Raw genomic sequence first — 144,179 nt, forward strand, 5'->3', positions numbered from 1 at the left:
AAACACAACTAACCTTTTCCTGATGATTTTTTATTAATGTGAATTAATAATCAAAGTACAGGCTTAATAAATTCAGTGTTGAAAATAGCTTTTGAGGTGCGAGGGGATTTTTGCTCCTGCACAGTACTCCCCTGGACAGCTGGTTTCTCTGCCTTTCTTGGTTCTTTCTTCTTCCTTGACAGTTGGCTGTCATTTCTCTCTACCTGTCACCTGAGTCCTCATTAGAAATCTGTCATCCAATCAGAACAAAGCAAATCAAAACCAGATCAAGTTGGTACACATGGTAAATCCATGTTCCAGCAGAGGCCTGCAAGTCTGCCTCCAACTTCTGGGAACCTTGTTAAAAATGCTTTTTTCTGGCCCCATCTCAACTCCTAATAAGCATCTCTGGACCCTGCAAGTACTTAAGGTAGTTATTATTATGAATGTTGACATTTGAGAATTCCTGACTTACAGATTCTCCTATGAAAAAATATCCATGAACTCAAGGCCATATAAAGCCCACAGGATGTCTCTGTGCCCTTGAGCCACTTGCCTGTGGGGTCGCACAGCAGTTAGCACTGATGGACTGGTTCCCGTACCATGGCAGGTGTTAAAAGTTCTGAATATCACACGGGCTTAGTGACTTCTAGTTTTTGAACTTGGATCCCTTAGGTGGGTGGAGGGTTGGATGAGGAGATACTTACTTCCTGGACCTGACTTTAGGTAAGCCGAGATATCCGATGAGTAGACCCTGGGTAATTAATGTCTACCTGGTCTATGATCTGGGGAGAAATAGGCTAATAATTACTCATGTCTTCCAAATATGAGACTGTTTGCATAGACTGACTGGTATTTACAGAAAAAATAAAATAATGCTGACCACCTGAGATAAGCTGGCCACACCCACTTCTTATGACTTCATCCATCTTGGACTGAATATTTAATAGTTTATATATTTTGCCCAACTGAAATTTCAATATATTTATTACACCTGTTAATTATTATTTTTATCAAACTGATTGCTCATACTCATGTTTTATAGATTCATTAAAAAGTTCTAAAACTATACATATACTGTTTCTTCCCTTTAAGAAAAGAACTGAAGATTTTTTATGTTGCATTTTAAGTAAACAAGCCTCTAAATGTCTTTGAAATCACAGTGAACTAAACAGCATGCACTAAAAGGATAATAGAACATGAGTACCTTACTTAGAGGTATATTACCACCTGTCAAAGCCTCAAACAACAACAGCAACAAAAACCCACTCCAGAATGAAAATACTGGTATATTTATATAATGCAAAGAGAAATACAGATATAAACCCTCAAAACGGAAGATACATTGATAAAAATGTAGCATTGTAAGCGAAAAAATATTATACAGTACTTGCAGAATTTAGTCTTTCAATTTAAGGTTACAATGTGCCTAACAAATAAATAGTATTTAAAATTATAGTTCTCATTATTAATTTAAAATAACCATCAGGAGAACAGCACAGCTTAACCTAGCAAACATTTTAAGGAAATGCTTTGTCTCACAGAAGTAGAGTATCATTATAGTCCATCCATTTATACCATGAACAAAAGAAGAACAATTTTCAAAGCGGAAATCAGTTTCATAAGACAGAATAAAACTGGGCTCCTCAAAGCAAAAACTGTTTCCATAAAGTTTTTTAATTTTTATTGGCCAAAAATACCTGAACAGTTTTGATGTAGTACTCTGCTTGTCTCAGAAAGCCCTCCCAATCCATCAACCACAATCAGTACATACAAAAACATGCAATACTGTATTTTCTCCACACCATTACTAACCAAAACACTTTTTACTCTTTTGAAAGGTACAGTTTTACAGAAATGTTTCCACTCGAGATTGGTATAATACAGAGAGCAGTTTGTCGCTGACGGGCATTTCCTAGTGTATAAAGCAAGGTAGGAAACAAATCTTACTTGTGTTGTTACCTATTAAAAATGACTTCCTTGCTACTCTCTCCCATCTCTGCTCTTTAAATTCACTATCAATACTTAACAAAGTTCTCAACGCCTTCCAAGAACCAGAGCAGTCCAGCTGACCCCAGGCCGGCAATTCAGAGGGAACTCGAGACAACTTTCCCTCTGTCTCCTGCTTCCAACAGAAGACCCTCAAGAAATCGAACTGGTGAAGCCCCTCTGGGTTCCTCTACTTCACTGCAAAATGTAATACCACTTGAGGTTGTCAAAAATAGCTTCTGTAGAAAACTGGCCATGGTCTTTAGGAAAGGTTGCATGAAGAAAATTAGCCTTTATTAAAAAAAAAAAAAAAGAGAGAGTAACACATGGAATAAAAGACATCAGTACAGGTACAAAGACTCCAGGACCTACATCCATGTCAGGATGAAAATATATTTAGAAGGACAATCGCAGGAGCTGGGGTGGGGCTGGGACTTTGAAACCCTACCCCTGAACAATTGGAGTCTGTACAATCCAAGTGATGATGCACTTCGAGAGTCGTTTTGAAGGCAGCATAGAAAATTAAAAAGGGGGCCGAAGGGCAGAAGAGACGTCGCCATCCAAGCCAAAGAGAGAGGCCGGGCTGGGGTGCAGGTGGCGGGAGGGCCACTTATAAACCGATGCCTTTCAAGTCGCAGGGGAGGGTGGCCTGGGTGGCCTGCGGGCTCTGGCAGCAGGGGAACTGGGCGCGGAAGCAGTCCCTGAGCTCCCTGTTGAAGAGGAAGCACACGACGGGGTTGATGCCGGCCTGCGCGAAGGTCAGCCACACGGAGGCCGTCAGGTAGGCCTGGGGGACGGCGCCGGGCCGCACCAGGACCCGCAGGTAGCTGGCCACGACGTAGGGCCCCCAGAGCAGCAGGAAGAGCAGCGTGACGGCGTAGAACATCTTGCACAGCCTCTTCTCCGTCTTGAACTCCTCGAGCACGAGGAGGCGGCGCGCGCCACGACCCGGCCCGGCCGGCCGGATGCCCACGAGGGCCGGCGGCGTGGGCCCGCGGCCGAAGCCGGCCGTCCAGTTGGCGGCCGCCTGGCCGGTGGCGCCGGGGCCGTGGAAGGTCCAGTCGTGGCTGACGGCGGGCACGAGGCGCGCGGGCCGCATCTTGCGGCGGTCGTGGATGAAGAAGAGCAGGCGGAGGTAGACGAGGTGCGTGGCGCCCACCACCACGGCCAGCAGCAGCAGGAAGCCCAGCGCGCCCGGGGCGCCGTCGGGCCGCTGCTCCAGGGCGCACGGCGCGTCCTCGTCGTCGCCGCCGCCGCCGCCGTCCAGCACGGGCGGGAAGGCCGCGGCCAGCGCCAGCGCCCAGGCGGCGCACACCAGCATGGCGGCGCACGGCCAGCCGGCCAGGCGTTCGGCGTAGAAGCGGTGGTGCGCGATGGCCAGGTAGCGGGTGACGCCCACGCCGAGCAGCAGGAAGGCGGCGTGGAAGCAGAAGAGCGCGGCCAGGAAGGCGAGCAGCTTGCAGCCCAGCGCGCCCGGCGGCGCCCCCGCGGCGGCCGCGGCCCGCCGCGCCGCCAGCATGACGGCCGGGAGGCAGGCGAGCGCGCGCAGCCCGTCGGCCAGGCACAGGTCGAGCAGCAGGTAGTACGGGGCGCGGTGCAGGCTGCGCTCCCGAACGATGAGCAGCGCGAACAGCACGTTACCCGCCAGGCTCACGCACAGCAGCAGGCTGAGCGTGGCCAGCTTGAGGCCCAGGGCGGCCGCCTCCCCGCCGCCGCCGCCGCCGCCGCCGCCGCCGCTGCCCGGTTCGCTTGCGTTCGCCATCGCGGCCTCCCCGGGCCGGGCGCCGCGCTCCGCTCCGGGGCCGCCCCCGGCCTCTCCGCTCTGCAGGCCTGCCTGCCGACCGGGGCTCGGCCACCTGCGAGGGTCCCCGGCGAGCTCCCGGGCCGGCGGGGCTCAGCCCCCGCCCGGCTGACCCCTCCTCGGCTCCCCGAGCTGCCGCCGCGCCGCCGCCATCTCAGGAATGGTGCGCGCAGGAGGCGACGGCCACTCCCTGCGCCTCGGGCGCCGCGGGCTTCACTGCGGACCGGGCCGCGCCGCCGCCCGCAGCCCCCTGCATCCTTCTCCTCCTCCTCCTCTTCCTCCGCTGCCGCCGCCGCCGCCGCGCCTCTGGGCTCTGCGCCCCGCCGCCGCCGCCGCCGCTGCCGCTGCCGCCGCCGCCGCGGAGCCCCCTCCCCTCCGCCGGAGCGCGCCGCGTGGCCGCCGCCGCCGCCAGCCCCGCCGAGGCATCCTGCGCCGCCCGGGCCGGGCTGGGCTGGGGGCGCCGCCGCCGCAGCTGCGGGGCCGGGAGGCGGCCGGGAGGGAGGCAGGGCCCAGGACGCGAGGTGGCGACAGGTCGCGTTTGGCCCCAGGTAATGGGGTCCGGCGGCGGCGCCCGGCGCCCGCCCTGGGGTCACGGTGGCCGTGCGCGGGGTGGTGGGGGGAGCTTGCCTGAGATGCTAAGGTCGGGAGGCTTCGTGGATTGGGGCGGGGGCGGTGGACAGGAGGATCTGGGATGAACTCTCTACCCGCAAGCTACTGGTGATTAATAGTCACCACCATCATCATCACCGCAGCACTGTAACCTCTAGTATTCAGGTCAGCACTGGTGTGGGTGCCCGTGTTCTGGGGAGCTTAACCAGCATTAGCTCCCTCCGTGTTCACAGTAACGACAAAGTTGGTTCTATTCTTAAACCCACTTTCTATCTGAGGAAGCAGGGGCTTGGAGGTCAAGGGAGTTGAAAGCTGGTAAGTGGTAGAGCTGAGATTCAGATTTTACTCAACCTGATGTCCAGGGCTGGACTGAGCGACTCTGAAGGCTACCCTGCTCTCTGTCTCATTCATGGTCCCAGTGAAGACTTCTGCTAGAGATAAGAAATTCAGCATTTTCCCTTAAGTGATTTGGAAGGTTAATCTCACGCCGCCTTCCTCCCAGGATATGAGTTTTCTGGGTTAGCCTGAAAGGCAGCCTGTTCCTGTCCTCAGCTGCACCAGATTCACTCCCATCCTTGTAGAGGCTCTTCCCTCTGCCTGGGCCAGCCCCTCAACAGGTTCCCCAACCTCTGGGCCATTCTTCTGTCCAGGCTAGCTTACCCTGTACCACTGCCCATTCATTTCCTTCTTAGTACTTAATATTTGTCATTAATGTTTCACCTAATTCCTAAGCTTCCAGAAGACAAGGGACTGTGTCTGATTTTTTTGTAACTCAGTATCCCCAATGCCTGGGATGGAGGAGCCAGAATTAAGACATAGGTTCTTTCTTAGGTATACTCATGGGCTTTTTGTTTGTTTGTTTTGTTTTGTTTTGTTTTTTGCTTTTATGCGGAATATGATTTATTGGCATGGCTGGCACCTTGGCATTTCCAGGATGATACAAGATCAAAGAAAGCCTTGTCAGGCTAAAGAGTCTAAACTTGAGTCTGTAGGCAGTCAGGAACCCTTGGAGGTTTTTGAGGAAAGCGGCATGATAAGAAAACTACCGATGTGCACCAGGAGGATGATTTTGGCAGTCGTTTTTAGGAAGAATGACTGAGCAGAGTCAGTAGGTCTAGTCCAGATCCTTAGACTTCAGTGAGCACAGAAATCACCGGGGATACTGTGTGATTCAGGAGGTCTGGATGGGGCGAAGATGCTGCCTTTCTGATAATTTCCTAGGCAACACTAATGCTTCTGATCTACAGACCACACTTGGAATAGCAAGCACCTTGAGGGCCTTTGACCTTTTGTAAAAATCTAAGTGATGGCCAATGAGGGCATGACTTAGGGTCCCTATGTGCCCAGGGGCACGTGGCTGACCAGGCAGGTCTACAAATATTTGATTTGTTTATAGACAATAGAAGTAGATTTTTATGGTATTTTGGCTAGGAATTGCATTTTGATAATAGTAGCTAAAAAATGTACAGGAGTTAATTTTCCTTATGAAACAAGAAGTGTGGAGGTCAGTGGCTGCTGCTGACATTGAATTACTGGCTGAAGGACTAAGCCTCTGAAAACCTTTTAACCCTTTCCTCGTGATCAATAGGCTGTTGACACCCCAGCCATTCCCTCAGCATTCCGGGCAGAAGGATGCAAAAGCAAAGAAGACCAAATGTGTTCCTTTCGTCTAAGTGGGCCCCCTCTGAAGAGTTTTCTAGAAGGCTTATATGATGACAAGCAAGTCAGTGGTTATCACTATCAGCATAGGATACTGCGGAATGATCTTGTTCTTTAATTTTTTGAGCCAGACACATAGCCGCAGAGAATGAGATCCAGCCTTGACGTGGACCTTTGCACTCGGGCTGCATCTGCCCAGAGGAAGGGATGCCTTCTTTTAACGCACACAAAGTCACCAACTCCGGTTCCTTTATGACAGTGTTAAGGGCAGCCTGTGTTTACTGAACACATGCTGTGTGCTATGCAGTATGCTGAATATTTGATGTGTGTTATCTCGTATAGTTATGATAAGGGCCATTTGTGGTAGATACTACTATGGTTACCGTATTGTAGATGAGACGGAGTGGGTAAATAGCTTGTTCAGGCTTTCACCAAAAGTAAGAGTAAGACCTGGGATTGGAAGAGAGAATGTTTGACACTAGAGCCCATGCTCATAACCACCATATGTACTGCCCCTTTATCATAATGGCAGAGAAAGTTATTAACTTGCTAAAAACAAGCAACCTACTGATACTCATGTGCAGGTGTGCGTGCTTGCTTAGTCGCTTTAGTATTGTCTGACTGTTTGCAACTCTATGGACTTTAGCCCGCTAGGCTCTTCTGTTCATGGAATTCTCCAGGCAAGAATACTGGAGTGGGGTGCCATTTCCTTCTCCAGGGGATCTTCCCAACCCAGGGTTCAAACCTGGGTCCCCTGCATTGCAGGCAGATGCTTTACTGCTGAGCGACCAGGGAAGCCCAGTGTTCATAGACACAGAACTAAAGCCCCTTCAAAGAGGGGAGAGATTTCAAAACCATCTAATACAGCATTTGGATTGTGTAAACTCATACATGACTTAGTGGGCAGTACAATCCAGGTATTCTTGCTCCTCAGTTAGTACCCTTCCCACTTCGATGAAATCTTCACATGCAATGAGCACATGACATTTCACTAAACCTCTTGGAATCGCAAATGTTCCCATTTATAAAAACAGAAATTGGACCAAATGATTTCTGAGGGTCCTCACCTATGAGGTGTAATGTGTATATGAGAAAATGAAAATCAAGTGTTTGTATAATCCTGAGTGCTGAGAGATTTGTTCTTCAGAAATGGACCCGAAAGAAAAGACATTAGATCCCTATAATTTAGATTTCTCTGGTGTTTCATACTTCTCTCTGTGACTTAATGTACTTCTCTTTGGGATTTGGTTTAGTCATCTACCCAGCTTCAAATAGCAGAAGCAGCAGTAGAAAATATAAAAATCGTGACTCTCAAAGCATTTATATGCCTGCTTTTTTCATTGTCACCATTTGTTCGGGAGATTAATACTTAAGGAAGAACTATTAACATTTTATTGCTGGAATCAACTACTTTCCTTTTATTGTTTCTAGGAACAAGAATTTAAAATAGTTTCTCAGGTACCAAGTTGAATTGAATGCCAGCATCTCAAAGCATAGTAGCTATGTGGGATTTTTCACTATAAGAAAAATTTTGCTTATAACATTCTTTTTCCTTTGTCCATACATGGAAAAGTTGAGATTTCCACCCCAAATTAGCTCTGTTACTTCTTTGCTGCACAGGTAGATGTTGTGTGTGGTGATGGAAATCTGCTGTTTGGAAAACTGGTTGACAGGCCTTGACAGATTCAGTCAAGGGCACAGTTCCCATAATCATGGGAGACTGTTTGGCTGACATCTCCTGTCCAGCCTCAGGCTTCTGGCTTCTAGTCATCTGACGGGCGCACTGAACATCAAGTTAGAGAAGGTTGGTTTGACTTAATTGCATCCCAACTCTTAGAAAACATGAACCGAAGTCTGTGCCCAATTGGTATTGAGTTATCAGAGGATAGCCATCAGTTTGGGCTCTTCACGGGAGTCAGTTCTGACTTCAAGACTGAAAACGAACTTGGAGTTAAGTATACCTTAGTTCATATCCAAATCCCACTGATTAGTAGCATGTATCCTTAGGGGCTTCCCTGGTGGCTTAGATGGTAAAGAATCTGCCTGCAGTGGCCTCTGTGGTCGTTCAGTGGTAAAGAATCCACTTGCCATGCAGGAGATGCAGGTTCTTTCCCTGGGTTGGAAAGATCCCCTGGAGGAGGAAATGGCAATCCATTCCGGTATTCTCACCTGGGAAACCCCATGGACAGAGGAGCTTGGTGGGCTCCATGGGGTCACAAAAGAGCTGGACACAACTTACAGACTAAACAACAACAACGTCCTTAGCCAAGTCCATTACCTCCTTTGAACCTCAAAGGCCTTTTTAAGGGACGATTCCATTACATTCAATCCATTTACCAAAAGAGTGTAACATGAGGTGTTCACCCAGGGTGGTGTGTAATAAGTGGTAAATACATTTTTTGCTCGTGTGTGCATGTGTACTCTGTCATATCTGACTCTCTGCAACCCGATGGACTGTAGCCCGCCAGGCTCCTCTGTCCATGGAATGTTCCAGGCAAGAATACTGGAGTGGGTTGCCATTTCCTCCTCTAGAGGATATTCCCGACTAGGATAGAACCCATGTCTCCTATGTCTCCTGAAGGAGCAGGTGAATTCTTTACCACTGCATCACCTGGGAGACCTTATTTACTCTTAATGCCTTGGCTAACCATGGCTTGACTGACATTTCTATTCTCCACCTCAACCTAGCTTAGGAGGGTGCTGTATATATATCTTGATATTTGGGTGGCAGGTGTGAATGTCAGTCCATAAAATCAAGGGTGCCAGAAATGCATCTGCTTCATAGAAACTTAATTTTTGACTGAGTTACCATTTTGCCTTGATGGTGAAGGAAAAGAATGGAACCTTGCTGCTTCTGGGGTTTCATCAAGGACCTATACTTCCTCAGGATGTGCTGTAATTCCAGGCTGGCACCCAGATTGCCCAGCACACAGTCATTCAGAGTAGTGTGTGGATATGTGTGGGAAGAAAGTGATGTTTCATCACTTTGTTTCTGTCCGTATAAGCCATTTTGGTTTGGTGGCTCTTAACTGCCTCATGTCAGGTTTGGGGTATGAGAATCTGGAGTAGTATTGTGTTAGTTGCCTCTCAGCACTGCATGTGGGAAACCTCATACAAATGTGCCCTCTGCCAGTGCCTCCCTTCTGCCTTCATCTCTGGGGTCTGCCTGTCTACTCCAGCCCTGGAGAGTACTGTTCCTTCTTGTTTTTCTGGGCAGTATCATTGATCGGTTCTCCTGGGAATTGGTGGCCCCAGAATTTAGGTGTTTGGGAAAGCAAAAGTCAGGAAATTGCCTTCTGTAAACCTCTCCTTGGCAGGGAAGCCCTGGATCCCGGTATGTGCTTCAGTGAGAGGAAGGATAGGAAAAAAGAGAGGAAGAAAAATTATCAGATCATCTCTCAAAATACTGTCCTTGCCTGCATATGTTTGCTAAATGAATGACTGAAGATGTCATTTATGTGTATATGCATGGCATATTGTCACACTTCTAATAAGCAAAATATATTTTAATGAAAGCTCTTTTGACATTTTTTGTCACATGCAAAGAATGATGTTAGACCCTTGTGTGTGTGTGTGTGTGTGTGTGTGTGTGTGTGTTAGTTGCTCAGTCATGTCCAACTCTTTGTGACCCCTTGAACTTGTAGCCCGCCAGGCCCCTCTGTCCATGAAATTCTCCAGGCAAGTATACTGGAGTGGGTTGCCGTCCCCTTCTCCAGGAGATCTTCCCCACCCAGGGATAGAACCCTGGGTTCCTGCATTGTGGGTGGATTCTTTACTGTCTGAGCCATCGGGAAGCCCTCAGATAAGGTTGGACCCTTACCTCTCACTGTATACAAAAGTTAACTCAAAACGAACCATAGACATAAATGTAAGAGCTATAAAACTTAGAAGAAAACCTAAGAGTAAATTTTCACAACTTTAGGTAATAGGATAAGCAAAAAGAAAGAATAGATAATCTGGATTTTGTTACATTTTGAAAGTTTGTATTTCAAATGACTCCTTCAAGGAAGTGAAAAGACAGAATGGGGGAAGATATTGTCAAGTTATATGTCTGATAAGGGAATTGTATCTAGAATATGTAAAGAATGCCCATAAATCAATGATAAAAAGCCAAACAGTTCAGTTTAAAATTGGGCAGAGGATTTGAATAGGCAGTTCTTTAAAAAGACATGCAAATGACCAATAAATACATGGAAAGGTGCTTACCGTCTTTAATCATTAGAAAAATGCTAATCAGAACCATAGTAAAATACCATTTCACACCTAATGGCTGTTATCAAAAAGACAGGGAATAACAAGTGTTGATGATGATGTGGAGAAATTGGAACCCTCATGCAGTACTGGTGCAGAAATATAAAATGATGCAGCTGTTTTGGAAAATAGTTTGGACGTTTCTCATAAGTTAAACATAGAGTTACATATGACCGAGTAATTCCACTCCTGGGTATATACCCAAGAGAAATAGCAATGTGTCTGCTGAAAAATTGTACACAGATGTTTATAGCAGCATTTTTCATGCTAGCCAAGGTGGGGAAGCAATCCAGTTGTCCGTCAGTGAATGGACGGATAACAAAAGGTGAATTCTCCATATATTGGAGTGTTCGTCACTCTAAAAAAGGCATCAAGTACTGACATATACTGCAACATGAATGAACCTTGAAATCATTAGGCTAAGTGGAAGAAGTCACACACAAAAGATCACATATTGTACAATTCCACTTACATAAAGTGACCAGAGTAGGCAAATCTACGGAGACAGAAAGCAGATCTGTAGTTGTCATGGACTTGAGGTAGAGGCCTTTCAAGAGTAACTGCTAATGAGTATTGGAGCATTTGTTTTGGGGGTGATGAAATTGTTCTAAACTTAGGTAGTAGTGATGTTTGTATAACTGAATATCCTAAGAAAATACATAAATCTGAAAAACATTTCATATTAAAGTCAGGTCACTTTCGTATCCTTGTTAAAAGGGTGCCGCAGGTCTGGACTTGCATTCTAAGTGAATGCAAGGCTTTATGGTATGAATTCTTGGGCCCTTTCCTGGGTTTGGCCTCAGAAATCAGAGTGTCTCGCCATGTGGTTATGTGTACAAGGGTTGTGTCTTTGGCTTGCTTCAGTGTTACACATTTTGCTGCTGAAATGAGAAGAGGGATTAAGAAATTCTTATTTAGTCAGTAGCTTTACGGTGTCGTATCTCCCCATTGGGAAAGCTGCTGTTGTCTTTTAGATTCAGTAGTGCGCCAAAGTGAAAGTGAAAGTCGCTCAGTCATGTCTGACTGTTTGCGACCCCATGAACTGTACTGTCCATGGATTTCTGCTGGCCAGAATACTGGAGTGGGTAGAGGCATTTTGCATATACTGTCCCATTTACTTCTATAAAACTCTGTACCCCCATTTTACAGATGAGGAACCTTGAGTCTGATGTTAATTAGCGAAGTTAATTATATAGTCTGTAGTGGTAAAGTATGGTTAAAATCGGATCTATCTGACCTGAATTGTTAGTAAGGGCTTCCCTGGTGGCTCAGAGGTTAAAGTGTCTGCCTCCAATGCAGGAGACCCGGGTTCGATCCCTGGGTCAGGAAGATCCCCTGGAGAAGGAAATGGCAACCCACTCCAGTATTCTTGCCTGGAGAATCCCATGGACGGAGGAGCCTGGTAGGCTACAATCCACGGGGTCACAAAGAGTCGGACACGACTGAGCGACTTCACTTCACTTCACCCATACAGAGCTGCATTGACTAATGTATGAGGGAAAAACCTATCAATACCTTGTAAATAAATACTAAACTGGAGGTTGTATTATTTGGTACAGAATTGAGAAACCATTCTGCTATGAATTTGAACAAACTCTGGGAGACAGTGAAGGACAGGGAAGCCTGGCATGCTGCTGTCCGTGGGGCCTCAAAGAGTCAGACACGACTGAGCCACTGAACACCACCATATGCTATAGGCGATATTTTAATTGCTTGAAAATGAAAGAAGCAAAAATCTATATTTGTCACCACTTAAAATTTCATTTTTGATATTCCTTTAATATCAGAAAATTTTTTTCAAGGAGTTACAATCATGGCTCCAAGTGAGAGAAAAGCTTATTTATGTGGCTCTTCTCTTATCCATTATTTAATAGCCACTTCAACTCCCTCTAGTGGTTAAATCGTGTTGTGATCCTAAAGTTTGCTTTTCAGAAGGTGGACTGCATCATCAGGACAAAGATGATAGAATCAAACCCATTCCTTAAATGTCCTCTTCCTGTGTATGGACTCATGAATAGTACATATCAGAGCTACTACTTCTACAATCCTCTCCCCCCTCATTTACTCAAAAATCAAATTATTGTTGTTCAGTAGCTAAGTCATGTCCCAATTCTTTGTGACCCCATGGACTGCAGCATGTCAGGCTTCCCTTTCCTTCACCATTTCCTGGAGTTTGCTCAAACTCATGTCCATTGAATCGGTGATGCCATCCAACCATCTCATTCTCTGTTGCCTTTTTCTCCTGCTCTCAATTTTTCCTAGCATCAGGGTCTTTTTCAATGAGGCAGCTCTTCCATCAGGTGGTCAAAGAATTGGAGTTTCAGCTTCAGCATCAGTCCTTCCAGTGAATATTCAGGATTGACTGATTTGATCTTGCAGTCCAAGGGACTCTCAAGAGTCCTCTTCTCAAGCACTGGAGATCAAAGGCATCAATTCTTTCGGTGCTCAGCCTTTTTTATGGTCCAGCTCTCACATCTGTACATGACTACTGGAAAAACTGTAGCTTTGACTATACAGACCTTTGTCGGCAAAGTGGTGTCTCTGCCTTTTAATATGCTGTCTAGGTTTTTCATAGCTTTTCTTCCAAAGAGCAAATGTCTTTTTAAATTTCATGGCTGCACTCACCATCTGCAGTGATTTTAGAGCCCAAAATCTGCCAGTTTCCATTGTTTCCCCATCTATTTGCCATGAAGTGATGGGACTGGATACCATAATCTTAGTTTTTTGAATGTTGTGTTTTAAGCCAGCTTTTTCAATCTCCTCTTTCATGTTCATCAAGAGGCTCTTTAGTTCCTCTTCTGCCATTAGGATGGTGTCATCTGCATATCTGAGGTTGTTGATATTTCTTTCAGCAATCTTGGTTCCATCTTGTGAATCATCCACCCTGGCATTTCACATGGTGTACTCTGCATATAAGTTAAATAAGCAGAGTGACAATATACAGCCTTGACATACTCCTTTCCCAATTTGGAACAGTCTGTTGTTCCATGTCCAGTTCTAAGTGTTGTTCTTGACCTGCATGCAGATTTCTAAGGAGGCAGGTAAAGTGATCTGGTATTCCCATCTCTTTAAGAATTTTCCAGTTTGTTGTGATCCACACAGTCAGAGACTTTAGCATAGTCAGTGAAGCAGAAGTAGGTGTTTTTCTGGAATTCCCTTGCTTTCTCTGTGATCCATCGGATGTTGGCAATTTGATCGCTGGTTCATCTGCCCTTTCTAAACCCAGCTTGTACATCTGAAAGTTCTTGATTCATGTACTGTTGAAGTCTAGCTTGAAGGATTTTGAGCGTTACCTTGCTAGCATGGGAAATGAGTGCAATTGTATGGTAGTTTGAACATTCTTTGGCATTGCCCTTCTTTGGGATTATCTTCCCTGGTGGCTCAGATGGTAAAGAATCTGCCTGCCATGCAGGAGACCTGCATTCAGTCCCTGGATCTGGAAGATCCCCTAGAGCAGGAAATGGCAGCCCACTCCAGTATTCTTGCCTGGAGAATTCCATGTACGGGCTACAGTTCATGGGGTCACAGAGAGTCAGACACGACGGAGCGACTGACAGTTTCTTTGGAATTGGAATGAAAACTGATAGTGTATTCATTATTGTTATTTTTATTTTAGATAATTATAGAGACTATAATTTTTAAGGTATAGATTTTTGGAGTACATTCTTATAAAATTCTCTAAGCAGTGGGACAGAAGCCCATAAAACACACCTTTAGGGATGTACCTACTCTTTCTTGATTTTCTACTTTACTAGTTGTCAATAACTTTCTTATAATGAAAAATGAAAGTTTAACTCACCCTCTCTACATGTATACATTTACACATGTATAAATTCTTCCTCCCCCAGCCCCAAGCTTTGCACTGTGTTTTGATCTGGATGAAGTATAGAATCTTTTACTAGCCAGAATTATTACCATTGTTAAGGAGAATATCTACCAAAATAAAAGGTGGGCTTACCTTAGAGACAAGGCAGTCAGATTTTGATGGTGAAACAAGCCACATAAAAAGTATACTTTGGCACATTTCTCCTTAGACTTCGATATGATATTAAGAAGATCTGATTTCAGTGTCACAGACATTGTGATTTAACAGCTACATTTCTGACCCCCTTGCCTCCACCTTTCTGCCACTCTCCCAACAGGCATAGAACTCTAATGAATACAAGTGAGTCAGAGTCAGCTTGGCATCAGTGAGGTGTGGAGTTGTTCCCACCCCATGTAGTGTATTTCACAGCTGAATCATACATCGGTAACTACATTATGTTAATTGTACAACTTTTTTTTTCCCCCTTAGAGCTAACGATTGTAGTTTTTTTTCCCCCTTAAAGTAATATGTGCATGGACCCATTTGACCTCAAACTTTTTGACAGAACCATCCAGTTTCATTCACTACAGCCAAACCCATCCAGGTGGCTGTGATTTTGTCTCTGGAGACATTCTCTTCGATCTGATCTGAGCAGCTGTGGCCCTGGCATTTCCTTAGAGCATCATGTTTGTCTCCTCCCTACCTTCCTGCCTTCCCTACTTACCTATGTCAGAGCACCTGTTACCCACAGCCCAGATCTTTTTCTTGTTCTCTCTTTCTTTTTTCATTTCTTTTTAAGTGATTTATATATCTCAGTAAGATTTTACCTATCTGAAAATGCAATTCTTTAACCTTCATACTTGATTGCTAATTTGGCTGGCAATAGAATCCTCTTCAGTTGAAAATAATGACTCATGATGTTGAGCATCTTCTCATCATTTTGAATTATTTTATGAGTTTGATTTTGATGTCATGTCTGAGAAATCCTTGCCTAAACCATAATCACAAGTATTTTCTTCTGTTTTAAAGTTTTATGTTTAGTTTTATGTTTCATATTAAGCTAATTCTTAGAAATGGTATGAGGTATAGGAATTATTGATTGAAGTTCTTTTTGTGTGTGTATGTGTATGTGTGATAGCCAATTGTTCCATTACTCTCTGTTGAAAACCTACTATTATTCACTCAATTGCCTTTGCATTTTTGTCAAAAATCAATTGTTCATGTATATATGTGTGTATGTCTCTTTCTAATCTTGCTGTTCTGTTCAGTTTATCTATACCTATCTTGATACCGGTACCTCATTGTATTGATTATTGTAGCTTTTTAATAAACTTTTAAAGTCAGGGAGTGTTTCTCCAAATTTGTTCTTCTTTTTCAGAATGTTTTGGCTGTTCTCAGTCATTAGCATGTATATGTAGGTTTTAGAATCAGTTTGTCAAATTTTATAAAAAAGGCTGCAGTTGAGATTGTGTAGAGGTCAATTTGGGGAGAATTAAAATCTTAACAATATACCATCTTTTTGACATACATGATCAAGGTATGTTTACCCGTTTATTTAGGTCTTAAGTTTTTTTCAGCAGTCTTCTGTTGTTATCAGCGTACAGTTCTTGTACATGTTCATCAGATTTATCCATAAGTATTTTATATTTTTGATACTATTATGAATAGCATTTTAAAAAGCTTCCATTTCTCATTGTTAAGTCCTAGTATGTAAATATATCATTGATATTTGTGTTGATCTTGTATCCTGAAAATTTGCTAAGCTCACTTATTAATTCTAGCAGCTTTCTAGGGTAAATTCCATCAGGTTTTTCATGTAGGTGATTGTGTTATCTGTGAATAAGGACAGTTTTACTTTTTACAATAAGTCCAGTCTAGACTCTTCTTATTTTTCTTACCTTATTGTACTGGGTAGAATCTCAGTACAATGTTAAAAGAGAAATGATAGGAATAGACCTCATTAGTCTCTTCTTTTATATTAAAGAAAAAGCTTCGTGTTTTTTTACTGTTAACTGTGATATTAATAACCTGTAGGTTTTTGTAGATTCCTCTAAATGAGGAAGTTCCCTTCTGTTCTTACTTCACTGAGAAGTTTAGAAAAAATCAGGAATGAATGTTGGATTAGCAAAATGCTTTTCTGCATCTATTGAGATGGCTTACTATTTTAATTTATTAAATGATGAATTAAATTAATTGACTTGCAAATGTTAAGCCAACCTACATTCCTGAAAGAAATACTAGTTGGTCATCATGTGTTATCCTTATAGTCTACTTACTAAAATTTTGTTTGAAATTTATATATCAATATTCACGATGGTTATCAATCTCTAGTCTTCTTCTAGTACCAGTTGTGTCTTGTTTTTTGCTTCAGAGTGAGGCTGGCCTAATAGAACAAATTGGAAAGTATTCTCTCCTTTTCAAGTATTTTGTGTAGTTTGTGTAGAAAAGGAATTTGTGTGGTTGGTATTGTTTTTTCCTTAAATGTTTGGTAGAATTCACCAGCAAAACCATTTGATCCTTGAATTTTCTTTGTGGAAAGGTATTTAACCACATATTCCATTTCTTTTACAGATATATGGCTTTTTAGGTTATTATCTGTTTCTTGATTAAGCTTTGGTAGTTTGTGCCTTTCAAGGAATTTTTCCATCTCATAAATGTTATTAACTCATTTTCAGAGAGTGATAAATCAGTCCTTTGCTTTCTTTAGAAATCCATTGCTGTCTATAGAGTCTCTCTTGATATTGTCTATCTCATTTCTGATTTTGATAACTTGTTTCTTCTCAGTTTTTTCCTGAATAGTCTGGCTACAGGTTAAGAAGTATATTTTTGTTTCATTAATTTTTTCTGTAGTTTTTCTGTTTTCTACTTCATTGGTTTTTGCTCTGATCTTTATTATTTCCTTTCTTTTACTTAATTTGAGTCCAATTTTCTCTCCCCAGTTTCTTAAAATGAAGCTGAATTCACTGATTTGAGACCACTACTCAAGCATCCTTATTATAAAATTCCCCCAGTACTACTTCAGCAACCTCCCACAAATTTGATGTGTGTGTTTTCATGTTTATTCACTTCAAAATACTTTCTAACTTCCCTTTTGATTGCTCTTTTGAAGCATGGTTTATATAGAAGTGTGTTATTTATCTTATATGTTTATTTGGAGATTCCCAGGTATGTTACTGTTATTAATTTTTAATGCAATTCCATTGTATCAGTGAACATACTCATATGACTTGAGTTCTATTAAATTTATTGCAAATTGTTTTATGACCCAGAATGTGGTCTGTCTTGCTTAAATGCTCCATGTGTGCTTGAAAATAATGTGTATTATGTGGTTGTTAAATAGAATGTTCTATAAATGTCAATCAGGTCAAGTCAGTCGATAATGTTGTTGAAATATTTTATGCTCTTACTGATTTTCTGTCTGCTTGTTCTATCAATTATTGAGAGCGAGGTGTTGAAATCTCAGACTATAATTATGGGTTTGTATATTTCTTTTTGCACGTCTAACAGTTTTCTTCAGGTATCGTGGAGTTCTGTTATTATCAGGAGCAACATGTTTAGAATTACTGTGTCCTCTTGATGAAGTAACTCCTTTATATTATTATTTGACCTTTGTCATCCCTTGTAATACTCTGCTTTGAAATTTAGTGTGGTAATGATATAGCCACTACAGTTTTCTTTTCGTTAGAAGTAGTACAACATATCTTTTATCTACTGTTATTTTTTAACTTTAAAAATGATTTTTTGATAGGATATGCTCATAAAATCAAGCTAAGGAGCAATGTAGTGTCTAATTTTGCTTACAGTTTACACCTGGAATTTCAAGGTTTCTGCTTGTGCGTGTATTTGCCTATGTACAGAGGTGTGTGGTTTTGAATGAATTCTTAAAATTGTTTTGTTCTCTTAACAGATTTTTTAGATATTCCTGGTTTGTAGGAGATGTTCAGTAAATATTTGTTAAACTGAAAGATTTTGTGTATTACCTGCAGAGAGAAAAATAGAGTTTCCATCCTTTTACTTTTAACCTGCTTCTGTCTCTATATTTAAAGCACATTTCTTTTTAGCTGCATTTTTGTTGGGTCTTTTTTTTTCCCCCAATCTGACAGCCCCTAATTTCAATGAGGGTATTTATACTGTCCACATTTAATGTGACTATTAATTATAAGATTTAAGTCTATCATCTTGCTATTTGTTTTGTTTTTTACTTGTCCTACCTGCTCTTTTTTCTCCGTTCCCTATCTTTATGCTTATTTTGGATTAATTGAATGTTCCTTATGATTTCCTATCTCTTTGGTTACATTATTTGCTATAAATTTTTGCTTTATTTCAGTGGTTTATTTAAGGGGTGGGGGGGTGTGTGTGCAAATGCGCACTCAGGTGCATCCAACTCTTTGCAACCCCATGGACTGTAGCCCGGCAGACTCCTCTGTCCATGAGGTTTCCCAGGCAAGAATACTGGGGTGGGTTGCCATTTCCTCCTCCATGGGATCTTCCCCACCCAGGGATCGAACCCGCGTCTCCTGCGTCTCCTGCATTGGCAGTAGGATTCTTTGTCACTAGTGCCACTTGGGAAGCCCCTCTGAGGTATATAGCAAGCGTAATCTCTAATTTACAAGTGATGTTATGCCTCTCCATATACAGTATAAAAATTTGAAGTGGTATGCCTTCATTTCTTTCCCTCTATTGTGCTATTCTTGTCACATTTTTATTTTATTTATGTTATTAATCCCACGCTACATTGTTTTTATTTAAACATGTCATTTAAATATAATATAATATAATCATATATTTATTCATGTGATTGCCATTTCTTCTCTTCACCCCTTTCTGTATATCTAAATTTCCTTCTGATATAATTTTCCTTCTTCTTGAAGGACTTCATGTGACATTTCTTGTAGCATGAGTCTGATGGAGATGAATACTTTCAGCTTTTTCATGTGGAAAGTATCTCTTTCTCCTATTTTTTACTTTTATTAATTTTATTTTTTTTTCTATTTTCAATTTTATTGATTTCTGCTTTTATCTTCTCTTGTTCCACTTTTTATTGCTTTGGGTACTTTGCTCTTTCTAGTTTATTAATGTCGAAGTTTATATTATTTATTTGAGATCTTTCTCCTTTTCTAATGTAAGCATTTAGTACTGTAAATTTCCTTCTCAGCAGTGCATTACCTGCATCTGATATATTTTAATGTGTTTTTTGTTTTCATTCAGTTTTATGTATATTTAAATTTTTCTTTGAGACCCCTCTTCAGTTCAGTTCAGTTCAGTCGCTCAGTTGTGTCCTGTTTGTTGCGACCCCATGGACTGCAGCATGCCAGGCTTCCCTGTCCATCACCAACACCCGGAATTTACTCAAACTCATGTCCATTGAGTTGGTGATGCCATCCAATCATCTCATCCTCTGTCATCCCCTTCTCCTCCCACCTTCAATCTTTCCCAACATCAGGGTCTTTTCAGATGAGTCAGTTCTTCACATCTCGTGGCCAAAGTACTGGAGTTTCAGCTTCAGCATCAGTCCTTCCAATGACTATTCAGGACTGATTTCCTTTAGGATGGACTGGTTGGATCTCCTTGCAGTCCAAGGGACTCTCGAGAGTCTTCTCCAACACCACAGTTCAAAAGCATCAATTCTTTGGTGCTCAGCTTTCTTTAAAGTCTAACTCTCACATCCGTACATGACTACTGGAAAAACCATACCTTTGACTAAAAACCATTTGTCGGCAAAGTAATGTCTCTTCTTTTTAATATGCTGTCTAGGTTGGTCATAACTGTTCTTCCAAGCAGCAAGCGTCTTTTAATTTCATGGCTGCAGTCATCAGCAGTCACCATCTGCAGTGATTTTGGAGCCCAAAAAAATGAAGTTTGCCACTGTTTCCATTGTTTCCCCATCTATTTGCCAGGAACTGATGGAACCAGATGCCATGATCTTAATTTTCTGACTGTTAAGTTTTAAGCCAACTTTTTCACTTTCTTCTTTCACTTTCATCAAGAGCCTCTTTAATTCTTTTTTGCTTTCTGCCATAAATGTGGTGTCATCTGCATATCTGAGGTTATTGATATTTCCCCCGGCAATTTTCATTTCAGCTTGTGCTTCATCCAGTTCAGCATTTCTCATGATGTACTCTGCATATAAGTTAAATAAGCAGGGTGACAATATACAGCCTTGACATACTCCTTTTCCTATTTGGAACCACTCTGTTGTTCCATGTCCAGTTCTAACTGTTGCTTCTTGACCTGCATATAGATTTCTCAGGAGGCAAGTCAGGTGGTCTGGTATTCCCATCTCTTTAAGAATTTTCCACAGTTTGTTGTGATTCACATAGTCAAAGGCTTTTGCATAGTCAAGGAAGGAGAACTAGATGTTTTTCTGGAATTCTCTCAGTTTTTTGACCCAGAGATGTTGGAAATTTGATCTGTGGTTCCTCTGCCTTTTCTAAATCCAGCTTCAACCTCTGGAAATTCACAGTTCATGTACTATTGAAGCCTGGCTTGGAGAATTTTGAGCATTACTTTGCTAGCATGTGAGATGAGTGCATTGTGCAGTAGTTTGAGCATTCTTTGGCATAGCCTTTCTTTGGGACTGGAATGAAAACTGACCTTTTCCAGTCGTGTGGCCACTGCTGAATTTTCCAAATTTGCTGGCATATGGAGTGCAGCACTTTCACAGCATCATCTTTTAGGATTTGAAATAGCTCAACTGGAATTCCATCATCTCTACTAGCTTTGTTCGTAGTGATGCTTCCTAAGGCCCACTTGACTTCACATTCCAGGATGTCTGGCTCTCGGTGAGTGAGCACACCATTGTGATTATCTGGATTGTGAAGATCTTTTTTGTATAGTTCTTCTGTGTATTCTTGCCACCTCTTCTTAATATCTTCTACTTCTTTTCGATCCATATCATTTCTGTCCTTTATTGAGCCCATCTTTGCATGAAATGTTCCCTTGGTATCTCTAATTTTCTTGAAGATATCTCTAGTCTTTCCCATTCTGTTGTTTTCCTCTATTTCTTTGCATTGATCACTGAGGAAGGCTTTCTTGTCTCTCCTTGCTATTCTTTGGAACTCTGCATTCACATGGGTATAGCTTTCCTTTCCACCTTTGCTTTTTGCTTCTCTTCTTTTCACAGCTATTTTTAAGGCCTCCTCTGACAACCATTTTGCCTTTTTGCATTTTTTTCTTGGGGATGGTCTTGATCCCTGTCTCCTGTACAGTGTCATGAACTTCCGTCCACAGTTCTTCAGGCACTCTGTCTATCAGATCTAGTCCCTTGGATCTGTTTGTTACTTCCACTATATAATCGTAAGGGATTTGATTTAGGTTATACCTGAATGATCTAGTGGTTTTCCCAACTTTCTTCAATTTAAGTCTGAATTTTGCAATAAGGAGTTCATGATCTGAGACCCAGTCAGCTCACGGTTTTGTTTTTGCTGACTGTATAGAGCTTCTCCATCTTTGGCTGCCAAGAATACAATCAGTCTGATTTCTGTATTGACCATCTGGTAATGTCCATGTGTAGAGTCTTCTTGTGTTGTTGGAAGAGGGTGTTTGCTATGACCAGTGCTTTCTCTTGGCAAAACTTTTATTAGCCTTTGCCCTGCTTCATTCTGTACTCCAAGGCCAAATTTGCCCATTACTCCAGATATTTCTTGACTTCTATGTTAGCATTCCAGTTCCCTATTTTAAAAAAAGGACATCTTTTTTGGGTGTTAGTTCTAGAAGGTCTTGTAGGTCTTCAGAGAACTGTTCAACTTCAGCTTCTTCAGCATTACTGTTTGGGCCATAGACTTGGATTACTGCGATATTGAATGGTTTGCTTTGGAAACAAACAGATCATTCTGTCATTTTTGAGATTGCATCCAAGTACTGCATTTCAGACTGTTTTGTTGACTGTGATGGCTACTCCATTTCTTTTAAGGGATTCTTGCCCACAATAGTTGATATAATGGTCATCTGAGTTAAATTCACCGAATCCTTTTTAGTTTGCTGATTCCTAAAATGTCGACATTCACTCTTGCCATCTCCTGTTTGACCACTTCCAATTTGCTTTGATTCATGGACCTAACATTCCAGGTTCCTATGCAATATTGCTGTTTACAGCATCAGACTTTACTTTCATCACCAATCACATCCACAACTAGGTGGTGTTGAGACCCCTCTTAGCCTGTGGATCATTGTATGTGTACTGTTAACTTTTCAAGTGTTTGGAAATTTTCCTGTTGCTTTTTTCTTTTTTTTTAAATTTGTTAAGGTTTGGTTTTTGTTCAGAATATAATCTGTACTGGTGAACATTCTAGAGCATTTGAAAAATATGTATATTCTGCTAAAGTGCAGTATATTTTAGTTAGATGTTGTTGATTGATTTTGTTGTTCATTTCTTCTTTACCTTTGCTAATTTACTGTCTCATAGTTGTTGTCAGTTGCTAAGCGTGGAGTGTTGATTCACTTCAGTTGAAATTGTGGATCAACTTTCTCCTTTCTGCTATTTTAGGATTTGCTTTGTATATTTTGAGTCTGTTCTGTTTGGTGCACACATATTACATATTTGGAGTCATGTCTTCCTGGTGGGTTGATCCTTTCTTCATTATGTACTGTCTTTTGTCTTTAGTAAATTTGCTCTGAAGTCTGTTTCTCTGATATTAATAGAGCTGCTCTTAGGTTTTTAGGGTAATATTTACATGGCATATCTTTTTCCATCCTTTTCCTTTTAATTTAACCACGCTGTATTTGAAGTGAGTTTTTTAGGATATTTCGTAGGATCATGGGTTGTTTGACTTGTGTAATTGTTTACTTGTTTACTCTGCATGGTGAAGGTACAAGCTTAAGCTCCCCCCTTGGCCTTTCTAGCTTGAGTAGAGGTGGGGTCTTTCCCATGATTGTTGGTTGCTGTAGAGTGTGCGTGCTCAGTCGTGTCTGACTCTTTGTGACCCCGTAGACTGTAGCCCACCAAGCTCCTCTGTCCATGGGATTATCCCAGCAGGAATAATTGAATGGGTTGCCATTTCCTCCTCCAGGACATCTTCCCAACCCAGGGATCGAACCTGTGTCTCTTGCATTGGCAGGCAGATTCTTTACCACTGAGCCATCTGGGAACCAATGTAGAGTAGTAATTGTATATAAGTTTTTATCTTGCTATGCTGCTCCTTTTCATATCCTTTAGCTAGGGAGAAGGGCTTTTGTTGGGGCTTTTCTTTTCTGTACCCATTGTCATTTCCAGATTGCCAGCTTTTCCAACTCTAAATCTGGCAAAAAAAAAAAAAAAAAAAATCCCAGGGACCTCACCATTGTGTTATTCCTTGGGTCCCTATCTTTACACCTTCTGTTTATTTCATATATAATGTTCAGGATTTTTCACTGCACTTAGGGAGAAAAATTGAGAAAAGCATTTCTACTCCATCTTTCTAGAAGCGCATTTCTTCTCCATTGTCTCTGAAAAGATGTGTCACTAGATATAGAATTCTAGGTTGACATTTTTTTTTTTAATTTCCACACTTTATAGAGATTACTTCAGTATCTTCTTTTTTGTATTATTTCCCATGAAATATCTTCTCTAATCTTTACTTTTGTTTCTCTGTTTATAATGTTTCTTTTTTCTTGTGTCGAGCAGTTTGCTTATTTTCTGCTTTGGTGTGATTTTCTCCATGTTTTGGATGTGTGGAGTTCTCGTATCTATTAGTTTATGTCTCTTAAACAGTCCCTCTCTACAGGGAGATGGTTCAACCTGTCTTATGGCAAATGCTAAATGGTTGTTAATTTGTAGTTGAAACTCTTGCTGTTTTACTAGTTCCATGTTGTTTATTTAATAAGTGTATATATTCTTTGTACAGTTTTTCCACAGTGTTCTGTTTTTAGCATTTTGGAGCATAATTCTAATCTTTTCCTAAGTCAAATGCCAAACTCATTTTTCATATGACATAGAGGTGTCTTCAGGGAGGTGAAACATGTCCTTAAGAGGAGAGTTTGCAGATGTTAGCAGCACAAGCTTGGAACCAAGCTGACCTGGGTGTCAACTTTGTACTTCTTGCTGTATAATTGTGGAAATGTTATTTAACCATTTTGAGTCTCCAGTATATAAAATGGGGATGATAGTCATATCTACCTCATAGAATTGATATGTGGAAGAACTGAGATAAGTAAATGTGGAACATGTTAACTGTGTATTAAGCAGTCATGAAATGGTAGCTATTAATGCTGTTGGTATTTTTTTTAAACTAGTCTGTATTTTTTTTTTATTGCAGTTTTTGGTTCACAATAAAACTGAGCAGGATGCACAGTCTTCCCTTTCTATTACCTCTATGTATGCACTGTCCCCCTCACTATCAAAATCCCCCACCACAGTGGTACATTTGTTACAATCAGTGAACCTACACTGACACATCATTAAAGCCCAAGGTTTACATTAGGGCTCAGTCTTGTTGTTGTACATTCCATGAGCTTTGACAAATATATGATGACATATGTATCATTATAGTATTATACAGAATAGCTTCACTGCCCTAAAAATCCTCATTTCTTTGTCTGTTCATCAGTCACTTCCTGCTCAGTCAGTTCAGTTCAGTTCAGTCGCTTAGTCGTGTCCGACTCTTTGCAACCCCATGAATCGCAGCTCGCCAGGCCTCCCTGTCCACTACCGACTCCCGGAGTTTACTCAAACTCATGTCCATTGAGTCGGTGATGCCATCCAGCCATCTTATCCTCTGTCGTCCCCTTCTCCTCCTGCCCCCAATCCTTCCCAGTATCAGGGTCTTTTCCAATGAGTCAGCTCTTCACATGAGGTGGCCAAAGTACTGGAGTTTCAGCTTCAGCATCAGTTGTTCAAATGAACACCCAGGACTGATCTCCTTTAGGATGGACCAGTTGGATCTCCTTGCAGTCCAAGGGACTCCCAAGAGTCTTCTCCAACACCACAGTTCAAAAGCATCAATTCTTCGGCGCTCAGCTTTCTTCACAGTCCAACTCTCACAGCCATACATGACCACTGGAAAAACACTTCCTGCTAGCTACTGACAAATACTAATCCTTTTACTGTCTCCATGAAGTGAAGTGAAGTCGCTCAGTTGTGTCCGACTTGTAGCGACCCCATGGACTGCAGCCTACCAGGCTCCTCCGTCCATGGGGTTTTCCAGGCAAGAGTACTGGAGTGGGTTGCCATTTCCTTCTCTATACTGTCTCCATAGTTTTGCCTTTTCCAGAGTGTTACATAGTTGAAATTATATGGTATGTAGCCTTTTCAGATTGACTTCTTTCACTTAGTCATACACACTTAAACTTCTTCATATCCTTTCATGGCTTGATACTTCATTTCTTTTTGTCCCTGAATAATATTCCAGTTAATATTATATACTACAGTTTATTTTGGAGAAGGAAGTGGCAACTCACTTCTTGTGTGGAGAATCCCTGGACAGAGGAGCATGGCAGGCTGCAGTCCATGGGGTTGCAAGAGTTGGACACAACTTAGCGACTAAACCAACCAACCATTTATTTATCCATTCACCAGGTGAAGGACATCTGGGGTGCTTCCAAGTTTTGGCAATTGTGAGTAAATTGCTCTTAACATTTATGTGCAGATTTTTGTGTGAACATGTTTTCAACTACTTTGGCTAGATATCAAGTAGTAGATTTGCTGAATTGAATGGTAAGACTATGTTTAGTTTTGTGAGAGATCGCCACTGTCTTCCCAAATGGCTGTACCACTTGCATTCCATCAGCAATGAATGAGAGTTCCTGTTGCTCCACATCTTCATCAGCGTTTGGTATTGTCCATGGTTTCGGATTTTGGCTCTTCTAATCATTGTGCACTGGTATCTTGTTTTAATTTGCAGTTCCTTAATGGCAAGTGATGTTGAGAATCTTTTCATATGCTTATTTGCCAACTCTATATTTTCCTTGGTGAGATATCTGTTCAGGTCTTTGCCCACTTTTAAATTGAGTCATCCTTTTCTTATTGTTGAGTTTTAAGAGTTCTTTATATATTTTGGAACCATTGGCATTTTAATTTGAATGATCATTGTCTTAAGTGCCTGAACAAAGGCTTTATTGAGAACTCATCCTTCTAGGCTGCTGCTGCTGCTGCTAAGTTGCTTCAGTCGTGTCTGACTCTGTGCGACCCCATAGATGGCAGCCCACCAGGCTCCCCCATCCCTGGGATTCTCCAGGCAAGAACACTGGAGTGGGTTGCCATTTCCTTCTCCAATGCATGAAAGTGAAAAGTGAAAGTGAAGTCACTCACTCATGTCCGACTCTTCGAGACCCCATGGACTGCAGCCTACCAGGCTCCTCCGTCCATGGGATATTCCAGGCAAGAGTACTGGGGTGGAGTGCCTTCTAGGCTGCAAGACAGGAAAAACCTTTTTTCTCACTTCTTGGAAGGAAATAGAGGAAAATTATTATATTCACCTGAAAAAAATGTAAAAGATGTTCTGTAGAATTACCTTGATTCAAAAAGAATTTCTGGCTGCCTCTTAGATATACTGTGACTTCAGGGGCCTTCCATGCTGTAAATCTTTCCCTAGAAAATTAGCTTATACCTTGTGTTTCTTGATGATTGCCTTATAAGTATTGGGAAATGCCTGCTCATCACAGCCTTGCATTTCTTCTGTCTTTCTTAGATGTGTGTGAATTAACAAGGGCCTGTGCTGTCATCAGCTGTCATGACAGTACACCTGTTAACAAATCACCCCAACTTCCAGACCTGGCCTACATCATTTGGTAAAAAATAGTCACTAATGCCATTTGAGAAAAATATATCCCATTGTAAGTGAAGGTGGTTTTATATTGTCTGATTTCCATTCTTTACCCCTTCACTGTGCGTCAATAGATTTATATCATAGCATTCATTTTCATTTTATGCCTTTTATTTACGCACCAGTTCTTTTGCAAGTAATTTTAATTCTCCCTTTTATGAGAGTGAGGCTCTGTGCCTGTGTACTTCTATATAAAATAAAGGAAATGATTGTTTTTAATGCAGAATTGAAAGAGATATAATGGATTTCAGCTACAACAATTTCTCCCCATTTAGAGGAGATGAACACCTAGTTAGATGAAGAACGTCATTCCTAGTATAATTTGAATACATCCTGTTTCCATGACAACTTGTACTTACCAGCTTGCCTGGCAAAAGAAGTGTTTGGATCCTTTCTTTGATAAAAGATTTGACCAAACACTGGAGTTCCATTTTCTTTTTTAATTCCAGTAATTTCATTCCAGTTTGGGGCTGTTTTTCTTTTGAACATGGGCTGCTTTTGAGTGAAAGAAACCTAAAAGGCATTTTGGAGTAGCATCACCTTCAAAATAAAAGGAGGGGATTCACAGGCCAAATGCTAATAAGCATGGGAAATGAAGATATTTTTGCAAATCATAATTGTTTTTCATATCTTTCAGTTAAATTAAATAAACAGAGATGATGCAACAAGTTATTAAGATGCTATTTGATTTGATAGAGAATGATTCAGTTATTCATTTCCATCTGGACATTATAATCATTAGGCTTGTTTCCTCACTGCTAATGTATGTCTTGCCCTTATGGGTGATTTGTGCCCTCTTACTACTAAATTTTGATTCTTGCAAGGAGTATGGTCTTATTAATGGTTTTCCTTCAGAAGAAAGATAGGAAATTATTTGCATCATTAACTCTGCTTTTGCAAAATATGAAAAAAAAATGCTACTGTATTTTGTTGACAAGATTATGTTTCATGCAGTATAAAAGATGACTCTTGGGCATTTTATGATGATAGAGAATGATAGAGAATCAACTCAAAGTTAGAATAATCTGGAGTTTAGTTCTGAGGGTTCTGGAAGTTTTTGAAAGGAGAAAACTTAATGATCTCCAAGATCATTGTCAGTGATAGTAAACATTTATGACCCAAGACATACATGCAAGGTGATCTATAGGGTACCTTGTTGATTGTAACTCCACTAGGGATAAAATTTTGTAACAGACTTTGTGTAAATAATATGTGCATATCCTTCACTTCCCAGGAAAAGATACTATCTTATCATAAAAACTAAAGAAAAATTTAAAGAAATACCACAATATACAAATTAGTATTAGGTACATAATATGTACCAAAAGAAAATCAATAAGAAAGAAGTATAAAAAATTGACAATATTTTTCTATTTTGGGAGCGTGGAATTCCTGCTCATGATAAGAGATTAAGTAACTGCAAGATGTCATTAGCCTAAAATGTTGTTCAAAAGCATCTTCATGATTCCTAATGTAGCACTTTGCATGGTAGTTATTGTTCTGAAAAATTGATGCAATTACAGGTTTTTTTTAAAGGAAAACAAATAATGTGGTTTCATTTCAGAAATTGCTTTATTTTCCTTTCCTAATCACCCATTAGTTGATAATAGCTTTTAAAATTTTAGACTCCTCAGCTCTTAAGTAGTAAATGACATAAAATATTTCATGAATGTTTTAATCACACAGGGATCCATCATCCCACTATATATTAAGGGCCTGATACGTTAGCCACCTGTTTTGTGAAGACCACAGAGGGGGACTTTCCACCCCCTAGGAACTTAGGTTAATAAGGAAAGTGAGGTTATCAGTGATTGTTTGTTGGGGGAGGGTTGTTTTTAAAATATATATATGTATTTATTTATTTTATGTATTTGGCTGCACTAGGTCTTAGTTGTGCTACACGGGATATTTTTAGTTCCAGCATGCCAGATCTTTGCTTGTGGCATGCAAACTCTTAGTTGAGGCATGTGGTATCTACTTTCCTGACCAGGGCTTGAGCCTGGGCTTCCTGCAATGAGGGTGTGGTGGTATCTTAGCCACTGGACTACCAAGGAAGTTACCAGGTGGTCATTTGATAACATGACTTATCATCTTCTAATAGTTTGCTGAGGAAGTTGATGTTTTCTATATCAGAATTTCTTAAGCCATGAAACAATGCAGTTATTTAAGTTTAAACATAAAGCTTTGGAAAGCACGGTGCCCTTCCTCAGAATACTGACTTTCGAAATGTTCCACTAGTGATACTTGAGCCATAACTGAAAGCTCAAAACCAAATCTTACCCGTAAAGCAGTTAGCTTCTTAGCTGTGAAGATGCGACCAGCAATAAACTCCCACTCTACCCACAGTTGTCAGCTGGCCCTGGGGAGTGAAAGCCTCCAGGATGGACATGGAAAGCCATGTGCCACTATGCCTGCTCCGTGGATGTGCTCTTGGCACGAGCAGCCTCACAGGTTTGCCCGGGACTGACGAGGGATTTTTTCAGGACTTTCAGCGTCACAGTCCTGAGAGCCTCAGGCAGACCAAGACAGTCACTTGCTCTCCACACTCTTCTCTACGTCTCTGAAGTGCAAAGGAGAATACCCATGTTCACACAGCACAGAGGACGGGGGGCTCTCCCTGCCAGGAATAAGGAGATAACACCCAGCACTCATGGAGCATTTTACGGCTCATGCAGGGCCTCACCTCCAGACAGCAGTGTGAAGCAGGCCCTGGCGGGGAGTCACTTTTTACATGAACAAAAAGAAGCAAAGATCTTGCTAGTCCCAAATCACACAGCAGTGAAGGGTGGCTCAGACACACACTTCTGTATCTTCCTCGGCTCACATCACCTCTCTACTGTCCACCTTTTTCTCTCCTTTAAAAACTTCCAAAAATACAGCAGAAACCAGCACTGCACTGGAAAGCAATTCTCCTCCAATTAAAAATAAATTTAAAATACTTTTCAAAGACCAAGTGGAGGCCTACTGAACTTCCTCTTCAGGTCCAGTTTCTGATCTGAGCCATCCTCACCTCTCTGGTTGATTGATTGGCCTGGTAGAGCATTAGTAACTACTCTTTGATAAGGAGCCGGTGATTTGCAGAGTATATTTATTGTAGGGAGGGGAGGGCACATAAAGAAGGCAAACCTTGGTAACAGTTGAAATGCCCAACAGTAGGAGTTGCTGGTTTGAATCATGGTTCTAGCGATCAGTGAACTATTGTGGGGCCCCCACAAAAGTCCTTAGTCTGAATTCTCAGAGTGGTCCCAGAACTGGTATTTCTGAAGTGAGTGAGACTTTCTTCCTAACCAAGGAAAAACATGGTTACTTCCCAGTTTTCCCGCTGTCAGGGCAAGAGGGTTCCTGAGGAAAGGAGTTTGGGCACCTGCTCAGATGTGCCTCTGCAACTCCGGATCTCCTGCCCCTTTCTGGAGTGTGTGGTGGCTGATCCCCTGCAGTGAAACGTGCTCTGGCCCTTGAAAGACGGTTAGACAGTTTGGAAGGACAGGGAAGAGGAAAGATCTCAGGCGAAAGTGCAGAGGTATGAGTGAACACAGTGTGTTCACTGGGTGGGGAGTAGACAGATCACTGATGTCGCAGCTTGATCTTCCACGTGCCGTACTACGAGGGGTCACAGGCCTGCCCATGGGAGCGCGTGTCATGGCAGAAGGGAGGACACTCCAAGGGGAAGAGCGTGTGTCCAACTATGTATATTTCCAAACACACTTCATATATAGTCCTCTGTTTCCACATATATGTAAATATAGGCATATATACCACATAACCATATATATTTGGAAATATAATTGCAGATGCATTTGGAAAGGTGGGTTGGGTGGAAAGGATTTCAAATGCTACCCTGGAGATCTCTGACCTCAGCTTGTTAGAGACAGCCATTTAGCCATTTGCCTGGGCTTTTGAGGAAAGTAAAAGGAAAAAGGTGCTATTTTGGAAGACTAACCTGCCATCCACACAAAGGACGCACTGAGGACAGAGAACATGTAGAAACTGGGAGATGAACTCATAGACTGTTGTTTCCAGGCAGTAGCTGCTGTGTACCCGGTTCATGCACTTACCGGATGTTGATGACGTGTTGTCCACGTGGCCGACGCCGGCCGGGCAGTAGGGCCCAGCGGTGAAGACGAGGGGCCTGGCCATCCGGGGCCGGATATTACAGTGTGGGAAGCAGTAGATCAGTGCGGCTGGGACACGTGCTGGCAGGAAATGATCAGGGAGGAGGACTTGCTCTAGCGTGGGAGGCTGGGGAAGAAGGGGCAGAGGGGCTGAAGTGGAGGTGCAGGAGAGAAAGCAGCGGGGGCCGATGCCTCCCGGCTGCAGAGAAGCTCTGGGGGGAGAGCACAGGCGTGGACAGGCAGGCAGGATCCTGAAGCTCCCGAGCCCCGGTGGCCACCAGGGTCTGAGCTTTCCCTGGGGGGCCAGCAGTGGAGCATTTAGCGTGGTCAGATGGGTGTTTCAGGACAGTTGCTCAGGGTGCTTCCCGCTGCGGGTTGGAGGACCCTGGAAGCAGGGAGGACAGTGTGCTCGGCTTGCCAAGGGCAGGTGCTACCCCTGGGAAAAAGAGAGAAGACCCACACAAGGGTGGGAAGAACAAAACAAGGACTCTGGGGCTGATGAGTGGATAGGGAGGTGGATGGTGAGACAACCCAGCCTCAGTGCCACAATTCCCAGGCTCAGTGACTGGGAGGATCTCTGTCTCCTCACTGCAGAGGCTTTAATAAGTGCTCTTCCCCTTGCCCCTCTCTCTTCCACTTGCAATCCTGAACCAGACCTTCAGGCATCTTTTTGATTCTAGATGAGTAACAATGCTTTTTCCATGTGCAGCTTGCAAGTGCCTTAGACGTGTTTTCTCATGTATGCCTCAGAGCAGCAACCAGAGGGAGCGCTGTTGTTACCTCTTTGTGAATGTGGTGCTCAGCAAGGTGAATAAAACTTCCCGGCTCACACAGCTTCCACAGGGCAGGATCCTGGTTAACGCAGGATTCATTCTCATTAAAGGAGTCACTCTTACACCACACGACAGCCTCCCCCGAGAACCCCAGTGTCACACCCGGAGGCGATTCTGGCCTTTTCCCCCTCTCCAGCCTTCCCCTGGGATGGACCAACTGCAGCCCTTGCCTTCACTGGAAGCGTCCTTTGGGGTCTGAGCCTCTACCGGTCATTTATCTGCAGAGATTGAGGTCTGCCATCTAGTGGCCACTGCCCTCATTTTTTTCTTCCGTGCTTCTATAAGAAGGGAAGACGGGAGTTTCCACATACAAGACAGGCCTGCATATTTATAGCATCACACCCTGTAAACAGGAAACTTCTCAGTCTTAAGAGAAGGAGCCTAGTAACATAAACATAGCACATTGCCAATGAGTTTCTGCATCCATTCAGCACTTAAACAGATATATGTGTATATATAGATATAATAATATATACATTCCATTGGAAAGTGTGCTTCCTGAGACAGGGATTTCTTTTGTCTGTATTGCTCACTAACAAATCTCAAGAGCCTAGAACAGTGGTGTTTGTATGGCAGACATGCAACAAATATTTACTGATAAAGTGGAATAAATGAATACTTAACATGTACTGCATCTTTATACCGGGCACTTGACGTGTACATTTTCTTATTTAATCCTAATGACAACTCGAGAGGTAGGGACCGTCAGTATGCCCACTCCTCAGATGTAGAGCCCGAAGTGCCGAGGGATAAGAAGCTTTCCAGGTTTGGGGAAAGCTGGCGTTTGATTCAGGTGTTCTTACTTTAGAGGCCCATGCAGAGTGCCAGGCCTCGTGTGCAGCATTGCCACCATCCAGACACCACCCAGGGACCACTTGCTGTCCCCCTGCCATGTTTTGTCTTTACTGAGTGAAGCTCCCCTTTCCACGGTGCTGTGACAAGAATAAATGGCATTCAGGAAAGGCTGACTGACCAACAGTGAGTCCCTGTCCCTAGCTAGCTCGGTGGCTGAGTCACCTTGCCCCAGACCTCAGTTCCCAGGTTGGTAAAAGGAGGAGACTGAGTTTGGAACCCTGCCTTCCCTTCTAGCTCCAACATTCTACTGTTCCTGTGACTCCCAGGGAGCTGGATTGAGTGGAAGAGAGAGGACCACTTGTTACTAGGCAACCAGTACCCACCTCACCCATGTTGCCATGGTGATGATGAAAGTTGGGCTGATGGGATTACCAGCTCCTGTTAATTGCATATGAGAGCTCAAGGTCTCTGTCTCTTTCCTGCTTGCTCTCTCCATCTTACTTTCTTATTCTTTGGGGAACTGTGGAGAGATCTCCTTTCCTTCATCTGCAGTGTCCCTGAGGCAGCCATAGTGCAATGGAAAGCAACTAGAAATGGAGCCTGGCTGGGCCTCTGAGTAGCTGTGTGACCTTGGGCAGGTTCCTCAGCGTCTCTGGGCCACCACTGCCCTATTTGGGAAATGAAGGTGTTGGAATAGTGATCCCTGTCTAGGGCTCTTCCTGGCTCTCAAATCCTTTGATGCCTAGGGAACATGTCAGGGGAGCAGACCACGCTGTTACTAGGCAACCCAGCAGGCACCCTGCCCAAGTTGCCTTGGTGACTGGATGCTGGAAGGGAGGGGAATAGCTGCTGCAGCTAATTGCTTAATTATTTATGAGTGCCTCAAGTCTTTTTGTTGTTCTCGTTGCTAGGGGCTGTGGGGTCACCTTCTCTTCCTTCCTCCTGCCACCCCAAGCCATCTGAGTGGCGTGCTACGCAGTGGGAGAGCACGTTGGCCTGGACCTCAAGCTACTCACGTTCTAGTCCTGCCTCTGTCCCTTCCTAGAGCTGTGGCCTCGGGTAAGTTCCCTCACCTCTCTGGGCCTCAGTTTCCTCATTTGTAGAATGATGGGTGTGCGTAGATAGTCTGCAAGTTCCCTTTCTACCCTGAAACTGGAATTCCTGTGGTCCATTTGCAAAGTGGGAAGGATCGGGGGAATTTTCCTCACTGATTATCTCCTGAGGATTATTCTGAAGAGAAATGGTTAAGAAATGGTTAACCATTTTCTGAAGAAAAATGGTTAGCAGTGGTTAAGTATCTTACACGTTTCTAACAGGGAGTGAAAGCAATGCCCATTGTCCTCTGCTTGCTTCTCCCCTTGGTCACATCACCAGACTTCTTTAGTAATCTTAAGGTGTTTTAAATTTTATATCTTTTGTAGATCACCTACTTCCAAGATGCACATGTGCAACTGAATCATTAAAAATAGGAGTACATCAATATAAAAATAGTGATGCTTTTTCATTGGTTACTATTGAAGTTTTGATTGAACATCAGATGTAATTTTGAGCATCCTGGAAGCCAAAGCAAAAAGAGGAAGGTGCATAATTGATAATAAAGACAAATTGTCAGACTGTTCCTAGTTCTAAATTCTGAAAGTAATTTATCATGTGGTGTATATTCTTTTTTAGAAACTGCAGATGAAACTTTAAAAATATCTCTTTCTTGCTGAGAGTACTGTTACAGGACATAAGGAAGAAACCAAACTTGACAGTTTGAATAGTTCTAATCATCAGCAAGCAAAAACTGTCTTTCAACCAATAGAAATTTAGAATTTTATATAAAATTTGAAGATGCCACTAAGGAAATATAAACGTTTGGAATCTGCCAGTATTTACAAATCACTTATATATAAATGTATGTAACCATTTTGCACATTAATTTAGTAATGTGTATCAAAATTTTAGATGCAGGCAAAAATTCTACTTCTCCAAACTTATTCTGAAATAAACTGGTGGAGATAAGGAAAGACAGTAAGTATAAAAATGCTTATGGTGGTAGCATTATTTATCAAAGAAAATGACTGCAAACTAAATAAATCTTGAGTATTAGTGAATTAAATTACATTACTTCTTTAGAATGGATTACTTTGCAGTGCTTAAAATGAAGTAGATTTATATGTTTTGATATGAAAGTCTTCAAATATGTTAAGTAAGATCAGGAGATGCAGCAGTGGTACAAAATGCATCTATTTCTTTATAAAAGATATAGGTAGGTGTACAATATATATATCTAGATATATGCTTTTATGTACATACTTGCATTTTTCCAGAAGGAAACTATAAACAATGGCTTCCTCTGGGTAACAGTATTGATAGCCTTGGGAGGGAGGGAGGCTTACTCTTCACTCTTATTTTTATTATGTGAACCTGTTAGTTTTCCAGTTAGAGAGGCAGTAGATACTGGCAGTCAGGAGCTAGATTCTGGAGTCGGAATACCTATGTTCAAATCCTGGCTCTCTCACTTTTTAGCTGGGTGACCTTGGGGTTAATTTAATTTCTAATTTCTCATCCGTTGAATGTGCTAATAATAGTAGCTTCCTCATTGGATTTTGTGAGGATTAAATGAGTTAATAACTATAAAGTGCACAGAATAGCTTAAACAATGCCATATGTGCATTTTCTTGGGAAAAAAAAATAAAAGAAGGTATGAAACAGCAACAAAAAAAGTGCATCTAACCCAAAAGGCAGGCCTGGCATGCTGCGATTCATGGGGTCGCAAAGAGTCGGACATGACTGAGAGACTGAACTGAACTGAACTGAACCCAAGAGGCCCTTGTATGTTAGAGTTGGAAGGACTTTTAAATATGTCGCTGCTTCTAGCATCATACTTTGTATAAAAATTGTGTTCAAAGTGAGGCTCGCAAAGCAACATTCTTTCATTGTTGTCATTTCACATGAACTTAAATATCTTTTAGGAAACGCACCTACCCTGGGATTCATACCAGGTGTTTGCAATGCCTGTGAAGCCCATGAACTCATCTGTTTTTGCAGCTCCTGTTCTGGTGCATCCAGAGACGCTCAAGCTAAGAGCCTAAGGATGTAGGCTAGGCCATGTGGAGTATCTTTGAGGAGATGGAGCTCTACATCCCCAGCTGGTCAAGGCCAGAGAGGGACCGTCCAGAAATTCAAACTCCAGGAGGGCGTCCATGGCCCTGCCAGTTAGGACGTGTGTTCACATGGCCGCCTGCCTTTCCGTTTCTTTTGAGAGAGAGACTGACACCTGGAAAGGGGTTGCACTTGCAGGACCCCTCTTTGGGTTCAGGAATCTTCCTCTATATTCAGCGGTGCAGAAAGCCGAGGGCTATGTTCCAGACTGCCCCGTTTCTTCCTCCATTCCTCGTGGGTGCTTTGGGGCAAGTGTGGAGAACCTGGACTGATTCTGGGCACCCTCGTTTACAGTTGGTCACGCGTGGGCACACGGTGACCCCTTCAAATCCACTGAGTTAGGAAATGGGCGACACTGACCTGTGACCACTTGACACCCGGATTCGTGGTCCAGGTTCTGACTGTCTGAATTTCTTTCTCAACTCTTGCGCCCTCCAGCCTCTGTTCATTTGGCCAGCGGTTCCGCAGGCATCTGTCACATCCAACCGTGCTTCCATCTGCCCTTCCATCCCTTCACCCCTCCTCCAAGCATCTGCCAGCCTTCCCACCGTCCTTCAGACTGCTGGTTTGTCTGTCCTCACCTCCTCCCCTCCCGCCATATGGGTCCGACTCCGTCCACTGGACCATCCATCCATCCATTCCTTCATCTTTCTGTAGCCCACGCATTCGTCTCGCCCGTCTCCCGTCAGGCTGCGGAATTCACTGACTGACCCTCTGTGGCCCCCCGCCGCCCCGCAGCCTGGGATCGGTGCCCGCCGCCGCCCCGCCCTCCCTCCAGCCCGCGCGTCCGTCGGTCCCCGCACGCGGAGTCGGTGCCGGCAGGAATCCGCCTCCGCCTCGCGCGGGCCGTGCTGCTGTCCGGCGGCCCCGGCGGTCCCGTGGCGCGGCTCCGGGCCGGCAGGCGAAGGGCCGGGCCGGGCCGGGGCGGGGCGCGCGCGGGGCGGGGCGGGGCGGCCGCGGCGGGGCGGGCGGGGGCCGGGGTGACTCAGCCGCCGCTCGGCCCGCGGTCCGCGCGTCCGCCGGCCTCACAGGCGGGGCGGAGAAAATGGCGATGCCCCCGGCCGCCGCGCCCCCCGCCGGCGCCCGGGAGCCGCCGGGGCCCCGCGCCGCCGCCGCTGCCGCCGCGCCGCCGCTCGGCCTGCCGCAGCTGTCGGCGCTGCGGCCCGAGCCGGGCGGGGTCCCGCTGCACTCGCCCTGGACCTTCTGGCTCGACAGGTGAGGGGGCGCGGGGCCCTCCGCCGCCGCCGCCGCGCGCCCGCCCGGCCTGCGCCGCCGCTTTGTCTCGGCGCCCGCCCGGGCCGGGAGCGCCGGGGCCGCCGACCCGCGCCCGCCCCGCGCCCGGCGCCGCCGCGCGAGCTCGCTCAGACCCAGCTCTGGAGCCCAGGTTTGGGCCGGCGCGAGCGGCCGTCGGGCGTCCTGGGCCAGGAGAAGAAACACGCAGTCCCAAAAGTTTCGGTAGCACTTTCCCCTTTTATTTCCTTCCGAAGAAGCAGTGCCGGCGGGCGGGCATCCCGGCTGGGCGGTGGGAGACGCCGGGCCTGGCGGGGGTGCTCTGTTAAGTGGGGAGGCTGGTGCTGTGCTGGCTACGCCCTCGGGGCTCCTGGGCAGCTCCGGACGCGACCCTCACGGCCGCCGCGCTCGGAGAGCTGGCCAGCCCCTGGGAAGGGTGCGGCGGGGGTGTTCCTCCGGCACCGCGGGCGCCTGCCCCCCTGCCCACCGACGCTGCCTTGCACACTTCTTTGAATTCTTTCTCATTGACTGGCAGCTGATTCTTGAGCTCTTACTGAGGACCGATCCACACGCCTCCGAGGGGCTGGGGATTCAGTGGTGAGCCCTGCCTCACCGTGTTCGTAGAATGCAGACGATTGCAGCTTCCTCGGGGCAACAGCTCCAATACCCTCTCAGAAATGCCTACCTGCCTGTCACATCGAAATTAACACTCCTCCTCATTCCTATCACTTCTGCTTGCCCTCCGTGGTCTTCATAATGTTTATAATGCTATCGAGTTGTGTTATGTAGGAGACAGTTTATTTTCAAACTGTCTCAGCCTCACAACACTTCCCCCCTCTGATCGGGGCCAGTGAGCAGGAACTCGATGCTTGACGCCTAGTAGGAGCACAAGAAATTTCTGACAAATGAAATAAATGGATGAATTGCAAAGACCCTTCTTAGTATCTGTCACGCATCCGGTGCCCAAGGCTGACACTTAAAGATTGTCCAAGAGCTTACGGAAGTTTTGATGACACTGTGTCTCCTGTGGTTAAGTATTAGGAAGGCCCCGATGTGACAATTTTCTGTGCAAGTTACTCAGTTGACACAAATCTGGTTTCTAAAAGCCTTGAGTAAAAGACGTGCAATACTTTTTAAAAATGATGTTCATGTTTTCTTAGGAAGACAGGCTCATTCCTTTCTTCCTGTTGGAATTAGCACCCCTCTATAAGAATTACTAGTTTGAAGTCATTGTCTCTTTCTGGAACACAGAAAAGTTAGGGGGTGGGGAAGATATAGTGAGTCTTGGTGTTTTTTTTTTTGTTTTTTTTTGTTTTTTTATGTTTTCACTTTCATTATGAGATGCTGAAAGAGCGTCTTACTGTCATAACAAGAATGGTTTTGGCAGACTGTAGCAGAGTGAAATCATATGAGTCTTTGTTTTCAAAAGTGTGTTATGTTGCTGTTACCTGGTATCTGTTTTCAAGATGTTAAACCTGGATTTCTGGTCTACAGTGTAGACTGTGGACTGCTGGAAACAGTATCAATAGAGTTTGTTTATAAACATGCACAACATTTTTAAGACCATTAATACTACATAGCAATACAACTTTTAAAGAATATCTGTTACCCTTTTTTTTAATGAAGTATAGTCAATGTACAATACTACTACAGTGTACAATACAGTGATCATAATTTTTATAAGTTATACTCCATTTGTAGTTATTATAAGACAGTGGCTTTATTTCCTATGTTGTACAATGTAGCTTTATAGCTTAATCCAACTTTTAAAGAATATCTGTTGTCTTTTAAGATGAGAATATGGCGATTTCAGTGAAGACAGGCTACAGCTTTTCTGATGTGTATTTGCACATTTGTGTTCTCTGAAAGTCAGTAATCAAGTGAAATATGTTGTTGCCCCCATATCCAAATCTGTAATAGTAGTGGCTATATTCATTTAGACATTATATTTAGTTCCAACACTGCACATCTGAATTCCTTTTGCCTGATCAGTCATCCCATAGGTTTTATTGAACTTTCTCTACTTCTCTGGAGATGTAGAGTGCCTCTCTTCCCCTTGAGGTTGTGAACACAGTATGTTCTAGAGGTTCCCACATATCTTTTCCCCCCAGAGAAACAGGATTATAGAGAGGGTGGTAAGGCTCTCCGGAGAGCCCTCCACGGCACCCTTCTCCCCAGATAACTGATGTATGCACTGATGAGATCAGTCTCTAGACCCACGCCATCCAGGTCTCCTGCTACTTTCAAGTCTACTTACTTGGCACCTACCTCCTGGCTGTCCTACCTTTCAGCCTGCTGTGTAGTGATGAACGAATGACCTAGCCTCCCTAGGGCCTCACCTGTGTTGTTTGTGAAATGAGGATAAATAATCATAGAATGCATTAGAGAGGGCTGTCCGGTGGGTTACATGAGTGCTATGAGTGTAAAACACCAGCATTATTATCCACTGCTCCCTAATTAACCCCCCATCCCCCATCAGTGATCCTCAGGGCAGCTTGCTGAGTTCAGTGTTAGGAACCCAGCGTCCTAATTTATTCCCCTCATGGATGGATTTGAGAGTTCCCCACCCCCACCCCTACCCCCATGGAGTTATTTGCAGTTCCAGTAGTAAACTCCGGTAGGTTCTTATTTAATTAGACTGTATGGCTAAAGATTCAAACATTTGGGGGATAATTTTGGCTAGGGATATAGGATGAAGAATTTTCCTCCCCTTTTCTGGGAATGTGAAACTCTGTCTTGTCTCGATTCTTGGAGGCCACTCTCGGCTGTGCGCCTCTGACTGCTTTGTTTTCACCTCATATTGACGCCTCCCCCCCTCCTCTGAGCGTTATCTGCAGTCCTCAGTGCTCAGGCCTCTTCTTGTTCCCATGTACACCGGTGATGTCATCCAGTCACAAGGCCTTGGGCTCCATCTGGGCCACTGGTGATTCCCAAGACCCTACACTGGTGCATTCAGCTCCTCCTCTCCGTCCCCATGCGGATGTCTGATACACATCCCAGCTCGACAGGTGCCAAACTGCTTCTTCAGCTGCCCTCCCCATCTTGCCTCCTTGGACTGCGTCAGCTCAAATCAGAGCAGTTAACAGCAACCCATCCTTTCAGTTGTACACCCGCCCTTACAATCTTAGAGTCACCCATGACTCTTCTCTCTTCCTCCTTATCTCCCCACTTTCTCTGGCCCCTTCCACATCCTCCTCCTCCCCACTGCATCCATTATCAACAAGTGCTATTGATTCTGCCCTCAAAATATATCTAGAATCCACTGTATTCTCACCACCTGCGTCCCAGACCCTGTACCACACCAGTCTGTCCCTTGGGTGAGGCAGAGAGCATCCGCACTGCTCTTCCTGCTTCTGCTCTGGCCTCACACAGTTCGTTCCCATCATAGCAGCCAAAGCAGTCCTTTAAATACCGCTCCCTAGTTGTCTCAGTCTCAAGCAAAAGCCAGAGTGCTTCTCACAGCCCTTGAGACTGCAGCATTTCCCGCCCTGCTTAGGACACCTTTCTCCTGTCTCTGCCACTCTCTCTCCTGCACGTGCCCTGCTAGCTCCCTGGCTCCCTCGCTCTTTCTCCATCATCGCAAGCCTGGCCCTTTGCCACTGAGGGGTCTTCCTGCTGGGCTGCTCTACCCTCAGTCACATCTGCTAGGTCTGCCCTTTGCTTCCGTCTAGTCTGCTTCAGTGTCATCTCAGCAAGGCCTGCCTTGACCACTGATAGAAGATGATGCGCACCTCCTGACTCCCGCCCCAGGCCCCTGCTTCTCCTTTATTGTCTCTGTAGGATTAGCATTGTTTGTCTGTCTTCTCTCACCAGAGTGTATGCTTCCCAGGGTTCCTTTCCTCACTGCTCTGTCCTCGACTCCTAGTTCAGAGCCTAGGACAACCTAGGTTAGCCCGCACTAAACATTTAGGTGTTGCACTCAATGTGCCTGCAAATTTGTAAAACTCAACAGTGGCCACAGGACTGGAAAAGGTCAGTTTTCATTCCAATCCCAAAGAAAGGCAATGCCAAAAAATGTTCAGACTACCGCACAATTGCACTAATCTTACGAGCTAGCAAAGTAATACTTAAAATTCTCCAAGCCAGGCTTCCACAGTACGTGAGCCTTGAACTTCCAGATGTTCAATCTGGGTTTAGAAAAGGCAAAGGAACCACAGATCAAGTTGCCAACATCCAGTGGATCATAGAAAAAGCAAGAGAATTCCAGAAAAAACATCTGCTTCTGCTTCATTGACTATGCTAAAACCTTTGACTGTGTGGATCACAGCAAACTGTGGAAAATTCTTCAAGAGATGGGAATACCAGACCACCTTATCTGCCTCCTGAGAAATCTGTATGCAGGTCGAGAACAACAGTTAGAACCGGACATGGAACAATGGACTGGTTCCAAATTGAGAAGGGTTAAATAAGTCAATGTTGTATGTTGTCACCCTGCTTATTTAACTCATATGCAGAGTACATCTTGCGAAATGCTGGACTGGATGAAGCACAAGCTGGAATCAGGATTGCCGGAAGAAATATCAACAACCTCAGATACGCAGATGATACCACCCTTATGGCAGAAAGTGAAGAGGAACTAAAGAACCTCTTGATGAAAGTGAAAGAGGAGAGTGAAAAAGTTGGCTTAAAATTCAGCATTCAAAAAACAAAGATCATGGCATCTGGTCCCATCACTTCATGGCAAATAGATGTGGAAACACTGAGAGAATTTATTTTGTTTTGTGGTGCTCCAAAATCACTGCAGATGGTGACTGCAGCCGTGAAATTAAAAGATGCTTGCTCCTTGAAAGAAAAGCTATGACCAACCTAGACAGCATATTAAAAAGCAGAGAGATTACTTTGCCAGCAAAGGTCCATCTAGTCAAAGCTATGATTTTTCCAGTAGAATGTATGGATGTGAGAGTTAGACTATAAAGCAAGGTGAGTGCTGAAGAATTGATGCTTTTGAACTGTGATGTTTGAGAAGACTCCTGAGAGTCTCTTGGACTGCAAGGAGATCACACCAGTCCATCCTAAAAGAAATAAGTCCTAAATATTCATTGGAAGGACTGATGCTGAAGCAGAAGCTCCAATATTTTGGCCACCTGATGAGAGGAACTGACTCATTTGAAAAGACCCTGATGCTGGGAATGATTGAAGGCAGGAGGAGAAGGGGATGACAGAGGATGAGATGGTTGGATGACATCAGCAACCCGATGAACATGAGTTTGAGCAAGCTCTGGGAATTGGTGATGGGCAGGGAACCCTGGCATGCTGCAACCCATGGGGTTGCAAAGAGTCGGACATGACTGAGTAACTGAACTGAACTGAACTGATTGAAACATTTAGGAGGCTGTTGCAACTACTCTCAGTGACTTTCCCTTCAGGAGAAGGGGATTTTACTCTAATTATCATTTGCAAATCTGCATCCTAACCCTGACCTCTCTCCTGAGTGCTTAAACCCAGAACCAAGCCTGTGATGGTCAGCACCACTACGTCCTACCTGGAATCCCCTTCTTCCTCAGATACCCTTCGCCCTCCAGTTTTGTACTTCACATTGTCCATTTACTCTGGGAAGACTTGCTCCCAGCCTAGGCCATCCCCTCCTCTCCACGTCCCTCCCTCTGCACTCCCTGCTCCTCTCTAGCCTCAGTCACACAGTAGCTTCTTGCTCCCAAGCCTGTCCCTTCTCCAGGCATCTCCCACGCCTTCAGGGTTAGCCTTCTAGATGACGCCTGATCTCATCCTTCCTGCCCTTCTGTTCTGCCACAGGAGTCAATTTTGACTGTCTCTCTCATCACCTAAGGGTGCCTCTGTCGTGGGATGGTGTGTTCCAAACAGGCAGAATTGTGGATCTCCACCCCTGCTTCTTCCAGAGCAGGTCTGATTGGTCTCACCTCCTTTTTAGCCTCACCACCTGTGTCTCCCCAATTCCATTATATCGCTCAGTCTGTCTGTGCTTTCTGGTAGCAGCAGATGCCTGCCCCTTCTCCTGGATAAACCATGGACCTGCAGCCTCTGAGATATATCTCATGATATTCCTTCTGCTTGGGTGCCCTTCTCCCCTTCTTCCACCTAAAAACCTGCCACACATCCTTTGAGGCCTTTCTCAGATGCCAGCTCTGTAATTGTCCTTAATTACGTAATAGCCCTTGGCCCCGGCGGGGTTAAGTGCACCTCCGTTGTGTCCCTGCAGCATTTTTATAGCCTGTATTTGTATTAAGGATCATTGATCCCTCGTCTGTCCCTCCCTTCTGATCATGAGACACGTAACTGCCTCGTGTGTGGCTCCCAGAAGGAAGTGCACCTTACAGTGTGCATCGTAGGTACTGGTGAGTATTTGTGTTCTTGTGTTTTTGATCACAACTGTGGGCCCTCTCTGCATCGCCCACTAACTCCATCCCGTCATGGTGTAAGTTCACCCAGTCAGTTGAAATACAGGCTCTCACCCTGCCCTAGGCCTGCTCCATCAGACCTCTGGCCTAGCATGTGCATTTAGAACACATGGACCCTCTTGTGCATTTGTAACGGATGCGTTAGGTGCCTAACTTGACAGTTACTGTTGTATTTATTGATCAAATTAGTTAAGCATATCAGTTGCCGGTTACTGTTGGAGCTGCTGAGAATGCGAAGATGACAGCATGGGCCTGGGCCTCCTAGGAGTTCCAGGAGGAACTGTCTGCTTCGATAGTATCGATGAAGAGTTCGGTGAGGGACCCGCCTTCCAGGGTGAAATGTGTCCAAGGGCATTCCGGTGGTGGCTCCATAGTAACAGGCATGATGCGGGCAGGGTGGGACCAGGCTTGGCACAGAGGACCCCCAGAATGTCCTTCCTCATCCCAGAGTGGCCTACTGGGTCTAGGCGCGGGCAGGTGACTGGGAGAGAGGAACTGGCATCTCGACTTCTCCTATTCTTTCTCTCCATTCTTGCCTTTCTGAACCCACAAACTCTCTTACTTGCCAGGATTTTATTTTCTGTAAGAGGCAAAGTGTTTCTGGGTACTTCAGGCGGGGAAAGGCCCAGACCTAGGGGCTCACAGCCTGCCACCTGTGGGCCAGTAGCTGCTTCCTGCAGACAGGCCTGAGGGCCTTAGACATCCTCACTCAGAAAACTTACCAGTCCTTACCTGGTATAGGGCAGCTTCTTGAAAATATATTTTCCTGCTTTCAGTGTAACAGATGCCATTTCCTTATTTCCAAACCTAAGGCAGCTGGTGAGGCCTCAATGACCTGTCATGATGACAGTTCAGAGCCCGGCCTTTCTCACTTCCGTTGTCAGATCTAACATTGTTACACTTCTTTTTCCCCCATCCTCCGGGTACTAAAGGATTCATCAGATATCTAGATCAAAAGAGTCGCAGTTGCTACCATCAGGGAGCTCATGGGCCAGGAGTGACAGTAGATGGAAGCAGGGAAAAATCAAACTCAAGTAAACATGCAAAGATAAAACATTTAGATTATGTGGATAGTTTCAGTAGATGCACTATTAAATGTTATTAATAGGCTCTGGCCCATTTTTGCAAGTGACTCTTTCTCAAACAGGAAGCTCATGTAGCCACAAGCCACAGATCTATCTAAAAGTGATTAAAATGAAATCATCTTTAATGGAGTGAATGATAGACAAGGGAACTCCTTCCTCATATATCTGGGCTTGTGCAGGTTTTCTCTGTGACAGCAGAGCCTGACATTAGTAAATTCAGCAAGAAGACTGGCTTTTAGGAATCATATCCCTGGCTTTAAAATTTTCCCCACTTAAGTTATTCTCCTGGCTGAAATGAAATGACCTCTCATAAAAATAAGGTGAAGTCATCATTCATCTTTTCACCAAATGTTTATTGTGTACATGTGTGCACTGTACATGTGTTTCCATAACTTGGCTGTCGTGTACCATATGTAAAGCTTTAAATACGTTGTTTTTCACTTTAGCCAGTTAATATTCACTCCTGTGTATTCAGTGCAATGGGCAAATGACTGGAGCTATATGTAGTTACTCACAGAATCCTGGAGTGGGCCGTACAGCAACATTTTGCATATGAGATGCTTTAGGCCCAGAGAAGTAACTTCCTTGAGGTCTCAAAGCTAACATAGAAACAGGATTTGGAGTAAGGCCTGTGTAACCCCAAGCACCAGCATCCCTCTCTCCACTGAACACTGCTTCCCTGTGACTATGAACGATGAATGGCAAACAGTTCTTCCATGGTCCATAGCTTTAGATATAGGAGCTGGGCTGGATTTCTCAAATAAAGAAACTGGGGGCCAGTATTACAGGAGATGCATAAGCCAAGGACTCCCTGTTTCAAAATTGGCAGAGAAAAAGAAGAGAGTCCCACCTAAAACTCATATTTAAGTGCTTTTATAGGACTGTCCTTCACATTTTAATGATAAACATGTTTTAATCATCTCTTTGGATGATTGAAAAGGTATCTTTATTTTCATAGATGCATTTTTTTCCCAATGATTTTTTAAAAAATTTGTCTGATGATGCTGTCTATAGTTGATTTAGTTAAAAAAATTTTTTTGGATATAGTTGCTTTATAATGTTACTGTACAGCAAAGTGAATGAACCACACATATACAGAGTTCATTAGATTTTATTTCCCATTTCTTGTGGTTATTTGCTTTAGATGATGTAAGTCAAGAAACCTCAAACTTGAATGTACAGACAAATCCCCTGGGATTCAGCAGGTGTCAAGTGGGGCCTGGAGACTCTGAAGCTCTAACAAGCTCCTGGGTGATGCTGCTGGTTGAGAGACTCCAGTTAAGTGGCATGGATGTGGGCAGGGCTTGGGGAAACCTTTCCTGCTTCTCTCCTTTGTTGGAAGCATCTCCAGGAATCCAGGTTCCTGGTAAGGGGCGCCGTGCCCCACTGAGACCTAGCTAGGCAATGGTTTACATCGTTTCCTTAAGTACTTACGAAGGGAGTAAGTTCATCTGTCTGCATCAATTTTATTTCTGAGCTGAGCCTGCAGCAGCCAGGTGGGGTTTAATGGAGAAAGCACATTTGGACCATTGGCAGGTGGAGGTTAAGGGTTGCAACATGCAGGAGAATTGAGAATGTATTCGGTCCAGAGTTGTGTTCACAGCACCAAGCAGAGTAGGGGTCGTGCCAGAAATGATCAGTTTAGGTTAGTGACAAAGAGCCAGGTTGCCAGGGACCCTGGTTCTGGTATCAACTCTGCCACTAGTCAGCCATGAGTCTCTGGGCAAGTCACTGCTCTCAGATTTAGTTTGCTTATCTGCAAAGTGGGGTTGCAACCATTATTTAATTATGAATTTAATTAATTAATAATTAAATATGGCTTAATTAATGATGCATACACATGGCACATGATGTGTGGTCTTTTTACCTACTGGGAGTGCAGTTAGCATCTTTGGAATAAGAGAGGATAAAAATGCTTTGAAGTGTCTCAGACTTCAGTTGAGCTAAATGAGTTCTGTCTTGTGGAGATTCTCAGGGACCTGCTTTAATGAGGACATAAAGATGACTTGTAAATAGCACATTACATTTTTTTTTTTTTTTTTTTTTTTTTAGCACATTACATTTTTGTATATAAATGATGGTGATGTGCCTGGAAACCACTTAAGTAGAATAGTTTGTCCACCTTACCAAACTTCCTGCCTTGTCCTAACTCCCCAAATGAAAATGGATTTTAACTGATTGCACATAGAAAAACTTACAAAGATTCATATGTTACTGTTCTGTCATTAAGTTGAAGAGACACAGGAGTAATATAAAGCTGTATTTGGGCATTTTGTAATTTTAAGGATTCCCCTGACATCTTTTACTAATCATCTATTTGGCAGACCTAGAAGCATTCCTTCCCACTTCTGCCTCGACCATCAGTTTCCGGATTCACCAAGTCCAAGTGGAAGCAGCTCATGGAAGCTGTGGCCTTAAGCCCAGAGAGACTGGTACCCTATGGGCTTTCTTTTCTAAGGATGGGTCCAGGAGGTTCTAGGTTCTTTGTAACTCTTGCAGAGTTCTTGGGATTTTTGCTCTCTGTCCCACAGATGAGAACATGTGCTTGGTGTCTCTTGGCTCTGATTGCTTCCTCCTCTGTTCCTCTTCTGCTGCTGGTGGTAATGACAGCAACCATTGCTTCTCAGATACCAGGCACTGTGGAAATACTTCATGTGCATTCACTCGTGTAGTCTAGGTAGAAAAGCAGTGAGGGGTTGAGCCCACGTTCCTCAGAAAGGGGAAGCGAGGATCAGAAGAGTCAGGCTCATCACACAGCTGGTGGGCGGCCGAGCTGGGAACTCAGATCTGCCAACTTCAAACCCCTCTGCTTTCCTGCCTTCCTGCTGCAGGCCAGTGTGACTCTTGTTTGGCAAAGTATCTTAAAATGATGACCTGCAGGTGTGTTCCTCCTGAGTTATGACCCTGGTGACATCGATCCCTGTCGTGTGTGTCTGATCCCCTCCCAGCAGTGTGGCTCCTTAGGTGGTGATGGAGGGGAGAATCACGGGCTACAGCACTGGCTGGGCCCAAGGAGGGAGCAGGTCATCTAAGAAGGGCTGGGAGGGGACTGCTCTAAGATGTGTTATCTGTGACTACCCGTGCTGACAGTGACTGCTTGTTTTTTACTGAGAAGCAGACTCATCCAAGAGGAAGATCCTGGACATCAGAGCCAGAGAGACCAGGAGAGGAACCCAGATCTGCTACTTAACAACACACTCAGTTTTGAACTCTGTACATGGAGACAGTGGTACCAGCACCCTGGCAGAATTGCTCTAAGGAATACAGATCTATATGTGCAAAGCCATGTCATATAGTACAGCCTCAATAACAGGAAGCCATTATTACATTACTGTCATTAAATCACAAGGGAAACTTCTGGTGAAACAATTCAGACTCCTTGATCTGATCCATCCAGGAGACATTTATTATTCCATTGCTGCATTCTAAGCTCCGGCTGTGTACTGTAGGGGGCAGATGTAGTATTTAAAGAATGTGAAAATAAGTCCTGACTCCTTGGTTCTGTGATTTTCCACAGCTTTATTTGTATGGCCTTCTAGAAATGGACATAGTCAACGTGTATATTTCTTTCTCAACCTTTTCTCCCACTTCCTGCCTCCCAGGCCCGCCCCCAACCCCGCAAAGGATCTAAATGTTATTTCTTTGCCTTCAGATAACTGGGGAATTGAGAGAGGCAAGGGTGCCTAATTCTAGAACACACACTCCATGAGGACAAGGAGTTTGTCTAGATTGATCACTGCTGTACCCCCGTCAACTAAAAGAGGTGTACGATGAATCTTTGTTGATTGAACAAATCGCGTCTTCTCAGGCTGTTTGTTGTACGTCTGTGGCAGGGTTTCTGGGCATGGACTCTGGACAGTTTGGATCTGATCGTCTTCGTTGTGGGGACGGTCTGCTCACCGTGGGAGGGTCCAGAGCAGCCCTGGCTCTTACCCCGTCAGTGCCAGGAACACGCTGCCCGTTGTAAGAGCCAGAAATGTCTCTGGATGTTGCCAAAAACCTTCTCTCCAGAGGCCACATCACCCTTAGAGGAGCACCCTTGGTCTGCACAGAGGGGTTTGGGTTAGGGTTCTGTTGAGAGGTTCAGGCTTTTGTAACGTGAATAAAGCAAAAAGGTTTGTTTTAAGATGTGAGAATGTACTATATGTGTGATAGCAGTAAAAAAAAAAAAAAAAAAGAAAAAAAAGTTTCATTGAAATCCACTACAGACACTTCCCTTCCAGTTGCTGCAACTGTCTGTCAGAGGAAGTGGGAAGAGAAGGTGCGGGCTGGGCTGAGGCGGTGCCAGGAACCGCCCGTAACTGCTGCTTAAAGAAACAGTAACTCTGGATGGTGCAGCTTCCAGTTCAATTTGGAATCAGCAAGTCCAGTACAGACTAATCACTTACACATCTTGGCCAGCTGGCCTTTTTAAGATCCATTCTGTGGACATTTCGCCCAGTATTGCTTGTTAAAGATAGCTGAGGCTCAGGCATGAAGTGTCGGCTTTCTGGTGACTGTCCGGGTCATATTTGGCTTACAGAAGAGTGACTTTTCTTATCTGGCTAAGCCAGTTCGCTACTATCAGAAGCATTGTTTTCTTACTTTGACACCTGGGTATTCATAAAACTGCCCAGCAGCTGGGAAGAACGTTGAAAATCAGAGAATCTGACCTCCTTCGTTAGGAAATTAGAAAACTCAGCTTCCATAGAAGCTGACACTTTTCCTTTCAAGCACCGATGCACCAGCACCCTGAGGAATTAATCAGAAAAGAGCTTTTGTTGCACATGATCCTATTGCTTTTAGCGAGGGCCTTCTCTGCCCTGCTCTATTGCAAAGACTATTCTAAGAAAGTAATATGAACACAGTCTTGTGTTAAAACTATTATAGCATTCAGCAAAAACAGCCTTGATGGGAGCACACCAAGAGTCATTTGTGAAACTCTATGAAGAGTATAAGTGTGTAGATGGTATAACTGGACAGTTTAGGAGTGAGAGTGTAGAGAGCAGGAAATCTCAGGTTGCCTGTATTCAGATGAGGTTTTTGTGCCTTGGGGCGCATTTCCAAACCTCTCCAGGCACTGGGCAGCTCACCTGTAAGACAGTGACAGGTAATAATGACCTCTGAGTACATGGGCTGGTGGGGATTCAGTGCTGTAGTGAAGGTGACTTGCTTATTAGCACATAAGCAGGAGTTCAGTCCACACACCCCAGCCCCTGACATCATCATCACACCCTGAGAAGCGCTGATTCGTCGTCTCATGATGCAGCCCTTCTCAGACTCTAGAAATTAGATTTCTTCGAAAAACTTGAGCAGTGGAGTTTTGTGTAGTTGTCTTCTGTACTAGAATATGAGTAAAAGACCAGAACGTGGAGACAGAGGCATTTTAAAAGAGACAGATAAAGCAAAGGTTTATCACTGATTTTTTTTTCTAGGTTAAATAGTGATATCCTCAGGTTGTATTTGCTTAAATTGACATCATGCTGTACGAGGTGAATTCTGACTCAAATTATAACTCATTCTAACCATCATAAATTGAATGATAACTTTAGAAGTTAGCAAAAATTCAAAATGCACAGTTTTGAAAATGAAAAAATTGCTCAGTACATTTTCCTACCTTTGAACCTTCACTTTTTCCCGACACCCCATTAAGGAAAGAACCTGTACATGATCTGCTCTGTGCCTTGGGCAGTCAGGGATATATTTGCTGGGAATAGTTGGTGGAGACGTCAGCTAAACTCTTCAAAGGAAGAAAAGTCATTGTTAGAATAAATGCCAGTAAATTTTCCTGTAAAAGCAGTAGATTGTTCATGGGAAAATCTGTTCAAAAAAGGTTAAAGTTTGGGTTTTGTTTTTAAGTGTTTTCACCCAGTTCTTTTGAAGTTTCAGCCTCAAACAGCATGTGTGTGTGCTAAGTCACTTCAGTGGTGTCTGACTCTTTATGACCCATGGACTGTAACCCGCCAGGCTCTTCTGTCCATGGGATTTTCCAGGCAAGAATACTGGAGTGGGTTGCCATTTCCTTCTCCAGGGGATTTTCCTGACAGAGGAAATCGAACCTGCATCTCCTGCATCGCTGAGCACATTGAGGAAGCCTGAGACTTGTATTAAATAGCAGTTCAGTGTTTATCTGAGCCGGTCCTTCAGTCCCGTGGGCAGCGCAGATAAACGGAGGCGTCGTGGGCCAGGCACCACTGCTGCAGGCGCTGGTCGAGTCCTGTGTCTTCACTACCCTCTGTAGTGCAGTGTAGTGTAGTAACAACACAGTTATCTTAGGCTTCCAGTCTGGCAGAAAAGGCGATCATGGTGGTTATTGTAGATTTGTTTTTGTCAAACACAGTGTCCAGCGCACTCATGATAACTAGAAAAGAGTCGCACACCTGGCGCTTTGGGGAAGATTTATTTAATAGGTTCTACGTGTTCACCAGGGTCCCTTGTTGGCCCCCACACTAGTCCGTAACCATGCTTCCTTCTGACCTCCAGGCTAGGGAGCTGTGTGCAGAAGTGCGTTTTTTAATATCAGGTTTGACACCCAGGTCCGCATGATTGGCCCATAGCTCCTGGACTGTCGTCTGCAGAGCTTGGCCCCCCTGGTGCCAGATGCTCACCCCATGGCTGGGCGGGACCCTCTGCTCTGCCATCCCCTGCACCTCTGAGCTGGGTCAGTTCGGGGCACATTTCTAGCTGGGAAGTTCAGCATCTTGAAGTCCCCTCTCAGAGGGTCAGCACTGGTAAAGAGCATTCTTTTTATAGGTTCCAGACTCTCATGGGTCAGCTGGGCACCAGTGCATGCTCCTCACCACAACCCTTAGTTCTTACCAACAATCAGACATGGGGCTGTGGTGCATGACTTGAATTTTTAAATCTTAGGCATGATGTTGCTGGACCTGAACTTTTCTGAGCAAGACCTGCTAATTTAGTGTAGGGAGAATTAAAGATGGCCGGGTTGAAGAGGCTTCACTTCTGCAAATAGATGGACACGTGCGCTGTTACCCCTGACCCATGACAGACACAGTGCTGGGTAAAGCCGGGAGCGGATGGCTCTTCTGGTGAGTAAGCCTGTAGTGTGTTGCCATCTAGTGGAACATATGGCAAACTAAAGATTAATGTATTCCGACTGCAGAGTTCACCAGAGCTAATTACATCAGCCGGAGAAAAGAACTGAAAAGTATTTTGGAAACATGCAAATTCAGGTGAAACAGAAAGTCGGAGTGAACTTTGAGTAATCGTGTTTTCTTAACGTTGGCAAAAGGTCAGCCCGTTTCTCAAGAGTTCATGAATATTTACCACCGGGGAACTAACAAGTTTTTCCAACACATAACCAGATGAGGACCACGCACTGTCATTGTTGTGTGTACAACAGGCCCGGTTTCCCATTCAAAGTCCTCGACAAAAAAGACTTGGTTATCACACGGTTATTTTAGTATTTTCTTAGACTGTGATTGTAAGGTTTCGAATACCTTTCTCATTTACATTTCCACTTTTCCTGTTAAATTTCCACAGGGTAAATATGCTGGTTTTTAGGAGAAGCAAGCACCTGACTTGACAAAGTGGGAGTTCCACATTTTAAATTCTAACTAGCATCCCAGACGTGTCTGCTTCTGCGGTTTCAGACCCGGCTGGGGGCAGACCTGCAGACTTAACATTGTGGAATGTTTCACGAACACTGACTCCTTGTTTTCCTTGTTTCTTTGCTCTCTGACTTCTGTTTGCCTAGATCCCTCCCTGGAGCCACAGCGGCTGAGTGCGCATCAAATCTGAAGAAAATCTACACAGTACAAACAGTACAGGTAAGACCAAGAGACCTGCTGTTGGGGGAAGCTTGCTCGTCCCACCTGGGACCTGCCGCCGTGCTAGCAGCGCCCACCCTGACTCTGCCCCGGTCCTCAGGTTCATTCTGGCAGGGCTTCCCTCAGCCGTGCCTGCCCCAGAGGCAGCTGATCACCCTGCGCTTCTCTCGGTGACCTAGAGGATGTTATCCCTACTTCAGTGTTTCCCAGACCCTCACAAACAGCAGTCCGAGGCGTTGTTTTGAAGGTATCAGGCTGTGTCCCATTCAAACACCAGCTCAGCCGTTCCCTCCCTGGGTTCTGTCTGCCATCAGTGAGAGGTCCTGGCACCACCCGCAGGGTTTTCATAAGAAGGTCACGGGTCACGTTGGGAGGACAGGACAGTGTGGAGCAAGAAGGTGGAAGGTGGCAGACCTGTTTGCTACTTCTGCGTTCAAATTCCATCGTCCTAAATTGGGCGAGCATCGGCCCTTTAATTTCTGTGAAACTGGTGTAGCACCTGCCTCCATAGCTGATTGTGAGGATTGAATAAGATGATGTCTTTACCAGGTTTCATGGGAAACCCGACAACAATGTAGGCTCTTAGAGCTCTTAGTTCGTTCTCTATCCAACTCTTAGGATGAACATTTAAAAAAAAAAAAAACTGGTCTATTTAGTTGATCACATTACTGTTTTGTTCCAAGGAAAATTCTATCAGGTTTCTCTCCCTTTTCTAGTTTTAATTCATTGTTGAACACAAAATAAGGCTTTTAGGCCTGCTTCATACTTGCATTGACTATATGTCCTGAGTTTTCTGGAAGGCCCAGTTTAAATCATTTGTGTGTTCTGCCCCCTAAATCTTTTAATGTCCTAGAAATTTCAACACATTGGTGTTTAGACTGTGTCTCTCTGGCAGCCTCTCACAGTAGCACATCCTATATTCAGATGCTTTCCCGCCTATCTGGTTCAGAAAATGTAGGGCTCAGGGATCCGATTCTAAGTGCCTCGCCAGCCACAAAAGACCCTAAGTTGGGTGTAAAAACAGTCCCAACCATAGGCCGTTTCTGATCTAGTTGAGAAAATGACATAAGCGTGTGGAAAGCAGAATAACAGAGCTGCTGTGAATAACCAGTGCCAAGTACAAGCAGTGTCACAGCGGCACATGGGCCCCTGTCCAGAGGGACAGATGCTCTGAGTCTGGGAAAGGCTACTGCTTCCTCCCCCTGTGGTGACATTACGGGCCTTCTTACTTCTCCACGGGGCCGCTGTGTAAAGCTCCGAGCACTTGATTATAAACCTGTCCTCCTGTAGAAGTTCTTAGAGCCCGCTGGTTTTATTTATTTTTTTTGAGGTCCTCTTGAGACTTTTTCCACACTCTTATGACACTGGATCATCAGAACTGTGCCTGGGATTCCAGGAAGACATTGGTGCAGTCACACTGAGGGATCAGTTTGTTTCCCTGACCCTGCGCGAAGATAACAGAGCGTTGGTTGAGCCTTGATATCTGGTAGCAAGTGACATAGGACCTTCAGGGCCCAATTTAAATTTCCCAGGCTGGCACATACTAGGAAATACTTTCAAATAAACTTTATTGGGATATAATTTAGCAGGTTTCTGAAGTGTACAGTGTGATAAATTTTGGCAGAGATACACAAGCATGTAATTATCACCAGGATCAAGATAAAGAATTTTCATCCTGCCTTAAAGTTCCTTCATGCCCTTGCCTTCTGCTCCTTCTTTTCCAGAAGCAATCACTACTCACATTTCTGTCATCATGCCTTGGTTTTGTCTTTTATTGACCCTCATATAAGTGGAATCACACGGTATTGTGTATTGTGTCTGATTCCTTTCATTTCATAAATACTGAAGGATCAAATCAGTAAATGAGGAATTAATAAATGAACCACTTACCTGAGTCACAGCAGACTGCTTGCTTAGGGATCCATTAAGCTGTTTGTCACACCTTCCCAATGCAGGCAAAAACTGATTCTTGGTAGGGCAAAGAATGATTGTACTGTTTTTATATATAAAGCACAGATATGCATACAGTACGTATACAGATGCACAGTCTTTCGGTGGTATCAAAGTTTCTCAGTAAAGTGATCAGGAACAGAGCTCCTTCAGCATAGTGGGGTGATAATGAAACCCTGCCCCAAGAGGTCAGGAAATTCTGTCCTATGTCTGATGTGTCTGTCCTCCTCCATTTCCCCGTCTGTAAAACTGACATAGATAATAGCAGTTCTACTCCCTAAGGTTGAATAAGGGATTAAGTGAGATTGCATAGCTCTTAGCAGTGCTTGGCACTTCATAAGCCCTCACCTGTCAGCAGCTTTTACAGAAGCCAACACTTTTGTAATAAGAGTAGAACCCGACAGTTCTACCCTTTAATTTTATCAGTTGACTGGGGAGGATGTGGGCTGGGCTGTAGGGTGGTCACACTGCCTGGGTTTGTATCTCATATCTTCCACTTAGTAGCTTGGGCTAGTTGTTTGGCGTCTCTGTATCTGTTTACTTACCTCTAAAATGGGGATAATCTGATACAAGTTGTATCGTGAGTTTGTGAGAATGAAATGGCATAGGACTTAAAAGCACATAGTAAGTGCCTGATAATAGTAACAAATTCATCTGCCATTATTTCTCAACTTCTGTTTGAACATCATCCTGTACTCTCCACGATTGTTTTTTTTTAATTACATTGGCCTATAGTTGCTTTACAGTGTCATGTTGGTTTCTGCCGTATAGCAAAGTGAGTGGGCTACATGTGTACATATATCTTGTTTTGGATTCCTTTCCCATTTAGGTGACCACAGAGCGTTACAGTAGCTTCTCATTAGTTATCTATTTTATACGTAGTAGTGTATTTGTATGAGTCCCAATCTCCCAGTTCATCCCACCCTGCCCCCTTTCCCCGCTTGGTGGCCATGCATCTGTTCTTTACATCTGTGTCTCTATTTCTGCTTTGCAGATAGGTTCATCTGTATCATTTTTCTAGATTCCACATAAATACATTAATATACAATATCTGTTGTTCTATTTCTGACTCACTTCACTCTATGACAGTCTCTAGGTCCATTCGTATCTCTTCAAATGGCACAGTCTTATTTTTTTTTTCTTTCAGTTTTTTGTGACTGAGTAAAACTCCATTGTATATGTGTGCATCTTCCTTATCCATTCCTCCATCGATGGACTTGTCCTGACTGTTGTGCGTAGTGCCGCAGTGAACACTGGGGTGCATGTATCTTTTTGAATCTCAGTCATGTCTTAAATTCCGTGTACCACTGCTTCTAGATGATTTCAGGCAATTATTCCCCAGATGATACCACTGCAAATACCTCTACTTAATGAAAACATGTTTAACAGGTGTGGGGATTTCAGCCTGTATCCTTAATATCAGTGAGTAGTTTTTAGTATTTGAGAACTAGCCTGGGTGCTGATTTTAAAATCATTTGAGAGTATGCTTTTGCCCTACTCTCTTTTTGTTCCGTGATTGTAGGTTTATTCTTGAGTAGTCACTCTGTCAGTACTAAAAAAATTTACATCCCTAATTATGTCTGTTTTTCCTTCATCTGTGTTGAGATGCAATGTAAGTGTCATGTGTTATTACTGATTGCTTTCTGTAAGGACATAGTATGTCTTTTTGTACTTTGAGGCCCTCAGCAAATCAGAGATGCAGATGGAGGTAGAAGAGAAATTGTTATCCCTATTGATTAGCTGGAGGGACTGAGTCTGGGAGATGAGTGACCTGAAACATGTGGTGGAAACAGTCAATCATGCTGTGTCTCTGGGACCAGAAGTTCCTCCTCCTCTGGGTCCAGCCTTTTGCTTTTGCTCCTCCCTGACCGAGGAGAAGATGGACGAGGCCTGCGCCTCCAGCCGGCCCGGTGACCCTCGCTAAGGACACTGTCATCACAGCCAACAATAATGCCCTCTGCTTGAAGTTAAATTTATTTCCTACTTTACTGCCTTTCTTGGAAAATTCCATGTTTCATTTAGATGTGTTTTCCAGACAGCCTATTGATTCCTTTTACTCTTGTGTAAACATTTCCAAATTTTCCACATTTCTCTTGTGTTTTTATGTCCTAAACGGATGCAGCACAGAATAGAAGACAGCTTCTGAACAAACTTGATGGGAGAGAGCTACCAGCCAGATGCAGTTTGCAGGGGAGGGCTCTGTTGCTACCACAGGACCAAAATTTCAGCCCTGAAAACCCATGCCAGAACAGCATTCTAACCCACTTTTTGTTGCTGTTCAGTTGCTCAGTCGTGTCTGACTCTTTACAACCCCGTGGACTGCAGCACGCCAGGCTTCCTTGTCCTCCACCATCTCCCGGAGTTTACTTAAATTCATGTCCGTTGAGTCAGTGATGCCATCCAACCGTCTCATCCTCTGCTGCCCCCTTCTCCTTTTGTCTTCAGTCTTTCCCAGCATCAGGGTCTTTTCCAGTGAGTCAGCTCTTTGCATCAGGTGGCCAGGGTATTGGGGCTTCAGCTTCAGCATCGGTCCTTCCAATGAATATTCATGGTTGATTTTCTTTAGGATTGACTGGTTTGATCTCCTTACAGTCCAAGGGCGTGGCAACACCTTAAACACCTGAGGTATCTACCTTTAAGGTGTTGCCACGCTGTGTCTCTTTGTTCTGTGTCCTACCCAGTGGTCCTGTAAATTGATGGACATTTTGCTTAAATTTAAAGAAAACAGAAACTTCACATTTCTTCTGTAAATGAATGTCCAGCACTGTTTGTTGTAAATAAAGGTCTTCATAAGCATATATGTGCATGCTAAGTCACTTCAGTCATGTCTGACTTAGCACGACTTTTCTGTTTCTCTCAATGTTTGAACCTCATTCACTCCCTAATTCAGACTTTGTTTTTCATTAATTGACTTCCTGCATGGTGGGAAATTGCCCTGATCCTAGCCTTCATCTTCCCTACTCCCCATCAGTCCTTCAAACTTTGGTTCTCACTTTAAGTCAAGCCCTTTGAAATTCAAAAGAAAACCCATTTCTCTCTCAAGTACCTAGCTTTCCCAAGTCAGAAGCACTTTGCTTTCAGCCTGTTGTGTCTGCTGTGATTTAAAAACATCTCTATAGTTGCCTTCTTTCTTCTGGGCTCTGTCTGCCCTTTCCATAAACAGCATTGATTCAGTTGGTGGAATGTAAGCCCCAGCCAATTAGAATTACCTAAGGAATAAAAATGTTTGTTTAAAATTTTAAAGATACTTTCCAAGATTTATATGCTGTTAACCCTCAGAAGAAATTGTGGATTTGGTTTTTTTTTTCTCCTTTGGAGGTGTATTTGCTAGAATTTTTTTTTTTTAAAAACCAGGTTGTCTGTCACCGTATGGCATTTTTTCTTCTCAAGCATTTTCAAGTTTATTCTCTCTTTTTTTTTTTCTTTAGAACATTCAGTAAAAAACTGAGGAGGAAATTTGCCAATTTTCCTGGCAATGATTGATGATCTATTTGGCAAAAAGCTGTCAGGAGGCGCGTAATTGCTTCAATCAGAACTAGTAGGTTGGGGATTTATCAAGTGGACACCATTGTCTAGTGAGTCTAACCACTCCTGGGACTCATCACAGCGCCCTGCCCCTCACTGATGTCCGCACATGTTGACTGAATAAATGTTGTTGGACTTCCCTACCTCTCCTCCAGTTATCATTAAGCTTTTTGGGGAAAAAAAACCCACTTCATCATTTTTAATAAATATTGTGCTTAGTTCTACTGTAATATACTGTTTGCAGGCCAGTTAGAATCAATTCTAAGTCTACAGGCGTTTGAAATCTATTTGCAAGGTTCTGTCAGTGATAAAACATAGATGTTTCAACAAAATTAAAAGTGTGTTATGGAGAGCATGGCCAGGAATTATTTATCTAGCTTCCAGTGAAACGGTGCTTTTACTTCCGCAGGAAAGGAGGAGGTGTAAGGAGCTGTGTGATGCTGGAGTCCTTCCTCCAGCTCTTTCTCCATCACACATCCTTGACGAGTAGTCCACACACTGCGTGAGGCTTGCAGTAAGGAAACAGACTGACTTTGTGCTGTGGACTTTAATGGGGCTGTTTTTAATGAAGTCACCACATATTTCACTCTCATTTTGTGTTCATGCACAAACATGCAAATATGGACTGGAATAAGTACATTAAGGTCAGAGTAAAGTCTTTCACTGTATCTTCTTGGGCTGTAATCGCCTCCTCTCAGATTTGCCAAGACTAACAAAATCAGTTGTCCATTTGTGTTTTCAAGGAAACTTCTAAAGTCACATGCCGAAGCACAATCCTTAGGGTGTCATGCTTGCGTTTGGAATGGGAGAAGCATTTTTTTGTGTCTTCCATGGTGCCTCAAACACTGGGTGAAAAGTTAAGATTTGAGAACTTTGGCAGGGTAAAAGGGCAGGTGTTCTAGCCTGGGATCCCTTTTAGGAAACTTGAAGTTTGCCAGGTCTGAAGTCATCTTGGTGAAAGCAGGCATTTATACTCTAGCATAAATGTGTCCATAAATTCTGCACAGGTCCTTGCTGTATCACTGTGGAAGTCCCAGGCTAGAGCTAAGGCAGCAGCATAGCCAGTAATTAAGGGAACCTGCTGGTGGGAAATGGTCTTCAGTGGTGCCCCTCACTCTGTTATCTCGTGACCTGTTCCATGGCTTCTAGGATTGGAGAAAGATGTACCTAAAATGGGTCATAGTGTCTGCAGAGGAGGAAATTGCTGAGTGGTTAAGATGACAGGTTTTAGAGTCCACATGTCTGGCCTCAAATTCTAGCGCTGCCTGTTCACACCCATAACACAGACCAGAAATGAAATATTGGGATAATCTTACTGTCTGCACTGATAGCAAACCATTGATATGATAGGTGTCTCCGCAAAGACAGACGTCTCTTTGATGACCTACAGAGTTATTTTCAGCTACTTGCTACATTACCACCGTTTAGTATAAGGGACACTAGGTATTCTTATTAAATCTGTTGTCAAGTAGGGTGTGTTTCTTTTGCCTTCACTTTTATTTTACCATTCATTATAGCTGGCCTTGCAATGAATCCAGCTTTAATTTTTACACAACATGGGCTGAAACAATCCGATAAGGTTGTTTTATCTGTGTTCGATGAGGATTATTGTTCAGCATAGATAAAATGTCATTTCACCTATGCTACCCTTGGATTCATTTTTCTAATTGTTCTCTTGCTTGTTCTGTTCTCTTCAGATCCACTAGGAGTCCCAGTCTTCCTTGACTTAACTTCAGCACAGAATATTGTTTCTCATTTGTATAGTGATTCTCTGCATAAATATGTTCATAGTGCAGTGATTCTTGGGCCCGTTCCAAACACCTTGGGATGAGTTCTCTCCTGTGTACACCCAATCTTTGTCCTAAGCCTAGCAGTTGTACCAGGGGGATTAGTCTGTGTGCCTCAGTTTCCTTATCCATGGAGCAAGGCTGATAATTACACTTTCTATTGAGATTGTCATTAGGATAAATTTCGTAAACATTTAGAAGTTCAGAGACCAAATTCTGGCCCTATTAATCTTGCTGTTACTCTCATTGTTACTGTTACGCTACTGTTTTTATGTAATCTATTTCTGACTCCCAGCTACCATACGTCTTAGTTCCAGCTGCTCTAACAGAATACTGTAGACTGGATGAATTCGACAACAAATGCTGATTTCTCACGCTAAAGTCCAAAATCAGGGAGCCAGCATGATCAAGTCCTGGTGAAGGCACTCTTATTGGGTTTATAGACAGACGGTCGTCTGTTCGTTGTATCTGTGCGTGGTAGAGAGAACTCTCTTCCTTTCCTTATCCGGGCATCATGGTGCATGGGGTGTTCCATCCTTATGGCCTAATGTTGTCCCAAAGACCTCACCTCCTAATACCATCCCAGTGGGGGCTTGGGTTTCACTCTGTGAGTTTGGGGAGCACACAGACTTGGAATTCATAACACCTTGTATCTTGGGGAACTTGTTGCTTTGGCAGCTGAGCGGTTCCTTTTTCCTGCTGGGAGAGGAAAGGAAGTGGGGAGTTTCCTGTTTGCCTCCTGTATACCCCCTCCCCCAATCCAAAGTGTAACAGACTCTTCCTAGGCTTAGAAGACAGAGTTTGTGTTACAAGGAAATACGGTTCAGTACATATAGTCAGCACTACTGACTTTATTATATGCCATCTACATGTCAGAAAAATCATTAGCAAGATCCTTACCCAGTTTTATGTGGAGACACATTGCATAAGAATGGTTGCTTAATAACCATAGTTTCCTGAAGCATACAACTTGGCTCGACTTCAGAAAAGAACATTCTTTAATGTTATGTTACATTTCCTAGCAGAAAATGACAAAGAATACTGAGAAAAATCTAGTTCAAAAGGATAGGACTTAATGAGAACCTGATTTTTTTCTTTAATGCATTAGTTTTATAATCTAGCAGTATAGTAAGTCAATACTGGATGTATTAAACAAGGTGTTTTTCTTTTAAAGATATTCTGGAGTGTGTACAATAATATTCCTCCTGTGACTAGCCTGCCTTTGAGATGCAGTTATCATTTAATGAGAGGAGAGAGGCGACCACTCTGGTAAGTATCTCCTGTATAATTCGCAGTTATGGTGGGAGGGAAATGATTGTGAACTTAATAAAAAGTTTAACTTCACGCCAAATTGGAATGCCACAGTAATTTTCTCCTAGTGATGCTGCCATGATTTAGTTTTGAAATAAGCCCTGCCCGCCATCCCTTTCTCCTTGTGTCCCGGGATGATGAGCAGGTGTCTCAGCATCTGCCCATGGAGGACCCCACCACGGTCTCCCCATAAATAGGTCCTCAGTAGCTCACTGAAGGGGCCATGCAGGTCTTTGTTTGGGGGAATAGCATCATTTGGGTTTCTTCTTTCATTTGTTCAGTAATGACCCAGACAGTGCAATGAAAAAGCTTATAGGCTATAGGGAAGGTGGAACCGTGCATGAACAAAGATCACATCCCCTCAGACATACCTCACATGGACCACATAGAAAGTGTATGATAGTGGTCATGGCCCACAGTCAAGGGAAAGCTGTCTTTCTTCTTTAATGACTGGGGTAGTGTTGAGGGTGGGGAAGAGTAAGCCACTTTGCCTGGGCTGGAATCCCAGTTAATAGTGAATCCTTGTATCATGTTCCTTGACTCTTCTAAGTCATTTACTCAGTAATGGAAGGGAAATGTATCTTAACTCTTTGACAGTTAATGACAGAAACCTAAACTGAGCCAAAAATGGAATCTTTTGGCCTCTGTAACTAGGTAGTCTACTGATGGGGCTAATTTCGGGCAGATCTGGGTGCTTAGTTGTTACTGGGACTCTGACACTCTGTAGCAGATTTGCTTTGCCTTCCTCTTCCTTGGTTTAATTTTAAGGCAGCTTCTGCCATTTAGGTGACAAAATGGCTTTCCTAGGCTCCAGTCTTTCACCCTGCAAGTTCGTCAATGTCAGCATTCACCAGCCCCAATAAAATGCCAGGGCAGGCTCTCTCTGGCCCCATGTGGGTCATCTTTCCATCCCTGGCCAACCACAAAGACTAGGAGGAGACAGGTTATGAGCCCATCTTTAAAGCTAGGGTGTGAAATCAGCCATATCAGAAAGTGTCTGACATAAGAGTAGAGGGCAGGAAGCTACTTAAAGGGAGATTGGGGTGCTCTTGCCAGAAGGGGGAGCAGTTAGTACAGTGGGAAGCAGCAGATACCTTCTACAGGAGCTGAGTCTCCCATTAGACTTGGGACACAGGGCTGAAAGGCCAGTCAGAGGAGGTGATGTCAAGAACATGATGTGGAGATGTAGAAGCCCTCACCCCTGTTAGGCACTTGCAGTCCCTCCCAGATACTCTGGGAGCCTCTCTGCACCCTTCCTTGAGGATGATCACCTTCCCTGCCCTTTTGGCCACTGAATCCCACTCCCCTCTTTATCTCCACTGCCTTCCTTTTTCCTTCATCCATTTTCCAGTAAAACAGACAGGGGTGGGGAAGTTCATTGCGGGATGCTCCCTTTTCTTTTGTTTTTAATGTCATAACCCTAACCCTAACCCTAGATGTATGCAGGACCACTTCATCCAGTAGTGTAACTTTGAATGTTGGTTTTTGATCCAGGGAAGAGGAGAGTAATGCTAAGGGTGGTGTGTGGAAGATGAAAGTCCCCAAGGACAGCACGGTAGGTTTGTTCTGATCCTTTTCCATAAGCTGAATGTGTGGTTGTTGTTGATTGCATGTGATGAACCTATTGTGCGTTTCAGACAGAGCACCTGGTAGACTCAGAACAGGACTGGGAGTGAGAAATTCAATTCTGAACTTGGTGGTTTTCTTTTTTTTAACTTTATTTTGCATTGGGGTATAGCTGATTAACGGGCTTCCCAGGTAGTGCTAAGTGATAAAGAAACCGCCTGCCAATGCAGGAGACAGAAGAGACTGAGGTTCAATACCTGGGTCGGGAAGGTCGCCTGGAGGAGGGCATGGCAACCCACTCCAGTATTCTTGCCTGGAGAATTCCATGGACAGAGGAACCTGGCAGGCTACAGTCCACGGGGTCGCAAAGAGTCAGACATGACTTGAAGCAATTTAGCAGCAGCAGCAGAGCTGATTAACAGTGTGTGATAGTTTCAGGTGAGCAGTGAAGGGACTCAGCCACACATATACACGTATCCATTCTTCCCCAGACTCCCCTTCCTTCCAGGCTGCTGTGTAACATTGAGCAGAGTTCCACATGCTATACAGTAGGTCCTTGTTGGTTATCCATTTGAAATACAGCAGTGTGTACGTGTCCATCCCAAACTCCGATCTCGGTGGTTTTCTATCTTAAACACTATCACCTTGAAAATATACTGTGAGTCTCTGTAGAAATGGAGCAATAGTATAACTGTATGTATCATAGAGTCTGAACAGCTCCATACCTGTAAACTTTACCAAAAAGCTAATTATGGTTGTGTTGTCCTCCCCAGCTATAGCCAACACGTGGAAGTAGGTTTACATAGTGAAAAGCCTGACCCTTCCCAGCAAAGGCGCGTCCCTTCCCCACTGTAACGACAACACTCCTGAGAGTGGTCCCGGCTTGGAGGGTCTGGATGCATGGGGGGATTGCATCTCACCATTCTTTAAGGTTTGATGCAGGAGTGTGCTCAGTCTGTCTCTGGGACCGATGAGAACCTGGTTGGTGGCATGGCCTGCTGGGCTCTGATTGGCAGTGGTCATGCCTCAGAAACCTGGGTTTCCTAAGAGTGGGCTCTAATTCATTACACTCACTGAAAAGAACATTCAAATCTGCTCGGAAGTCTTGGGAAACCAAAAGCTTCTTTGAAAATGGATGTGAGGACGGATGCTACCCAGTCTCCCCTTTTCATGGTTTCTTTCACGTGGATAAGTGCAAAGAACTGAAACACCTCTAGGGACCCATAGGCTTGACCAGGCATGGCTGATGCTGAAACTTCAGTACTTTGGCCACCTGATGCGGAAGAACTGACTCATTGGAAAAGACCCTGATGCTGGGAAAGATTGAAGGCAGAAGGAGAAGGGGACTACAGAGGATGAGATGGTTGGATGGCATCACCAACTCTATGAGTTTGAGCCAGCTCCAGGAGTTGATGATGGACAGGGAACCCCTGGCGTGCTGCAGTCCACCCCTCTTTGTGGAGTCACAAAGAGTCGGACACAACTGAATGACTGAACTGAACTTAAAGCTATGACCCAGTTTGTTTCTTAAAAATGCAAACTATCATTAAGGTGCCTAGCTACAAGATTTGCCTATTATTTGATATATAGGATTTAAAAAATGTCAGGGGAGGGACTTCCCTGGTGGAACAGTGGCTAAGACTCTTTGCTCCCAATGCAGGAGGGCTTGGGTTCGAACCTTGATCAGGGAGCTAAATCCCACATGCCATAATTTTGAATTTCATTGAAAACACGTTTTCCTCGTCATGTTCTTTTTTTACTCACAGTAGATGTTGAATTCCAGTAGCAACGATCATGATGGGTGAAAAGTAGCTGAAAGATGTTTGTTCTCCCTCCTGGTCAGCTCACGCGAGCACATTCAGTCAGAAATAACAACACCTTCACGACTGTAGAAATGTCCTCATCCCAAGCCACTCAGCCCTCTCTTCTTTGCTGACCAGCGGGAGTCTGGTGGGCCAGCCTTGTCTGCATCCGCTGTGGGACAGGGAACGTTCCCTTCCCGTGACTTCCTCTCAACACACTCGCCTTCGCCCCTGCTAGCGTAAGAGACTGCAGACAGGACAGAGAGGAAACAGAAAGGCAGGGTTTCTAGGTGGGAGACAGGTAGACCAGGGTCTAGGAAAGAGAAAGGAAAACCCTCTCTGAGAGGGAAAAGTCATTACTGTTCACTGCTATGGTCTTGGTTAAAAATTCAGCGAGGCTGCTCTCAGCTCATTAGAACATGATGATAACACACACTTATTATAGTTAATATATACTGGGCAGCTGGTCCAGAGCAGACGCACAGCTATTTATGGAACAGATCTTAAATCTCCAGTTCTGTTGTTGCAGTCACAGTACTGAGCCCGTCAAATGCATATGTTGACTAATTGCATGGTCACGCAACCCTGGGAGGTTGGTTCTATTATTACTCCCTGTTCACGAAAGGGAAACTGATGCTCAGAGAGGCTGGTAGCTGGCCTGGGGCATGGGTACTAAACCGGCTGTCATGTTTCAAACCCAGTCCTGACAGTGTTCAGAGCACGTGCACCATGACAAGGAAGAGATACGGGATGCAGAGCTTTTTGAGGAGAAACTGGAAGAACTTGGAGGCCTCCAGTTACTTGTGTGTGGACACTGGCTGTTGATGGATGGTGTTAGTAGATCTTGAGTAGAAGAGGCTTAGTTTTTCTCATTGGGAAGGAATGGACCAGAGTGTGAAACTGAAAAGTGGAAGTGTTAGTTGCTCAGTCGTGTCTGACTCTTTGCGACCCCACAGACTGTAGCCCGCCATGGCTCCTCTCTCCATGGAATTCTCCAGGCAAGAATACTAGAGTGAGTTGCCATTCCCTTCTCCAGGGGATCGTCAAGCCTGGGTCTTCCACATTGCAGGCAGATTCTTTACCACCTGTGCTAATTCTTTGAGGGAAATGCACGTGCACACACACACACACAATACACACAGTGAAGTTATTTAGGAGAAACAGAATGCCTTCAAGTGAACAGAAATCTGCAAGTCTCTGGCCCTCAATAAACCAGAAATTTCTTTAAGTATTCTTCACTTGTGTAACCTTAAAAGTGCCTTATAAACTTCAAGAAAAACAGAAAAGGTTTTTTGAGGAGGATTTTACTAATAGCATTCACTTACAACCAACTGATACATTTTGAATCCATGAGAGATAAAGAGATTGGAAAATTGTAGGTCATTTGAATGCATTTTTCCCGCATTCTTCTCAAATTCATCCCAGGTGGCACTCAAGATCAGCTTTGCCACGTGAAACCTGCAGTTCCGTGGACACAGAGTTTGTGACGTGGGATCCCTTGCACTTTCTGTGCAAAGTGATGTGTAAAACAGTATGATCTGTGCCACCACGCGAGTGTTCACACCCGTGATTCAGCCACATCTGTGGACCCGCGATACAGGCGTGGATAGGGCGTAAGAGCTGAAAGAAAAAGTGACCTGTGTAGCTCCTGAAGATAATGGTTTAAAAACGTGTATGTGTTTCTTTTCTTTGGTTCTGTCGTGTTTTTTATTCTCTTCCCACGCCAGTCCACAGTTTGGAAAGAGTTGTTGTTAGCGACTATCGGGGAACAGTTCACAGATTGTGCCGCCGCAGGTAATGATGCGCTCAGCTCTGGTCATCCCCGCTTGCGTGCGCTTGCCTTGTGCTTGTTTCCTGCTGACGTTTGTTTCCATGTGTTTGGCTTTTCATATCTCAGGGTCGTTTATTTTGTCACTGTGACATTTACTTAGCTTGTTCCCATGTGACCATGGCATTCCAGTGTTATATGTGTAAGTACATATGTATATTTACATATTTGTATATTATGTGCATATACATATGTGTGTATGCTTATATATTTATATATTTTTTGCACATATAGCTCGTCTTTGTAGTATCCATGACCATCTGTCTAAGATAAACAGGCAGGAAAAAAGGAAAAAAAATTACTTTTTAAATCAAAGTATAATTGGCATACAACATTGTATTTGTCCCAGAAGAAAATGAAATTTGACATTGACTCCTAACACAATTGGTGGTAGATTTCCTTTATCCATTCCACCCCTTCCAGTAGAGGCCGGTATGTTTGTTGTCTACTGAAGTTTGTAGTTAAGTTGGCACAGTCCTTTCTGTCTGTCTCAATCCCTTGCCCTTGCTGTCTGTCCTTCTCTTCATCCCTCTCCTCAGAATGAGCCACGCAGGGGAGGTGGGGCTGAATCACCATTAGTGCCTGTGACCCCACAACTGAGGTTAAAATGTAAAGTCTTCAGGACTTGACACACCATTTTCAAATACTGAATGAGTTTCTGAGAGCCCTGTGAATACATTTCTGTTTTACAATTTTAAATCGAAGTATAGCTGATGTACAAAATGCATAAGTTAACATGTTCCCAGCATAGTAACAGAGTCACAGTTTGTAAAAGTTATATACTCCCTCTGTAGTCATTACAGAATCCTGACTCTATTCCCCAGCTGCACAACAGCCCTGCAGCTCGTTCTTTACCTAATAGTTTGTACCTCTCAATTCCTTTCCCCATTTTTATTTTGCTGTGATTTTTGTCATGCAACCACTCAAAGAGGTAAATTGAATTGCTAGTTGACAAATTTGGGTAGTTCTTTCTGAATCCTTCTGAGGTAACATTTAGAATAACATCTTACCTGTTCAGCTTTCAGTTACAATTTTTTTTAAGCTAATTGATATTGATTGATTTGCCCTCAGACTTCTTAAATGGTGCTGCCTTTGGGAACCCTCCTAGGCTTAGCCAGTTCCAGGCAGGTTTCAAGTTTACCTCACTGACTGTTTCATCATCCTACTTTTGTTTTCCTTAATTGTTACACTTCTTTTTTTTTTTCACTGAAGACAGAACCTGGGTTAAGAGGAACTTGTCTTAAAAGTCCAGATCCCTTCTGTTTTAATAGGGGGTAGTTAGCAACTTTACAATATGTAGCCAAAAAACTGTGTCTTGTTGTTAATTATAAACACATACATCCCTGGGAGAGGAAGTTTTCTGTATGAATTATTCCCATTTCCAGAACCAGGGAAAACAGTCTAAGTAATAATAAATAGCCAGGATTGAGCAAAGGGAGATGTATTGTTCTGTGGTGACATCGGAACGAGAGCACCGTTAGCTATTAACCGCTGGCTCCTCATTAACCCAGCTGCTCCACTGCAGCAGGGCAGCTCGTGTCTCTGGTCCTGCCTTCCCTCATCTGCACACAGTGGCTCCTCCTAGCTCTGACGCCTTGCGCTGCCAGTATCCTAGAATCGTCAGGGCCTCGCTGCTTGATGCTACTTGTGAATATTCCATACTGGCCAATGGATCTTCTTTTGGATACAGGCTGCAGCCTTCTTGGCATGCCCTTCTGAAAGTGCTGTGCCAGGAGGCTACACCAAGGTACCAAAAACCAGGCCACACTGGAACACTGACAGTTCAGCGTTTTCAGCACCAATCTGTTCCAGCATCCTTTGACCAGTGGTGTAGAAATGGGCAAAACCACAAGATGAGAAAATGCTAATCTTCTCCTGGCTGAGATTCATGACGATTCTTGACAGCGGTCAACATGGAATCTTTCCTCTTTGCTTGCTGATTTTATGTTCACATAAAATTTAACATTGAGCTCTAGCAAATATACTTTGAAGATAAAAGGAAAAATAAGAGACCTGTACATAAGACACATTTCTTGATGGGCTAATGAGTTTCCGTGGATGGCCATGATCAGGTACTGTTTACTTTGGGGGGGAATTTTATTGAGTTGTGACATGTATACAGAGAAGGACACAAACTATACTGTGTGTAGTTTGATAAACATTCCCAAAGTAAACAAATCCCCATAACTGGCATCCACATCAAGGAAGAGAACGTCCATGGCCCTCCAGAATCTCTCCACACCCTGCCTCCCCCGAAAGGTGGCTACCAGCCTAAATTCTGACACCGCCCACTGATTTTGCCTGCTTTCACACATTTCTATACAGGGAATTATTTAGTATCACATCACACATATTTAGCCCCAAGTGAAATTTATTTTAAAAGGAAAGGGAAAGAGAGAATGAAGGCAAGAAGGGAAGGACAGAGAAAACAATTATTTTGTTGAAGATGAACCCCTGTGGTAATTGGATAGGCCCTCATTTATAGTGTATCTAAGTGCTGGAGCCTTTTAATCCCCAGAAGACACTCAGAAAGTCTGACAATGTAAATATTAAGATGTACAGATTTACCATAAATGAGGAGAATTAGGCAAAACGTATTAACTGCAGCACAGTTTCTGAACTTCAGTGATGCTCATCATTCACATCTAACTCGTTGATGGTTGTGCAGGGGCAAAGGGGTGACCCTAGTTCAGTAATGTGCAGCCAACATGTGAATCTGGAGTCAACAGTCTTTACTCCTCTCATTTTGCTGCGAATTACTATGTATAGAGTGGCTCCATAGGACGGTACATAGCCTTATTTATCCAGGCACCAGTTCTCAAATACCTACCAGACAGTCCCAAATCTGGAATTCAGTCTTTAAAAAAAAAAAAAGACCTACTTTAATCAAAGTAGATACTTACTTCCCTGCCCATCCACTGAAGTGCTGTAATAACAGAGCCACACTTAGGAGATATTTGCTCTCACTTCATACACAGTGCTAACAGATGGTCATTGATTCGCCAGCCCACAGTTAAAATGCCCAGACCAGAAGGGGTATGGCTAGGGAGAAGCAGGAGAGAGCTGGGAGGATTAAGAGGACAGGAGCAGACAAGCAAACCACAGAGAGCAGAATGAGCAACTCGGAACACACAGTCTGGGTCCAGTTAGTGTTGGGGCCCAGGGCACTAGCCACCCCAAGATCTCTGAATGGTTGGCAGGAAGTCAGGAGAAATACTTGCTGTTCTTAACAAGGACAGCCAAGCATCGAGGAACAGTTCATGTGAGTTCACTTGGCTTTCAGAGAGCCGAACATTATGCAACTTGTTTTAGAAAAAGTCTCATCAAAACAGAGTTCCAAATAGTCCAAGGCTTCGGTAACATGTTAAAAAGGGCAAATTACTTATCTGGAAAGTTTGTTTGGCCGGGACACTCTGTTTATCTAAGTCCCTGGATAAATGTGATGGGACCGCTACAGCTTTAGCCCACTAACTTGCTTTTGTCCAATGATGGTCCCTTAGTATTTATCACGAGTTCTCTCGTGCCACCTTCTTTTGATCATCTTCATAACCTACCAGTAAAAATGATAAGGGTTAAAAATCCAACTCTGGAGGACTTGAAATGATCACTCATTTCTTTTTTTCCCCTGCCTTCCCTTCAGATGATGAAGTAATAGGAGTTAGCGTCAGTGTCCGGGACCGAGAAGATGTCGTCCAAGTCTGGAATGTAAATGCCGCATTAGTCGGTGAAGCCACCGTTTTAGAAAAGATCTATGAACTCCTGCCCCACATATCTTTTAAAGCCGTATTTTATAAACGTAAGTGCTTCATTTCCAGTTACTACTCTCTAGTTTATTCTTTCATATTTTTAAAGACAGAAACTGTGTTGCCAAAGAGGTGAAGGGAGAGTCACTTGAAATTCTATGATCCACTAAATAATTCAATAAAATACATTTATGGGTCTAAAACAACAGTTTAGCCTTAGAAGTAAAAATGAGATTTTATTGTCGTCTAAACACATGTATCATAAAAAAAGAGATACATTATTGTTTTTGTTATTTTAAAAATTTAAACCTAATCTCAGACTTGTCATTCTTAAAGTGCCTTCTATATGAAGCAACAATAACAAAAAAGTTATTATACAAGTTGGCAGGTAGATTTTCAATCATCCCTTCATAAACAGGGATTTATAATGTGTAACATCTGTATTTGTGGAGGAACTTGTTCTGAGCACAGGCGTGATTGAACGTTCTACTGAAATGCTAATACGTCCTCATTACAGATGAGTGTGACACAGAGGAGAATGCACGCATAGTGGTGCAATGTTAACAGTATGAATAGGTGTGTGGACCCATTGTTTCCATCATGATTCATGTTCATTGCTTTTGTGTGCTCTTTTGAAAAAGTCATCTTTTTCATAGTGAAAACAGCTTAGTGCTTTTAAACCAATGATTAGTAGATCAAACTGCGGGTTATAGTTTTAACAGTTAGAGGAAAGGATTGACAGTCCTGCACATATATGATGAATTTCCTGTTTTCCCAAACTATTCCAAGAGTCAGTAACCCAATTTTTTTCAACCATGGCGTTTCATTGAATCTAAGATGCCTTTGATGATAAGTATTATTTTAGTATTACTAAGAAAGAAAAATAAAAGGCTCCGAATTTAACTGTGACACAGTCTTAATTCCAGGGGTCTTCAAATGTGCAGTGGGGAGGAAGTGCATCTTAGAATTAATGAAATATACTCCATGGCCGTTTCACTTTTCCCAACCCCTTATCAAAAAGAGGAAGAAAAAAAATCAAAATTTGTTTTGTCAGTGTCTTACTATGGGATGAATCTAAGGCCTCCCTCTTAGGAATCATATAATCGCAAGCCCAGTGATTTAGGTTGTAAGCTGTGGGACAGATCTGCTGCTGCAGATATCCAGAAGGTGTTTAGCTTCTGAATTTTAAATGGAAGTTTATATAGAAGTGATAGAAGATGGCACTACACAAGTTGCTTAACTGATTGTGCAGCATGGAAATCACATATTTGTAGATGCAATTTAGATTCCTTCAGTTCAGTTTAGTCGCTCAGTCATGTCCAACTCTTTGCGACCCCATGGACTACAGCACACCAGGATTCCTTAGGGGACATTGGATTCCTCAGGGGACATTCATTGTATTTTCAACCCAGACATTAATTGAAAGGTCACCAAGGGTCTTTTTTTTTTTCCTACTCCCTGAGACTAACTCCAGCAGAAACTCTCCGAAAGGAAGTGTGTTTCACTGCCATTTATGAATGGAGCAAATGCGGTCTTAGATGCAGCTCCCCATATCACTTCAAAGAGGAGAAAAGTGATTTGGAATTGTGAAGTCAGGCACTATGGATTTTCGTCCCATTTCAACACCATGACCTCAAGCAAGTCACATTCTCTCATCCTTTCACTTTCCCTTCTTAATATTGAGGGGGTTGGTCTTAAATGATCTCCAAGGTCCCTTCTGCTTCAAAATTCTATGATTAAATTTCTAGCTAAAAAAAAAAAATTTCTAGCTAACCTGTTGTCAGTTAGCAGCAGACTCAATGTGATAGAAGTGTGTAGGCCACAGAGGTAATTAGGCCATCAGTGGTTAGGCAAGCTTTTAGGGCAGTGACAATAACCAGGTAAGATGGTTAACCAAGGGTGAGTCATCACTTCAATGTTGCAATGACTGGGGAGCAGGGGGAGAAAAAGGCCAAACAGAGAGGGGAAAGTGCAGCTCCCAGAACAGACTCTTTAAGTGCAGACACCATTGTGAAATTTGCGACTTAGGCTATGGGTCTTAGCAGAAATGCATATTCTAATAGTATAAATTATCATTCAAAAATTCAAAGATTATTCAAATTGGAATTGGAAAAAACAAGCAGTTCTCTTTTTTTATATGAAGCAGGCAGTCCTTTACTCAGTAGAGTTATATACCATCCACTGCAGAATTGATTTGGAAAAAGGAAGTTTGGGCAGAAATGTTCTTCATAGCTGAGTGAGGAACAGTGATCGGGTGAGCCAGATTACAAACAACCAACTCCACGCCTTTCCTCTGTCTTGTTAAAGTAGGATCCTGGTGTTAGTATTTAGGAGCCACCTGAAGTGGTAGATTTTCTGTGAACAAAAAAACCTAATGAATTTGGGCCAGGCCTCCAGCCGGGTGGCTGAGAGTCAGGCTGTTGATAAAAGTTCTCTGTGCATTGGATACAGATTGGTCATTTGACTAAGAAACTGAAATGAAGAGAGACCTCCTCCCCCGCCACCCCCCAAATTCTGTTAGGTTCTTCAGAGCAGCTGAATGACAAATGTCTTCTGATGTGAGAATTGTTTAGAGCCAGGGTTGGCAAACTGCACTGTCAAAGCAAATCTGCCACCTCCCCACCTGTTTTTGTATGGGCTGCAGCTGAGAATGGCTTTCACATTTCTCACTGGTTGGAAAAAAGAATCAAAAGAAGAACTACATTTTGTAACATATGAACGTTCTATGAAATCCACATTTCATATACATATGTATATGTATATACAAAGCGTATTGGCACCTAGCAATGCCCATTTGCGTACATATCATCTGTGGCTGCTTTCATGTTACAAGGGCAGAGTTAATAGTTGAGACAGAGACCCTGTGACCCACAGAGCCTAAGATGTGTATTCTCTGCCCTCTTCCAGAAAGAAGTTTGCTGATTCCTGGCTTTGAGCTTTTCTATATTTCCTTTCAGCCGAAGCTCACCTAAGGCCCGCAGAACTTTCTCTGTTTCTCAGAATGCACCCCCCCCCTCCCCCGCGCATTCTGATTGTTCTGTTCTGTCTCCATAACCCATCAGGATGTCACTGTCTCAACGGTGACTGCCCCAAGCTGTCCCTCACACTTAGGAGTAATAAAAATCTGCAGACAGTCCCTTTCTCCTGACTTAATCATTTGGTGCCCAGCGTCGCTAAGAGACCTGTGGCTCCCCACCTTGATCCAGCAATAACGATATATTTTATTGCAGAGCAGGCCATGTTTTCTGTAATGTCTATCCTAAAAGTCTTTCTTAAAAAGAATTTTAAAAAAACATAAAAAGTGAAATATTTCTAAAGTTCTGCATATGAGAAATGTTCAGTTACATCAGCTCAGATTCCTGGATGCTCATAGGAATTGGGTCAACCTGAGGTAGCCCTCAGAGCTATAAAGGGTGCCTCTGCTAGTGTTTCGTCCAAGTGAAGACCGGGTTTAGGTGAACAACCAGGATAATCCTGAAGGGAAAATGATCCTGTTCCCTGCCTCACACCACACTAGTCTGAAGAATCTAGTTCATCTGAAAAATACAGACTTAGGAGAGGCTTAGGAGGTAAAATGGGCCAGCCCGTGTCTGCCTTCCCAGGACTCCCTTCCTAGCAGAGAAGAGCTGCTGGAACAGAGCCTGGGGAATCCTGAGTGGCCCTTGGCTGTGTGCGACCTGTCACAGTAACGTTTCCTCTTGAAAGAAGAGGATCCACCCTCGCTTCATGATAATGGTTGAACCAGGTCTAGAAAATAGAATTTCAAACTTGGCCTTTTGCCTTGGAGGACATATTCTATATTTCACAGGCCTCCTAGTTCCCACTTCCAGTTTATAAAAATGTAAGTCTTTGGAAAATATTTTTGGTCGCATCATTTTTTATTCTAGGGTTCCTATTTGTAATTATTGTCATTTTGCAAGCCAGACCCTTAGAGCTGTGGAGCAAAAAGAGGAAAAATCAAAAACCATAACTGGGAAAAATAAAAGACCCATCCCTTTAATCACACCTCATTCCCCCAGAGAGAGTGTTTAGAGGTGGGGGAGGACCGGCGAGAATTGCTCCCCCCTTGTGTTGTTCTCTGTTTGTTTTACTTTTTATTTGGTTTGGTTTTTCAAGATAGGTTTGTGAATGGCCCGGTCTGAGTTCTGTGAGGCACCCCCCACCCCCAGCCCAGCATCCTGCGGGGGCCCCGTTTTCCCTGCAGCATTTGCTCACAGCCCGGCATATCCTCCTCATCAGCTTGTCAGGATTACTCATCCTCCCCGGCCCAGCAAGAAGAAACAGGCAGCATGCCCATTGCTTGTTTATTCCCTGTTTTAATTTTCATTATTACGTTTCTCAGGAAATGCACGCCTTAGCTAACAGTTACTGGCACACAAAGGTGTTTGAGTTCTTGCCAACATTTGGGGAAACTGAATGAGATGCCTTAGAGGAGGGTTGCCCCATCCTTTGCTTAAAGTTTTCTTTCCTTTTTTTCTTTTTTGTTTTTTTTCTGTCCTTTAGCCCATGAAGAGCATCATGCTTTTGAAGGTGGACGTGGAAAACACTAATTGCACTCTGTAAAGAATTCTTTGTCCTTTGCTGATTGGTTTTGGAAACGGTCTTAACAGGAGGGAGAGTGAAGAGAAGACCTGCCGGAGCCCGATACTGGTTCATTTAGAGTGGGTTTCTGCCCCTGCAGATTGAGCAATTAGGACTCAAAGTGGCAGGTGGGGTGGGGGGAGATTGTGTGGGTTTTACTGTCACATTACTTGCTTTTCTTTCTTTTTATTTTTGGCTTTATGAATTCTCTGTTCTTTTCTCTCCAGTTTTTTTTTTTTTTCTCTTTTAAATTCCTCATTCAGTCTAATTATTGTTTTCTCTACTCCCCTTTCATTGAGGCATAAGAAATCGGTTTCCCTTTAAGTAGCTGTGCTGTACCTAGTTAATGAGAATATGCATAATCGTGACAATACTGCTTTTGAAAACCACACTGTCCTCCGAGGAACACCAGCTTGGTGAAACCTGTCTTTTGATTATTTGTTGTGACACATTCCTACATACTCTGCACTGGGCATTGTTTTTTTTTCTATCCCAGGGAAAAGAAAAACCTTACTTAATCTGATTTTGCACTGACAGCACCCACACCTTTTATTTTTCTTTTTTAATAAATTTTTTTTATTGTTAGAAATGAAAGGAAAATAATAGTTGGGTTGCCAAACATGAAAACTATAATCACAGTTGAGTATCAGGATATATATCACACTGTAAATCCTCGGACCTTCTCTGGAAGTATTCTCCAACCAGAATTTCAATTTGGCCTTTTCAAAAGAAGGCTCAGAGTGGTAGCAAAGGATTTGTCTCAATAGGAAACCTTGTAATTTCTGATTTAAAGAGAAGGTGGTATTTTAATTGCTTGAACTAACCTTCTTCTGAATTTTGGGTGTTTGTACCCATTTAGGGCTTTCCAAATCAATTCAGACACATTTTATTAAATGATCCCATTTTCCTGCTCATGTTGTGTGTCGTTTCCAATAATCAATCATCCTCTAGCCTGGGCAGCTTTCCCCTGCCTTTTTCATTTAGGAGCAGAAGTTAAATCTCATTTCCAAGATGAATGTGAACATTCACAAAGTTGAACTCTGAATGCATTTTGTTCACATTAATTTTTGGAATTGTTGAGATACATCGTGTTATGTTACCAAATAAATACCAGTTTTAATAGAAGGAAATGACCACCCTCTGGAACACTCAGAATGTTCCCGATTTTCCTCCCCGCACTCTGCCAGGCCTCCTACTACATCTACCTGAAAAAGGCAGGGCCATTTAGAAAGACTGCCTCCTGCCAGCTTTTTTCTGGAGTCAGGGGAGCTAGGGCATGCTTATACATCTCACAGAAGGGCGGTGCACTCCGAATTTCCTTTCACCCAGGATTTTTAATTCCTCTTGCATTATTGACCAGCAGAGAGAAGCGAGGCTTCTTCCAACCCACAGCCTGAGTTTGTAAATAAAATTCTCCATTCAGATACTTTAAAGGACTTCAAATCACTGTACCCTTCACTTGCATTACTAACCACATCAACTATAATAAAAAAATGATCATGGCTTTTATTTTTTAATGCTTTGTTTCTAAACTTGAGTTTCTCCACTGATTTCAAAATGAGGTGTAAGGATATCAGACCCATTTTCAAAGCCTGGAACTTGCTCTTTTTAAACATTGTACCAACATCCAACTTGTCTTTAAATTATTGATCAAGAATTGAAAAAAATATTCTGGGCATGAGTTTAAATTCTCTTTTATAACATAAGTATTTTTCCTGATAGATTAGAAGAAAGGTTATAATTGACTTACCTTCTTTATAATTGTCATATATATTTCCTTAAGTAAATGGATTATGAAGTATTTTTATTTTTGAACTTTATTTAAGACATTGTGATGACATGTTCAAGTTTTGCATGTATGTAGCTTTTGAAGAAAAAAAAAATAAAAGAAACAGGAATGTTAGGCTCCCATTAATGTTTTCTAGTTTCTATTGTTTATGATCACGAAACATGGCTTAACACACAAAGTAGATTTTTCTGTCCCAGAGAACTTGTGCAACTCTTTCTGACTCTGGAAAATACCAACCGTGAGAAGGATTTAATTTGCCTAAGTTAAGAACCTATCATCTAAATTACTCTGAGAGAGGATTTTGTCAGATTTTGCTTTGGAAATTGTTTTAATTGAATATTTAGTTCATAAGGAACAGTGTATGAACTAAGCTGATTTAATCAGTTTAAAAACCTCTCATTACCTTTTTGGATTAAAGAAGCTAATACTCTTTTGAGGTACAAGAAGCTGTCTTGTGGGGCATGTGACTTTCGTGTTAGGATAGTGTCCCCTCTTTGGCCGCGGCTGGGGAGAATGGGCAGTCTTAGCAGAAGCCTCGTGTCTTTTAGCCAAGTCTTAGCAGGTGTAGCCTGGACTCTGTGTAGAATCATCCACAGTCCCTCCTGTGCAATTGAGGACGGATAATACCTGTTGAAAGTGACTTGTCTGTGTTTTGGTTTTCTTTTGTAAGTGCTTTATGAATGCTGACTTACTCCATTTTGATATTTCCCCCTCCCTCCTCCACCTTTTCTGCATTTCTAAAGTGAGGGTGTAGTTTACAGAGAAGATGTCCATTTAATATCATGTACCTATTAAGTTCAGGATGTAGTTGACGGAGAAAAATATGGAAAGGAAAACATAGTTCCGGTAAACTTTTGAGTTTAACTTGACTTTGATCTTCTCCACTCTCTTGAATTTAGCTGATGTCTACATTCTATATATGGTCACAAAAGACTTTATACTTGAAAGAAACTTTATTATTGGATCCACTTGACATAATGTATAATCTAGCAACAAAGATTGTCTTTTGTGAAAGGACAGGGGACTAGCCAGTGTGATGCAGCTGAGCATTGAAGTCTGAGGGCTAAATCCCAATTGAAGTTTCCTTAAACAGGGAACACCCTCTCACCCCAAAGCAAGTCACCCCAATTGTGCGCTAAATATCTGATCCAGTCTGGCCAATGATACACACGTACATGGTCAGCTGCCCTTGTTATAAACAGCTCTCATCCTCCCCTGAAGCAGTGTCACGCTGTGGTGTTCTAAGATAACTTTATTATTCCAGGAGGTGGGACTTTGCTATAAGATGCCCAACTCCAAGAGGATCCCAACTTTTGTGCTTAGATGAAACAGACAACATTTAGATCGATCACATGGTGGCGCTGCCTTCCAGCCAACGGTCCTGGCTCAGCAGCATAACGTATCCAGCTCTGTGTAATTACGTTAAGATTCTACTGCCCATTGCTCTTGTGGTTTTATAAAACTTTGATGAGACACTACCAGTAGAGGTTTAGTTCCCCTACACCTAAGAAACTGTGTCAAAGATAGAACACTCCGGATGTGGTTTAAAAAAATCTCAAAATTTAGGCTCTCATTGAGCCTTTAAGCAGTTAGGGAGAGAAGGAATGAAATAAACCAACATATAAGAAATACCAGAAATATTTCATCACATTGGGCAAATATTGTGTCCAAGGGGAGAAGTGAAATTAGAGTCGGATTCTTTTGTTTGTGTTCGCTTTCTAAATTTGAAACTCCCCTTTAAGAGTGTAAGTCGGCTGTTCACCTTCCCTGTATTGATGTTTCTATCACATTCCACTCACTACAAATGAAAGTAGAGGACTGCCTGTAGATGCTTTATTTCCTAATAGAGGATATTCAGACCGATTACAAGAGAGTTCGGTGACTCAGGATTGTAAATGCCTGGAGAGCTGCCTCAACAGCAGAGAGGAGTCCGAAGGTGAGGAGGAAAAGGTTAGGGATGGGAGTGCAGTGAAAAGCCCCTTGAAACTCATCTCCTGTATAGCAATTAGAGTGGGCTATTCCTCTGCATTTCCCATGAGGAAAAAAAGCCCAAACAGATGACACACATTTCACACATCTGATGATACTACTCTGGTTTTGTTTTCTGCTTTTACATATGCATCAAAATCTAACTATTTCTTATTTAGGTTAACCCACTGAGGCTCAAAGTCACTGTCTTGTAGATCTTGCTAATGCAACTTGACTCTTAGAAAACTCACAGACTCTTAGAATTTTAAGGTGGAAGGGACCTTTGAGATCATCTACCAGGGCTTCTTGTCCCTTAGCTTCTAGAAGAACTACTGGGGTGCTTCCTTTCTCGACCCCAGACCTAAGAGTTTCTGATTCAGATACCTGCCTTTTTAGCAAGTGCCCCAGTAGTTCTAGTATGGGTAGTCCTTGGACCCCCACTTTGTGAATCCCTGATTATATCCAATCCCTAGATATGACAAACGAGGAGAGCATCTCCCCCCACCCCCCAAGCTCTCAGGTGACCTGATTCGATTGTATAATACCAACAACCTTCTGAAGCCTGGAGAAAGCCATTATCACTTACACTTGAAAAGATGATGCTCGTAAATAACAACTTTATGGCTAGCACCACAAGTAGTAATAAGTAGCCCATCTCCGGAAGTCCATAATATAAAACCTTTAGTACAGAGTGGTAGGCTTTTCTCTTTTCTAAATACCATTTCAGCCTGTTAAGAGAAAAGAAATTAATGTTCAGAAAAAGTAGTTACCCCATATGTGCAGTAACTACTTTTCTATAATGTCTTATGGCATCTGGGGTTCAGCATCATTGAACAAGATTAAATGAACGTTATAGAGCTATAAAATTGCATGTAAAATAACGCAAAACTGTTCGAATGACTATCAGAGAAGCCCGTGAATGAATTTCCACTAAAATTAATTGTCATTCCTAGACATAGCTTAGCAAAGCTGTTACTAAACTGGGAGGATTCTTTGATACATAAGAGTATCAAATAAAAAATCAAGTAAGTGTACCTTAAACCATGTTAATGATAAGTGACAGTCATCAAGAAGTCAGTATTATTTTGTTCATCATTGCTACTACAGTTGAGAATCCCATTGTATATGTGTGTGTGTTTTGAGTGTACCTTATTAGAATATCCAATAAAATAGCCTTTTGGATATTCTATTGTGTCCTTCCGAAATCATGAGGTTGAAGAAATCTGTCTTAAATGTTTTTGTTTTGGTTGTTTCCTGAAAAAACTAATCAACTCATTTAACAAAGTGCATGATTTCCTCATGACAGTTTCAACTTCTCATGTTAAAGTCAGAGAATTTTTCTGAAACTTTTATTTTGGAAGTGTTTGAGATTTACTAACCTGGCAACTTTACATGAGAGAAACAAAAATGAGGTAAATATGAGCATTTCTGAGTTTTATGTAGAACTTCTTTTTTTACAAAGAAAGAATTGACTTGTAATAAAGGTGTAGCAGGTGAAAATTTTATTTTTAGCAATTTATATTAGTGAAGAGTGGGGAATATTAAAGGCTGTTGAACATTTTAATTAAGTTATAGGGTTTTTTAATTTTCAAATAAAGCTATTAGTTTTGGTGCATATACATTAAAATTCCGCCCCCCACCCCTGAATTTCTTAGCCCTTCATCAGGTAATATGGCAGGCCGCCATTGTATGGTTTTTCCAAAAGATTTTAACTGTCTTCTCAGTAATTAGTTATTAACACATCACCGTTCCTTTGCATGTCTTCCTCATTTGAGATTTCAGCTTCATTGAAATTGTTACATAAAAGGAGCTTAGAGCTTAAACTAGTGGGCACACTTTAATTTAGCTTGGGCCCCTCAGCACCATTTGTCCCAAATCTAAAATCTTATCAGTCTGCGCTCAAAATTATTCATTCTTTTGAACTGCGTTACCTGTGTAAGTTGAAGCAGGTTTATTTGCCTGGTTTCTTGGATCTGCCCGTGCCCCCTCCTCCCCACGGTATACCATCTGTGCCCTGTGCTTTTGGGGCCCCTTCACATATGGCTACAAGCTGGTGTAATGCCCTTCCTTTTGATCTGGCTTCATCTAGTGATTTGCTCAGTATTTTTAAGGTCAGACTGAAGAGTTTTCTGTTCTAGTTATTTTTGATTTTATATTGTGTGTTGTGTTTGATGTTTCGGATACATGTGAACGTTGCATCTCTAAGTCAGTAGTTTTTATTCCAGCCTTTGGCAGCCGTCAGGTAAGACTAGACTAACTTTCTTACTTGAAAACATGTAGTGATTTATGTGTTCAGTGCACATGTTTGGCTTTTTCATGAGAAAGTGCTTACCGTTTTCTAATTTGGGACGATACTGCTGTGAATTGGCACTCCTGTCTTTTAAGTCAGAACTTCGTGGGGTTTGTTTAAGCGTCTGTTAATTTGTAGAACTTCATGTTGAAATTTTTGTTAATCTGTTGCCATGAATTCTTATGCCGTAATTGGGTTCTATAGTATAGAAATGTAGCCCCTCAGGTTTAGAATTTCATGCGATGTTATTTAACCACATTGCTTCATCCTAAGAAGGTTCTAGGTATATATGTGTTGACTGTCAAACCCTGTTTATTCCAACACCTACTGCAACTTTCCGCCCACCTGTTTGAGTGCGCGTGAGCATGGTATCTGACATGGTATCTGACATGGTATCTGACATGGTATCTGACATGGTATCTGACATGACAGGTGCGTTGCCGTGGTCCTCTGACAGGAAGCAGTATCTGTTTCTTCTACTCCCTTCTTGAATATATTTGGTGATAGGGCGCATCTTGGTGTCTTGGAAAACACATTTCATTTATTTGCATTCTTTTTTTTTTTTTACCCTCTGCTAAGAATGGTTTCATTTTAGAATAAGCCAATCACGCTTGTTTCTTTTTTGTCCCCCAATTTGCCCGTAAGATTCAGATTCAGTTGTTCCTTTTTGTTTGTTTGTTTTAGTTGTTCCTTATTTAGCCAAGTAGATTTACTCGTGCTTTAGAGCTACTGTGTCCCTTTAAAAACAAACAGAAGAAAGCAGCAAACTCTTTCTTTTTGACTTTTTATTTCATGTTGGAGTTCAGTTGATTAACAATCTCATTTTAATTTTGGGTATGCAACAAAGTAATATACATGTATCTATTCTTTTTCATATTCCTTTCTCAATTAGGCTGTTAGAGAATATCGAGGAGTTAGGGCGTTTGGTATTGTCACGAAAACCAGCAAGCTCGCTATTTTCTCCCATTCGTCTGCAGACTTTCCTACGTCTCCCTGTAAAAGCAAACAGCTTTCGGGATGAGGTATACGGCGCCCAGTTAGTGACCCAGTGAATTTCATGCAGGTGTTGGGGGGCGGGGCACCGCGCTCTGAAGGCCGTGAGATTCCCTAATACCTCCTCTCCCACCGGAGCCTGGTAACTGCAGTCATGTACTTAGCGTGCGTGTTATCACCGGGCAGTTACCCACGCACTTGCGGAATGTGTTCTTGGTGGTTCTATAAGCGCAGGCTTAGCCTTCCCACCTAAAATACGGTGTTTTCAAGCCCAGTGACTCTTTTAGTGTACTGACTGCTGTTAAGGAATTTTTAACGGCTTTCACTAATGAATGTAGTTTTTAAAAATCTCTGGAATCCTACAGGAAGGTAGGTCTTTTGTTATAAAAAGAAAACAGTAGCATTTACAAGGCTCAGCAAGTTAAAATGTGTATATTGAAATATGTATCTATTTCCCATCATCTGGCTTGGCCATGGTGCTGACTAGCGTATTTCTTGCCAGAGAAAATAAGTTTAAATCATAAGCATATTTAACTAGCAAGCATAAATCATAAACCCTTCCAGTCATGAGCATACTGAACTCTGGTACCGTTTGTACAGATGGTATGGTTAAATGTGTGTGCTCCTCCCAGCCTCAAAGATGTGGACAAGCTTTTACTCCCCAATTTCCCCTCATTCAGGAAACTTAAATCATTTTTTTTTTTTTTTTGCACACATAGAATTCTAGAAAGCACAGACCTAGAGGAAGGTTTCAGGTCCTAGGAAAGTTTGGGGTTTTGTGACTTACTAGAGAATAATGGAAGTGAAGGTTCAGCACTAAAGCAATATGCCCCCTTTTAATAAAGCAAACATGGTTGGTGTTTTGTGAAGATAGTCAAGTTCTGAAGGACAAGACTTTGATTTTCAGAGTGTATCTTTAAAAAAAGAATCACAGAGCCATAAATAAAATTTTAACAGAAGTCCCTTCTCTTTCAAAGAGTGTTCCCCAGGTGGCTGGTTCTACAGAAATACTTTTAGATACTGCAAACAAAGCTCCTATTGTAAAATTTATTTTTAAAAGTCTAGTAAAACAATAACACATCCCTACTGACGTGCGTTGTGTGGCAAAACGTTAACATTTTGGAAACTAGTAAGCGTATTTATGTGCTCACTGATTGTGTTTTATGAAACATCACTTTAAAGACCTTTTTATTGTAAAGTAAAACAAGAATATAGAAAACCACCCAACACAAATGTATAGCTTAGTGAACTGTTGAAGGGAATATCCTTCTAACAGCACCCATCTTGAGGGATAGAACTGTGCCATCTACCTCAGGAGCCCCAGTCACGAGCCTCCTCCTAGTCACAGCCCCCACCTTCCCCATTGAAATAACCATTACCCCGACTTACAGGAATACTTCCTTGCATTTCTTTCTGGTTTTATCACCCAAGTGATAAACCTTACTTTATATTTTTGTATACAGAAGCTCCGTTATACTTGTGAAGGTTGAGTTCAGAAAAATTATTTACAAGCCCTTTAAAAGGTAAGTGTGGAGTGACACTCCATAAATAGCTGCTACCTACCAGTCCGCCACTGGGCAGAGTTTGGCAGGCTTCTGCTGAGGTATGCCGCTCTGGTCATAGCTGTAATATCACTGAAAATAATAGCTAATGTGTATGGAGTTCCATGCCCTCTAATCACAGGGGTTAATGAATGTCCTTCACTCCGAAACTCTAGGAGGTAGATCTCATTGCTGTCCCAACTTTCTGTATGTGGAAGCCGAGGTTCAGAGAGGCGAGATAATGTCTCTGATGTCTGAGATCTGTATGAGTTTGTCTCTAAAGGAAAGGATCTACAGCCTTAAGAAAAAGATGGAGAAGTCACTGACCTTAGTTCACTGTTTCCCTTTCACAAATGAATGAAGGATCCAGAGAGTATAAAGAATTTGCTTAAGGTCACAAAAACAGTCAGTGGCAAAGTTGCAGGCAGATCCCTAAATCTTGTGGTTGTTAAAGTCAATGATCTTTCCTTCATTCCCTACCTTCTGTGGAAAAAAGGACACGTTTTCTAATCTGCTTCTCTGCATCATTTCCACATGAGCAGATTTGACTTTCAACCAGTTTATAACTAGGACGCACCACCCACTTGCTTATTTTCTCAAGATTTTAACTGGGAATTTTAAAAGTTTATATTCGAGGCTTGCTTTCCTGCCTCACTTGAGTGCCCAATCTGTGGATGCACATGCCTCACACTCTTCTCCAAAGAATGTACAAGAATAACACATTTGACTGGTGTGGATGGCAGGTGAAAAAGAATTACTGGTGCAGTGTAGGCCCTTCCACATATTCATGGCCAATTCTGGATTATCCCAGCACAGATGGATCATGCAGAATCCCTCTTCTGCTTCTGACGTGACCTTTAACTATTTGTGTTTGCAAATGCTTCTACCAGAGACTGCAAAGGAGAAGAGCAGAGACGATGGAACTTGATTCCTTGACCAGAAGATTAAGCATCCTGGTAAAATGGTTTGGCGATTCCGCTGGGAGACTCTGGGATTCTCTCTGGGTTGAACCCCTCTGGGATGCCTGACTCAGGCTTGGGTGTGAGCCTCCAGCAAGGAAGCAGACCGGGCAGCATGCACGGAGCTTAGTTTGGAATTTGTTACTGGATTGAGATCCCGTGAACTTGGGTCTTGAGCAAGTCACCCGTCTTCTCTAAGCCCCAGTTTCCTCATCTCTGTGAGGGAAGGAGGTGGCGCTTCTTCAAAGCAAACAGCATGGTTAGGCACCTAGCTCAGAACTTTGCTCGGCAAAGCAGTAGTAAGTACTCCCATCGGTTGGCTGAATCCGTGAAGTTCAACCGGTGAAGAGAATGGAGCTGATCCAGTGAAACTTTCACGGTTTCCTCTCGAGGGGTTGGCCCAGCTTCAGCTGTCTGAGGTCCTGCAAGTTGTTGGTGGCAACACTGGCCAAACTCACTAGTCTCCCAACTGCGTGTGTACTGATCGTTCCACCTCATGAGACCCCGCTTGGGAAAACAGATCTGCCTTCTACACTTGCACCCTGTGAACCTGGCTTCTGAGTCCATTTGCCATGAACCTGTTTAAAACCTGAATGAACCTTGCCATTCATTATTTTTTAAGGATGTGATTGTCTTCGTGACTCAGGAATACAAAAAGCAAGTTTGGTTGGTTAAAATGTTTCCAGGCTCAGGAAACTTTGGGTTGAAACTGAGGAAAATTGTGTTGTGTTCCTCTCCTGTTGTCCAGTGTGGATTGCAGGCCTGCAGACGTGACATGGGATGAAGCATGTAGCAGGCTCCCAAAAAGTCCCTAAATAACAGGTATATTCTTTTAATCCTGGATACCTTAAAGACACGTTGATAGACATTAATAGAGCTGAGATAAGGCTTATATGGGATATTGACTCATTCACTCAGCTAGTATGTATTGAACTAAGATATGCCAAGCACTGGGGATAAGAAAATAAATAAGACATCATCCATTCTTTGTGGAGCTTACAGTTCAGGGGATGGGTAAATATCATTGAAACTTCTGAACCCTAGATGGTAAGAAAGACAGGAAATGGTTCTTAAATGTCTTTGACTTCCAAATGCCTACACATTCTGCAAACTTGATGCATGTTTGAATGAAAGAATGTTTGAATGTTACCCTAAGCAGAGGTGTTTTTTTTTTTTTAATTAAAGTATCCTTAGATTTCTAAAGCTGAGTGTTTTCTCTAATCTCAGCATTGTTTTAAAATTCTCTAATAATAGTTTTGACAGTGAGTTCAGTAACCACAGAGGCTGTTTATAATTTGTTGGTGCTTTTCAAACATCTTTCAAAGCCAAGCGAGCCCTTGACTTCTGCTCAGTAATTCACTGTGTCTTTATGTCTCTACCTGAGGGGTAACCGTCATAAAACGGCCTGTGCACCAACATGTTAAATATGGGGATTCTTACACTGTGGAATGTCTAAAGATTGCTTACTCTGTCATTTTTAAAAGCCTGTAATTCCTTATAAAGCATATATAGCATCTGAACAAGAAATATGACACTAAGTCTCGGATTAAATAATATCTCGGGGCCGCTACCTTATGCATTTTCAGCAGTTTGGGAACTCCACTAAGTGCAGGTTAACAAGACCAGAGCATCGTAAATGAGCATCTGTCCCGTGACCCAGCTGGAGACCCCTCCGATTATTCATTCCAGAAGCACGTGCTGTCACCAAGTTCAGCCCTCTGGGCTCTCCCACTCTCCGTGGTCTTTTGAGATTGGCAGGAGGTCAGATCCTTCCACCCCTGTGCTTCGTGGCATGGCTCGGTGTTCGCCGGGTCTTGCTTTGTAGCCATGATAGCTCTATTTTCAAAATTAAAGTAAACCAAAGGAGACCCTGGCCAGGGAGTAATCCAACCCTGAATGTTTATGTGGAAAAGGGTTTGTGTTTTGTTTTGTTTTCAAGTGTTTTAAATGAGAACAGGCAGCTCTGGGAAGAACTTGTTCGATTCAGCACCGCTGCTGCTTTGCCCGCTGACCCGGACTTTTGCAAGCCCAAGTTCATCCTTCCTCTTCAAAGGCCTGGCTCTGAGCGGATCACACATTTTCCTTGATGACAAATTAATCAAACTTGATTTCTTGGATGAGATGGATACAAAAGAACTACAACTCCCCGAGGCCCGAAAGTCAATACAGCCCTTCTGGCTCTGATTAGAGTAACAAAAGGATATCTGAGAGGCATCTTCCTCCCGCTTGCGGCTGTGGGACGAGCTGAAAGCCAGCCGAGCTTGTAAAGGAGAAAGGCCTTATTAAAACACATTTCAGCTGCGACCCAGTGAACGGCGAGCCCCCCTGACAGAGAAAATGACTTCTTACTAGATGCTCACCTTTACTCAAGAGCAAAGTTTCCACTTAAAAAGACGGAGAGGAAGTAGTATATTAGGAATCTGAAATGTTTATAGATCTCCCCTTTTATGTTTCTGCTGTGAAGATGAGGTTAAAAAAGAAAGAAAGAAATCCGTCTGTGATATCTGGCAAATGTTAGATATAGCCCTGAGTTTGGATAAGGAAATTGACTTCTACCTGGTTAGAAAGGAAATTCCCCAAGTCAGGGGGATTTATGTACCTGTGAAGGCAGGCCTAAGGCAAGGTGAAGGAATGGGCTTCAAGATGCAGTTGCTGTGGGTCTGCTCTGACAACCCACTCAAGGGAGAGAGCGAGAGAAGCATTCTGCTAAATCAGGGAGCGCAGGATTTCAACGCAAACCCCTCTTAGCAGCTTTGTCATCTGCCTGTTCTGTGGGGCATCCAAGGACACTGCTCGCATCCTTCTTGTGATTGCTCTGCCTTCTAAATTTAGAAGAATTGCTGTTTCACAAAATATGGTCCCCTGACTGTCCTGGGCCAGCTTTACGGTTTCCCCCAAATGCCTCCACAAAATAAAGGGTTCATACCTTGAGATCACAGTTTTGAAAAGAAGTCTGGGAAGGTTTTTTTCCTTCCTGCTTTAGTAATGGAGGCAAGACACACACATCTACACACCATTGGTTCCCCTTCTATAAGTTTGTAGGGTCTGCTGGCCCACAACCCCAATGTTGACTGATGGTTGATACATGTGGGTGGAGTGAAGTGGGGTCATGTAGGACCATCTCTCATTTATGACACTGGGTTTGAAGATCCCTCCTCCAAGTATCTTTTCTGATCCTGACAGGTAGTTTTCAAAATGTCTGTAGCATTCCTGGACCCTTAATCACTCAAAGCTGTTGTTGAGATTCCAGCAGTGAGCAAACTACGGCATTTCTGCCTGCCCCTGTGAGCCAGCTCCAGCGCCACCCGCACCCCCGCCCTCTGACATGTGGGTTCCCAGCTGCGGCAGCCAGACCCTCATGTCTCTAGCCCTTCACCCCAGTCATGCCCTGCTCACCCCTTTCTGGTGCTCTGAAGGGGCGCCCAGGTCCCCTTGCCTGTCAAGCCTGTTCTGATCTCTCCAGCTTGAGTGGAGCCCTCCTGTCTTCGAATCTAGGAGATACCTGCATGTCTTTGACTCCCCACCCCCCTATGGCCCATGGCTCATTCTGAGGTGTGTGTATATGTGTGTGTGTGTGTCCCTTGGCAGGCTGGCACTAACTTGAGTGTCCCTAGGCATTTTCACATCACACCTCACTCCCAGTCCTAAACACTGAGGCTATGCTCTTGGTTGAATGGAGAAGCCAGTTTGTCAAAAGCCCATCAGACATCGCATCTTGAGAAAGCCATGCACCATTCCTAGGGGATTGCTTTTGTGGCTGGAGAGAGCACTGTGTTTGGAATGAGAAGACCATTTCCCACCCAGCCTGCCGGTTTTGTGACTCCGAATGAGCTGCCTTACTTCTGAGCCTCCGTTTGCACATCTGGGTAAGAGAAAGGATGAACGCCCCCATCACTGGGTGGGAAGAGTCAGTGAAAAACTTATGCACGAAGGCTTGTGACAAACTGTTAATTGCCTTTCTTGTGTAGGTTTTGATGTTAATGTCTCATGATGTGTTTTGGTCAAGTTAGTCTGGGGTTTTTTGTTTGGGTTTGGTTTTTTGTTTTTTAAGGTATTTGGCAAGTTTGGCTTGTCTTTTTTTAATCACACTCTGAAGTAGAGTCCAGAAAGCTTTTATCTTTTATGAAAATTCTTTTTTTTTTTCCTTTAGGATAAAACTAATGCATGCTCACTTTTAACAAATATCAACAATAATAATGGTAGCTGGCCGCATCCCCCATCACCTTTTTTATTCCTAAATGATTAGTAGGAAATAACAGTGTCTATGAATATCTGAAGATAGGCAAGAAAACTGGGCCAAAGTTGGGGCGAGGGGAGCAGGCCAAGAGCTGTACAGAAAGTAAGGGACACTGTGTTGGAACAAGGAGGCACCCGAGCAACGCGATATGCCTGGCGGAGAGGCACCGCCTAATCACAGGTGGGACGAGTAACAGTGATGCTGAGTACCACGTGTCTCGTCCACGTGTTTGATTCCGTCGACCATCGCGCTCCGTCGGCGTGGCTCCGCCTTCTTGACTCTGCTCGGGAGGTGGGGGTTTGAAGGCGGAGAGAACCCTGGGGGAGCCCCCTTGGACTTGCAAGAGTTTAGACCGCTCCCCCCACCCTCCGCCACCCCAATAAGAAGCTAAGTCGTCCCTCACCCGAACCGACAACTTTGCAGCGTCTTCCCGCCAAGAGGCAGAGGTGGTTGCCCCTGAAGAAGCTTCAGTGGAGGTTCGTGGTTTTACGGCTCATTCTTTGGCTCCTCCGTGTTGGGTGCTGCCTGCCCGAACGGCTGATGCCTCCTGGGGTCCTGTCGCGGAATTCTAGTCCGGGCGAGCATTGTTGCTGTTCACGCCTTCTGCTGGTCGGGGGGCTGGAGCTGGAGAATGTGGCGGCTTCTGAGAGTGGGAAAGTGGGTGTTACTGCGGTCTTCTCGGGATTTGGGCTTCCCCAGTGGCTGTTGCGAGTGTCGGCCCATGCGGAGCCCTCGGACGGGGCAGCCCTAGAGTGTCTTTCGGATGAGTCGGTCAAGGGGAAAGGGGTGTGGGGACCTCGGGGCCCAGGGAGCGGAGGAAAGGCATCCTTGGCGGCTGGTTGTAACATGGGCTGAGTTGCCTCGGTCGTGTCTGTCTCTTTGCAAACCCTGTGGACCATAACCCCCCAGGCTCCTCTGTCCATGGGATTCTCCAGGCAAGAGTACTGGAGTGGGGTGTCATGCACCTTCAGGGCTAGTTATAACATATGTTTGTTCTAATGAAGCCCTGTCGCCATTTCTTGTGTCCATTTCATTTTGTGTATTTCAGATTTTATAAAATTTTAAATCTCATGTTGCAGACGAAAAATACCTAGTGAGTTCCTAGATTGAGCTTGTTGGGGGACATAATGTATTCACCTGGGACCAAACACGGGTTTTAAAAGCAATTCGCAGGGGCTTCTCTGGCAGTCTGGTGGTTAAGACTCCACATTTCTAATGCAGGGGGTGCTGGGTTCGATCTCTGGTCAGGAAAGGAAGATCCCATATGTGGCAAGGTGCGACCAAAAAAAAAAAAAAAAAGCAGCTTGTGTTCAAAGTCTATTACAGTGACCGGCTTCTTATCTCCAGTTCTTAGAGATACTTTTTTCATTGCATGAACTTCAAAAGTACCTATGTTTAAAAGCTGTAGCAATTCTGAGGTTAATTTGTAGCAGAATAGGTAAAGAAAGCACTCAGCTCATCAGTTTATTTCCAAGTCACTACCTATGTGTAGCCCCTCAGCATCAACCCTGATGAAATAACCAGTGTGGTTTTCCTGAGATCCTTGCCGGCCTTCTCCCAGATAACTAGATGGAGTCGTTAAGAGACAATTAAGACCAGCTGTGCTTAGGGGACTCTAGTAAGGGATTGATGTAGAGAGATTCCAGGGTGGTGGATACTGAGCCCAGGGAAGAGTCCTCTCTCTCAGGCAGCTAGGTGGTGATGCATTGTTTCCTGAGCACAGTAGGACTCAAGGCAGTCTGGAGACCCTCTCCAAGGGCTGCCATTAGAGATTTCCAAGATTGGTACAAGTTAGGTCCTCTAGAGACTGGCAGTTATGTAATCCCATCTCTGTGAGCGCAAGTACAATGTCACTTTTTTTTTTTTTTTGAAACTTTTTCAGCTGTGTGCCAGATACAACAGGTGTGGACTTCCTTGGAAGATACATCTCCATTTACTTTTGTAGATGAATGGGCTTTCTAAATGTGTACTGGTCAACCTTTGATGATTCAAGAACAGCCTGTGAAGCAGTCGCTGACCTGAATCAGGGTCCTATCTGGTGACACTTATTTCATAGTGGGATCCTGAAGCTTAGAGGGGAAAGGTCCCTTGGTCAGGGTCACAGAGCTGCTGAACCTCAGAGCAGGATCTCTACCTCACTCCCCACATTCCACATCCAGTTTCTTTTTCCCTAGGCAATTTTAATTTTGCCGTTGTTTAAGTAACACATTCCTCTTCTCTACTCTGCCTTTATTTTCTGAAATCTGTTTATTCCAAACCTGAAATTTTCACTGAGAAAAAGCTTCGCAAATTAAGCAAAACACCAAATTAACTTCAGTGGTTTAAAATATTAGGAGTACAAAAAATATATTAGGAGTACAATGAGAGAGGGTCGCCATCAGCACCATTGCATGAGGACTGCTTCATTTCAAATGACAAGAAGATGAACTTAGATGATCTTAAAGAAAAAAAAACTAATAATGTAACTGGAAATTTGTGGAGAAATGGCTTCAGGGAGGGTTTGATCCAGGAGACCTATTGTGTTGGTTCTTATTTTTCTTTTGTCTTCATTCTTCAAAATTAAACTTACGTCCTCCAGTTTTAAGTCCAGAAATACAGACTTTTTCCTTACTTTCTCTCTGGCATCCCACTGAGTCCCAAGGTTGTGTACCATTGACTCTAACTGGTTCTCATTCTTATTCGGGAGTCAGTTATTGTGGACAATAAAGGGCTCAAGTAACACACCCATCCCTAATGCAGGAGTGAAGTTATGGTGGTGGCTCCCCAGACAAGGGGGTATTGATACTGGGTAACAAAACTCCAAAATATCCAGCTTCAGGTCCCAGTAGCTGGATGATGTAAGGCAAGTTACCTAAATGCAAAGCCTCCCTTTTTTCAGCTGCAGAGTGGAGATGATAAGGGCATTGCTCTGATTTTGTGAAGTGTTCTTGACTGTATTAGGATCAGTAACTTTTACTAATCAGCATAAACTTAGAAGCCAAAGAGCTGGGATTGGGTGATGCAGTGACTCCCAGTTGCAATAAGAATAAAGTCTTGATTCCTTGATTAACCCACGGGGAGCGAAGTCTCCAGCTCTTTGTGGATACCCTCCTGTTTCCTTTTCCCACTCCCATTGCCCCTCCCTGGAGGTGAGTGACCACCCAGGGGCCCTGACAGCACTCTCCGCCTCCCTCCCCCAGAGAGTCCTCCCCCGGAGTCTCCCATGGAGACTATGATTGTCACTTGAAAGTAGTCAGTGGCTTGTCACCAGTATTCAAAGGCTCTTTGGAGTGTAAAACTATCGGGGCTGAACACTAGGCCAGCCCACGGAGCATCTCCTAGGTGAAGGCCTGGTTGGTTCCGTGGATCTGGTTCCCCAGTGGAGGAGGGGGCTTGGCTCTGGCCTATAGTTGCAGTCCTCATCTCCGGTCAAGTCTAGGCCACTTGCCTTGCACGGTTTCCTACAGATGCCCAGGGAGAGTGTGCCAGGCATGGAATGGACTATATCCACCATCGGAAACAAGCCCCCGGGGCCCAGCTCATAGCCTGGGAGCAGTTGGCTTTGCCACTTGCACAGACTCTTAACAGTCCATGTCTAGGTTTTAAGGTAAGGTTGTTCTGTAGTAAATTCTTGTTTTGAAATGATGAGCTGCTGCTTGATTCAAAAAGCAGATTTTAATCCACAAAAGAACTTTCCTGAAAGTCAAGATTTACTTTCTGTGTTAAGGCTTAAGAGCTGCTCAAAGTAAAAATGTCCCTGACTTTATGTTAAGGGAAATTGGGAGGAGAATCAAAAATGTCAAAGAAACACAAATTTGGAAATCACCGGATGGGTGCTGAGACCCATCCTCTGCCGGCTGCCCCCTCCCCGTTCTCAAGGGTACTGCTCTCAAGCCTCCTGGTTCTAGCTTTCCATGCAGGTAGCAGGTTGCAGGGAGGGTCTTGCCAAAGGTGAAGTATGGAATATAATTCTTTCTAGTCAGGTTGGGGTTTGACTACTCACAGGCTAGAAATACTTCTTGCTTGAAGTGCTGGAGGTGAACTGAAGGATTAGACCCCAGCTGCAAATGTGCGCCTTATGTCTGAGAAATGAATCTGGGCAACTGTGCTCATCAGCTCCACTTGCAAGCCCACTTCCTTCTCTTTCTGCTGCCAAATTTCCTCTTGTGGAGCTGGTCTCTCTCTTATTGGAGTATTTCCCATGTGTTTGCTAAAGAGACATCAGCACCAATACATCTGCAAAGCCTCCAGGCTTTGAAGTACCCACAGGAAACTCGGCAAAGAGAAATCCAGAGTTACTTTGAGTCTCCCGGGTGGGTGGACATACTGTTTGTTTGGTTTGGTTTGAGAGCAGCTGGGGGCGAAGCCCAAATCCAGGGTGCTGGCACCACCGGAAATTAAAGTGTCTTCACTCTTCTTCTACCTGAGACAGGAGCTTTAAAATTTTTTTATGAATATTCAAAGGAATGAAAAATAAAAGCACACATTAAAAGGTGTTTAGTTTCCTCTTGTTCAAATGCGTTTGTGTTTTTAAAGTGTGTGTTTCTGGATTCATAACCTTTCAAATGTAGATAGCACGTAAGTGTTGACAAAGGGCGTTTGTGTACATTAGTTCAAGTCACCTTCGTAACAAATCAGTGTCGTTAGCATATTACCATTATTTTGCTAATGAGAGAAAGATGGAGAAACTTGCCCAGCGTTGCTTAGCCAGTGTGCGTGGTATCCTGCAGCCCTTTTGATGCCAGAGGGAGTGCTGTCGAACTGAGAGTCTCTTCTTCCAATTACTGGGGGAAAGTGGTCTGATATTGAGCTGTTTTCCCCTCCACATCACCCTCAAATTGTGGGGTAATCTCTTTCCTTGGGAGTGGAGGTCAGTCTTCATGGCTCCCCCAGATAAAATTAAAGAAATTATATAATTATCATAGTATGATTAATAATGTTTATGGAATTCTGTGCTGCAGTCTGTTGTAGATTACATTTGTGAATGTCACTCAGCCTCACAGGAGCCTTCCTCATCCAGTGAGGTGAGGTGACCAGCCTGCCTGAGGTCAGTAGAGCCAGAATTCAAATGTAGGCTCCTCCTCTCAGCCCCTCTCTTTGTATAGCCTGTACTGAGTACCTACTAATGCCAAGCCCTTTGTTTGCACTATCTCACTGACTCATCATCACCACCCCCATTTTATAGATAATGAAAGAGAGGTTCAGAGGTTTAGTCCTAAGACTTAGGAAGAATTGGAGCCAAGAGCCATCTGTAGAACCGGGTCTCAGAGTCTCTGCTTCATTCCATGCCCCCAAAGTGCCGTGGGTGCTTTCATTGCCCAAAACAGCTGAAGAGCAGCGTGGAAGGCAGACTCCAGAGGCTGGGCCACCCAGCACAAGAGGGGGTCCGCTTAGAGCCTGCCCCGAGCAGTGTCATAGAGGCGTTAGACACGGACGCTGATCCCCAGGGAGGCTAAGTCATTTGCACAAAGACACATCCACAAGTGAGGGCCGGCACCAGGATCTGAATAAAAAGTTTGTGCTGAAGGCCCTGGTCTAGGCAGTGGTCATGACTTGAACAACTTTGAACTTGAGAGAGTTCAGGATCCCGGTTTCCATTTCTGCCCCGTCTCTGTTACCTCTGAACCTTCCATCTCCCTCCATTCCTCCCTTCTCCTCCAGAAATGCAGAGAAACTACCACCTACTTCTCAGGAATTTTGCAAAGATTAATAGGATCATTTCAGAATAGTTTTTGGAGCGGCATATATGAAAGGTGCCATCCAGAAGAAGAAAGTAAAATAACAATAATAATTATTCTGTTTCAGTGTATTTAGGGAAATCTCCATAGGGGCAATTAAGAGAATACCGGCTTGTACTTGTGGAAAATTCACAAGTTAGTAAAATACCCGTGTCCCTGTGAGGCCGCTGGGTGGATGGTGGAATGGACAGGGCCGTGGTACCAGATCTAAACCACCCAGGCTTCTGTACAAAAATAACTTGCCTGCCCATCTCAGGCCCACAGAGACAGTGCTTTGCCTGACCGCAGCCTGGTTAATGCAGAGTGCTCACCCAGTTTTTTCCAAAAAGCTACATTCCCTGGTCATCCACAAAAGATAACTTGCTTTTGGAGGCTTCAGCGTCTGTCCTCTAATTAATTCCTACCCATTTACCACAGGGACAGCTCGGGGCCTCCACGCACTTCTCCCCATCTGCTGGTAGAAACTCTGTTTGTATTTAGTGGTGGGCCTGGCAGATAATGAGGTTTTGATGCCACAGAGCTCTTGAGGTGAGTTTATTCTGGGCTCTAAGGAGCCCTTGGCTGGTAACATCTGGTCTGTTCAGATGTCGCCCTCTCTCCATTCCGAGGGCCTGGGTTTGGTGGGTAAGATGTTCTCATTTATGACCGACTTGCCTTTGATCTTTGAGACTGGCTTTCTCACTTAAACACCTGGCCGCGCTTAGGCCCTGCACCAGTCCGCTCTCCTGCGCGCTGTTCCTTTTCTCCTGATGCACAGATGGCCGCCACACTGCGTGCGGCCGCAGCCACGGCCTGCTCAGCATCCCACACCAGAGGTTTTTTCCCTCTGACAGGACAGGATAACCTCTTAGGCAAACACTCGGGTTCTTTCCCATCTCTTACAACTTCGTTTTCTACTCCATAGCACCTCCCCCCCCCCACCAACTCCTCTCCACCTAAAGTGAGCAGAGGCTGGACCCTTAGAGTAGGGCTTCTCTTATCGTCTGGGCATCTGATCACAACAGCGATTCTGATCCATGAACCAGGGGTGGGCCTCAGATTCTGATTTTTGATGGACTCTCAGATGATGTTGATGTGTTTGGTCCATGAACCACATGTTGAACAGAAAAGTCTGGAATATTCTCCACTCTGGCCTCCCCCCGTCATGTTCCTATCTCTTCTCTTTTCTCATCACAAACTTAACTGCCTTATATTCTGTTCCCATAGAAGCACCTTCCTGCCCCCTTATGAATATTTCATACTCAAGTGATAATAGCTGGTAGATAAACAGAGTGTAGAATCAGAAGTCTGTATCTTAGGAAGCAAGGTGTAGATCTATGCTGTAATGAGTCTATGAGAATCACATTTCCAATTGGTGAGTCATTATTGTCTTTAATATATCCTGACACTATTCTATCTCAATCAGTTCAGTTGCTCAGTCATGTCCAGCTCTTTCCAACCCCATGGACTGCAGCACACCAGACTTTCCTGTCCATCATCAACTCCCAGAGCTTGTTCAAACTCATGTCCATTGAGTCGGTGATACCATCCAACCCTCTCATCCTTTGTTGTCCTTTCTCCTCCTGCCTTCAGTCTTTCCCAGCATCAGGGTATTTTCCAATGAGTCTGTTCTTTGCATCAGGTCGCCAAAGTACTGAAGTTTCAGCATCAGTCCTTCCAATGAATATTCAGGACTGATTTCCTTTAGGATTGACTGGTGTGATCTCCTTGCGGTCCAAGGGACTCTGAAGAATCTTCTCCAACACCACAGTTCAAAAGCATCAATTCTTTGGCTCTCAGCTTTCTTTATGGTCCAACTCTCACACCCATACATGACTACTGGAAAAACTACAGCTTTGACTAGATGGACCTTTGTTGGCAAAGTAATGTCTGTGCTTTTTAATATGCTGTCTAGGTTGGTCATAGCTTTTTTTCCAAGGAGCAACTGTCTTTTAATTTCATGGCTGCAGTCACCATCTGCAGTGATTTTGGAGCCCAAAAAAGAAAGTCAAAGCCCAAAAAAAATGTTTCCATTGTTTCCCCATCTGTTTGCCATGAAGTGATGGGTCCGGATGCCATGATCTTAATTTGAAGAAGTTTTACAGAAGTCACTTTATTGGCAGTATAAAATTATAAATCTGGAAACATAATTAAAGCATTGTCATTACAACTGGATTTAGGCTTTTCTTAAATAGGCATGTTAAAATGTCCATGCACATGTCATTCTAAATGAGTGTAAACACTTGAAATCTACTGAAACAGTGGCTGTCGCAAGGAAGGAAGCTCCTTTATATTATGTTTAAATGGCTTCTTAGGATTCTTACATTGATATATTCGACAGACATGGAGCTGAAAATTCAAGTCACCTATATTCATACCCTGGTTCCATGGTTTTCTCCACATTGTTAAACTTTGGCTTTCCACATGTGTATAATAGGCATAGCTATCATTATTATTTATTATTTTATTATTATTTATTATAATGGTTAAATATGGGGCTCTGTAGACTACCTCTGTCCCTAGGACAGCCCTAGAAAACTGCCTAATGACTGATGGTCATGGATACCCATCACTGAAAACCAACCAGCCTTTATCACTGGACAGGCCCTAGAGGCCAGGCTGTGCAGACATGCCCCTTTCCTTTCTGGATTGCAGGTTGGCCCACGATGGATGAGGAGGGTACCTGGGAGGGGCTGGTTCAGCCAGGACCGTGAGTGTTTGCTCTCTGGGGTTTGAAGGCACTGCTCCTGACTGTCTGGTATGAAAGGATTTCAGTTTCTAACTGGTCCGTCCCCACTTGGCCTGTGGGAATCCTGAGTGTGTCTGAGATTGCACAGCCAGTGAGTGGCGGCCCAGGGTGTCTCACTCTGGAGCCCGTGGCCTTACCCACCGAACAGCCCTCCCCAACAGAACATGAAATAAGGCGTGTGAAAGTGTTTCCTGTAGCCTCTGGCGTGTGGCCGGTGGGTACTCGGTAAATCTGAGTGTTCCTCGTCCTTTGTCTACGCTTGGTTCCTGCCTGGAGCTCCATGGAGTCCAGCGCTGGCCTCGTATTTGGGGCTGGGAGGGTGGACGCGGCTGCCACCTCTGACCTCCGTGTTACCCAGCAGAGCCTGGCTGGGGCTGTGACTCATGGTTTCCAACTCTCCTGGCTGCCCCACGGTGCACAGGAGTTTTCTAGCTACAGGTTGGTGAAGTATTCCAGGGCAGGATGTTTACATCCCCTGGAGGAATGGGCACAGAATCAAGCCAGCCCTTGCTTGGCAACCCCTGGCTGTTCTTTCCAGCCTAAGGCGCCCTGCCAAGCCTTCTCAGGAGAGGCAAACATAACAAGTGCTGGTGTGCTTCCATTTTATATAGAACATAATAAAAGTTTTCAGGATGATTTATTGTCCTAAACAAGAAGATACAATGGGCGCCATCCATTATTCAACATGCTAATGATAACCTTTACTCTCTTGTCGAGGATGATCTGAGGTAGTGTTCAGCGGAAGTACAGAGAATACAGGGAACACACACGCACATAATCCAATGACATTTCATGCCGTGACAGTTGGAAAATTAATTGTGGAACCAGGGGATTTAAAACCAAAGGGAAGGGTATTTGTCCACGTTTGCAACTTTCTGAACGTCGTTAAAATTAAAAGGATTTTTAAAATTTTAGGTGATTGACTTGGAAGTGTCCCCCCACACAAAGTGAGCATTGAGAACTCATTGAATGCTTTCTTGTGATGTTGTGTTTTTTTGCTCTCTTGTGATTTTTAGAAAGTATATTTCTTCCAACTGACGTTATTCAAGCCATATGGAGAAGAGGGCCAGAACTGTATCATTTCTCGAGATGCTCGTTCGTGGCCGAGTTAACACCTATGCGTGGGGGGTGAGGATGGTGACCTGGCATTCCGCTGTCCCCTTTACAGGGGAGAAACTGAGTGCTTTTCCCCTGAGAATTACAGTTCACTGGAAAACAGAAAACTTGATTTTGGCTCCAGATGTTTTTGATAGATGGGCAGAATCTTCCCTTTCTGATGCATGGGGACTTTTTTTCCCCAAGTCAAGAGGAAAAGGTGATCAAACTTATCTCCCATGGAGCTCAGTGAGGCTATGTATGTTTCAGGGGATATCAGTAAAAATTAAATCAGTACAGACAGCTTATTTAGATGAATACCATAACTCAGGTATTGATATCACCAGCGATAAGTTCATTTCTGAATTTCCTCTTTATTTGAAGCTTTTTCACTAGTTTGTGGACTGGAAGAGTCTTCTGATAGAGAGGAGAGCCTGGAGAGAGTTGAGAGCTAGGCTTCGGATGCCTCTTTCTGTCTTTCAGGGGACTATTTATTTAAGAAATTTGATAAATAAACAAAAGCAAACACTTTTGCTGATTCCCTTAAATGGTTTTTTGGCTATTAAAATGAAAGCATCCCTAAAAAATCTTAATGCCCTCAGCGATTCTCCAAAAATTTCCTCCATCGTGATTTTTAGATTTATGAGTAATAACAGAAGGCAGCATTTTTCAGTTCTGAATCATAGCAGAACAAGCTGTGTTTGGGAGCAGTCAGGACTTGGGCTCCAGAGTAGGTTGGCTGGGTGACCTAGACAAGCTGGTTAACCTCAGCTGGGTTATAATTCCACTGTAAGGCCTGAAAGACTGTTGGTCATTTTAAGATTGAAATAAAGCAACATAGGTAAAGTATCTAGTACAGTCTCTAGGACAAAGGAATCCTTCAAGAAATATTGCCCTTCCATTTCCCTCTGCCTTCCTCCCACCCCTCCAGATTGCTTAAATATATGTCAAAGTTAAAAAAAAAATACACAGCTTAATGAAACTTTCTCAAATATTTCATAGTCATATGCTTAGTATTAACAAAAGAAAGTCTATTTTTATTTGTTCATCCCTTTAATAAATGTTGATTGAGTGCCTATTATGTGTAGGTGCCAGGAACAGTTGCCTTCTACTCAGAAGCTGGTGCAACCCAGTTATGCAAGCCCTCAAGTCAAATTTTAAAGGTTTCTCCAGGAGGTAAAAATGGCTCAGGGCGATGCTACTAAAACCAACTGGTTATAAAGTTGAACCACTGGGTCTCATTCTAGAGTTTTCCAAAAGATAGCTCTAAAACTATGTTCTTCTTTATTAAGGGATTTCTGAAATTCTTTAGGCTTCTCTCCACCACTGCCTGCTTGTAATATCATGTTTAGGATTATTCTGAAGGATTCTGAGACTTTCCACAACTATGTCTATTTCAAGTCTGTTCTCGGAAGATGGAACTCTACAGAAGGCAGTTCACATGATTTTTTAGTCCGAATCTATAAATAATTGGTGTATCCATTTTAGCCCCCCAAACTCCCATCTGGTTCTCTGTTCACACGAGGCACTAGGCCGAAAACTTGGAAGGGTAATAATATCTCAAGATGCATAAATATCATAGGATAATTGCAATGATAGTAGATGCTCCTTGCCTCTGATTTTTTTGAGGACTGGAGCTTGGGCTTTCCCAAGGTAATTAACTCGAGATCAGCAAGCTGGACTGGGGGGAGCATCACTTGGAGGAAGGCAGTTATTTCGTCTTCCCTGTTCATTTGTCCTGTGTGCCTTCAGGCATCCAGACTCCTGATTCAGAATCAAGAAGGCTTGACCTGGTCCTTGCTCCTATGCAGACTTTTTCTAATTCCTGCCTGTTAGAGAGGCAGAAGAACACAGCTTGTTTGGGGGATCCCAGATGGAGTTTGCAGAATGGATATTAGAAAAAGCATCTCGTGTGACTGGTAAACTGAGAAATTTAAATTGGAACAGCAATGAAAAAAAACATACAGGTTGGGAGGTGGGGTGGGGGTGAGGCAACCCATGAAGTCTCTTTTGCATCTGTAAAGAGTCATTTTGTAGAGTGATCTGCACTTTAAGAATTCCTAATGGGTACAGTCAGTTCAGAGTCTAAGCTCAATGTGTTGGAGTCTCTGATCATGTTCTTCTGATTCAGGGGGGGTGGGAGGGGAAACAATAACAGACACACAAACACACACTCAAAAGATGGGGAAAATGTGAACACCAGGCATGTCCCTGCTGGTCTGGGGATGACAGCTGAGAGAAGAACGTTCCAAGTGCAGGGACAGAAGCAAGAATAGCCCCCCAACAGGAGAGGGAAGGAGGGTCAGCAAAGGTAAGTTTGTGAGCCAAACAGAGGTGGGGGAGGGGAGGGGCTGAGCGAATCGGGAGCAGAAACCCAGCAAACCCAACCTGCCATGATTTATTGCAGATATTTAATTTGAAATTGTGATCCCTACAATTACTGAAAATGGAGCAGCTAAAAAGGAAAGCAGTTTCATTGTGACAGGGCAGGAAGAACCCGAGACGTATTTGACATTCGAATTCCTTTTTATAAAATTGCCTTTGTTCCAAAGTTCCCCTTTTGGATCTGGTGAGATGCATATTAATTTTGCTTCCTTCATCATGAATCACTGTGTGCTCTCTGTCTTCCTGGTGGAGAGAAAAGGAGCATCCAGCAATGGAAGACCACCTGGCACCAGCAGCTCAGACGTGTCCTCATCTGAGGACAGGATCCTCAGGAGTGACGAGAAAAGAAGTGAGGCAGCCTGGGAGGGAGGTGGGATGTGACCAAGGAATTCCTGGAAGGGGAAAGTTGGAGGTGGATCGCTCTGTTAGGTCTTAGACTTTTTGTCATGAAAGAGGGTAGGGCATTACTTTAGTAAAAAACCCCCGCTGTCCCATCCTGTAAGCTCATTTTATTTACCCCAAACTTTCCTCCCCCCAGCCCCCGCCCCAGTAAAAACCAACCTAGAATTGAAACCATCTTTTCCTTGAAGGGTCCTCCTGACAGTGACTGGCAGTGGCAGTCACAGAACTAGCAAGTTCTCATGAAATCGTTTAATTCAGACCCATTCACCATGTACATTCTCTCTGTGGGTGGAAAGAAACCTGGAGAAGAGAGAGGAAACACGGCTTAAAGCCTCCAGAAATTGGCAGGCAAACTTCCGGAAGGAGGCTCCTCCAAGGAATCTTCTTGAATTAAACCTGGATCTGAATTACATTTGTTAATGATCAGGCTTAAAAGTGGGGTTGGGTTTCCTTGTATCTTACTGTAGATATGGGTCCAGACACTTTGGAGGGGGGGTGCAGTTAAAGATGAAAAGGAAGAAATAAGTCACCATGAGAACACAGAGCCGAAAATTCCAGGCCACAACTCTATTTAGACTAGTCTATTCTGATTGCCTTCCCAAATATATAATGGCTTGCTGCTTCCTAAATATTGTACTATGCAGTAATAGTCACTGCATGAGAACAGAAATGAGTTTAAAGAAATATTTGTCTCTGAGGTTTGTGTGGCTGTTCGCGTATTCTCTCAGTGTCCAGTCATTAACAGACTGCACTGAAACAGCTTTTTATTTACATTTTTTGAGACACACACTTGGTGTGGTTAATGATAGGTGATTTTTAATCCCATATCTATCTTTAAAATACTGAAGAGGCAGTCCAGAGTTTTTCCATCCATAAATGGTGGTCATAAACTACCATAAGATGGCACTGTAACATAAATTATGGGAAGAGTCAACTATATGGTATAAGGACTGAAAGAATGAAAAGTCGAGCACCACATTTGCAGGTGAGCAGACGGGAATTATTCCCAAAGAGCTGCATTAACTAGGAGACTAAAAGCAAGTTATACTCACATTGGATTTTAATCAGGGAGATGCTATCCAGGAATTCAATGCAGAAATGCAGACAAGCCCTTTTATATTTTCAGAGAAAATGAATTCCAATGTAACCTGAAAGAAAGGATTTCGAAAAATACTAAGAAAGAGAAATCAGTCTGCCACTGCAGGTACACAAAAATGGCAAAGTATTTTTCACTCTTAATTCTGTCTCAGGAATATAATAACTAAGTTCAGAATGAAAAGCTTGTTGAACTATTTTCCCGTTCTTCTGACTTCCCTGACATCCCAGGAAGGGGAGAGAGGCAATGTTAGTGAAGTGGCCAGCCCCACAGGGCCTGGCTGTAGAGTGTGAATGCTGGTGTCAGCACATTTATCCTCTTGGTGTTGTTTTTTTTTTTTTAAGCAAAGCAGGCATTGCCTTTTACAGATGGGCACTGGGGAATAAAAGTATTCTGGGATATTGATGCAGCAGGCATCGTTTGTTGTGGGGTTCTTTTTTTCTTTTTCTTTTTTGGCCATGCTCTCTTTGAGAAGGACTCAGTCAGTGCTGCCTCTGCCAAAGTGGCCCTTGTTTAGTAGCAGTCCCTTAGAGGAAAGAGGGATGGAGAACGTCATCCAGATTCCTTTGTAGGGGCTCTATAGCTTCAGATGTCGTTGAAAACGGCAGTCCCACCAGTGTGTTCTCTGGCTCACAGGAAAGCTCTTAAAAGAAGAAAAAATAAATCCGTTTCTTGGAGATCTCAGGCTATTGTGATATCAAGTGAGTACTCTCTTTGGCTTGGCATCAGAACAGGTACATGCTCCTCTCTGCTCAGCAAGCAGGTATCCAGGTCTCATTCAATAGTGTACACTCAGGAGTGAGGTATCGAATGCTGCCGGAACCACGAGATGGTTTTCGGAAGCGCTTAGCATCCCTGCAAACAGCGGACTACATTTGGCTGAGAAGAGATCATTGGGGAGCCTGGCTTTATGTAGAACATTAGGCTCTTAATGATTTTTTCCCCCATTCCAGTAGAGGAAAATAGGGGGAACACCAGGGAACTGACAACATTGGTCAAAGATCAGTCAGAGGTGTGTCATAGGGGATGTTGTAGTCTAGAAAGCCCACGCCTGTTAATGTGGTCTCTGAAGCCCACTGAGCCCAACTTGTTAGCAGATACAAAAACAGATGGTCTTCTCTCTGGTGAGGTAAGCCTCCTCTTGGGGGAAGACAGGCTTGGCTGGTCCTCCTGGTAAGTAAGCCAGAAGAGTCTGCGGAACAGACATGGAGTCATGAGCAGTCTCACTCTAGCAAGTAGACTTGAGGACAGTTGCAACCTCTCACCTCCCTTGTAAAATAGCTGTGGTATTAAGATGTCTGTTTTTCGGAGTATGCAGAACATTAATGGAGGTTTGTCTGGGGATGGAGCGAAGGGAAAGTACGTGGCTCCTAATACACTGGTGTCCTCTGTTTCTATTGGCAAAAGTCTGTTGTGAAATCTAATGCCTGCTTTGTTCATCTGATTACCTGCTTGGTTAAGAATACTGATTTATCCCTCCCAACTCCTGCTAATTGTCTTCATAAATATTATTTTGGAAATACTGTTTTTGAGACCTCCCCCGCTTTTCTTCCAACAGGATACATTTTTTTTTTCTCAAATGGGCAGAGTTTTTTTTACAGCTTTGTTCATAATTATGTGAAAGTTGATATTTAAGGATCTCAATCCCTTTTCTGAAACCCTTGGCGCCAGAAAATAGGATTGGGGGGATTTTATAAAGGTACTGTGGAGTGTGGACCATACATCATGTACCCAATAACTGGTACGTTAATATTTCTGCAGTGAAATGTGTGGATGTTCAGGTTAATGGTCTAAATAAACTCCATAAAGGTCCTATATCAGGTCAGGTTTTTGCCAACATTGAGTTAATTAAAAAAATAGAACTTAGAGTTTCTGAATTATGAATAAGGGAATGCAGGTCTGTCTTCATATTATGTAAGTGTCTTTATATTTCAGAAGAAATACAATGTGAAAGTTATATTCAAAATCTATGGATTACATAAAAAGGTGGACTTTGATGTTTGGCTTTGAAATGGTCTCTATGCATAATTTCTTACATATCCATTGCTTTCTACTTGTCCCTTCTTCCAGACTAATCAGAACCTCCAGCTACAAGGTTGCAAACTCCTGTGTTTAAGGAGACCACAGAGATACTGTGAACTGGGTGGGTTGGTGTTGACAACCGGGAATGATGAGGACCTGGGTGCAGGACAGCCTGCAGTGTCCGAAGGAAGCATCACACCAGGCAGCCCCTGATGTCTGCTGCCAAGGGGGAGAGGATCCCAGGTCATGCACTTCATCAGGATAAATCAGGGGGAAAATGTGTATGAAATACTGTCAATTTTTAAATGTTAGCGATTCAGATTTTCAAACTTTCCATGCAAAACGTATCACTTGCACTGTTTTCACTAGCACTCAAAGTCATTTATATTGCAAAGGTGGGGGGGACAATTCAAAACTCCATATATATTCCTTATCTTCCTCACCCACCCCAAATTTTTTCTCCCTGCTTTTTAGTGGTGGTTTTCATTTCCAGTGTGGCTTTGAGGGCCTCTTACTCAACCTTGACACCCATGGCCGTGTATTTAAATTGTGCATTGGATACAATAAAATCACCTCTTTTGCCTAGACCTTGTATTATTCATGTTATCCCACTCATTAGCTATTGAGGGCCTCAGTCCTGGGATGCCCTTATGCTCCCCTATTTTCTCCTTTCCTACACTTGTCCATCTCTCCAAACAGCCACTCAGATTATGCCTCTGCATATTGTCCTGTCTCCACATTCTCATTTTTACAAATTGTAGTATAATTGACATGTAACAGTATATATTTCTTTCAGATGTACAGCACGGTTGAATATTTGTGTCTACTGCAAAATAATCCCCACAATGTTGAGTTAACATCCCTTACCATACATATTTAGAAAATTTTTTTTCTTACAATTTTTAAGATTTTTCTCTCAACAACTTTTGAATATGCAATACAGTATTATTAACTGTAGTGGCTATGGTATGGGCCTCTCAGATGGCGCTAGTGGTAAAAATCCCACGTGCCAGTGTAGGAGACATAAGAGACGTGGGTTTGATCCCTGGATCGGGAAGATCCCCTGGAGGAGGGCATGGCAACCCACTCCAGTATTCTTTCCTGGAGAATCATACATTACATCCTCATGACTTATTTATTTTATAACTGGAGATTTATACCTTTTGACTCCTTTTCCCATTTTGCCTAATCCCAGTCCTCTGCGAGAGGCAACCACTGATCTGTTCTCTGTATCTGTTTATTTCTTTTTCCTTTTTCTAATTCCAGATACAAGTAAGATCAAATGGTACTTGTCTTGTCTTTTTCTGTTAAACATTTCACTTAACAGAATGCCCCCAAAGTCCATCATCCATATTGCTGCAAGTGGCAAGAATTCATTTTTTATGGCTGAATAATATTCCATTTTATATATGTACTACATCTTCTTTATCCATTCATCTATCAGTGAACACTTAGGCTGTTTCCATCTCTTGGCTATTGTAAATAATGCTGCGGTAAACTTGGGGGTGCGTGTATCTTTTCAAATTAAGTTTTTCTTTTTTGCAGATAAATACCCGGAAGTGTAATTGCTGGGTCCTTTTGTTTTTAATTTGGAGGAACGTCCATACTGTTTTCCGTAGTGGTTGCACCAATTTACATTTCCACCGATAGTGTACAAGGGTTCCCTTCCCTCCAGAATCTTGCCAACCCTTGTTACCTCCTGTCTCTTTGATAATAGGAGTTCTCTAGCAGGTGTAAAGTGATACCTCACTGTGATTTTAACTTATATTTCCCTGATAATTAATGACATTGAGATTCTTTCATGGACCTGTTAGCCATCTATATGCCTTCTTTGGAAAAATGTTTCCTTAGATCTTCTACCCGTTTCTAAATTAAATTGTTTGTTATTAAGTTGTGCTAGTTCTTTATATATGTTGGATGTTAACCCCTTAACAGATAAATGTTTTGTACATAGTGTCTCCATTCAGTAGGTTGTCTTTTTATTTTGTTGATACTGATAAGTTCTTTTGCTGTGCAAAATCTTCATCCATTTTTAATCTGACCCAACAGAAATAAACCAAACCCCTAAGTAACAAATCCTGTGGACTTTTTCTGATTTTCTTTTTTTTTTTTTTTGAGTTTAAAAAGTCAAACTGTAATTTTTTTTAGTTAACTTTTATTGGAATATAGTTGATTTACAATGTATGTTAGTTTCAGGTGTATAGCAGAGTGAATCCATATACATATACATACACACACATTCTTTTTTAGATTCTTTTCCCATATAGATCATTACAGAGTATTGAGTGGAATTCCCTCTGCTATGTAGTAGGTCCTTACTGGTTTTCTGTTTTGTATATAGCAGTGTATATATGTCAGTCCCAGAGTCCCAGTTTATCCCTCACCCTCTCCCAGTTTATCCCTCATCCCACCCTACCCCTTTCTGTCTGAACTGACTTCATTGTTTACAGCCTCTGAAGCCCCCTTCTCCCTGGCGGCGGTGTCGCTGCGTGCCTGGGGTTCCCTCCTTCCCCGTGTCTTCAGTCACCATTCTCCAGGGTTCTCCCGGTACTCACAGCCACTTTGTTCTTGGCTGAAACCTGAACGGGATCTCCAGCCCAGCCATTCCACAATCTAGACTTTGAGACTTGGCTTCTCTTCAGATATAAAGCCTCAGCTACCAGTTGGGTATTCCACAGGCGACTCAAACTCAACCTTTCCAAAAGAGAACCTCACACATTCCTTTCTAATCAACTCCAGATCCTCTTCCTCATCTCCATCTTCCTGTCCGGGAATTAAAACCAGTCATCTGTGACCCGACGCACTTAGCATCCCAGTAGTCACTGACATGAGTAGGGTCCATCTTCCTCCCGGTTCTTTTTCAGCCACACTGTCAGTGCCTTTCTTATCTTCATTACCACTATCTGCACTCTTGGGCTCTCACCCCACTAGCCTGTCCTGGGAAATTGGAGGTGATAGTTTCTAAAGCCTAACAACCGCCTTGGTGTTCACTTGATTGTCCAGTGGCTTCTCCAAAAATTGATTCTTATTTCCAAGCTGTTAAGACTATCAAGAACCCTAACCCAAATGATTTTCAGTCCGACTGACCATGAGTACCATTAGTATACAGCATACATTTGGTAAACCAGACTGGATTTTGAAACTGTCTGATTCCTCTGGAAGGAAATGTGCTCTTCATTATCTACATTGAAGGCTTGCTTACTGCCCAGAGGCTAAGGTACAGTTGTTACAGTTTGACCAATTCATGGATGGTGCCACACAATGTAAACGTTTTTACCATCTTCATTTCAACTTCCTTCTACATGTTCTGCCTTGTAGGTACTCCTGGTGATAAAATGGAAGAAGAGGAGTTCATGGCCTCTGAATATATTTAAAACCCTTTTTATTGTACTAATTATTTCCTGAGCAAGTGCTAAATAGCTGTGAAACTTGGCCAAATAAAAATAACCTGTGCGTCTAAGAGTCAGCAAATTAGTAATAGATTCTGAATACACTGAGCTATGGTAGCAGGAAAAGTCAAGGTTAAATCTTCCACCAATAGTTACCAGCAGCGTCTCATAGGGCCATGAAAACTAAAAAATAGTTAAAAATGGGACACTTACTGAACCAGGTTTTGCATCGAATATATGTTTCATTCAAAAACCCCAAGGTGATTGTTCTTATTCGTTGTCTTTTGGAAAATTTTTCTGGCTCTCAGTTTTGCAGTGTAATTTGTTAGAAGATGCTATTGGTGTGTTGTGAGAGACATGGTAGTTTTTTCCATTGGCTCTCACTAGAAAGATTATCTAAGTCCCTTTTATTTTGTCAATACTCATGCATAGCAATTTAAGCATTTATTTTGGTTCTTAAGTCTGTTCATGATATAATATCAAGGAAAGTGCTTTTTCCCCTCTCTGTTATCACTGAAGACAGATGAAGGTTCATGTACTGCCTAGGAAGTTTGTTTTCTGGTGGAGGGTAGTGATGCCTCCCAGCACTGGGTTAAGAAAGCATTTTGTGGAATCCATGCTGAGTATCTTGTTCTACTCTGGAGAGAGAATGGAGAAATACTGCTTCCTTTCTCCTCTGAGCTTATCAGTAAGGTCCAAACCCAATGATAAAATTTGGAGGAGAAGGTTAATTCATCTTTCCCCATACAATTGGAGTTGAATAACCAGACTTCTTAACTAAACAGGTTCTCTCTTTTCAAAGTGGGCAAATGTATCCTAGCTTTCAAAGTTCAAATTCCAACTCAGGTAATTGGAAATTGTCACATGCCCTCCAAAAGTTATTTTGTTTCTTGAAATATTATTAATGCCATGTTCAGATACTTTAACATCCGCCAACACAACCACTGTGGATTGGGAAGTTATGATAATCGAGAGAAAAAACTAGAATGTTTTCACTTCACAATGAAACACGGACATTGGGGTATATGAAGACTTCCCATCATGTACTGCTCTACGTAGAGTTTCCAGGTCGCTGAATGATGTTCACATTTCAGTGCAAGTTGAGGTTTGTAGCCATGGTGCTAGTGGATGACTGTAAGCTATGGTTAGTTATATAGGTGACAGAAGCAAGTGTCAAGAGAATGTACTAAACAGCTGAGGCTTTTGAAATTGTCCCATGCCAAGTTTATATCCCCACATTTCTGCACTTAGAGCTGTGTGGCTGAAATAGATGATTCCAACATTATTCTGCAAAGATAAGTTCCAGTATCTCCCACACCCCAAGGATGTGTGGCACACTTCAGCATGCCCAAGGGTTGCTGCAACACATCGGATCAGCAGCTCCTAAATGCCTGCCCGTAACTGAGACTTTTAAGACCTGGCATTTGAAGATTATTCTATGTATCAATAGAAAATGTTTGTCAGCTCAAAGATACATCACTGTCTGAATCCCATCTAGGTAGCCAAAATTTTACCTCTTTTCTTGATCACATTTTTCTTCAGACATCACCAGGGTAATATGAATAGAGATAGGCAATTTTGAAACACACTTCAAACGCCTGGTTTTAGACAAGACATCTTCTCTTACTTTTCAAACTCATTGATCCTCACTATGACACATCACATCTGGTCACGTCTTTCCTGTTCTGTTTATGTAACATAGCATGGTGTCAAGTGGAACTGTATTCTGGCACAATCATCAGCCAAAGAGATCACAAACGTTATTTCTGAGAACTGCAATAGAAGTGTCAGTGTATTTTAAATTTTGTTCATGAATTTTTTTTCCAAAAATAGAGGTATTGATTCTAAAAGCTCGTACTTTTAAAATTTATTGTTCAAAAAATCACTGTGTCGGCAAACTGGAGGGCAAAGAGTTTAGTTGCTCAAGTGAGCAAATACTTATTGAATGGTTACTTTATGCCAGACAGTCTGGTACCATATTCATTCGGGGCTCCGCAGGAGTGAGAGAAAGTTTATCAGTAGAAACTTAGTAGAAACTAAGTTAACTACATCAAGCACCCAGTTCAATAAACGGGAGTTGTGTGCTGACCGCTGCATATACTGATGACTCCCCAGTTTATGTCTCTAGCTCTCATTTCTCCCTTCTACCCCAGAATCAGTGTATCTCCCTATGTTCCAGTGTCTTCAGGGGGTTGCTCCTTAAGCAGCTTAGACTTACGTGTCCAAAAGGTGGAACAAAGATGGCCAGGGCCTGGGAGGAGGGGAAATGGGGCATTCATGTTGAGTGGGTACAAAGTTTGTGTTTGGAATGATGGAGAAGTTTGGGAAATGGATGTTGGTGATGGTTACAGCATTGTGAATAGACTGCTAACTTCAACACTTAAAAATGGTTGCAACGGTAAATATTATGTTTTTCTATTTTACTGCAATACAAAGAGTCCACATCCAATACCAACCTCAGTTTCCACTCCCCAAACCTGTTAATTCCTGCCATCCTCTATGTCTCAGAAAATGACACTCTGTTCATGGTGTCATCACCATTGAGTTTATTCTCTTCACATTGAACACCGGCTCCATTCTGAAAACCAGATGGATGGCTTACCTTCAAAATACATCTAGAGTCCACTTACCACCCCACCTCAATTGCTTGATTGACGTCATCCTTTGCCTAGATCACTATAGACTTTTAGCTAATCTGTTTTGGTCTTGCGCTTCTGTAGTTCATTCTCCACACATAACTGGAGTGATACTTTTCATATGCTCCATCATGCTATTCTGCCCTCTCGCAACATTGCTTTCTATCAGAGCACTGTCAAACTCAGGGTCTTTCTGGCCCCAGAACAACCCAGATGATCTCGCCTCTGGCTGCCTTGCTGAACTCACCTCCTGCCACTGTTCTGCTCGCTTTGTTCCAGCCACACTGGTCTCCTTGGTGTTCCTGGAACATGCCACGCACATTCCTGCCTCGAGTCCCTATCTCCCCTCTGCCTACAGTACTCTTCCCCATCTAGTGCCAGTATCAGCTTGAACATCACCTCCTTGGGGAGCTTCATGGGCATTGTCTAAAATAACATCGCCTCCTACACCATTTTCTCTCACCTTGCCCTGATTTATCTATTTTACTTATTGTCTTTTCCTCTTTCACTGGGATATAAGTTCCATGAGGGCAGGAATTTTTTTTCTGGTTTTGTATACTGCCTTATCTCCAGAAGCCTGGGACGTCATGGGTTTTCAGAAAATATTATATGATATGCAGGGCACATGACTATTTTTTTCCTAACTATCATTCTAGTACATTAGTGTGGCTATTACAAAGAATTGAGTTATCAAATAAATTTCCACTTGGGAATGAATTATGTTTTCCTTTGTTCTAACATTAAAACATTTGACTTCAGGCAAAGGAATTTTAGGGCATTAAGTTTTTAAAATAAAAAATTTTTAAAAATTAATAAATTTCTTCAACTTAAGACTTAGATATGCATGGGAGCAATTCAATGCAAATAAATGTAATTCCAAAATACATAGTTGAATCAGTCATATTGCTTTAAGTTCTTTTTCTTAGAAGATTCAGGGATGCGACAAAAGGGGGCTTCTGCCTTAATTTCTAACCTCAAAGTCCAAGGCCTGAACTTCAGGTACAACCGCATTCAGGTCCTTGAATGATGCAGTGAGTTTTCATTCTTCTGTTTCTGGACAGTTCTGCCTCCTCTGGTATTGGCTTTATTCTCAGGCAATTCTAGGATTCTGTCTTCCTTGTCTGTGGTAATCTCAAGGGAAAAACAGCTGCTTCATATCATGAGTCCAGCAAAAGCCCCAGGACTCAGTCAGATGAGCCCATTCGGTGGCCACCTTTGAACCAAATATTGGATCCAGGGAGGAGGAAGATGTTTGTTTGGCAGACCTGAATCACATGCTCATTTTGCAACTAAGAAGAGAGGAGGAATTAAGGTCAGCCCCACCCAGTCACACTGACCAAGCACCAGAAAGGGCTTATTTAGAGGGGCACCAGAAGAAGCTGAAATGGGTGTGTGAGGGCAGAAACATCTGCTATTCACTAGATCAAAAAAAGAAAAAAGATTGCGCTTCACTCTGTGATGCCATGCATTCCTCTTTGACTTAAATATTTTCAGTTGGTCTTAAAATGTTGTAGTGGGCTTTAAGTTGATTGTGAGTGGATTCATATCTATGTGAAACACGAGAGGGCTTTCCTTAGGAGAGGAGAGGCTGCATGTGCATGTCAGACCATGTGGCAGAAAATGGGAGACATTTGGAGCATGGGAAAAGCTAGGGGAGTTGGGATGATTCAGCCAATTTCTCAAACCTTTATTGACTCAGACAACGTTTCTCCTTGAATGTTGTTGTTGTTTAATTGCTAAGTCATGTCTGATTCTTTGTGACCCCATGGACTGTAGCCCACCAGGCTCCTCTGTCCGTGGAATTTTCCAGGTAAGAGTACTGGAGTGGGTTGCTGTTTCCTTCTCCATCTCCTTAAATGAGGCAATTTCTATTTAATTGAAAAAGTTACTGGATAGTGCAGTGTATAATAAAAGTATATATGTAAAAAGTGTATGTAAAAGACACTTGCTCCCTGGAAGGAAAGCTAATTGTGACAAAACTAGACAGCATATTAAAAACCAGAGACAGCATTTTGCTGACAAAGGTCTATATAGTCAAAGCTATGGATTTTCCCGTAGTTATGTATGGATGTGAAAGTTGGATTTTAAAGAAGGCTGAGTACTAAAGAATTGAAGCTTTCAAATTGTGATGCTAGAGAGACTCTGTAGAGTCCTTTGGACTGCAAGGAGATCCAACCAGTCAATGCTTAAGGAAACCAACCCTGAATATTCATTGGCAGGACTGTTACTGAAGCTCCAATCCTTTGGCCACATGATGGGAAAAGCTGACCCATTGGAAAAGACCTTGATTCTTGAAAAAATTGAGGTCAAGAGGAGAAGGGGGTGACCAATGATGAGATTGTTAGACAACATCACCAAGTCAATGGACATGAATCTGACCAAACTCCAGGAGATAGTGGAGGACAGAGTCGCAAAGAGCCGGACATGACTTAGTGAATGAAAACCAATGGAAACTTACTTGGTGGTTGTCTCCATCTCTTGACTTGTTTAACCCACGTAGAACTCAGCCTCCATTCAGTTTTCCTGTTTCCTTTTGCACAAGCTCCAGCAGCTGGATATTTTAGCCCTATCAGTGACCTAGGCCCCCAGTCCATTGGAGACTCATAGGGTAGAATGGTGAGAGCAGTTCTTTGGCCTCAGGAAGACATAATTTTCAATCCTAACTGTGCCACTCCTTGGGTTTATGATCTTGGGCAAGTTGTTTAACCTCCTTGAGCCTTAATGTTCTTATCCCTATCTTAGGTCCTAAGCTTTCAGCACTGCTCCATGTCCCTCTAATTAAACTTTCTGGGTCTAGCCATGTCATGAATGGTACAGACAGGCAGTTAGAATGCAGGGTGATTTGGTGGGCAGTACAAACCAACTCTGGTGCAGTTAAACAAAAAGGGAATTTGTGGGTCAGGGGTAATGTCAGGGAATGAAGGAAAAGCTGAACCTGAAAATCACAGAATGAGGTCCAGGAGAGAGGTGGTAGCTCCTCTAAGGCAACAGAGTCAGTGTAAATTGGCTCCAAAAGCTTCTGTTCATGTGTAATTCCATTTACGTGCCTGGGGAGCGTGATTGGTCTAGAGGACTGAGGACACTTCCTAACCACACAGCTATTGTAAAACATCATATTAATATATTCTATATCATGTGATATGTTTGTTTGTTTGTCCTTTGACTATTTGTTGAGCACCTAAGTTGGGCACTGGGCTAGAAACTGAGATGGAAAAAACCCAGTGCCTGCCCTTGTGTATCTCATATATAGTCCAACAATTGACTGAACAGATAGGATCTTTTGGTTCTAGAATTTAAGGTAGGTCCTTTGTCCCACCAAATCATTGTGCAGAAGAGCAGAGTGGTTCTCCAGAGGGCAACTGAGAACTGTGAGCAGAAGGGGGAAGAATGTCTGCTGGCAGGGAGAAGCAACAGCTATTCCACTACACCTAATTAGTATATTACTCCCAATTTTCAGAGCCTTGGTTTCTTCATCTGTCAGATGGGAATAGTAATGATACGATACTCACAGGGTTATTTTAAAGATTGAGTGGGTTAACATATGTAGTGTTCTGAGAGTAGTACCTAGAACATAAAATATGGTCTATAAGTGTTAACTCATCATCACCATCATCATTACATTGTCATCATCCCAAACTCTTGATCTCCTATGTCTTGTTACATGCTCTTTTCATAATGGGGCCCACAGAAGTGGGAAATGCCTTTCTATGCCACAACCCCCCAAGCAATAGGACTTTTTGAGTAGTAAAAAAGAAGAGGAAGAAATTTGGCAACTTCTCCTTCTGTAGTGACATAGCCAGTACCTTCTCTGATTTCCTCTCTGCCTGGGGATCTGCAGCCTATAAGTGTTAATTTAAAGGGAACACTCTAAATGGTGACTTGTGCAGGAGCCTCAGGCTGTGCAGACAGAGTCCTTCTCTGCAGAAGGTTCCAGGCTGGTGGCTTTGTTCCAGCCCTAACCCTGCATATACTCATAACCCAAAACTGACTGAAAGTGATTGAAATGCAAGTTTTTGTTGAGCTGAGATGCTAAATCCAGGATCAGGAGCATATGGATCACTCCATATTTGTTTTCTGCATATCTGATGTTAGCAATTTAGAACATCACTGGGACGCTCCCTAGAGAATTTCAGTTCTGTAAATGAAACAATTATTTTGGCAGTTTGGGAAAGATATATTCATAACTTTCATGGTATTTAAAGGGGAAATACACCTTCCCTGAGTCCCTTTTTCCCTTGCCAGATACGAAGAATGAAATCAGAATGCAGAGGGAATAGATGGCATAAATAGAAAAATTGACAGTGTGCTGCATTCACAATTGGATTTCTAGGATTGACAGCGAGACAGGAAGTAAAAGGGTTTCTCCAAATCTGGGCACAGGAAAGTTGCAGAGAACACCATGCCTGGGGCATTATGTTCATTCATTCAAACATCAGTTGTCTTACAAGCACCTCCTATGTGGGTGCTTTAGGTAAAGTCTTAGATTAAGATGACTAGTGCTTACCCTTGGTGGTATGTTCAGTTTCTAATACTGTATAGTAGGATTCTTTGGTTGCAAGTAACAGAAAGCAACTGAAAACAAGCTTGAGGGAAAGAAAGAAAACTGTTATAATGATGACCGGGTGTCTTGTGGAATCCAAGCCAAGGAACTCCTAGAGCTTTCAGTAGAACCTGGACCCAGGAATTAAAAGCTGCACGACCTAGGCAGTCTGTGTCCCTCATCTTGCATATTTGGTCAGTTTTTCTGTGCTTCCTGGTCTTCCATTTTTCCCCATCCACATAGTAGACAATGCCTTTCCCACAGTTTCTAAGTCATTAGATTGCTCCACATTTGAGAGGTCATCCCAGAAGGAAGAAAATCTCCCTATCCCAAGGCTAACTGTTTGGGAGGGAAACTGACTGGCTTAGTTTGGCCAGGTGTTCATTCCAGGTCCAGTCAGCTGTGGCCAGAGAGTGGGGTTATATACAACCTATCTCAAAGTGCGGTCCCCAGATCAGCCACACCAACACCGTTACTGGTATCATTACAACACCTCATTAGAAATGTGGTCTCTCAGACTACCTCAGACGTGCTGAATCTCCATGTTTTCAAGATGCTGAGATGACTGTATGCACGCTGACCTTTGAGAAGCTTTGCAGTCAAGCCTACATGGCTGTCCATGGTTCCTATGTAGGAGGTGGGCAGATAGGAAGGTTGCCATGAGCTGAGCAGACAGCCCAGAACATTTCTATGACAAATAACATAAAAATGCTCAGTTCTGGGGGCTACTTCCTGAAACATTAGCTCTTAAGAGTATCGATAGAGGAGAGTGACTTAGAAATTCATCTTGATATAGATGAAATCTTCCATATCTGTGTGATGCTTCTCAATAATTGCTTGATGGTTTCTTGCCTCCTCTGGGACTGTGACAGCCCCCTCAGGGCATGTCTATTCTCAGATGAACTCTGGACAGTTCACGCTCCCCAAGCTGGCAGGTGGGGTTGGTTGGTGAACATGTTGCGGACAAAGTCCAAATGTGGGAATCCCATGGCACAGTGGGTAGCTCTGTAGCAGTGATTGATCATGATCTTGTAGGAAATGCCCTTGGACACAGGCTGAGAAGACCTGAAATGTCCCCGGGCAGTAGCAGGGGAGGGAAGAAGGGCAGGCTTTGACTGTGAGTCTTAGAGCGCTAATGTAGAAGAAGACTATGCCCATCTTCATGACAGTCTGTCTTTCCCTGGTATTATTTGCTCTTCAGCACAGACCCTTTATCATGGATTGTTGAGTGTGAGGCTTGTGGCCAAGTTTTGTCTTAGCTTCTGAGTTGTGTTTAGGACCATCTTGTATTTTTTTTCCTGTCCCCAAGGCACACAGTAGATGCTCTTTTCATGCTTGATAACACTCAGAGGATCTCATCTTGAATGAAAATGGACACTAACAGTGAATGGTCCCTTTGCCATGACTTTTCAAAAGCCTTCTATTTATGATCAGCCAGGTTTGTCCAACTGCTTTCACTGGTGATTGAGACAAGCTTTGGGTGCTGAGCACCCTGAGCTCAGGACATTGGAGAAGACTCAAAGGAATAGATCTAACTTCACTCCCTGTTCATAGCCATACTTTATGTCTATCCCAGAGTTATCTGCACACCTTAAAACACATTAGAACAACAGTCCATGTATGTATACAAGCATATGAACTTGGGGATTACATGTTTAGAATTTCTTTTCTGATAAGGATGTATGGTCAGAAGATCTGGAGACCCCGAGTTTAGGGCTATAGTTGCAGCGTGGAACCTTTTTTACTTAAACCCATGTGTGAAGTTTGCCACATGCCAGGCGCTGTTCTGAGTGTGCTACAGATATTAATGTATTTAGGGAGGGTAGGTACTGTTTGGAATCTTATTTGTGGAAACGGAAGCCCAGAGAGGTTCAGTCCCCCAGTGAGAAAGTGGAAGCTAGAAAACACACCCAGGCAGGCTGCCTCCAGGGCGCAGGCTCTCACACGCTAGTTAGGCTGTTCCTTTAAACAGACTCTGACGTGGTGCCAAATGCACAAACAGAAGTCAACAAGCAGTGTGGAGACTGAGGAGCTTCTTGGTCTTCCCCTCAACCCTTGCCCTCCTGCTCACCTCAGCTCTTTCCCCCCTTTGCCCTGAGGTGCAGAGTACCCCAGGGACATGGTTTGGGAATCAACCTAATCCAGCCTGTTAATTTTGCCAAGTGGTCGCGTTTTACCCTAGGTCAACCAACTTCCTAGTGGCCAAACAGAGAGAATCGCACTTGTAATTCAGGCCTCTTTCTGCCTGCCCAGATTAGACAGGTAGGGGCTGTGCCTTCATGAAAGCTCCCTTCCCACCACCTCATTTTTAGGAAAGCACATTTCATATATATATAGGTGTCCTTACTGCATTATAGTTCTTCCCTTCTTTATCCTTGTTGAGTGTTGCATGATTTACCTTCCAGGTATTTCTTTTTGTTCATTTCACTGATTTCACCAAGTTTCAGTCTTGAGCTTATTTCAGGCAGCTACATTTTGAGGAGGACAGAGTGGGCTGTCTTGAGACACGGTTGTGATGCTCTAGGTCCACTCAGGCTGAACTGGCCTTTAGCAGCTGCTTCTGCTGACACAGTGGGACTGGGAATACAGCGCAGACCTGATGGGCTCCCCTGTGGCAGTGCTGGGGCAGCCCAGGACCTGCTGGACTTGACTGCGCACACTGTGACGGCCCACTTAAAAGAATTATTTGTGATTTGCACTCGGCTATCAATGGAGATTGAGAGTATTGATCCCAACTGATTGCCGAGGACCAAAATAAAGTGAAAGGGTAATTGACTGCCGTGTCCCCCATCGATCGAGCGCCACAGTTCATCACCACTGAAATTATTTTCAAGTACCTTGGTTTATCATTCCTAATAAATACAGAAATTGAGTAATCAAAATGACTTACATTCACATCGAACCAAAAGCTTTTAAGGAAGTGTCTATGTTTAAGTGAGTCCATATTCAACGCCGGTTTTCCAGTCAAGCCCCCAGGGTCCGTTCTGACAGTGCCGGGATAAAGCTGGGCTCGAGAGAAAAAATAAAGCGTCATCTCTCAGGAGCAGGAATCCCTGCCACTGGCACTTTTCCAGCGGTGTCATGATAATAGCGGCCCCTGAGATTTTAAGGAGGAGTCCTCCATGTAGTCACCCTGTCCATCTCATCCATCAAACAAATATTTTCTTCAAGACAGCAAGATTTCTTATTTATTTCACTCCCCCAGCGCTGTTCATAAAAGCACCATGGTGGTTTACATGTTTATAGTGATGTTAGCAGTTATGTTATTAAATCAGAGTGATCATTAACCATGCTCATATAGTTTATGTGGCATTTGACCCTTTAGTACTTTAGAATAGTGAACATCCTCCTAAGCAGGTGTCTGAAGAGTAGGACTGAGAGGCTAGTGCTTGCTTTGGGAACCAAGGTTCTGTAGCCCAGCCCCGTCCAATGGAGACAGCCATAGGTGTGACTAAAACACACTGTAAAAATGCAAAATCTCACAATAAAGATGGAAGGACTTATGGAGAAAGTGGGGGGAGGGACGTAACACAAAAAGTTGTCAATGACACATTAAAAAAAAGAACATAGTAAAAACAGCCCAGTTTCGCATATGTTCACTGATTAAGATTATATAAGTACTATGCTATATATTGCATTTTACCTTGGAAAAGACCTGGAGTTTGCTTGAGGAGGTGGCGTCCACAAGCATTGGGTGGCTGCCTGTGAGTTACGGTAAGTGGTGGAAGGCAGATATTCTAAAATTGGATGGAAATTTGTAGCACCAGATGTGAATGCATGTGGTGCATAATCCATATGGTGAACTGGAGTAGCTGGTTGATGTTGAATGCTGTGTGCATGTGTGAGCATCTTGTGTATTCCCACTCCACTCAGTTCAGCTGGGTAGTGTTTTCTGGATTCACCTTGTATTCCTTACAGATGTAAGTAGAGACAGTATTTCTATTATGCTCAGATCACTTCTCAGTGTATCAGTCATGTTTGAAGAAATTCATATTTTCAAAATAAACATAACTTATTTTGTGTAAGCTATATACAAATTAGTAATACATGTATAATATATACTGTGTATTTTTGTATGTAAGTTTATATATACTATATATTTAACAATGTAAGTAGTAGAACTGCCTATATAATAGAAACCACAAATATGAGCCATATATATGAGGCTAAATTTCCTTATAACCACATTTTAAAATGTAAAAAGTACCTGCTTCCTCTTTAGGTGAAATTAATTTTTATAAGATCTTTTATTCTTGTATGCTCAGCATATTATTTCAGCATGCAGTCAGTATTTAAAAAGCTCATGAGATATGTTGTCTTCTCTTTTATACTAAGTCTTTGAAATTGTGTATGTCTTTAACACTTACAAAACCATCTCAATTCAGACTAGTCACATTTCAAGAGGTCCATAACCACATGTAGCTTGTGGCTACCATATAGTGGAAGTATTTAGTATAAAATTATTGGATAGCATCACTGTAGAGAATAAGTAGAATTTGCAGTGTAAAGTAGAAATTCATTGTAGGGTGTAGGAGCTCCCTCATTTTTAAAAAAAAAAATTACTGAAGTATAGTTGATTTACAATGTTAACGTCTATGGAGCAGAGTGATTCAATGATACATGTATATACATTCTTTTTCATCTTCTTTTCCATTATGGCTTATCATAGGATATTGAATATTGTTCCCTTTGGTATACAGTGAGACCTTGTTACTTATAGGATCTCCCTCTTTCTGTTGACCAAAGCTAAAGATCAGGTGCATACTTTAAGACATATAAGCATATATATTTATTTAAGAGAAATTGAGACGGTGTTTAGAAAGCAGATCTCTGTGTGTAACCCTTACAAATCCACTTCGTTTATAGCTCACTGTTTTTTGAGTGTGCGCTGAACAAATGTTTTAATGTTTTCTTTAAAAAAAAAAAAGTAAAAACATAAAATTGCTGTCTTAAACAGTTTGGGTTAAAATGTGGTAAAAAAAAAAAAACCCCAAATTACCATTTTAATTGTGTTTAAATAATTCAAGTGTTAAGTATATTCACATTGTTCTGAAACAGATCTCCAAAACTTTTTCATCTTATAAATCTGAAGCTCTACCGTTTTTCTCCTTTCCCCAGTCCTTGGTAGCCACCACTGTACTTTCTGTTTCTAGGAATTTGACTATTTTAGATACTGCATGTAAGTGGAATCACGCAGTGTTTTTGTAACTGGCATATTTTATGTAGAATAATGTCCTTAAGGTTCATCACCCATGCTGTAACATGTGTCAGAATCCCTTCCTTTTTAAGACTGAATAGTAAGTATTCCATTGTGTGTGTGTGTGTGTGTGTGTGTATGTATCAGTTTGTTTATTCATTCATTGATGGACATGTCTCTGATTACTGATAATTGAGCATCTTTTCAGTGCATGTTGGCCATTTGTATGTCATCTTTGGAGAAAAGATGGGTTCTTTGCCCATTTTTTAGTTGAATTATCTGATTTTTTTATTGTTGAGTTTTAGAAGTTCTTTGTATATTCTGGGTATTAACCCCTTATTCTGGATATTAACCCAAATATTTTTTAACGGGAAAATATTTTTCCCGTTCTGTAGGTTGCCTTTCACTCTGTTGATTGTACCCTTTGATGCACAAAAGTTTTTAAGTTTGATGTAATCTTCTCTCTTTTTGCTTTTGTTACCTGTGTTTTTGGCATAATACCCAAGAAATCATTGCCAGGTCCAGTGTCATGAAGATTTTCCCCTATGTTTTCTTCTAGGAATTGTGTAGTTTTAGATCTTGTGGTTAGGTCTTTAATCTGTTTTGGGTTACTGTTCATGAATAAGGGTAAGGGTCCAGCTTCGCCCCTTTACATGTGGATATCAGTTTTCTCAATCCATTTGTTGAAGAAACAGTTCTCTCTTCACTGACTGGTCTTGGCACCCTTGCTGAAGTTGATGGGATGGCTCACTTTCGACAAGTCATTTATTAATAAGTGTCAGCACAGTCTTGGATGGTCATGCACATGTCGCTTGCATTTGTGAATTTCTTCAGGTCAGAAGCCAGCCCTGGAAATCTATTGCAGCTGCTTAATTGTCACGTGTTTGGCTTGTAGTAAGTACTCAGTCAGTGTTTCCTGAGTTGAGTTTAACTCATTTGTCAAGTTGTCATCTGTGGTAGAGTGTAAATTCTTGAATGGCAATATTGAAGGACTGAAATGTTAGATTCGAATTTCCTTCATTTTGGCTTATGTTTCTGACCCACCCGTTCATTCATTCACTAAACATTGACAACCTACACCTTGCCTCTTGCCACATGCATTCTCATAGCTTGACCAGACTCCGTTTTTCGGGTCCCTGTACATAGCATGCTGTGTCCTCCTTAGCCTTTCCCCATGAACTTCTATATCTGTTAATTCCTATCCCCCCACTCTGGCCTCAGCCTGCACATTTCTTCCTAACCCTCTCCAGGTCTGAGTTTCCGGTCTCTCAGCTGCACCAGTGGCATGCTCTACCGTTAAGGCCCTGTGCTATCATTGCTGCTGAATTTCTGCCTCTGTGTTTGCTTATGAGCCCTGCAGGCGTGTAGATCGTATTTTTGGTACCTGTCTGCAGCTTGCACACTTTCACAGGGAGAGTTGAAGACCCTGAAAGTCTTATGGGCAGGCTGTGATGGGTCTCAGGATGAACCCTGGCGGAAGGTGGGTCAGATTACAGGAACCTCTGTGCATCAGTGCTTCCCGGTTCCAGAATAATCCTCATACAGTGGGAACTTTTTAAAATCTCAGCATAACGTGTTACACCCTCACTGAAATCCTTTCTATTAGAATAAAATCTAAAGTCCTCATCATCACACAGAAGGCCGTCCATGGTCTAACTGACCCACATCTCCTCCTTTATTGTTTACACTCTTGTTGATCCCCGTCCTCTCTCCCCTTCCTGTCCTTGGACCTGCAAGCTCCCTCCCTTCTCCAGGTCACTGTCTGAGCTGTGCCCTCTGCCAACAGGACCTTCCTCCATCCCCCAAATCTCCCTGTATTTGGTTTATTCTCCACATTGCTCCCTTCTGTGCCCACTTTACTGACGATGGCCTTTCTCAATTTCTTTATGTCGTCATCCTCCTTTCTTTCTTTCATAAAACTCATCTCTGCAGGTGATGATATGTTGCTTTATTTGTCTCTCTTTCTGTCTCTCTTTCCCATTAGAGTTAAAGCTCTTGAAGGCTGGGCCCGGACTGCCTTGATCACAGCTGCATCCCAGGCCCCTGGAGTTTTAGGTTCTTGGTAGTAATTTTGAATGAATGAATAAGATTGTATGTGGTGTATTTGAGAATGGGGGGAAAGGGTCAGTTAGACATGTATAAGAGAGGGTATAAAATCTAGCTTAGGATCAGTAGTCATTTTGTCTCAGTTTGGCTGTCCCCATAAACAGGCCCTGATGTGAGGCTTCCTATACAAGTAGTTTATCGGGGAGATGATACTAGGAACCGCTGCTCGGTGGTGGGGAGGTGAGTCAGGTTAGGGACGCCAGCCAGTTATCAAGGGTGTTGCCATTGTAGTGACTGGAGCTTCCTTGGGTGGCGCGTGCCCTGTGTGATCAGGGGGCTGAAGGCTGTGGCTCGGGGGACTTCGTTTCTGGCACCCTGGCCCACTCTGGCCCATCCGGAAGGGTGGGCTCCAGGTGTACCACACCAGGTAAGGCCCCCAGAATATGAACTGGACACCATTAGCATCTTTTGCATGTATCTGTCACGAAACGGGGTCCATCAAAGGGGATCATCCAGATGGCATATAATGTATGAAGTCTGGGGAATTTGCAGGCACTACCTACAGGATATCCAGATGCAGCTAGCCAATGGGCAGTTGCAAGTGTTTGTGTAGAGCCCTGAGGAGAGGCGGTGACTGTAGGGTGTGTTTGACAGTTGTTGCAGGTGAGGGCATGCCTGAGCCCTGGGGTTGGGTCGGGTGGTCCTTCTTTACTGAGCCACATGGCAATATTTGTCATCGTTGATCTTTTTTTTTGTCTTGAGGTGATCTTTTCATGTGTCCTTGATGATACTGTCATGCTGTTCTTTCCCTTCTGCCTTTGTAGCATCTGACAGATAATTTATGGAGTGGGTGGGAAGAAGGTTGTGGAGAGAAAGGGGGAAGAAGCTGCCCCAGAGGTGTAGGAGAATCAATTCGGGATATATATGCGAGTGAAGGAAGCAAATGTGGTAGCTACAAGCAATGGAGGGAAATGATCGATTCGAGTCCTTCGTGAAATCAATAATTTGGACTCTGAGGTTTCTCTTTATCTGATTAACAGATCTTTTCTGTTGCATTTCAAAGTTTAAAGGTGTTGAAGAGAGGGAGGGGTGCATCTTCCTATTGGGCAGGACCTGGGAATGCAGGATGAGTGCTGTCAGAGACCAGTTGTGTTTTAGCTATTGCCAGATAACAAGTAGTAGCAAAATGTTGGTGGCATTTAAGGAAGGGCATCTGTTTAGCTCCCATGTCCGCATGATGGCTCCGGGTCAGGTGACCAGGGTTGGAGCTGGCTGGGCGGGTGCCCTAGTCCTGCCGGGATCCTTTGGCCTACTAGCTTGGGAAGTACCAGAGCACGCGCGAACGTGCCCGGCCTCACCGGGGCTTTTGAGCCTTTAGTCTTGTCATACGTATTAACATCCCTTTGGCCAAAGCGAGTCACATGACCAAGCCCGAAGTTAGGAGGTCCCCACTCTATCCATGATAGGGGTAGGAAGTAGGTATCTCTGAATGATACTCTGATCTACCTCCTAAGAAGAAGGGTCAGAGAAAAAGAAACCAAGGGAGCCCACAGCTAACTTCTTTCCTGAGCTACACAGCATTATTTTTCTTGTACTCTTGATTTTCCAAGCCCTAGAAAGGGTGCCATTGATTTGCTTAGGGTTAGCAGTGTGAGTGGATTAGACAGAACTAACAACAAGGCTTGGCTTCTTCCTCTTCAGAAGAATGCAGATAGGGACATCAGTCAGTTACGGGGGGACCCACCTCACAGGGGATATTAGCTTTGAATCCCAACTTTTGCATGCCAGCATCATGGGTGTAATTTGAGAGGCCTTGCAACTTCTGAGTACAGTCTCTTTCTCCACATGGCTGAAGAGCTGATAGAGAAGGTATTGGCAAGGTGAAGAAATAGAGAGAATTGATGATTTGGAGTAGTTGTTATCTCCTCTTTTTATCACAAGCATTCACAATTCTTTATCTTCTAAATCTTAAGTTTATTAATCAGCCTGAGGCAAGGAGATAAAAATACGCTGATACAATTACAGGGGGGTGAGCTCATAAATATCATCAAAGAGTACAACTGAAAACACTTTTATTTAAATATCTATCTTAGAGAATTCCGGTTTGTGAGTTTACAGTGCTTCTAGGGAGCATGGCAGTTTGAGAGACAGTGACCTCGTCCTTCTGGTTCTTTTGATGACTGTCAGAGCCTGGAAATTTTCTTCCTGGAATCTATTTTCCCCAGCAGTGCCAGGCACATGGTAATGACTCGATAACGTTTTCATGGAGTGAATAAACTGTAAAATTGGAACAGAACCGTCCATGGATATAGTAAGGATATGAATGAAATGACATTTAAAAAATTTTTTAGTCTTAAAGGTAACAAATTCTGAATTCTTCCTGCTTTGAATGGGACATAAATTCAAGAGTATGTGATTTTGTACAATGTAGGGATTGTAAATATCCCCAAATTATATAAATAAGCTTTTTCTTACCCCTTGCAACCTCAGGTGCAGGATTTTATGGGCTCTTCCAAATTGAGCATGTTTTATACACAAAGGGTTTTGGATTTTGCAGTATATATTTTTTATTGATAGCTTTGATGATTCAGGGCTGATTCCTATGTTAAGAGAGTGTCAGTTACTTGGTTAATTACATTTATCACCCAGGATCCTTTGTCTCTTCATAGCCACTGAGTGTTTGGAATTTTTGTGTGTTACTTATGTATTTCCCTCACTGCAGTGAGTATGGTTTTTATACTTAGGTGAAACTGCTAATGTATTGCTTGGTAGGTCATGAGCAATGGGCTTCTGACAGCTCTGTTCATTAGTCAGTGTGGGGTAAAAAATAAAAGAAACCACACTGATGTACAAACAGAGTGTGAGCCAGCAATTACCATCAGAGAGCACAACTGAAGCCACATTTTACTTAAATATTTATCTTGTGAATTGATTCATACAAAACAAGAAGCCGCTTTTTTATTTATGAATGGCTTCGCCGCTGAAATTTGAAGAGCGAGATCGCTATTTGAGTTGGGTTTGATGCAGTCCATGGCTTAGTGTACAGAGAGCTAAATAACGCCAAATTATTCATTGTGATGTATCATTAAGTTTGCTATGTGTGAATGTGTAGAAAGATGATAACGCCGTGCAGCTGTTCACTTTGGAATCCCAACTTTGCATAGTAAGGAGGAAAAAAAGCTGATACATAACTTTTAGTACCAATAATAATAGCAAATATCCAGAGATGCTAACCATGGGCCAATTGTATTTTATATATTAACCTGTGAGGCGAGTACTGTTAACACTTTACAGGTGAGGAAGCAGGGGTACAGTGAGATGAAAGGATTTAGCCACGTTCACACCAGAGTGTGGGACAGGACTTCTGGGGGTCCTTGGCAAAGACCCCACTCCTTGCTGGCCCTACTTCATATTTGGTAGCTCTTGATGGGGACAGACTACCTCAGCTTATACATCAACGGGGACGAATCTGTATTCTCTGTCTTACAAGGACTTCCAGTAATGGCAATTGCAAAAATCTTCCAGCTAGCTGGCATCCATTTCATTAGCCTATTTAGAAAGATCAGGTCAGGAGAACTCTGATGCGGGCATTCACCACATATCTCTCTGTATCACCAAATGAGATTGTTTGACCTTCCCTCCCCTCCTGGTACTCCATACACAAGGGAAGACCTTCCACTCATGTCTGACAACCAGGTCGTAGACCAGAGCTCATTTGCCAATTACATTATGTAGGAATTTACATTACAGTAGATAAAGGAGCTCCAAGCATCAGTTTGTGTGAGCACTTGGGACCCGTGGGAGACACCTAAAACAAAATCTTAAAATTAAATATTGGACTGTGGAAGGGATCATGAAAAAAATAAAGCACTAACTGTAGATATTGTTTAGAAGATGAAAGATGAAGGAAAAGGAACAAAAAGATAAACATGTAAATAAAGTTATAAATAAGGAAAACAAAAGAAAGATCTACTTTTCTATTGTGTATATTGGGAGGAGATCTATAGACTAACTGGGTTTAAACACTTTTTGCTATTTAAAGAAATCCTGCCAGAACACAGTGGAGTATGGATGTGGCATCATTTTGCTAAGTATACCCAGATGTGTGAAAATCTGGACACTGACTCACAGTAACCAAACTCGCAAGAGATGGATATAAAGCGGGAATGTAATTCGTTTATGATGCTCTCTGTCACTACAGAAACTATCACATTCTCCTCACTGAGCTCTCTACTGTCTCCCTATGGACAGAGCTTCATGGAAAGCAATATTAGGGATTAGAAAGTTGCTTTCTTAAACATGGTCATAGGAAGGAAAATTAGTCTTGTGACCTCAAAGGATGGTGTGTTAGTTGAGACTGTCTCCAAGGCAAATTATTAGAAATCAAACTTCAGTTGGCTTAAGCGAATACTACCTTATTTGCTCCTGGGACGAGGAAGTCAAAGGGTTCTGACACAGCTGGATCCAGGAGTTTGAACAGTGTCAGCTAGATTCCGCTTCTCTGTCACTTAACATGCATTTGGGCTGTAGGCTTTATGATGGTACGGAGACATGTCTCTTAAAAAGGCTTGCCCCTTGGCCATTGCTTGGTGAGGATTTGTTGAATATCCAGAGAACAAGTTCTTGAGCCAAGACACTTTCTTCCCAGGAAGTTCTGGAAAGTAGCTTAAATTTTGTCCCTCTGTAGAAACACTGTAGTTTCTTCAACCTTTTCGATCCTCAGAATCACTTTAAAATATCCATTCCCAGCTCTTTCTCCTGTGGAGTCGATGCAGTGGATTTGGTCGGAGTCAATAACCTGTGCTTTTAACTAAAGGGGCAGGGATTTCTATGTTTAGGAGGGGAGAGGCACTGGTGTGGATCGACACTGAGCAAATTTTAATGTACGTAAGAATGATGTGGGTGGGGATCTTGTTAAAACACAGGTTCATTACTTAAGAAACAGAGACTGACAGAGAATGAGCTTATGGTTGCCGGTGGAGAAGGGGTGTTTAGGGAGTTTGGGGTGGACATGTACACGCTGCTGTATTTAAAATAGAAAATCACCAGGGACCTGCTGTAAGCACATGGGACTCTGCTCAGTGTTAGGTGGCAGCCCGGATGGGAGGGGAGTTCGGGGGAGGATGGATGCGTGTATATGTATGGCTGTCCCTCTACTGTCCACTTGAGACTGTGGCAACGTTGTTAATCGACTATACCCCAATACAAAATAAAAAGTTTTAAAAAGTCAATATTAATTGAAAAAAAATTTTGAGTGACTTGTTCTACATTCAAAAGAAATGAAAGTTACCTAACAACAACAGAAAACACAGATTCATATGTGGTAAGTCAGAGATGGGGCAAAAATTCTGCATTTCTAATAGGCTCCTGGGTGATATGAATGCTGCTGGCCTGGAGGACACACGTTGGAAACCACTGATCTCAGACTGTTGGTTCTCAACTGGAGTCGGGTTTGCACGCCAGAGGACACAAGGCGATGTCTGGAGGCTTCTTTGATGATCACAACTGAGGGAGGCATTCTGCTGGCACCCCGTGGGTAGACACCATCAGTGCTGCTGAAGAGCCTACTGTGTGCAGCACAGCCCCCAGCCGTAGAATCATCCAGTCCCAAATGTGACACGGCTGCTGCTGAGGAAGCCTGCTGAGGACTGTCTCCTCTGTGTAACACATTGCGGTACTTGGTTAGCTAAACTTGCTATACTTGGTTAGCAAGTGTTATTTGCTGCCTCTACAGTCTAGTCTGGTCCCCTCCGGGTTCCCTGATGATTCTTTGTTTGGATTTTAACTATTGGTTGAAGTACTTAAATCACATACTGGCCCTGAAAACAATAGCCACTGTGATCACTCCTTGAGACCCTTTCTGTGCCAGGCGTTGTTCAAGGCATATCATGCACAGAGTCTAAGGTACATTTGACCCTTGAACAACACAAGTTTGAACTCTATGTGTCCACTTGTATGCAGATTTTTTCAGTAAAGACATACTATAGCACTGTACAATCCAAGGTTGGTTGAATCCCCAGATGTGGAACTGTTAAGTTATACATGGATTTTCAATTGCATGGGTGGGTTGATGCCTCTACCCCCTACATTGTTCAAGCCTCAACTGTAGATAATATTATTATCCCATTTTCTTAATGTAAAGTCTGAGGCTCTGAGAAGTTAAGCAGCTTTCTTGGGTTATTTCTGCAGCTGACCCAAACTATAAAAAAAAAAAAATCACAATAATTGTAAAATCATTGGTTATTACATAAATAGCATGTGAATGTAGTATAAGACAAAAAAACACATAAAAGCACACACAGGAAAAGAAATCTGTTACTCCTCTTGCTGCCAGCCATACCTCTCTTTCCCAGAGGTATGTTTGTTCTCAGTTTCTTGGGTGTCCTTTCAGAAAGAGTCTCGTATTAAAAGATAGATAGATATTAATAATTTACACAGAATGATAGGCTACTGTATTAGTTTCCTAGGGCTGTCATAACAAATCACTTCAGACCGAGTGGCTTGAAACAACAGGAATTTATTGTCTCGTAGACCGGAAGCTGGGAGTCCAGTTGTTGGTAGAATAGGTTTTCCTGAAGGTTCTGCGGTGAACATGTTCGTACCTCTCCACTAGCTCCTGTGGCTGCATCACTCTAGTCTTTGCTCCCATCTTCACATGACCTTCTATGTCTGTATCTGCATTTCTCTCTCCTTATAAAAACACCAGTGTCTTGATTTGAGCCTACCCTAATCCAGTAGGACCTCATTTTCTGCAAATAAGGTCATATTCCAAGGTACCAGGGATAAGGACTTCAGCATGTTTTTGAGGGGAGCACAGTTCAGCCATCAACAGGTACCAAATTTTGTTTGTATCTTACTTTTTTTCACTTAATGTGTGTTGGGTATTGGTCCATGTCTGTAGCTAAAGAGTTGGCCTTTCAGTGGCCCTATCAGATTCCACTGTATGAGCATACCATAATCATTTAATAAGTTCTCTGTTAGTGGATGTTTAGGTTTGACAGGTCTTCTATTTGGTGCTCACTTTTCTTTCCCTTTATTTTTAGAGCATCACCAAGCAAATGGGAAAATAAATTACTCCCCATACATTCGTATGTCTCGATTTCTCAGTCAGGAATGACCAATAAAAACCTATTATAGAAAGTCCAGAAATGTCTTTTGTTTCCTAGCATGGAGGAGCACAGTTTCACAAACTTGTTTGCTGGATATCGCCAGCACCATTTGGGGAGCTGCTAAAAATGTAGACTGTACATTGCAGGCAGATTCTTCACCGTCTGAGCCACCAGGAAGGCCCACAGATTGTGGGGCCCCACACCAAGCCATCTCCCAAGTAGGTATGGCCCTGGGAGGCATATTATTAAGAAACTACTCTGTGGTTCTAGCAGATAATTCAGACAGAGAGCCCCTAAACTGTGTTCCTTTCATTGTGTCTTGTACTGGGAAGCTGGTGATAAATGTAGTTCAGTCCTTGACCTCAAGGAGCCTGTGGTTTCTTAAGGAAAACAGAACCTCGAACAGATTGTTATGATCTAAGAAAACACAGGGAGCCATCCGCACAGCCCAGGTGTAGAGGCTGGATGGGATGCCAGGGAGGGAGCCGATGCCTTCGCTGAAAGTTGTAACAGTGAGCTAAGAAACATGAGGGCAGTCTGGGCAGAAGACGCCGCATAAGCACAGGCAGAGTGCAGAACCACGTTTGTGTGTGGGGAGAGCCTCGTTTGGGGTGTCACTGAAATGCGGTGACGGAGGCGGGAAGGGAGGATGTGGGTGCAGGGAAGGCAGCCAGTGTGACATCACACGGGCCTTTTGTATGCCTCCTGGTCTACTCGTGCCTAAAATGAAGCAGCAAGCTGATACACGATTGGTCCCTAAGGTCCCCTCGGGCAGACTTGCTCACCCAGAGGTCTGAGGAGACTGATCAAGTGTGTCTCAGTCATGCCCTTGACAGCCTGAGCCCTGGGGTGGAGATGGTGATGGAGAAGACCCGAACCCGCAAACATTAGGTTGCCATCAATAAGAGCAAAGGAGTGAACGGGGGAACAGCATCCCTTACAATCCCATCCTTGTGTTTTAAGGAAACTGATGATGCAGACATTGGTAAGAGGCTGAGGGAAGGTGAAAAGAAACCAGAACCATGGCTATATGGAGGCTAGCCATCTGGAGTCAAGTCTGCCTCATCAAACAATCCCTAATTGTTTTTAATAAGGTACATAAGTTATGTTTGGCTTCCTCTGCTCTGTGCAATCTCCCTGTTGAGAATGTTTTTTATTTTCTTATGAAACAATAAGGCCAATATAATTAAAGAACAGTGAACATATTCGCTTCCCAGTGACTGGTGCAGGTAATTATGAGTGCCTTCTTGGAGGAAGGGTGGTTGTTTTTCTTCTTCATGTTGCAATTTTAATAAAGAAGGAGATGGCAGGGTAAGATGAGCACTGGTGAAGTTCCAATCTTCCTTCGTCCTTCCATTTACAGAAAAGAAATGTTCCAGAGCAGACTGGAAGAGGGCCAAGGTGGAAACACATGTCTGTCTGGCTTACCGTACATACTCAGGCCTCACACGGTCCCTGGTACTTAGAGGATACTTGGTAAATAACAACTGACTGATTATATAAGAACTGACTGACCATCATCAAGAGAAGGAAGGACACAAGTATTCTTGGATTACCAACTCCGCACCAGGCACCATAGAAAGATGATCGTGATTGTCCTGTTGAACTTTCCCCTGTAGAATCGGGGGCCTTTTTAAAATTGCCAAGGTTGGCAAACGGAGACTAAAAAAACGGAGAGTTGAGTGTCCTGGGACAGCATGCTCAGGGTCAGCATCATGATGTAAAGGAGGTAAAAGGATGGTACAAAAAGATTTTTAAACAGTCATTTTCAGAGAGAACAAGGGAGTAATACAGCGTACAGAAATGAAAGACTGACATTTCCAGCCCTAGGAAGAGCTGAAAAACAAATAAGCACCTGAAATATAATCCTCACGGACTAGGAGGACCAGTGAAGTAGGGAGGGCAAACAGGAAATCACCCTGCGCAGGATGTGGGGTCACAGGCATTTTCCTTCGGCTGCTGCTTCTGGAACACATGCTGCTTGTCACATGGTGAAATGCTTCCCGTGTGCTGGAATGTTATGCCTCCTGAGACCCCTGTGAGACGTATTCTAGAAACCACAGTTTACCAATGAGGAAACAGATTCTACAGGATAAGAAGCCAGCCCAAGATCCCACAACAGAGACAAAGCCAAGCTCTAAGACCAAACTGAGTTGTCTCCAAACTCTGAGTCCCGATGTCAACACTTGAGTTCAGTTGTTCAGTTCAGTCACTCAGTCGTGTCTGACTCTCTGTGACCCCATGGACTGCAGCACGCCAGACCTCCCTGTCCATGACCAACTCCCGGAGTTTACTCAAACTCATGTCCATTGAGTAGGTGATGCCATCCAACCATTTCATCCTCTTTCGTCCCCTTCTCCTCCTGCCTTCAATCTTTCCAGCTTCAGAGTCTTTTCAAATGAGTCAGTTCTTCGCATCAGATGGCATCAAAGTATTGGAGTTTCAGCTTCAGCATCAGTTCTTCCAATGAATATTCAGGACTGATTTCATTTAGGATGGACTGGCTGGATCTCCTTGCAGTCCAAGGGACTCTCAAGAGTCTTCTCCAACACCACAGTTCAAAAGCATCAATTCTTTGGTGCTCAGCTTTCTTTACAGTCCAACTCTCACATCCATACATGACTACTGGAAAAACCACAGCTTTGACTAGATGGACCTTTGTTGGCAAAGTAATGTCTCTGCTTTTTAATATGCTGTCTAGGTTGGTCATAGCTTTTCTTCCAAGGAATAAGCGTCTTTTAATTTCATGGCTGCAGTCACCATCTGCAGTGATTTTGAAGCCCAAAAAAATAAAATCTGTCACTGTTTCCAAGAGGTGACTGTACTTGAGTTGCATTCCATTTTACCTACACTTCTCACTTTGTCTCAGATGCAGCCAAGGTGGTTCCTTATAACTGATTCTGTGCCTCCATCTCATGATTTCCATATTGGCAATATGAAGTCACATGCTGTTTTTAATAAAACAGTAGCAGATATCCATATGTGATCATAGTCGTTCCATAGCTTATCTTTTTAGTGCTACAGGGAACTAAGAATGAATGGGACATGGACCCTTGAGATATGTGGTATTTAGCAGCTGAACCAGGGAACTGGGCACAAAGAACCAAGTCACCTGTGACTATACTGGTAATAATAGCATGTTTTTGATGGCCTGCTGTGGGCCTCCTCACTGAAACACACTTTCCCTGTGCAGAGAGGAATATGGGCAACAAGCCACAGGAGCTCAGACGAGGAGCCATGGCGTTGAGCTGGTGGTATCACAGAAGATGTGTTAGGAGAGGTGACATTGAGTGGAAACTGGAAGACTGGTGAGAGACCCCAGGGCAAAGAGAGGGTGGACAGGTCATGAGGGGGCTGGTGCGGGGATCCTGAGTGGGTGCAGGCAGGAGTGTGATACCAAAAGGTAGGGGCTGGGGGGAGGCTGACCAAGATGAGTCACCCCAGGTCACCACAAGCTTGAAATGGCAGACTGAGGAGATTGAGATTTCATAGGTGATATGGAGCTGGTAAAGTCTTTAGCCATCTTTTTTTAGGACCCCAAGGAAATCAAGCTGTTCAGAAATACTCAGTGAATTTGATAAACAGCAAGTGGTTCGGAAGAGCCCCATGTCTTCTATACCTGCTAGACTACTTCAGTTAACCGGAATAGGCGCTTACTCCAAATTGGCCTGGACATGAGGAGCTTAACTGATTACAGTAAGTTGCGATTCCGGAATGAGGTTGATGACTTAAGACAGAGCCGGACTGGAAACCCATGCCAGCTTGTGGGGTCTGGGCCATTCTCCATCTCGTGGTTTCTCTCCTCTGTAGGATTCTTGGGTGGCTCCCCTGGCCCAGCCCAAGCCCTGTCCTCTCAGCAGTATTTGTTACAGGAGTCGATCTCTTTCAGCAGGAATGCCATCCTCCTGGAATCCAGCCTCTCAGCCCGGGTAGCCTCATGTGCCCATCTTTGAACCAATCTCTGAGATCAGAGAGTCACATGGTCTGCTGAGCCAACCCTGAGTGTTGCTTCCACACCTGGTTTTAGAAGTGGAGGTCGGCCTACCTGCATCTGGAGGACTGAGAGTGGGGAGGAGTGGTTCCTTAGAAAGCAAAAATCTAGGGTGTGGGAATGAAGGACGAAGAGGAACACTGGCTTAGCAGACGGAAACAACCCATGTCCATGACAGAAGCTCCAAGGGACCCGGCAGAAGGAGGACCTTTGGGAGCAATTGGTGATAGAGTCAGTTCTCCGAGGCACGCGAATCAGAAGCATCCTCCAAGGATCCCTGATGGACTGCTTGCTTGACTCCTGTCGCTGGGCCCCCTGTGGGACTATCGACCGCTAAGAGGAGTCTTCGGAGAGAGGGAACTCGACTCAGAGTGGGATGGGGAAGTGGAAAGCCAACTGCAGAAAGTAGGAGTTCTGGTTTTTCTCAAGGTTTAGGAGCTGTGAGCCAGAGGAAGCAGTTGATGTAATCACTTCTGTAGTGTTAGGCCTGCAGTTGCCAAATCAGGGTGAAATTTGCATGCCGGTTTTCTGTGCAGAATGTTGTTCTCATGCTAATAGAGTTGCTGCAAACACATCTGCCCACCTTATGAATAAATCCTGTATTTCAACCAGTCGCCTGCTGTTTGACTCTCAGGAACACCCAGGTCTTCTTGTAATGTGGGTACTGATGGGAGAAAGGTGAGGGTTTTTTGCTTGACCCAAGATATATTTGAGAGCTAGGACTTTAAGGGTAAAGAACTGATCCCGGTGAGCAGTTCTTCCTGAACACAGTCTAGAAGTCATCCACACAGGCTGTAGGACCACCAACAGCTCTTCAGAGATTCTGGTCTAAAGTGAATCTCCCTGTAGATCCATTCCTAGCCTGGACCTGGCTGCGTATAGAGGTGTCTGGGAAATTTTTTTTTTTTTTTAAGCAGCATTGGAGGTAGGGAAGGAAGGATTGGGAGTTTACGATTACCAGATGCAATGCCAACTATTATATATAGGATGGATAAGCAATAAGGTTCTACTGTATAGCATAGAGAAATATATTCAGTATCTTGTGACAAACCTTAATGGAAAAGAATATGAACAAGAATATATATATATATGTGTATATGTAACTGAGTCCCTTTCCTGTACAGCAGAAATTAAATAACATTGTAAATCGTTATGCTTCAGTAAAATTAAACAGACAAAAAAAAAAAAACAACAAAAACAGTACCAAAGCCTAGGCCACCGTTAAATCTAGTACTTCAGTTAGATAGTCCATCTGTCTTGGGCCTCAATTTTCTGATCTATAAAATTGATAGGCTTTGGCTACATAATTCCTCTTGGTGCAGGCTGTGTGTAAGTGCTCTATCTGAGACTGGAATTTCTGAAGTACAGCTAACCCATCTGGAGGAGCCCACACAGCAACAGTACTCAGTAATTGAACATCAAGTATGTGCATCTTCCTCAATTTCTGGTGAGATTGTGTCCCAGTAAACCCACCACAAACTGAAGATACTGTAAGTTGAAAATGGATTTAATACACCTCACTTACGCAACATCACAGCTTAGTCTAGCCTACCATAAAAGTGCACGGATCACCCATGTTAGTCTACTGTTGGGCAGAATCGTCTAACGCAGAGCCTATTTTATACTTGTGTTGAATATCCTGCCATTTATTGGATACGGTATCAGAAGTGAAGAACAGAGCAGTCAGATGGGTACACATGAATGGTATCGACTGCTTACCCTCATGAGCACGTGGCTCACTGAAAGTTGCGGGCCCTGCCTATGCCCAGTATCACAAAAGATTATTGCTAGCCCAGAAAAAAGGTCAAATTCCAGAATTCTGTTTCTACTGAGTCGAATACCACTTTTGCACCATCAGTTCAGTTCTGTCGCTTATTTATGTCCTACTTTTTGTGACCCCATTGACTGCAGCATGCCAGGCTTCCCTGTCCTGCACCATAGTGAAGTCAAAAGTCATTAAGTGGGACCATCATTAAGTCGGGACAGTCTATAATTCAAATTCAAACCTGAAATCGGAAGTTCTCACCTGAGAGTGGTTTTGCCACCAGGAGACACTTGACAAGTCTGGAGGCTTTCTCATGGATGCCGTGTTCTGGGACTCCAGGGTGGAGAGGCCAGAGATGCTTTCTACAGCAGCTAGTATTAACATATCCCCCACACTGAGCATGAGCTACTGTGCTTTTCTTGTGTTGTCAAGGTTGAGAAATTTGCCTTTGGGAGTTCAGATTTGTCTTCCACAGTCAGAAGCCCCACCTGTGTACCATGATATCGTCAGTCTAATCCTCTAGGGTCACACCTGCTTGGTTCAACTGAGAAGCTGCTAGAAGCTGTTTTTCGTGATAATGCATAACCTAGCTACATATTTTCTGGTTTTTCATTTTGACTTTCTCTTAATATATGAACCACTTTCTATACTGTGACACATGGTTACCAGAGCTTTTTTCCCCTTCTTCCCTCTTGTGTTTCTTCACACCACACCAGTTTGAAGTGGGGGCGAGAGGGACATCTGTTTGGGCCTGAGCCTCTGGAGGAGGCCCTAAAAATGTCTTGAGAAGAACTGAGTTGGAGACCAAAGAGGCGGCTATGTGTGGAGGCCCTGGGCAGCCCTCTCAGCTCCAGAAAGATGATGCTAAAAGAAGCGCTAAGTGCTCCCATCTTGTGTTTATACTATTCCTATTTCACAAAGTGAAAAAAATAAAGTTAAATTAAGAGGTGCTCACCAGCCTTTAGGAGTTGGAGATTTTTTGTAATTTTTCAGAGCCAATCGGCCGACCAGAGGACTTTGGCATTTATGAGATGAACACAATGTACATTAGATATGATGGTGTTTGAGGTACCAAACTATTTATTTTATGGAAGGTTTTCCCATTTTCCCTAGTTGATGAACTGTTCCTGCATGACTTATCTTGAGTTTGGTTTGATAAAGTAAGTGTTGCTAGAAAAGGGGGAGAAGAAAACTAATCGATAACACAGGGGGCTCAATCTGCAAATGACCCATCTCCTAACCTGTGATTCTAGGAGGGTTGCATCTCTAACAAGAGGTGGTGGTATCATGACTTTAGTTTAAATGCACTTTGGAAAGATTACATAAGGAGACTTTCTCTAATGGATAAAGAGGAGCAACTTAGAATTTTAGTCTCATGACTATTAAAGGAAAAGGATTTTCTAACAAGAAGTATGTATGCTAAATCAAGGTCTCTATGGAGAGCTTGTTTTATAAAATAACTGTAAAATTTTGAAGATCTCTAGAAGGAATATAGTTGCTATAGACCATTTTGAAATCAAGACACACTTGTGAAAATTAGTTTCATCATTTTTAGGGTAACGTATAATCTCCACATGGAAAGGTACATTTATAGTATAACTTGACTTTGCTGTCATAGAGGAGGGAAGGAAGCAGTTTGGCCAGAAATGTCAAATTTCCTAGATGCTGAGGTTGTTCCAGATGAGTGAGTGATGATTCCAACTTGTTCATTTCCTTGAAGCAACTAACCAATCAAGATGCCTCCTCTCCTCTCTGACAAAGCGCAGAGGCATCGAGCCAGGTGAGCCCATCTCAGGAAGCACTGGCTCTTTTTTTGTTTTTTTCCCTTGTCTTAAAAAGTTTTATTGAAGCTTAGTTGACAGTGTTGTGCTAATTCCTTCTGTATAGAAAAGGAGCTGCTTTACGTGTACATTCTTTCTCATTTTCTTTTCCATTATGGTTTGTCATAGGATACTGAATGTAGTTCCCTGTACTGTACAGTAGGACCTGGTTTATCCATCCTGTATGGAGTAGTTTCCCGCTGCTGATCCCGACTTCTGTTCTTCACTCACTTCACTCCCCCTCCCCCTCGGCAGCCGCAGTTCTGTTCTCTGTGTCTGTGAGTCTTTTTGTTTCGTAGCTGGTTTGTATTGTGTTTTAGACTCCACATATAAATGGTACCAGGCAGGATTTGTCTTTCTCTGACTTACCTCACTTAGTGTGATAATCTGTAGTTCCATCCATAATGCTACAAATGGCATGATTTTCTTCTTTTGATGGCTGAGTAATAATCCATTGTTCCATTCCATTCCAACACATACACACACACTATGGAATCTCTCTCTCTCTATGTATATATCTATATATAGGTAGGTATCTATATATATAGATGTGTGTATATATATATATATATATAGATGTATATATATATATATATATAAGTATCTATATATAGGTATATATAGGTATCTGTGTATATATATAGGTGTATATATAGATATAGGTGTATATATATAGGTTTATGTATATATAGGTATCTCTATATATAGGTATCTGTGTGTGTGTGTGTGTATATATATATATATAGGTGTGTGTGTATATATATATATAGGTATATGTATATATAGGTATCTATATATAGGTGTCTATATATATATATATATATATAGGTATCTGTATATATAGGTATCTCTCTCTATATATAAATAGGTATCTGTATATATATCACATCTTCTTTATCCATTTCTTTGTCTGTAGATGTTTAGGTTTCCATGTCTTGCTATCTTGGCTATTGTAAATAGTTCTGTTTTAAACATAGGGATGCATGTATCTTTTTGAATTATAGTTTTTACCTGGGTAGGTAAGCCCAGGAGTGGGATTGCTAGATCAAATGGCAACTCTATTTTTAGCTTTTTGAGAAACTTCCATGCTATTTTCCATAGTGGCTGCAGCCATTTACATTCCTACCAACAGTGTAAGCAGATTTCCTTTTTTCCACACTCTCCAGCATTTGTTATTTGTGGACTATTTACTGATGGCCATTCTTACTTGTGTGAAGTGGTGGCTCGTTGTTGTTTTGATTTGCATTTTTCTAATAATTGGTGATGTTGAGCATCTTTTCATGTGCCTATTGGCCATCTGTATGTTTTCTTTGGAGAAATGTCTATTTAGGTCTTCTGCCCATTTTTGTTTTTTTTGATTGGCTTGGTTTATTTTTGTTGTTGTCATTGAATTGTCTGAGCTATTTGTATATTTTGGAGATTAAGCCCTTGTTGATTGATTTATTTGCACATATTTTCTCCCATTCCATAGCACTTACTCTTTATCAATGGATTTCTTTCTGTGAGTGCTCTTAACCAACATTTTCTGATAAAACCCCAGTTTTGAAGGTATCTTGTCCAACAGCCACGCAGTTTCCAAGTCAGATGTTTTATAAGTGACATCTGTCTTGATCAGTTTGCATAAGCAAATGACTTGTCCCAGATTGGTAACAATATTTGCTTAAGTATTTGAGAGGGAATTTCTCCTTTGAAACATCGGAGTCCCAAAATTATATGCCTTATAAAAAAAAAGTCTTTTTTAAAAAAAAAACTTTTGTATTGGGGTATAGCCAATTATGATGAACCTAAACAGTGTGTTGAAAAGCAGAGATGTTACTCTGCCAACGGGTCTGTATAGTCAAGGTTATGATCTTCCCAGTGGTCATGTATGGTTGTGAGAGCTGGACTGTAAAGAAGGCAGAGTACCAAAGAATTGATGCCTTTGAACTGTGGTGCTGGAGAAGACTCCTGAGAGTCCCCTGGACAGCAAGAAGATGAAACAAGTCAATCTTAAATGAGATCAACCCTGAATATTCACTCTTAGGACTGATACTGAAGCTGAAGCTCCAGGATTTTGGTCATCTGATGTGAACAGACAACTCATTGGAAAAGTTCCTGATTTTGGGAAGGATTGAGGGCAGAAGGAGAAGAGGGTGTCAGAGGATGACATGGCTGGATGGCATCACCAGTGCAATGAACATGAACTTGGGGCAAATTCTGGGAGATGGTGAAAGGCAGGGAGGCTTCTGTGCTGCAGTCCATGGGGTCACAACAAGTTGGACACGACTGGTGACTGAATAACAACAGTAATAGTCAGTTATAGTTTCAGGTATGCAGTTGACACCACTCTTATGGCAGAAAGTGAAGAGGAAATAAAGAGCTTCTTGATGAAGGTGAAAGAGGAGAGTGAAAGAGCTGGCTTAAAACTCAACATTCAAAAAAACTAAGATTGTGGCATCCGGTCCCATCACTTCATGGCAAATAGATGGGGAAACAATGGAAACAGTGACAGACTTTATTTTCTTGGGCTCCAAAATCACTACAGATGGTGACTGCAGCCATGAAATTAAAAGACGCTTGCTCCTTGGAAAAAAAGCTATGGCAAACCTAGACAGCATATTAAAAAGCAGAGACATTAGTTTTCTGGCAAAGTTTCGTCTAGTCAAAGCTATGGTTTTTCCAGTAGTCATGTATGGATGTGAAAGCTGAACAGTAAAAAAGACTGAGCTCTGAGGAGTTGATGCCTTTGAACTGTGGTGTTGGAAAAGACTCTTGAGAGTCCCTTGGACTGCAAGGAGGTCAAACCAGTCAATGCTAAAGGAAATCAACCTTGAATATTCATTGGAAAGACTGATGCTGAAGCTGAAGCTCGAATACTTTGGCTACCTGATGTGAAGAACTGACTCATTGGAAAAGACCCTGATGCTGAGAAAGACTGAAGACAGGATGAGAAGGGGACAACAGAGGACCGTATGGTTGGATGGCATCACCGACTCAATGGACATGAATTCTATCAAATGCTAGGAGATAGTGGAGGATGGGAAGCCTGGTGTGTTGCAGTCCATGGGATCACAAAGAGTCAGAAACGACTGAGCAACTAAACAACAACATAACCAATTAAAGATGTGATAGTTCCAGTGAAGGGACTCGGTGATACATATACATGTGTCCTATCAAAGAAAGTCTTAAAGCAGAGATAGGAAAGTTGTCACCAATAAGCCAGACTTTGCCAGAGATGTCTGTAATCAGCTTGCCTCATGTTCGGCTTTTTAAAAAATTGTGGCAGTACTTAAAACCCAGGATACTGCATGCAAGAAGCTGGAAGTTTCTGACTCTGCTGATAAAGTAGAAGCCCAGGTGTTGAAACCCTCCATCCCATGATGGGAAGGAGCTGGGCAGCTGCTCCCTTGAAGTGGTCATGGTCTGTCCAACATGTCACTTAGTCCCCACTCTTCTTTGTTGTTTTTCCAATTCAGTGCTTGTCCTTGATGTCTTTAGACTGGTCCACTTTTCTCGTTGCTCTTATCTGCCTGGTTTATCTGTATACTTGTATTTCAACCACCACCACAAGGGAAAAGATAAAGAAAGGTGTTGATTGATGGTGAAAGGGTGTTTTCAAAATAGTTTTGGAAAGTAAAAGCAGATTGATAAATTCTGTCTGTAATTTATGTTTGACTTTTAAAAGTACAATAACTTGTCCATTATTGGACAGTAAAAGATAATTTGCATCTAGCACAGCTTCTATTAGAAGATGCACATCACTTAGCCATTTGACACCAAGATGATGTGAGCAGAGCTGGCTCTGGACCGAAGTGTAGAGTATGCCCAAGTGGCTTTGTATTGCCTCTAGCCAACCTCTTCCTCATGTTCCCTCCTTCCCACTTTAATAACTCTGTGTCCTTATTACTTAGTCCACCCACCTTGGGTGTAGCTGTTTTTAATGATCTTTCTCTAAATTTAAACGACACCATTAGAGAAAGATTTTTCATTGAAAGATATCTAATGATACCATTCCTACTAAGAGAGAGAAAACTTAAATTATTTCCTGTTGCTTCTATCCAAGGATATTAGTATTTCAGTTCAAAGGAGAACCTTGAAACTTATTGGGTATATAGTTGTAGAATTTGGGGATTGGATGGAGCTTAAGGAGCCTTTGGCCAAGGTGTTAGAGCCCTTCAAATACATGAAATCAACCACTTATTCCTGAAGTTGACCCTAAGTGTTACTTGAGTCACAACCTGGATTTATATTTGGCTAGTGTAGATTAATTACAGTGCATCTGAACTTGCGTATTTGTCAGGCTTTACCTTGACCACTCAGTAATGTTTGACTTTTTGTGAACCTGTGGACTATAGCCTACCAAGCTCCTCTGTCCATGGAACGGTCCAGGCAAGAATACTGGAGGGGATTGCCATTTTCTACTCCAAGGGATCTTCCCAACCCAGGAATCAAACTTGCGTCCCTTGTGTTTCCTGCAGGTAGATTCTTTAGGATTTTTTACCACTAGCGCCACCTGGGAAGCTCTCCTTTGATCAGTAGTCATAGTAAACGCTTTGGTTTTCTTCTCTGTAGTGTAGGAGGGTTGAGTTAGATACAGCATTACAAATTCAGGGTACTGGTGTCACTCGCCTCGGATCATTTGCTCATGTACCAAGCTTCCTCTCAGATTGCACCAGCTTTTCATCAGAGCCCTCTAACCAATCAGTACTAGTTCATCAGAACTGGTGTTTGTGGTGGAGCCAGTATTGCACTCCCAGGAGGTAAATGCAGAGGTCCCTCTCTGCTCTCTCATTTCACGAGTTCAAGGACCATAGGTGGGTCAGTGTTGAATATTCAGTAGGCAAAAACAATATTCATTGAACATGAGGCTCCTTTTACAGTCTAGAGAAGTTAAAGCAGTACTTTCCCCTGAACTCTGAAGAGGGATCTCTCATCTCACACAGGTTCTCACCGGATGAAGTGGTCAGGTCATTTAGAGGAGGTTATGCTCTCAGGGTGCACCTTTAAGACAGGCTGTTTCTGAAATCACACCCTAACAATCTTGAAAATTGGGCAGAAACAGCCCCAAAGAGCTGTTTCTACTTCAGGTTCTTTTTTAAGACTAACGTGAATTGTTTGGGACAGATATTGTCACAAGAGACACCAGAGAGGCCAAATCTTTAGCTGCTGCTAAGATTTTTACCTTTGAGTTTCAGAGTGAATGAATGGAGGGGACATGGAGCTGGGGGTTGGATCTGTGACAAAGCACATGTCCGCAAATAACAACTGAGCTGAAATCTGATGCCCAGAGAGCCTCCATTCTTGTGTTACTCGTCCAGATGTTTCTTCTCTGGATCAGGGACAGGCTCTCACAGACAGCCTTTTCAGCTATCAGAAGCACTGCTGGCTTTTCCTGAGGGCATTTTAAGCTAGACATTCCCAGCACTGTTTGGACTTCTCATATAATGTATTTGTAATAATTGTTGGACCCTGTCTTTTATTTGCTCAAAATGCTGCAGAAGCTTCTGTCTCACTCAGAGTGAAGCCAAAGGCTTTTCTAGTGGCCCACAAAGTGCTGTGTGATCTGGCTGTCACCTCTGTCTTACCTTGGCTGCCCTCTTTCTTTTTTAATATATTTATTTTGACTTTTAAATTGCATTTGTTTTTACATTTTTACTTTTTAATTTTTGAAATAGAATTTTTATTTTTAATTTTTTATTGAAGTATAATTGATTTGTAATGTATTAATGTCTGCTGTACAGTAAAATGATTAAATTATAGATATCTATATACACATTTTTTAATATTCTTTTTCCATTATGGTTTATCATAGGATATTGAGTATAATTCCCTGAGTTATACAATAGGGCCTTGTTGTTCATCCATTCTGTATATTTAATAGCATACATCTACTAACCCCAGCTCCTCTTACTTTTTAAATTTTTAAATTAATTTATTGTTTCATTACTATTACAACTCTAAGTATACAGTATACTTTTAATTGAAGTATAATTGCTATACAATATTATATGTTATAGGGGTACAACATAGTGATTCAGTTTTTGAAGGTTATACTCCACTGATAGTTATTATGAAATATTGACTATATTCCCCATGTTGTACAATACATCTTTTTGGCTTGCTTTTTACTGATTGTTTTGTACCTCTTATTCTCTTATCCCTATATTGCCTCTCCCCCCTCCCCTCTCCCGACTGATAACCATGAGTTTCTTCTCTAGGTCTGTGAGTCTGCTGCTTTTTTGTTAGATTCACTAGTTTTTTGTATTTTTCTTGTTCCTTCTGCTGCAGCCATATGCATCTGTTGGCTGTGCCTCTAACATAGCAGACCTTCCCCAGAACCTTTGTACTTGCTGATCTCTCTGCCTAGAACATTCTTTCCCAGGTATTTTCGTGGATTATTTCCTTGACTAGTTCAGTGAGGCTTTCCTTGTCCACACCAGTCAAATATATTATGTCCCCCCCCTGCAGTGTATTTTTCCCCGTTATTACTTTGTATCATAATACAGATTTTTCTTTTGTCCTCTTCACTCTCTGGCTCTCCTACCTCAATGTAAGGCTCATTATGCAGGGATATTTTTGGACGCCTCACTGCTCTATTTCTGGCAGCTGGAACAGTGACTGACACTTAATAGGAGGCCAATAAATACTTTCAGAATGAATGAATGTTTTCACATCCTTTCAGTACCTTTCTCACTGATTTTTATTAACTTTTTAAAGTTGTAAGCAACAGAAAGTGAAAGCTATGGTTTTTTCAGTAGTCATGTATAGATGTGAGAATTGGACTGTGAAGAAAGCTGAGCGCCAAAGAATTGATGCTTTTGAACTGTGGTGTTGGAGAAGACTCTTGAGAGTCCTTCAGACTGCAAGGAGATCCAACTGGTCCATCCTAAAGGAAATCAGTTCTGAATATTCATTGGAAGGACTGATGCTGAAGCTGAAACTTCAATACTTTGGCCACCTGATGCGAAGAACTGACTCATTTGAAAAGACCCTGATGCTGGGAAAGATTGAAGGTGGAAGGAGAAGGGGATTACAGAAATGAGATGGTTGGATGGCATCACCAACTCAATGGACATGAGTTTGAGTAAGCTCTGGGAGTTGGTGATAGACAGGGAGGCCTGGTGTGCTGCAGTCTTTGGGGTCGCAAAGAGTCGGACACGACTGAGCGACTGAACAGAACAGAAGCAACAGAAACCTAATTCATACCAGTTTTAAACAAAAATAGGAATCTTCTGTAAGTAAGGCATGATAAAGACCTTGATTTTTTTACTACTGTGGATAGGCTTTCTCCATGGAGTATGGATGATATTTGCCAGCAGCTCTAAGCTTCTACCTATAGAGTTTGTATCCAGAGGGATGAAGAGCCCATCTTCTAGCCAAAAAGAGTGGTGTGGGGACTTGTATAGATTGACTCAGGCAGACCACGTGCATCCTTGGACCAGTCCCTTTGGCCAATGAAACCTGAAGAAAAATGATGAGCCTAGCCTGGGCCATGGGCTTCCCCTTACAGCCTGGAAGTTAGGGCTGTTTACAAAAGCACAGAAGAAAGTTGTGGCATAAATGTACTTACTTGGGAATTGTAAACTAGGTACCCATGGGTATCAGACATGGTCACTTTTCATAGCTTGCTCTAATTTGTCTCCCTCCCTCCTATAACAACCCAACATAGCCTTCCAGGAGTGGGCTTAAGGGTTTATTCTTTGTATACATGGTTTCCAGAGTGTGGTATACACACCCCACAGTATATACAGTATAAACCATTGAGGTGTAGAGAGAATATATTAGAACTTCTCTTAGTCATATTTAGTCTGTAAAATATTCATTTTATGTATGGTTTTTATAATGCTCAAATCAGCAGTTATTAGTAGTAGCAGTACTTAGTAGTACGTTGGTAAAGCAGTTCAAGTTCATATATAAATATATTTTCATATATAACTTATGCATAAGTAAAACCCCATACATTTGGCATACTCATACTCAATAAGATACAGTATGATGCATTTTTAAAAAATGGAGCCTGAGATCACAATATTTTTTCTTAAAGGATACAGTTTACTACTTCAAAAGCTTCATCTTAAAAGAAATTAGGCAATTTTATCTCCAAGTACTTTTCAAAGGTTGCCAGTTTTCTGCAGTAATGTGTTGTCCAAACACCTCTGACAACAAGAATGAAGAACATAGGTTGATTGTTTCCTTTCAGTTCCCAGGGATAACACT

General features: G+C 43.0%; 2 protein-coding genes and 1 non-coding gene across 3 annotated transcripts; 2 read left to right on the forward strand and 1 right to left on the reverse strand.

Moving 5' to 3' along the window:
* Positions 1-2,441: 2,441 nt before the first annotated feature.
* Positions 2,442-4,120, reverse strand: GPR27 (G protein-coupled receptor 27). The gene has a single exon (XM_065933283.1). It carries the CDS (start codon positions 3,728-3,730, stop codon positions 2,579-2,581), a length of 1,152 nt encoding a protein of 383 aa, XP_065789355.1. The 5' UTR covers positions 3,731-4,120; the 3' UTR covers positions 2,442-2,578.
* A 7,425-nt stretch (positions 4,121-11,545) lies between these two features.
* TRNAW-CCA (transfer RNA tryptophan (anticodon CCA)) lies at positions 11,546-11,618 on the forward strand. Its single transcript has one exon. It is a non-coding gene; the product is annotated as a tRNA-Trp (tRNA).
* Positions 11,619-36,725: 25,107 nt separating this feature from the next.
* On the forward strand, positions 36,726-75,785 carry EIF4E3 (eukaryotic translation initiation factor 4E family member 3). Its single transcript, XM_065933284.1, has 7 exons — positions 36,726-36,932; positions 52,103-52,175; positions 60,612-60,706; positions 62,243-62,303; positions 65,844-65,910; positions 69,585-69,740; positions 74,191-75,785. Exons 1-7 carry the CDS (start codon positions 36,763-36,765, stop codon positions 74,235-74,237), a joined length of 669 nt encoding a protein of 222 aa, XP_065789356.1. The 5' UTR covers positions 36,726-36,762; the 3' UTR covers positions 74,238-75,785.
* Positions 75,786-144,179: the final 68,394 nt, after the last annotated feature.

Source organism: Muntiacus reevesi, chromosome 4 (genome assembly GCF_963930625.1).
Source record: "Muntiacus reevesi chromosome 4, mMunRee1.1, whole genome shotgun sequence".
Lineage (NCBI taxonomy): Eukaryota > Metazoa > Chordata > Mammalia > Artiodactyla > Cervidae > Muntiacus > Muntiacus reevesi.

Bases quoted from the DNA above. Each gene is read 5' to 3' on its own strand.
- EIF4E3 (XM_065933284.1), top strand. From the start codon at position 36,763: ATGGCGATGCCCCCGGCCGCCGCGCCCCCCGCCGGCGCCCGGGAGCCG. The intron at 62,304-65,843 runs GTAGGTTTGTTC...TTCCCACGCCAG, and splicing joins AAGTCCCCAAGGACAGCACG to TCCACAGTTTGGAAAGAGTT. The intron at 65,911-69,584 runs GTAATGATGCGC...CCTTCCCTTCAG, and splicing joins CACAGATTGTGCCGCCGCAG to ATGATGAAGTAATAGGAGTT.
- GPR27 (XM_065933283.1), bottom strand. From the start codon at position 3,730: ATGGCGAACGCAAGCGAACCGGGCAGCGGCGGCGGCGGCGGCGGCGGC.